General features: G+C 36.0%; 2 protein-coding genes across 4 annotated transcripts; one reads left to right on the top strand and one right to left on the bottom strand.

The window, feature by feature from the left end:
- The first annotated feature begins 463 nt into the window (after positions 1–463).
- LOC148943105 (NAD(P)H oxidoreductase RTN4IP1, mitochondrial-like) lies at positions 464–75,651 on the top strand. Of its 2 annotated transcripts, none has more exons than XM_089102480.1 (11): positions 464–507; positions 11,566–11,636; positions 16,461–16,692; positions 23,643–23,785; positions 32,544–32,699; positions 37,462–37,591; positions 39,955–40,117; positions 45,150–45,335; positions 49,494–49,668; positions 52,331–52,506; positions 75,313–75,651. In XM_089102480.1, exons 2-11 carry the CDS (start codon positions 11,574–11,576, stop codon positions 75,347–75,349), a joined length of 1,461 nt encoding a protein of 486 aa, XP_088958606.1. In that variant the 5' UTR covers positions 464–507; positions 11,566–11,573; the 3' UTR covers positions 75,350–75,651. The 2 variants fall into 2 exon arrangements, with proteins under 2 accessions (XP_088958606.1, XP_088958605.1); XM_089102479.1 differs by lacking the exon at positions 75,313–75,651 and adding an exon at positions 54,814–54,918.
- A 3,482-nt stretch (positions 75,652–79,133) lies between these two features.
- Positions 79,134–121,417, bottom strand: mRpL46 (mitochondrial ribosomal protein L46). Of its 2 annotated transcripts, none has more exons than XM_089102797.1 (6): positions 121,348–121,417; positions 108,667–108,865; positions 102,464–102,600; positions 95,138–95,280; positions 86,753–86,890; positions 79,134–79,314 (listed from the first exon to the last, which is right to left on the bottom strand). In XM_089102797.1, the coding sequence occupies exons 1-6, from the start codon at positions 121,406–121,408 to the stop codon at positions 79,159–79,161; spliced, it is 834 nt and encodes a 277-aa protein (XP_088958923.1). In that variant the 5' UTR covers positions 121,409–121,417; the 3' UTR covers positions 79,134–79,158. The 2 variants fall into 2 exon arrangements, with proteins under 2 accessions (XP_088958923.1, XP_088958922.1); XM_089102796.1 differs by having other exon boundaries at positions 108,667–108,874; positions 121,348–121,416.
- Positions 121,418–144,179: the final 22,762 nt, after the last annotated feature.

Genomic DNA, 144,179 nt, shown 5'->3' on the forward strand with positions numbered 1-144,179 from the left:
AAAAAGGTTGAATGCGCCCAATGTGTGTCTGGGCATTCTAGCGGCCATGCATGCTACGTAAACTTTTGTCCATGGGAAAGACCCTCAAATTAGGCCACGGAATTATGTGGCTGATAGCAAAGGCTTCATAGATGTATTTTTAAGCAATGGTAAACTGCTGCAAATTTGCGAAATTAGAAAAATACAAGGAATCTTAATCTATGTGACTGAAAGGCCAGAAGTGAAGCCCCATCCATATACACCCTTCCCCAAGCCCCGTTTGTGAATTTTTCTCATTTATCCTAATTAATAAATTTAATTTATGTCAAGAAGTAAACTACAGAAAGGATCTGTGCGGTCATTTTGTTGATGATGAATTTGCGTAATTCAAAGGGAACTTCACTAATTTTTTCACTTCCTATTTGTAGTTTTTTTTTTCAATTTGGTGCTTGTCTAATTTTGGGCAAATAATTTCAAATTATCTGATTGCCGTTTTTGGGGAACCTTAATCACCATGATTTAAAGGAGGTAAATGCAATAGATAAAGGCTTCTTGGAAAGGTTTTTTCCAGTCTATTTATTTGAATAATTTTTTGGGGATCAAATTAGGCCAGAAGAAGATAATTAAAAGCTTATAGGCTAAGCCTACTTTACTTGCTTAAGAAACTTAAAAAAAATCCATGGATATGAATATTAACTTTGATGCCAGGGTAAAAATGGAATTTATAGGTATCTGCAATCTCAGAAATTTGCTGAGCTAGGTGAACTAAACTTTTGAAAAAAAAGTTTGAGCCCAAATTAGGGTAAATATATACCAAATCATATTATTGAGTTAGGAATAAAGTGAATATACACCATTTGATGCCTTTTTTTATGCTTATTATGAATATAATAATCATTTCGGTAAAATTCTACTTTAGCTACTTTTGACTATCTTGGAAAGGGGTTAGGTTAAGAAAATGAAACTTTCAGGGATGGGTCTACACCCAAAAGTATGTCCTAGGAAGATATTCTGAAGTACCCACCTCCACTCCATCTCCCCCTAGAGGGTCCAGGTCTTTGATGACCTTTAAAAATATATCAGTTATATAAGTGAAACCTTGCAAAATAGATCTTCTGCTTAAATAAAGTACAACAAAATGGTTTTCAGCTTCACAACTTTGCTCAGTTCCAATTTATAAGGTTTTAAATATATGCAAATACATTTCCTAAATTTTGAAAATAAACTATTTATATGTCTTAAAATTCTGCTCAAATAACTGAAATTGCATTTTCAGAACTAAAGGCAGAGAAAAAGAAACTGATAACTGAAAATTAAGGTAAAATGTTGTTTTGTCAAAATTTCAATGGGTATAGACCTGTCATGTAGGTAAATTTCAGGACCCTCTATAGGGGGAAGGAGTGGAGATAGGTACTTCAAAATACCTTCCCGGGACATACTTTAGCTTGTAGACCCATCCCTGAAAGTTTCATTGTCCTAACCTAACCCCTTTCCAAGATAGCCAAAAGTAGCTAAAGTAGAATTTTACCATCATTTTTATCAGAAATGAATTTCAGCCCCCCCCCCTATTTATTAATACCAAGATACAGTAAGCTTTAACAAGCTTGTCACACAAAACAATTATAAAAAAGTCTATAACAATGTCAATGACATAACAAAAACATACAGTAACTGAAAACATTGGAAACAATATTACTGAAAGATACAATAGCATACCAGCTTAACTGAAACATATCTGTTAATAATTGAAACCCACCAAAAAGTAAGCCTACAAAATAACTGAAAACACACTGTCACAAATCAGCTAATACAAAAGTATAAATATTCTCAAAATGGATTCTGATAGGCCTAGGACCCAGTATAGATAGAGGCTAAACTACTTTTGAAAGACTTGACCATGGTACTTGCAACTATTTCTGATGGAAGTGAATTCCAAGTCTTCCACACTCTGCTATACAAAGAGTTTTGGCCTAATCTTTCCTGTGAACATGGTGGGTAAATTTTGTGTTGGTGTTGACAGGTACTACTGTAGGCTATTCTGTAAAAGTGAAAAAGTAAGTTGGGGTGATATTATCAATATTCCTAACAATGCAGAATGTATTTATTAGGTCAGCTCTATCACATCTAACTGTAGTCTTTGCATTCTCTGGTGGTAAGGTAGATGACTCAGGTAAGGTATGAGTTTGGTGGCCCTATGTTGCACTCTCTCAACCCTCTCTCTATCTCTATTATTAAGGGGATACCATACTGATGAGCAATACTCAAGTACTGGACATACAGTGGATACATAAAGTGAATGAAGATTAAACTTAGAAAAAGTACACCTAGACGTAATCATTGGTAATTTGCCTTATGGGTGATACATGTTTATTAAATTTGAGACTTGAATCAAAACAAATCCCAAGGTCACAAACATATTCCGAACTTGAAATTAATTTACCAACAACAAAGTAATGGTAATGTAGAGGGAGTCTACACAAATAATGTATAGTGTCGCACATGGTTTCATTAATGAACATAGAGTTCCCAGCACACCTATGTCCCGAAGCACCCGAATCTTCTTGAAGTAAAGATATTTTATGTTCACTCATAACAGGCCTGTAGATTCTTATTTCATCTGTAAACATTTTTATGGTCAAATTCCTAACAACGCCTGGCAAATCATTGATAAAAAGGCAGAAGAGTACTGGCCCAAGACAACTGCCTTGTGGAACTCCACTTATGACAGACATAGGTGATGACAAAGCATCACCTACTGCAACCTCTTGGGTTCTGTTTGTAAGATAATCTGTTATCCATGCTTTAGTTTATGGGCCTATACCATATAGTTGACATTTGTTTATCAGAAGTGGAATGGGAATTTTCTCAAATGCTTTGGAAAAGTCAATATAAATACAATCAAACAAAATACCTTTATCAGCCATCAATTGAAAATCAATTCAGGGTATATATTTCTACATTAGGGGGGGGGGGTGGGGGTAAAGTTTAAACTTACCTTCCATTTACATCAGAAACAAAATTTGCCCCCACCCCCCTAATGTAGAAATATATACCCTGAATTGGCGTAGGCCTATATAGGGGGGGGGGGGGGCTGAAATTCATTTCTGATAGAAATGATTATTATATTTGTAATCAGCAAAAAGAAAGGCATCAAATGGTGTATTCACTTCATTCCTGACTCAATAATATGATTTGGTATATATTTACCCAAATTAGGTGGTCTGAAGTTTTGTTTGACTGTTCACCCATCCAGGGTACTGAGTCTTGATGAAAATAAGAGGTTGTTAAGTGTTTTTTCCAAATGTTCTAAATAAATTTTGAAGAGTATGTTAATTTTACCATTTGAACTAAAACCAGAGAAAAAGAAACTGATAGGCCTAACTGAAAATTGAGGTAAAGTGTTGTTTTGTCAAAATTTCAAAAAGTATAGACCTGTCAAGAAGGCAAATTTTTAAGACTTAGAAGTCAGAAGTGTGGTTAACATGGAAATTTGGCAATAGCCTAACTTCCCAGAGTAGCCTATGTTTTTGGCCTTGGATTCATTATGGAAAGTTTCCTACCCTAACCCCTTTCCAAGATAGCAAAAATTAGCTAAACTAGAATTTTTTCATTTGTTAGGTAGGCTAAACTAAAAGGCTAAAACCATAGTAAAGAGGTAAAGAATACAGCATCAGTCTTTACTAGTGTTGCTGATCTCTGTTTCATGATCCTTCAATCACAAAGTGTAATGTGGTGTTGGGGTCCAGCCATCCTGTGCTTTTGCACATCCTTCTTGTTTACCTTCCTCAGATTGCTCCAGGTACCCATTTATAGCTGTATTGACCATGGATGTAGGCAGCATATTGTCTAGGGGGGCTGCAGTCAATAGTGTGATGGAGCTTTAGCAACTGCTTTTTCCAAACTATCTGCCTTTTCAGCCATATCTAATGTAAATTTGAAGGTCTAGGGGGGGGGGGCAGCTGCCTCCCCCTCTCTACGCCCATGGTATTGACTCCAGCCAAGCTTATAGAGTCATGCCACTGAGCCCCATTCTAAATAACCAGCAACACCAAAAAGTAGAGTTACAGCTCTCAAGAAGGAAGTACAATAAAACAAAATGAGTTGCATTATATAACTAGCCTACTAATTTCATGCTTCTTTTTATATATATTAAAATTTTTTTTTTTGACAATTCACCCCTTCCCTGTAATGCTACCAGATATAGCCATGGACTATATGAATTTACAAAAGTTGTTGCTTTTTAATATGCAGCAAGTCCTAGTTAATTATATAAACATCCTTTTTGTGATCTTCATTCATGTTTCTAAATAATTTTTTTCATAATATGATTTTATTTGATTTTGTACAAAGCTATCAGATTTGAAAGAATGACACCAGAGGTGCCCATAAGAGAGGGCACCAGCCCCCCCTGTCCAAATGATGCTGCCTTATATGTATTTTTTTTAGATTTCTATTATACAACTAGACCTGGTGCCATGCCAATAAGGGAAGGTTGGTGGTGGTGGGGACAAAAAATAGCAGCAGTGCACTGCTGGCACAATCATTGTTGACCACAAAAATTTTGTTTTGATCAGTCTCTCAAATCTCAGCTTTAATTTACATCAAATTTTGGCTTATTCACAAGTTAGAAACTTTGTGAGCTGCTGCCTGGATACTGGTCTTCTTCGTTATTCATCAAGAGAGGTAGAAATCTGGAAAAAACGAAATGGCTGTAGCATTTCAGAACCCTTGCATAATAGTTGAAATATCTAACAACTATGTATTCCTAACAGAATTAGTTATCAAAATTGATAGTATTTTTTTTTATCGAGCAACCGTCACCATCGAGAAAAACTGTGGCCATTTACATCACAGCTGGATTGGTAGGAAAATCTATCCCCTTAGCTTTCATACTATCAAAAATCCAGAAGGGATTTGGAAGGTATATCCACTTTCAATCTAGATGGTTTTGATATTGAAGGTCTGTGTTCTTAAATACAGACAAACCAAATGTTTTTTAGCCCATGGAGCTGGTGGCAAATTGCCAAGCTCACTAGAGGTTCTAACCCCAGCCTCATCCTTACCTGCACTGCCATCCTATCACCCAATGCTTTCAGTAAGCCCTGTGATTTTGCAACCACTATGAAATAGGATAGTCACAGCTGAACAAGTTCAACCACATCTCACCACCACCAAGAAAACAAAATGCTTCAAGGAAGAAAGGAGGGCAGAACAAAAGTGCTCACTGATACATCAGTGAAAGCCAAGATTGGAGCTGCCTTTGCTACAATGAAGGCAAAGAAGAGGTAGAAAAGAAGAAATTGAAGCAAGAAAAACAAAGAAGCAGGCTGTGAAGAGGTTTGGTGAGAAGACAGCACTGAGAGTCAAAATGAAACTGGAAAGGTTCAAAGAGTGACTGTTGATGGCAACTCAGACAGTTCTCTTGGGCAAGCTAGTGAAAAGGAATGTCAACTTATTTTTGATTTGGGTTGCAGTTGGCAACTTTGTAAAATTCATCTATGAGGGCCATCTATGGGTGTCCATAAGGGAGGGCAGAGGAGGGCACCAGCCCCCCCCCTGGCCAAATGATGCTGCCTTATATATATATATATATATATATATATATATATATATATATATATATATATATATATATATATATATATATATATATATTTTGAGATTTCTATTATACAACTAGACCTGGCGCCATGCCAATAAGGGAAGGTTAGTGGTGGAGGGGGAGGGGGGCAAAAATAGCAGCAGTGCACTGCTGGCACAATCATTGTTGACCACAAAAATTTTTGTTTTGATCTGTTTCTCAAATCTCAGATTAAATTTACATCAGATTTTGGCTTATTCACAAGTTAGAAACTTTGTGAGTTGCTGCCTGGATACTGGTCTTCTTTGTTGTTCATCAAGAGAAGTAGAAATCTGGTAGAAACAAAATGGCTGTGGCATTTCAGAACTCTTGCATAATAGTTTGAAATATCTAACAGCTATGTATTCCTAACAAAGCTAATAATCAAAATTAGTAGTATTTTTTTTCGTCGAACAACCGTCACCCTCGAGAAGAACTGTCACCATTTTCATCACAGCTGGATTAGTAGGAACATCTTTCCCCTTAGTTTTCAAACCATCAAACTCCAGAAGTGAATTGGAAAGTTCGTCCCCTTTCAATCTAGATGGTTTTGACATTGAACGTCTGTGTTCTTAAATACAGACCAACCAAATGTTTTTTAGCCCATGGAGCTGGTGGCAAATTACCAAGCTCACTAGAGGTTCTAACCCCAGCCTCATCCTTACCTGCACTGTCATCCTCTCACCCAATGCTTTCAGTAAGCCCTGTGATTTTGCAGCCACTATGAAATAGGATAGTCACACCTGAGCATGTACAATCACATCCCAGCACTACCAAAATAACAAAATGCTTCAAGGAAGAAAGGAGGGCAGAACAAAACTGCTCACTGATACATCAGTGAAAGCCAAGATTGGAGCTGCCTTTGCTACAATAAAGGCAAAGAAGAGGTGGACAAGAAGAAATTGAAGCAAGAAAAGAAAGAAGCAGGCTGTGAAGAGATTTGGTGAGAAGACAGCACTGAGAGTGAAAATGAACCTGGAAAGGTTCAGAGAGTGACTGTTGATGGCAACTCAGACAGTTCTCTTGGGCAAGATAGTGAAAAGGAATGTCAACTTATTTTTGATTCAGGTTGCAGTTGGCGACTTTGTAAAATCCATCTATGAGGGCGATTAGGGAGAAGGTAGAACCTACTCAGAGGTCAGATGTTTGAAAGTGGCTAGTACAGCCAGATCATATCTACTACACAAAAGAGAATTTAGAAAAGAAAAACAGTACTTGGGCAGTGTGTGATTTTGGACAAATGTTTTGACTAAAATGTATCTTCCCTAAACAAGGACAGCAGGTTCTTAATCTTGGACCTGATGCATACAGTTGGGACTGGCTGACTACAATCTTATAGCCAAGTCTATTTAAATCTGACTACTTTTTCACAACGGATGTTAGTGATTGAATCTGTCCATGATTGAGATACTTCAATTTTAAGATCCTTAGTTTAAGATTGGACAGTAGCCTATTTTCCAAGATAAGAGGTAAGCTTAAAATTTGCAACTACAATTAGGTCTCTACTATTAACTGTCTATGCATTTAAAATACTTACCATTGCATATGGATGAAATATTCAAACTAATGAAATACTTATTAAGAAAATTTGAACAGATTTAGTGAAGAAAAATTAATTTTCCAGGTGGTATAATAGATATAACTATTGACTTGGTGATTAGAGAGACTTGCATTTGTAGTTTTTTTCCCATTCATTTCTTTTGATGTATTAAATAGATCCCCAGTCAAGAAACATTGATTCTTTGCTATACCAAGGTGTCTTGAAATAGAGGCATCCTTAAATCCCAAGTTCCTATATGGAATTTAATCTGATGTCTCTTCAAAAGACAATTGTCTATTCAATGGATGTGCTACAAGAACTAATGCTGAATAAAAATTTACCCTGGAAGCACAAGGAATTCATGCAAATTATTTGTGTGCACATTTGTTTGTTTAATTTTGAAAACCGCACTTCATTTCTAAGTAGGAAACACAAAATCCTTAACCACATCAGAAAAGAAAAGCTCCAACATTGCAGTTGACACAATAAAGAATTGGCTAAAATTAATTCAAAGTCAGCAGAATGCCACCACCAGCTGAGGTGGTGGCAGCGTTATGACACTTTGGGGGTAGTTGACCAGGCCTCTTGTTGGCAGCATTCAAGAATAAGGTGTTCAAGCCCCCTGGGAGCACAAGGAATTCATGCAAATAATTTGTGTGCACACTTGTTAGTTTAATTTTGAAAACCACACTTGATTTCTAAGTAGTAAAATCAAAATCCTTAACCACATGAGAAAAGAAAAGCTCCAACATTTCAGTTGATGCAATAAAGAATTGGCTCAAAATAATTCAAAGTCAGTGGAATGCCACCAGCAGCTGAGGTGGTGGCGTCGTTATGACACTTAGGCGGCAGTTGACCAGCTTCTAATTGGTGGCGTTCAAGAATAAGGCTTTTGGCGTTTAAGTCCCCCTGGGAGCACAATGAATTCTTGCAAATTATTTGTGTGGCACACTTGTTTGTTTAATTTTGAAAACCACACTTGATTTCTAAGTAGGAAAATCGAAATCTGTAACCACACGAGAAAAAAAAAGGTCCAGCATAGTGTAGACACAATAAACAATTGGCTCAAATTAATTGGACGGCGCTGCCGCCAGCCTGGCGGCGGCGGCGTCACGTCCCTTTGGTGACAGTTGACTGGGCCTCTCGTCGGCGGCAATCGATGCAAGCGCTGGCGCGGAGCCGGGGTGGATATCCAACATTAGAAGTGCTGATTAGACCAGGTAAGCCCCCTCCTCTAAAATTCAGCTTATGGGCACCCATGAATGACACTCCTTGTTGAAAGATTTACAATATATTTTTACAGATGTTTCAAAACCAGTGTTTTTTTGTGGGCTGACAAAGAATTTCACAGAGTTACTAAACATAGCAATCCCATGTTATGAATAGCATGATTTTTCAAATCTGATAGCTGTATTTTTTTTTTATAAGATCAAATAGAATTATGTTATCAAAAAAATTACCCAAAAACATTGATGAAGATAAAAAGAAAGATGAAGTAGGATTAATTAAGACTTGCAGCATATTATAAAATAAGACTTTCATTACTTTTAATCTATATTTTTGTATATGGCCTAGAGCTATATCTGAGACTATCAGGGTTGGATAAAACCCAACTTTAGAGGGAGAGTTGTCATAAACCCAACTTTAAACATAGAAAAGAGTATGGAGCTAGAAATCTAAAACTGCTACACTTTTGTCTTATAGAGTTTTCTTCTGGAGATCCTTGACTCTATTATGTTACACTGCAGTCTTTCAAAATTTAATAATTACTACTATCTCACTTGAATCCCAGCCCTCTCCTCCTTTGGGAAAGATACCCAGTATTTGAACAGCTAATCAACAGTTAAGTCACTATAAAATTGCTATTAGGGTATGCCACCTAGAAAGTGGATTTTTTTGTAATCGGATTCATCTAAATTGCCTTAATAAGTATGAGATTAGCATGTACAATGCCAAAACAAGAAACTGAACCTATAATCATACTTCTCAATACAAACTTATAGAAAACACATATCTTTATTACTGAAAAATCTTTCAATAAGACTGAAATCAATTTTAGGGTTGTTAAAAGCCCTTTAACTACAGCACAGTTTAACATAAAGAGCTTCAAGTTAATAGACTCTGTAAAATTCTAGATAAGGAGCTATTTTCTAATGAGATTGAGACGTTAATGAGTGAATAAGGGCTTATTAATGAGCCCAAATCCTAAATTCCAACCTGGGTAATTTAGGTGTTTTCAATCTTTTACTTCTGCTCCTTCCCTACTTTTCAGGCTTAGAAGAAAAGAAAAGTTAGGTGCTTACTTTGACTACAATATTTTTTCTTAATTTTCATTTGAGTATAATTCTCTTTGATTGTAGGTTATATACAACCCTTTTCATGTAGACACTTGCCACTGGCCTCCTCTGGCCTAAGGGAAATCCTTGTTAGGCAGCCTTATTTTATCATTTTTAATAGGCCTACAAGCTAAGATGGAATTTTACTGTGTTCATTTGCAGGAGTGCCCTGAGGCTCATTTTATGGGGGGGGGGGGGCGATCTTAGTAAATTTTACCGAATCACTACCTGATTCATGCCGAATTTTCTGACGAAATCAAGAATTTTCCTAAATTTCGGCCAATTTTGCAAAATTTCTACCGAAATTTACGCCTTCGGTGAAAATTTTACCGAATGCCAAAATTGTTGGGGGGACGTCGCGCCCCCCCCCCCCCCTCGCGGGACGCCCCTGTTCATTTGCAACATTTTACATTTTTAGTTTGCTATTTCTCTCTGCTTGGCCACATAATGCAATCATTTTGCTTTTTCTTTATGTATGAGAAATAAATTATAGATAATGGAACAAAACTTACTTTTGACATTGACTAGCATTTGCATATGAAGTATATTGGGCACACCTACATACCAAAGAGTAAAGTGTGTACCTGCAGGCGAAAGGAACCAGAAGGATCTAGAATCTGCATGGTCATTGTGGGCTATTGTTAGGAGTACCTGTGCTAAAACCACCTGTTTATCTTGCCCCCATTTAGAAAGTTTCATTGATATTATAAATCAAACTGGAATAAAGGCACCAATGATTCAATTGTGCAATTGTGGAACCACTGTCAAAATGTTCTTTCAAAATGGGATAACCTTGCTTAGTTGTGACTTGGAACACCATCTCAGGAAGCCATTGTTATATTATGACAATGCAAAATGTGGAACCTATATCCAATACACCCAGATAAGAAAAGAATGTTCAATTCAATCAGTTTCTTGTTTTTAACACAAAATTAGCTCCTGACAATTTTTTAGCTATGTAATGTTCAAACTGTCATTACTTGGTCATTTTTACTTGGTCACCAATGCGTCAAGATGCACCTGATCTTCTCTAAAATATTGTCATATTAGCTTTTTCTTGATAAAGAAGTTTTGAAGTGGATTAAAATGACAGATTAACTTTGAAATGACCAAATGTTGACAACTTTTTCACTGTGAACAACAAATCTTTGCTGTACCATTAAAACTGAGAGGAAGTGGGCCATTCCAGATAGCGTTTGGAGATGCTATTCTTGAGGCATATATGCAACACTGAAAGAAAAAGAAAAAAGTCATGTGACCTAGGTCACACAATTACATTCCATATGATTATCCAAATTCTTTCCTATACTTGAGGCAATTTTTTCAGTTTTTTGCTTCCACTATCTGAATAGTGTCTTATACATTTACATATCAAACAAAGTTGAAGAGAAACGAAGAAATAAAGTAAAAAGGATAGGCATGTCGAATGCACCAGCATCCACCCACAAGCATTCCCCAAGTATTTCGACATGTGTCGAATTGGGTTCCGACTTACGTCGAAAACAGGTTATTTTTTTGTTCTGTCGAATTTGCTGGTGAAAACTCTCGAATTTAATATAATCGAAGTTTTGGACCCTTCTCTGATAAAACTTCAAACTTCTAATCAACCAGTTAGATTCTTGGATGTTTTCCCTACATATTGAAACCCTGTTTAAATCAAAAGTCTTTAAATTAAGCATTCCGGAATAGAAAAAGTGATTTGTTTTTCACAAAAACTGTCGAATCATCAGTGCCTTTACCCTATTCTGGTGAAACGAAATATCTTTTCTTAACCAGAAAAAAATTATATATTGTGCTCACATTGCTCTTTACTTAGGCAGTGGTATTCTGCTGCCTATGATATAGGACAATCTTCCCTGAAGGTTTAGACATTATAAACATGTAATCTTCAGTATAGAATGTAACGTAAACAACTGATACCAAATGTTTTAAGTTTTCCATAATTCTCTGTTTCAATTTTTTTTAGATTAGAATATTTTTTTTGAACAGAAATATAACTACAGTACAATATTAGAAAAAGCACATATGCCTAGTTGTATGATTGATAAGAAGTTATGTCTCTGTATGCAAGCTTTTCTTATATGCTCTAGATAAATGTATGTCAGTACAAGCAATGGAAGGAGTGAGAAACGCTATTGGAGATTCGGCCAAGGAGCTGCAGGTATTTTTGTCTTTTTTACTTTAAATTTCATCTCCCAAACAGGATTTTAGATTGTTTTTATATCCGTATTGTTTTACAAACAAATTTCAACTTTATTCTTACTTCTTAGGGCTTTAAAACAGTAATAAAAAAAAGGCTTACGTTAATAATATATATATATACATATATATATATATATATATATATATATATATATATATATATATATATATATATATATATATATATATATATATATATATATATATATATATATATATATATATATATATATATATATATATATATGTTTTCGAATCCCATAAGGTTTATTTGTGACTTCTGTGATAACTTTCTTGCAGATAGTACTGGGATTTTGAGAAGGCAAGCTAAGCTGGGCATGGTAAAGAGATAAGAGTGAAACTTATGCACTTTAATATTGGGAATTTATTACTGAATAAACGATATAATAACTTAATTATAATAATTTACAGTTAATAGGAATTCAACACTACTGATATTACTGATCGTGATGAACCTGGTCCAGTAGAACTTGGAATATTCAAAAGAAGCTTACTTTTAAATTGAAAAAAAAATCTGGATTTTATTTAAATTACCAAGGACAGTAAAAGTGTTTGAATTGATTTGGCGGAAACTTAAATAAGCCTATTTGACTTAAATTACGAAACTTATTTTTAATGAAAAAGATATCCGTATGCAGTTTTTTTTAGTAACAGGTGCCAAATAGCAAATACAAATGGGTGGAAAATCAGCAAAAATTAAGCTAAAAACACAGGGTACTAAACAGTTTAAAAAGGTGTTGCTTCCCTTTAAAGGTGTAGCTGTCTCTAGGGAAAACCTTGTTAAATTTTAACTAATTAGTTTTGTTTGTTTATTTTCATGGTTCAACATGGTGTTACTGCTACTACTACTAACAACTCACCACAGCACCAAGTCGATTAAGGCCAACACAGCTACGCATGCTCCTCCTCCATCCCAATCTATTCAAAGCCTTCCTCTTTACACCCTCCCAGGAAACTCCCGTTTCCTTTAAATCTTTCTTTGTGATATCATCACACCCCACCACAGACAATCTGTCATCTTTCATCCACAGAACATGCCCTAGCCATCTCAACTTTTCTCTCATTATAGCCCTAGAAAGCGGGATTAAACCACACTTTTCATACAGCCTACTGTTTGAAATACAGTCAGTAAGCCGGATATCCAGAACAATCCATAGGCACAACATGGTGACACAGACAAAATGTAGTACTGCCTCAAAAACTTCAAAATCTGGGAACAACTCCAAAAAAATCTGAGAAAATTGAGGTTTTTATGTATGATTAGACCTAATGGGATAAACATTTCCAGGGAGCAAAAATGTTTTAAATCTATTGCCCTTGGTAGTTTAGAGGTCTAAGTTAGTTTGAATTCAACTTAAAAATTTTGGAAGGTAGATGGAATATTTTGCTTTTAGAATATGTCTTGCTTATAAAATCATAAGTGGTAGGCGACCTTGCAGAACATTGACTATTTAAAAAATGTGCACAAATATACATTTTGGCAAGAATGATTCTTTTATTTTCTGCACAATGAAAGCAAAAGACAAGAAATGTAATATAACTGCTGATTTTAATTTTGTTACATTCTTGTAATGTACCTTAGACCTTAGGACCGTTTGCACCTCCTGAGGCACCCAAGGCATCAAGGAGGAGCCGTCAATTATACCTTAGGATTGCTGCTGCAGTGGTTTACTCCCATTCTGGTTGAAAGGAGGCGTGCAGGTTGCATCACATTTATCTACAGGCCAAGATAGGTTCCTTCTATGCTAACTCAATGGTTATGTTGAGTAATGTTGCTCCTTTTTTCAGCATCAGACTTGAGTTTCCTTTTTTATCAGATGCCTAAGTATTTGGCTTAGACTGTGTACTGGTGCAAAGTTAAAACTGAAGTAATATGTAAACGAGTGCCTTCATGTCAGTCACTTACTCTTGTTGTTTTTAATTAGATTTCTAATAATTCAAACCAAAAGCACTGCCAAGGTCCTGTGCTTGCAGCGTCTGAACCATTTTGAAGAGGAAGGGTATGTAGGCAAAAGACTTTTTTTAGCCCTTGTATAAACATGCACATAGTTTATGGAATTTTCTTTTATTCTCGCTTTTTTTTGGAGCAGGAAAGAGTCTTAACCTCACAAATATTTGCAGGGCCATTCAATAAAATTCGTAAAAGTTAGGTTTGGTCTTTTTTTGCTGAACTTCCTCTTTATATATCTATTTTGTGTTTGCTCATTTTGTTTAATTTATAGTTTTTACTATTTGCTTTGTTTTGACTGTTTTAGGTTTTATTTTCAATTTTCATGTTTTGATTTGTGTTGTGGTATGAAGCATTACAACATTTGTATTTTAAGTTCTTGATATGACATACCTACGCACACGGGGGCGGGGGGGGGGAGTCATATCATTTTGTGAAGTAGCTAGAGGGTGAAATTTCCTGAAATACGGTAAGTTATTTTAGTTATATTTTAAGGGAATTGTTTTACTTATATTTATCTTATATATTTTATTTTATATATCTTATATGTTTTATTTTATATATCTTATATATTCTACTAGTATCTATCTGAACAGGACAGCAGTCTTAGAGGAAAACCACGAATTTACGAATTCATCTATGTACACTAGTCTGAGTTTAGGGTAGAATTTGCCAGCTGCAAATCTAAACTAATGAAAAATGTAAATTCTGCCAGGGTAAAAAAAAATACTAAATATGTATTTTGAGACCAAATTTTCAATTTCTTCAGAGGGAGGTCATTACCCAATATTGCATGAGAAAAACCTCCAGTGATGTACAGGGGCGAAATTTGGGGGGGGGGGGAGGGGGGCATCTGCCCCCCAGTAATTTGGAGAAAAAAGTTTATTATATAGCCCATGCCCCTTTACTATCTGAATATGGACCTCTCTTGCCCTCCAATAAAATGCTGGAGCTAAGCCCCTGGTGATGTAATAGATAAATGATATTGGGGATGTCAAGTACAGATGGACTTTTCCTTCGTTGATTCCTGTTAGTATAGGTATTTTTTTCATTTGAAGTTCCACACAAATTTTTAAGATACTTTATTTCTAAAATACTAGATTTTCAGATACTATATGCTTTAAAAGCTTGGCAAGACCTTCTTGCCCACCTCTGATGTCCTGTTATTGGGGAGGGATGTGAGATTTTGGATAGGGAAGTGCGTGTTAACTAAAACTTGAAAAGAGCTAATCTCTCTTAGGCCACAATTATTCTAGAAGTAATTTTTTGGACATGTCTCTGCCAGGGTCGTTACTACCCAAAATCTTTGGAGGGGGGCGAGGAACTTTACCGACCGGTTGGTCATTTTTACTGACTGTTTTTTTTTTATCAATAATTAGCATAACGTGTGGAATACGATAAGTAACATAACTGCACGAGTCGATAAAACCGCTGCATTTTCCGATCGATATTATTATTATTATTATTATTTATTTTTGACCCACACTATACAAAGGTATAATACGTGGAGTAACACGAAGAAAAACACATAAAAATACAATACAAATAAAATCAGAAATCACAAGAAAAGCAGTTACAGAGTAACACATAAAATATAAAAGATACTAAAACAAAAGAGAAATAACATAAAAGGAGGGGGAAAAGAAGAAGAGAAAAAAACTCATAACTTGAAGAATCTAATAAAGCAGTAACATAGAGAAATATAGACGCAATTTGTCTTTATTGTTATCATTATTTGATTTTTACTCACTGTTTACAATGCTTAAAAATGTGGAGTAACCAAAGAGAGAAAAACAAACAAACAAAATAAGGAAAATAACTTACGACTGAACAAACCTGATAAGGTGGTGATGCGGAGGAAAATGGATACAAGCGGTATTTGAAAGCTTTCTGTGTAGTACTTCCAGTTTTACAGTAATATCAGGAACAAGAAATTTGTTCATGTGAACACGGTGTTTGTCCAAGGCGGAAGAAACAACAAAAATTTACAAAATCTGAAATAATTAACCCGGTCTCTTTTTAATTATTTTTTCTTAAGAAGGGGAAAAATTCCAGAAGCAAAAAGAATGGAATGGTCACAAATTTTGGTATATTCCATGTAACTATTTTCATGCTCTTTATTTAACCAAATGGAAAATTGTGGCGCTATCTGCAAAATCGCGGCAGGAGTCGGTAACACGCTGGGTTTACCGACCAAGTTTCGAGATTTCTGTAGATGACATGTCACTATTTTCGTGGTATTTATTTAACGGGAGAAAACTTTTTGGTGGAGTTGGAAAAATCGTGGCACTTTGCGCCACCGACTCTTTTTTTTACTGAGTGCCAAAAAAATGGAGGGGGGGTACCCCTGATACTTGACGGCCCTGGTCTCTGGAGGAGCTTCTCAGAATACCCACCCCCTTTGTAGACGTTTGTGTAAATAATATGAAGCGCTGAATTGACTTTCTTATGCATAGAATGAAAACCAATGTGACAGAGCATGGCTAGTGCTTAATAGAGCATATAACTTGGGATATCAGGAATCACTAATAAATAAATACATGTGCAACACTAAAGTTTACAATTAAGAAGACATCACAATAATATAAACTCTAACAAAATAAGGTGTGCACAACATTTACCTAACTATGGATTAGATAAGAGTGGCTGTTTCTGCAAAGCATATCCTATAGAAATTGCCTCAAGATGTAATTTTAAAGCATTTTATTCCCTCAATCTGTTCAAAAAATCTGCTGCTCCCTCATCTGAAGGTTCAGGCTTGTGTGGTCTTATTTATGTACTTTGACCATTAACTTTAAAGGTTTTGTTTTCTAGCTGCATTGGAATTCGTCATACTGGTGGAGAAGTCAACTCAATAATGGGACAGCTCACATCCGGGAAATGCGATGCCCTGATGTAGTTAAATATTTACATGCTGAAACATTGAAAGCTTTCCTTCGAGTTAAATCAAGAATTCGTGATGTGACATTTTCCTACATAGAACAGATTACTGGGGTTGACGTATCTGAATCAATTTCAAGAATTGATTTTTTACTTAGATCTAAGTGTAAGTATGTTTTGGTTTATGCTGCTACTCGAACCTGTGGCCAAGGTGATCAACTAGGACTTCAATGGACGCTGCAATAGGTCTATTGCAGGCACTACCCCTAAAGCCTCAACTGAAAATTCCACCTTCCAGATTGTACGATTTCCTATAAAAAGTTTGAGAATCGCAGCCTTTCTAGGCCACTTGCTATGGAGTGTTCTCCATGATCTATTTGTATGACGCCTGAAATGCTGTTGATTCTGAGGGTAATCGAGTATTTGCCCAGCTGGTTCCAGAAGACCTTGATACCCAAAACCATTCAGGTAGTCACATACTATTTCAAAAATAAATGAAAGAGTAAGGAAGGCTCGTATAGTACAAGGAGTTTTCAGTCAGTCCTGCAACATAGGCTATACTAACATGTTCTGTAAACTTACTGAATATTATATTGTGCACATAAGGCACGTAGGCAGGTTTTTGTTTCGAAGGGGGGGGGGCAAATCCTTCAAACCCATTATTCTGTGAGAAAAATAAAAAAACTATGGGAACAAATTGTGAGATTTCGGGGGGGGGGGCTGGCCCGGAGCCCCCCCCTGCGTACGTCCATGGTGCACATAGAAGTAGTGTTTAAGCAGCACTTTGGTATTTCATCAAAATGCATTCCCAAAAGGTGGTGCATGACCATCTTACAAGTTCAAAACATACGAAGAACTTTATAAAAGTTTTTGAACTTGATAAAAGGCATTAGCCTGCTCTAATGGTCTTTACCTTCTGGCACATTTGCAGATACGTTTTTACCTCATAGGAGGTACGGGACACTGTCCATTATTGGGACAAAACATCTTTCAGTACATCTTGCTTAAAGACTACAAGCATGATTTTACATATACCACTCCAAAATAAAGACATTGCATTTAACATATAAAAAAACGTCAAAATAGTTGAAAACTGTCCAAAATAGTCTAAAGTCTATGCCTCGGGGAATGGTCCAGTCCCCGGGGAAGGGGTTGTAAATTATGCAATGCGGCCAGTGTGTAGATATAGGAATGGGAAAGAGGGGTAATATTTGATTTTGGGTATGTCAGAAAAGGCTAAGGGTATTGAGGTGAAACTTCAGGGACTGTTTAGGGGGAAGGTTAACTAAATCAAAAGAGAATATGTGCATCCAGGTTATCAAAAGGGCATAATTTTATCACCATAGGAGCGGCTAATGATAAAAGTATATATTAGGATTGACTAATCGTATAAAGTTGAAACTTTAAAGGGGATGTTGTATTAAATCAGTAGATAATATGTACGTCCATCTGGTTAAAACGTTTTGTGCAATGGGTGAAATATCTTAGGAACAGTTGACGGTATTAAGTTAAAACTTTTAGATAAAATTAGGAAGACGTTGAACTCGGTCAAAAGGCAATATATGCATCCTGGCTTTCCAAAGGACGTATGCGCAATATCTCAGGGACGGCTAATGGTATTTACTTGAAGCTATTTGGGAACGTTAAGGGGTAACTTGTAATAAATTAAAAGAGACTAATTAGAACCAATAAATTAGAACCAATGTTTAAATTCTTAACCTGAAGACATGAAAACTGGAGAAATATTGACTATAATAACCAATAAAAAATTTTTGGCAATCAAAAACAAGCAGAAATTAATTGTAAAAAATCCCGCAGACAGGCAGAAAAGAAGTCCTATAATAATTTAAACTCACTTTTAAACTTAATTTAAACTCACTGAAATCATAGGCAGCGCGATAGCGCTGCCTAAGTAAAGAACGATATGGGCACAATGTATTTTTTTTTCTTTTTTCTCCATACCCGGGCACTTTGTATCAAAGGAGTTGTCGTAGAAACTTCGAAAAGGGCTCATTCGATTGGAAATTGGGGTGGCTAGTGCCCTTTTTAACAGTCGAAAGTGATTGGAGGGCAACTAGCCACCCGACACCCCCACCCCACGCTCATCATTCCCCCAAACACATCCAATCAAAATTTTGAGATAGCCATTTTGTTAAGCGTAGTTGATTTCCAGATAGAAAATATGTTTTTGAGAAGGACACTACCCTACAACTCCCAGGGTAAAGGTTTAAAGCTATGCCCTGAGGGTATATAAGGTTTATATACACTGCGTTGTATTAGAAACTTCAAAAAAGGCTCACTCGATTGGAAAAACGAGGCGGTACTACCCTTTTTAATAGTCGAAAGTGATTGGAGGGCAACTAGCCCAGATAGAAAATATGTTTTTGAGGAGGACACACCCCCACAACCCTAGGGGCAAGGGTTTTAAGTTATACCCTGAGGGCATATAAGAACGATGTTGGCACAATGTATTATTCATTATTTATTTTCCTTTAGAGCAGGGCACTTCAATATCGAAGAGGTTGCCGTAGAAACTTCGAAAAGGGCTCATTCAATGGGAAATTGGAGTGGCTTGTGCCCTTTTTAATAGTCCAAAGTGATTGGAAGGCAACTAACATCCCTTTCATGCCCACCAGTTCCGGAAATACATCCAATCAAAATTTTGAGATAGCCATTTTGTTCAGCGTAGTTGATTTCCAGATAGTAATTATGATTTTGAAAAGGACACTCCCCCAAAGCCTTCAGGGCAAGGGTTGTAAGTTATGCCCTGGGGGCATATAAGGTTTTTTATTGAAGGCACTGTCGTAGAAACTTCAAAAAAGGCTCATTCGACTGGAAATCCAAAGGGCTCGTGCCCCTTTTAATAGTCGAAAATGATTGGAGGGCAACTAGCCCCCCCCCCCCACGCCCATCATTCCCCCAAACACATCCAATCAAAATTTTGAGATAGCCATTTTATTCAACGTAGTTTTAAGTTCTGTAAATTAAGTCTTTGAGTAGGACACTCCCCTCACAGCCCTCAGAAAAAGAGTTCTAAGTTGTGCCCTGGGGGCATAAAAAAGGGCTCATTCGATTAAAAATTGAAATGGCTAGTGCCCTTTTTAATAGTCGAAAGTAATTGGAAGGCAACTAGAACCCCTTCCACGCCCACCATTTCCCCAAACACATCCCATCAAAATTTTGAGATAGCCATTTTGTTCCACGAAGTTAAAGTTCAGGAAATTATATCTTTGAGCAGGACACTCCCCCCACAGTCTTCAGGTCAAGGGTTATAAGTTATGCCCTGGGGGCATATAGTTTTTTTTTGAAATCTTTGTCGTTGAAACTTGAAAAAGGGCTCATTCGATTGGAAATTCAAAGGTCTAGTGCCCCTTTTTAACAGTCGAAAGTGATTTGAGGGCAACTAGCCCCCCCTTTCTCGCCCACTTGTTCCCCAAACACAACCAATCAAAATTTTTAGATAGCCATTTCGTTCAGTGTTGTGGATTTCCAGATAGAAATTATATTTTTGAGGAGGACACTCCCCCACAGCCCTCAGGGCAAGGGTTGTAAGTTATACCCTGAGGGTATATGAGGTTTTTATAGAACGCGTCGTAGTAGAAACTTCAAAAAGGGCTCATTCGATTGGAAATTGAAATAGCTAGTGCCTTTTTTAATAGTCGAAAGTGATTGGAAGTCAACTAAAACCCCTTGCACGTCCATAATTTTCGCAAACATATCCAATCAAAATTTTTCGATAGCCATTTGTTCCACGCAGTTTAATGTTCAGGAAATTATACCTTTGAACAGGACACTCCCCCCACAGTCTTCAGGGCAAGGGTTATAAGTTATGCCCTGGGGGCATATGCGGTTTTTATTTAAATCTTTATCGTAGAAATTTGAAAAAAGGCTCTTTCGATTGGAAATTCAAAGGGCTAGTGCCCTTTTTAGTTGTCGAAAGTGATTTGAGGGCAACCAACCCCCTCTCTCGCCCACCTTTTCTCCAAACAGATCCAATAAAATTTTTTAGATAGCCATTTTATTCAGCGTAGTTGTAAGTTTTGGAAATTAGGTCTTTAAGGATGACAACCCATCCCCCCACAACCCTCATGGCAAGGGTTATAAGTTATGCCCTAGGAGCTTGTAAGGTTTTTTATAGAAAGCGATGTTGTAAAAACATCAAAAAGGGCTCATTAAGTGAAAATTAAAAGGGCTAGTGCCCTTTTAATAGTCAAATGTGATTGAAGGGCAACTAACCCCTCTCTCACGCCCACCATTTCCCCAAACACATCCAATCAAAATTTTGAGATATCAATTTTGTTCAACTTAGTCGAAAGTTCTGGAAATTAGGTCTTTTAGGATGATAACCCCATCAAAGCCCTCAGTGCAAGGTTGGCAAGTTATGCCCTGGGGGCATATTAGGTTTACATAGAACGTTGTTGCAGAAATTTCATAAAGGGCTAATTTGTTTAGGAATTGAAATTGCCCTTTTTAATAGTCGAAAATGAGTGGAGAGTAATTAACCCCCCCCCCTCACGCTCACCATTTCCCCAAACCCATTCAATCGAAGTTTAGAGATAGCCATTTTGTTCAACGTAGTTGAAAGTTCTATAAATTATGCATTTATGGATGACAAACCCCCCCAGAGCCCCCCGGGCGAAGGGTGTAAGTCATGCCCAGGGGGCAATCAAGGAGTGAACCCATATAGTAGTAGTAAAAACTTCAGAATAGGCTGATTCAATTGCAAATCTAGATGGATCTGGATCTTGTTTATAGTTAACAGTGACTTGAGGGTAACTAACCCTCCCTCTCCGCCCACCATTCCCCCAAACACATCCAATCAAAATTTTCAGAGAGCCATTTTGTTCAACGTAGTAGAAGGTTCTGGAAATTGGGTTTTTAGGATGATAACCCCATCAGAGCCCTCAGTGCAAGGGTTGTAAGTTATGCCCTGGGAGCATATAAGGTTTATATAGAAAGTTGTTGTAGAAATTTTAGGTCTTTGAGGATGACACCCCCCCCCCCCCCAGCCTTCAGGGCGAGGGTTGTAAGTTATCCCCCGGGGGCATTTAAGGTTTTTATTGAAAGCGTTGCCATAGACACTTCAAAAGGGATCATTTGATTGGAAATTAAAGGGCTAGTGCCTTTTTTAATAGTTAAAAGTGGTCGGAGAAAGACCACCGCCCCTCCCACGCTAACCATTTTCCCAAGCACATCCAATCGAAATTTTGAGTTAGCCATTTTGTGTAACGTAGTTGAAATTTCTGGATATCAGGTCTTAGGGGATGACAACCACCCTCACAGCCCTTAGGGTAAGGGTTGCAATTTATGCCCTGGGGATATATAAGGTGTTTATAAGAAGTTTTGTCGTAGAAACTCAAAAAGGGCTCATTCGATCGGAAATCGAAAGACCTAGTGCCCTTTTTAATAGGCGAAAGTGATTGGAAGACTTGACGGTTTTATAGTAAAGATGGATGTGGGTATAATATATTAGTTTTTTGTTGTTGTTGTTGTTTAGACCAGGGCACTTTGTATCGAAGGAGTTGTCGTAGGAACTTTGAAAAGGGCTCATTTGATTGAAAATAGAAAGGGCTGATGCCCTTTTTAATAGTCGAAAGTGATTGGAGGGAAACTAATCCCCCTCCCACGCCCACCCTGCCATTTGACTTTATGTTTAAAAACTAAATGTTGCCATAAGATTAAATCAAAATGCACTGTGTTAATGCTAATTCCCAATAATGCATCTCAGCAGTATCCCAAGTACGACGGAGGGTATTATGTTCAAACTTTCGGGGCTGCTTGTGCTCTTAAAATTTAACCAAATCAAAATAGCGTAAGTGTATCCGAGCTATCGAAGAAAGTAAACAGATTTTTTTGTGAATGGTATCAAGATTTTCATTTCAGGTCAACTAGAGGAGGTATGAAACTAAATTAAACACTACTATTTGTGTCCAGATTTTTAAGAATGTGTATGTTGTTAAAAATTGCTGAAAGGTTTTCTCCAGCATACAAATAGCAGGCCAAACTATAAATTCTTAAAAAAGTGAAAAGATTTAAAGTATTATTTTCTTTTTCTCTGAAAAGACTATGTTAATATAAAACGAACAGAAATTAATTAAAAAACACTTTTTCCACAAAATAAGTTTTTCAAAGAAAAGTAAAGAACTCCATTAAGCAAAAAATAAGATCAAATGATCTACCAAGCGTCAAACTACCGCAAATCAGCATCGACAAATAAATGAAACCCAAAACGAAAAGAACTTAGAATAAATGACCCACTCAAATTCAAAACGAGAGGATGATGGCATAAGTAGGGTTCAAAACTACATGGAATTCTGAATGTACTAAAAAAATTCGCCATTTAATGAAAAAAGTACAAATGTATGTTTAAGGTCAGTTTAATAAAAATATACTGATATTCAGTAATCAAAATGTTAATATTATTTGATACATTAAAGCTATAAAAGTAAAAACATTTATATTTTTTTCAGTAAAGTGCAAACTATGTTCTGGCCTTGGGAAGGCATAGGGGGAATAATATTCAAATAAACGGGTTGAAAATCTGCTTAAACCCAGGGTTTGATTTAAAGCTTTTACGCTTCGAGCCCCGAGTGTTTTTGCCACTCTGGTTTTGTGGGATTTTTGGGGAAATCCCAAAAAATTCGGGGATAATGAAATCACTGAACGGAACATAACTCATGAGCCAAAGGTAATGAAAGAGAGAAGTAATACCGAACTCTCAGCTGCCATTCTTGGGAGACATCTGACAGTTTATTAGTGACCACGGAATTCTTGTGGCGTTTTAAAATCACTTCTGCGAATAGAAAGCGTGGTGGCGGGGCGCACCTGTCACTTTGACGATAAATCACATCAGTACAGTTTTTGTTAAGAAAAGGGTCACTCAGTAATAATTTATTGCAACCCCCTGCATTGTGCGCCCCTAGGCCAGGGCCTAGTCGGCCTATTGGTAAATGATGACCTGGATATAACTCCTTTTATGAAACGGTTCAGTTAGAAACAGTTCCTTGAAATAGTGCAATTTCAAAAATATTTTCTACGAAATAGTTCAGTTTTTATTTCCTCCTTTTTTTACAATAAGTCTAATCGCTTTTTTGTACTAAGTCAATCTTATTTCAGTTACACACCCAAATTTGGTATGCTTTTTGGCTGGAGTCTCAATAGGTGTTTTACTTGGGTATCTAATAACTTTAAGAATGAAGCAAATTGAATTACGGAACCGAGTGAGAAGCCTCAGTTGTATTGCCTACTCTGGTCTAAAGGTAAGACCTTTGTCAATGAGGGCGGGGAAGATAATTTTAAGCTTATGTTGTTCTTTCTTTTTATTAATATTTGAGTATCTAACTGCAGATTGAGATAAGCAATTAATTATTATGCTATACTGATGTGCAAATATTGTTTTAAACGAAGGACAAACTTCTGTGATGAATAGTGACGTGATGAAATGTGATGATGTATAAAATGATGAAATGTGACGATGATGTGATTAAATGTGATGATGAACAAAATAAAAAAAAATGCTTAAAGTACCAAGGAGATCAAAATAAAAACATTTTGCCCCTTGGATCCATCTCAGCTCCATTCTTACCTAAATTGTTATTTTCTAATATTTTTATTCTAATAATATTCAGAAATTATGAAGCTTTTAGGGCAGTATCCCGTTTTCGTCGGTGTTGCCACGCCGAACAGTGCAAATAAATGAGCATTTGTTAACTTTGACAACGCTTTTCGTCCGTAAAAATTTAAACATTAACAATTTGTCGATCCCCGAAAACAACTAAATCTTCAATATAAATATACCCCTCTTTAGCTAGTTGGAGCCATGGGTTTTGCCGATTTTTCAGTGGCGTTTTTTTTTTTTTTTTTTTTGTTATTTTGGTATCTGCTTTTACCAAAAACTTCACAACTGCTTCTCTTTCATGTACTGTTGAATTATCAATTTCTTTTAATTTTTGAGATATATTTAGCTGTATGCAAATATCAACTTTACTAGTTAAACAAGATTTAATTTTCACTTTCCTTGTTACTTTAATAATTTCACTTAAATGCGGAAAAGGAACAGGTCCCGGATTTCAGAAAGGATAAACACGATTTGTTAGCTTATTTTTTGGAATTTAGAACAATAATTTGTTGCTAAAATAAACTTCAAAATATGTTTATATCTTTAAGATATGTAAATAAATTCCTTTAGTACAGAAAGGGAACATGTTCCCTTTCTATTCAACACATTCTTTCAACACGTACTCTTAGGTGGCAGGATCTTACGCATATTATGTCACAAGACATTTCGGCGAGGCAGTGGTAATTTTTTACTCTTACATTTATATACCAACAACGATAAATTGCACACGATCTACTTACTGAGAGGCTGGCGAACTAAGAATGTAAAGTGCTACATGATCAGTATGATATCGATGTCTTAATTGTACTAACTGTAGTCAGTTGCACTGAAACTTTGTCGACCACTTTGATTGGGAATGATACCGACTTATTAGTCCTTCTGCTGTACCAAGCCAAGCTCGATGCATGTAATATCTTTATGCAGACAGACACGCATGAAAATAACCGACGAGTGTATGACATAAAAAGGATCAAGAACAAACTGGGAACCGAAGCAGTAGAAAATCTACTCGTTTGCCACGCAATGTCTGGCTGCGATACAACACCTAGACTTGACGGCGTAGGAAACCTGCAGTGGCTTCCATCGACTTTGACTGCCCCAAAGTACTACTTTTACAGGTGGTATTTGCAAATAATGAATTGTCACGACACGTCCAATTCGCTAATGCCCGAAGAGTAGGATTGATGGCTCTCTTTGTCACGGAATATGTATTTTACTTTAAGGCAGATGCTTCATCAACACCAGAAAATCAGCTGAAGATAAAGCGGTGCCAGTGCACCAGCGGCTGTGAGTCTCTCAGATGCAGGGGTGTTATGTGCTAACGCTGCAGCAAGACAGGATGAGGACGATAACAATGACGAGTAGGAAGAAGAATTAGTTTTAGATTGTGCTTTAAAATCAAAATATTTTTGTGATTAATTTACCTGAGTTATAAACTTTTCAATTTATAACTGAATGATCTTAAGTTTTGATGATCTTAAGCCTGGGATATTCAGGAGAAAACCAGGGAGCTGGAATTGGCAACACTTAGAGCCAGCTAACAGAGTGCCGTCTGTTGTAACAGCATTGCCAAGGGTATTGGCAATGCCCTTAAAAGTTTCTGAATTATTTTGAGGTCTTTTCCTGTTGTTGTTCACCCTCCAAAGATAGATTTTTTGTCAAATAGTGTATGTTTGACCTTCTCCAATTGTTAGAATAAGCCCTTTTCACTGGGTATTTTCACCAGTGCAATATTTTTTCGTGGGTAAATTGGCACGGCATTTATAGTTTCAAGTCTTTATAATGCCATTTTTTTATTCTTCTTTGTTAAGAAGTGTACTGGGAACTAGCAAAAGAGGGGAAGGAACATACCGCAAGTGAAGTAGTACCCGCCGGTATTAAATTACCTGTAAAATGCGGGGAACAGTTGAGGGGGTCCTTACGCTTCCCTTGTTCCTAGGTTCCTTGATGTTGTTTGTACTTATTCTGCGCTCGCGGATTGCGTAATAATCATTCTGTAGCAAAATGGTAAGCGTGAAGCTTGTGTTAAATGCTGTACTGAACTTTGTTGAGCGGGCGATGAAGGCTGGAAACCTGATAGACAGTATTGTCAAAAGTGCGGTATCACATTTCTCCGATGTGGATATATTGGAAGCGAAAAAGGTGATTTGGGATGAAGCCGATTATGTAACGAGAGTGACTGCAAGAGACAAAAGTTCGGATAATGTCATTGACATAACGAAAGTTTTTAAGATGTGTAACGAAAAAAACATTTTGCTCCCGCGGTTCGTATTATATAAACCTGATGACATACCGATTATTCCTGGCAAGATAAGTGCAACTTTGACGAGAAAAGTGGGAGAGCTTTACCGAGAGTTTGACAGATTCGTTCAGTCTGAGTACCAGCTGAGTGATTCCTATCAATCGCGCGATAATAACGGAAAGTATAAACAGACTTACGCCATAGTTCTCAAGAATCCGCCCCAAGGACTAACTGATCCCGAATCACGGAAAGACTTTAAATGGACTTAGCGGACAGACAAGCAATGACATCGTCGAACTGAGGCCTCGTAAGAGTGCTTAGAGCGTTCTCGTGAAAGACAAAGCGACCGCCGATTCCATTGCACAGGCTATTACCAGTACCGATAATTCCGTTGTCGCGAGAGTAAAAAACCCCTCTTTCTTCGGGATAATTCGTCACGTCCCTGCTAGTATTTCAGAAGAGGACTTACGCAGTTTAGGGTTGAAATGTGTCGAAGCTACTGGAATAGGCAAAACCAGGTCATTCAAACTGAAGTTTGATTCGCGTGAAGACCTACAGAGTGCAATCAAGTCTCCCCCCGTGATTGGGTATGAGCGGCTGCCGATTCACGAATACAAATTTATGCCAATCCAGTGCTACAAGAGTCAATGCTTCGGCCACGCAGCAAAGACATTTCCAAATCTGCCAAAGTGCTCCCGTTGTGATGGGAAATACTTCAGCTCAAAGGACCATCCTTGTCAGAACCCCTTGAACTGTGCTTTCCGTGGTTCGGCAAATTATCCCTGTTACAGTTTTTAAGACACTGAAGCACAGAAAGCGTTAAAACAATGAATAATCTTGAACTCAAAGTTGTATCATGGAACATGATTGGTGGAGTTCTGGCTAAACTACCTCTGGTTGAGCAATTAGTACAAGAATATGACGTAGTCTGTCTACAGGAGCACTTTTTTACAACAGAAGGACTTCAGCTTCTTGAGGTCAATGACAGTTCCAGCGTATTCAGTGTTCCTGCAAAGCGTTCTGGCAGAGGTAGACCCTCTAGTGGTATTTCAATACTGGTACGCAGAAGTCTTAATCCTTCCTTGTACAAGCAGTCTGATTTCTTCGTCGGTGTCCGAATTGCTGATAGAGCTCTATTCTGTGTCTATATGCCCATGGATTATCGTGACGATGAATCTGATGCAAGATTCAATGTTGCTTGTGGACAGATTTGTGGAGCAGTTGACGGATGTGTTACGCAAAAACTGTCATGCATTGTAACCGGAGACATGAACTGTAACCTGTGTGACAACAGCCCGAGAACTCAGGTTCTGGTAGCTGCCTGTGAAAGTCTCCGTGTACTTGAAAATGACCTGGACTACACGTATGTACACAACTCCGGCTCTGTATCCTCCCTTGACTGAATGTTGTGCTCTGCAGATGTGAAGACAAACGGAAAATGTAGGGTAAAATTAAGCATCTGTGCTTCCGACCACTTACCCATCTCGAATGTGTTCTGTGTCACTGATAAACCTACTCAGCCCGATGAATGTCACCGTAAATGGGTGGTAAAATCTGAGTGGGGAAAAGCCGACTCTGCGCTTTTCAAGTCCGTGTATGATAATATACTTTAAAAGATAAAGGTCCCATTTCAACTGCTTCAACAAGGTTCGCCTGTTCCCGATAATGAAAAGCAGATACTCCTGAACAATTACTGTGCAGAAATTACACATGCCCTACGCTGTGCAGAAAAGGCTGCAGTTCCGACACGAAAAGTTCGAATCGGAAGTGAAAATCCACAGTGGTCTCAGAATGTACAGTTGTCCCAGTCTTGTAATCGATCTAAATTCTGGTATACACTATGAAACAAGTGTGGGTGCCCTCGTCAAGGTGTCTTGAATGATATCAGGATATATACTAAGGGAAAATTCGCCAAAACCCTTGCTAAACACCGAACCGACTTAATTGACCAGAATTGCAAAGTGCTTGAAGGTGACCCAAATGCAGTTTGGAAGTATATTAAAAAGAAAAAGAGGCCGAAATCTCGCAAAAAAGAAATTTTGCCAAGTGAAAGTGATTGGAATAAATATTTCACCGCCGAATTCTCACCGCCGAACAAGGCTCTCGAGAAAGAGTTCGAAAAAGAGCTCGACTCCCTCCTAGCGTCAAATTAACGAAGTGTCGGGTTCGTTGTTACTGTCTCTTGTATCCGTCATATGCTATCTAAACTGAAAAAGAAGTATTCTCGAGGTGATGATAATATTTGTGGAATGCATCTGGCTATTGGGGGTGACAATGTGTTAAATCACCTTGCTCTTATGTACCAGATGATCTTTAACTGCGGTCTTGTCCCCGATGTTTTCTGTGTTGGCGTCGTTACACCAGTTCCCAAAAAAGGGAATGATCCCAGGAACTGTTCATCATACCGCCCGGTAACTGTTGCGCCGGTATTCTGCAAACTCATGGAAATGCTTGTTTTTGGTGACCTAAGTGTATCATAATAATGATACACTTGTTCTAGCAAGCCACGATGTGCGTAGAGCATTCGACTCCGGTATCCACGCACATATACTTAGTTCTGCTTGTAAACGCGGAGTTGACCGTTCGGTTGTCGTTGTATGGAGGAGCATTTATAGGAGGCTGAGAGTAAAGATTAAAGTCACCACTCATCGCGGTATGGTGGTATCCACCGTAGTTATACCTGTCCGTAAAGGTATCCGGCAAGGCTCCATTACTTCCCCTCCTCTATACAACAACAGTATTATCGTCCCTCAAGAATCTGCCAAAACGCGCTGCATATATCTAGGTATAGACGTGTCGCTCATCAATTACGCTGATGATATACTTAACGCAAGTAGGTCTGTTTCAAGGGTTGAGGATAACTACAATATATTGAGTGATGAATATGCTAAGATTCGGCTAGCTTTTAATGCTGCCAAAAGTGAAGTAGTTGTTTTTTGTCGCAACGCGAAAGATTCGACCCCGATTAGCGTGCTCCTAGGCGATACTGCGGTGAGCTCAAAGCCATCTCTCACTTACCTTGGACTGCCGATCGCTTCAGATCTGCGATCTACTCGTGAAGCACTGGTTGAGCATTTTTTAGAAAAGGCACGCAAAGCATACGGACTACTTCTACCCTCCAAACGTATGTATAACCGCCGTATACTCGGAAGGCTTTATTCCGTGTTCGTTATCCCGCATGTTCTGTCACTCTCGTCGGGTGGGTCTCTTTTCACCGAAACAGATAAGTGCTCAGTCCGTCGGGTTTACTATAAGTATGCAAACTATCTTTTAAGTGTTCCGCCATGGGAGAGAAACTCAAGAGTTTCGAAAAATTACAGCGTTGTGGACCCGACTACTGCAGCTACTGAGCGAATCGTTTGATTTCGGCGTTCGCTCAATCCTGATCATGATATGTACCGAGCTATCGTAGGCAAGTTTGAATAAGAGTTTAGTATGCTGCATATAGATTTTTATTGAAGTCTTGTTGCTTCTCTTATTGCGTTTTCTTTTTCTCTTTTTTTTCTTTTTTTTCAATACTCCGTTGTGTAACCTTGTGTTATTTATGATGGGAAATAAAAACCATTCATTCATTCATTGTCGTCAGTGAAAGCAATTAGAATATTCTCACATATTGACGAAGATACACTTTTGTGGGCATGGAAAGATTCGGGGTTAACATAACACACCAGCAAATTGTTGGTTTTCGGATGGTAATCGTAACAATAAGTTTATTAACATAGATTAAGAATAGAGCCGGCCCTAGAACTGAATCTTGTGTGACATCAAAATCAACTTGAGACGTTAAGTGGTAAAGAGGATCCACGGAGATAACCCTTCCAAATAAGTATGAAACAAACCAAGAGCTAGCATTCCCTCTTGCACCGTTATTAGAAAATTTAACGAATAGAATTTGGTGAGGCAAAGAATAGAAAGCTTTTGAATGTTCAAAAATATAGCGGCAGGAATCAGACCAAAGCCAAGAGCCGGATCTAGAAAATTTTAAAGAGTTGTACTTACATGCGCAGTTCAGTTCTTTGCCTGGAAGCGAAATTGAAAATTATGAAAAAAAAAATTCTTGGCTTCTAAAAAGGAAGCTTGTCGGGAAAGCATAGCCATTCCAAGAAGTTTGCTAGATATAGACAGTAAAGATATCGACCGATAATGGATCACTCCGAGGCCCACGTTTATATAAAACAGACTCGAGCTCGCTTATGTGAATCGGGAAAATTCTATATTTACAAGTCCTGTGAAAAGAGAAATAGTTAAAGGAAGAATGAATTTGACGACCTTGGTGGGTATACAGCCAGGGTCAGAGGACACTGTTACAAATCTACTTTTCTCAGTCTCAGAAAGGCAACAACCATCAAACTTAGAGGGATAGAAAAAGGTGGAGACAAAGGTTTAAAGACAGAATTGATTGATTCGCCACGCTTTCTGAATATTATTTGTGCAATATGCAAATTTTTGAAAATATTAAAGGAATTTAGCCTACCGGATCAAGGAATTATAAATACTCCTATACAGTGTAAAACGTTGAAAGGGACCAGCAGATGCACTCAGCGGTGACTTGTTGACTTGCATTGCTTCCATAGGTTATTTCTCTATTTAAATATTTTTAAAAAAGCTGAAGTCATTCATGGATTCGAGGGAATAAATCTTTTAAATGTGGAACCAGAATTAGATACGGTACATACATGTACCGACAATAGAAGTTTTGACAGGCCCATAAAAGGAGTTCTACTATGAGCACAAATCTTTATCTCTGTCAAAAATATCCCACAGACTCTCTCATGGCCGCATCTAAGGAGTGTTAACTCGTTTTGACCAATTTTAAGCGCAGCCGAACCCAGAGTTTGGCTGTTCCGACTTTATATTTTCTTGGAGCTGAATATAGAAAACAGAGGAAACTGGTCTAAAAGATTACTTACTAGCTCAAAAGTCAGCACGAAATGAAGAGAGGGGAATATATTGCCTATGTATTCTCGATGTATTACAAGTTTCAGAATGCATACTGTTGGTAAAGTTCCAGCTGTGAGTGAAGCTGATAGAAAATCTACTGTCATTGAAGATGCAAGATCGAATAAGTTAAGGTTGAAATCTCCCATTAAGATAAGCTGACACGGACGAGTTGGTATTGTTACCAATAGTCTATCTAGGACCTGAAGAAATAGAGGGATGGATCCAATGGAGATTGGTAGTTTCTGACAGTGTACTGAAGGTCGACGAATATATACAAGGGAAGACTACATCTCGTCATAGTCTGCCGATTTAGTCGCTCCCTTCTATATCCACCAATTCCAGCAGCGTTTTAGTACTATTACCCAGAGAGATTTCAAATATCCCAATAACATCAGATAGTCCATCCTGAAAAATTAGCCTCAACTGATCAGTCGATGAATAAAGATCCTGAATATTAAGTTTAATGACCGAAAAATTGTCATCACGTTTAGGAAGCTCATTTAGATTATAAATATATTTGCTTTTCACAAAGGGAAAAAAAGTTTGATGTATTTCTTGTATTCATACTTACAAAATTATTTAAAATACTCAACAAATCTAGTGGATTACTCCAAAGTTGAAGAAGAACCCCTACTGATGGGTCAGAAACCTCAGGGACCAGAATAATTAGAACACTTAGCACGATAAATTAATTTTAAACGTGATTCCGTGTCTGTCGTTGCTGTGTCCAAATGTTATTTTTTGTCCAAGTATGCATTGAGTGTTGCGTCTCTCCTGTATAGAAATTTTAAAATAGGTGATTCAGCTTAGATGTCCAAGACTCCGCTTAAATACTAATCTTGTCTTAAGGATTCTTGATAAAGAATCATCAATCTTTACTTTTTATCGCTTTTTCGATAATAGGTAGGAATAATTAACAGCTGAGTGCATATTTTCTTGATATTTTGTAATCTAGCTGAAAATGAGCGCTCATTGCCCAAAAAGAAAAAAGTTCTCCGTGTAATAATAATAATAATTTAATAATTAATTATTACTCAAAAAAATCCTCCGTATAAGAACAATAATATGATATAAGCCAAATAAGGTAATACAGTGCAGCATTCATGAATACTGAGCATAAATCAAAATACGATTACAAACCTTTTCTCCCCTCTCCCACGCTAAAAAAAGAAGCAAATTTACTTTTCTGTGTGTGTCTCAAGCTATCTTTTTATAGGGAGTTGCTTTATTAGACGACTTTCCAGTCCGATCAAAATGTAGAAAATACGAGATTATTGTTCAAGTGAGAGCGGCAAGTGTGGATCCCGTAGACCTTAGAATCACGTATGGCTACGGAAGGTTGTGGAGAAATTTCTTGTTTAGGAAGTGGATGGTAAGCCTATATCAATTACAGTTTGTCTTTTGGTACTATTGGAGGTGGAAATTTATATAAAAATTCTGGACCTGCTGGTACTCGAACCCGTAGCTTTTAAATACTACCCTGTCTCTCAGCTATTGTGATGTGTCGCTGAGCTACGACATATGGTCACGGAAGGTTGTGCAAAGTTTTTTCTGAGGAAGTGGATTTTAGGTCTATTGATTGTAGGTTGGATTATCTGAAACTATTGGAGATGAAAATTTATAGAAAGATCTGGAACTTCTTGGATTAGAATCCGTGGCCTCCTGAATACTGCACAGTCGCTGAGCTAAGATAATATACTCAAACATTTCATTGACCCAAAGCTCAAAATGACGGGGAAATACATGACCGTGTTTAACTCCTGATTCCTCACCGAAATAACCTACTAACCTCACTATCGACTAAAAATACAATGATATTTTAATACCTAGCACAAAAAATTCAAACCTAATTACCTGGTATACCTATTCATAGTCTATGAAATCTCTGACTAAAGGGTCTTATGATTCAGTTGGTTCTTTATTATAAATATAAGCATTGAAAAATAGTCAAAGCATTCACCCCTACGTGAAAATCACTAGTCTTCTTTCAAAACTTTTATCTACATGCTCTATTAGATCCATTCTCAGTAAAGAGTAATCTTTAGATCACTCTTTCTTTTCCTGGAGAAATTAATTACAGTTTAAGTCTTTTGGTACTATTGGAGGTGGAAATTTATATAAAAATTCTGGACCTGCTGGTACTCGAACCCGTAGCTTCCTAAATACTTACAATTAATTACAATTACAATGATTTAAGTCACATGCACGCTTTACTACTTTCTCCTTTCTTTCTTTCTTTCTTTTTCCTCTTTCCGTCGTTTTTCCTTTTTCCTCTTTCCGTCAGAGAATGGCGCTCTGATCTTTAGAAGACTTAGAGGGTGTTACCCCTACTCCAGTTTGTAGTAATTCCTGTTCATTTAAAGTTTGACTTGATTATTCGTTGTAATTTCTGTTCGTTTTGGGTCTCATTCGTTCATTGATATTGACTTCAGTTCTTGTTAAGTTTGAATAGTGGTTTTATTTCTGCTTCGATTTTAATATAGCTCTCTACTTTTCTTTGAAAAACTACTTTTATGGAAAAAAAAAATTTGTAATTAGTTTTTTGAATGACCAATTCGCTTGTCGTTAATCAAAAAGCACGAATAAATAATAATAAAAGAATCATGTGAAATATTAACTTTGAGTCAAAGTTTATTTCAATAACACTTTATTGCTTGAATAACGCTTTATTTCACATTTCAAATATGCTTTTCCCACGCTTTTAGTTATTCTCACATTTTGTTTCTCTTTCTTTCTTTCGTTTGCTTTCTTTTTCGTTTTAAGTTAATTTTAAATTTTGTCTTAAGTCCTCCCGCTTTACCTGCCTGTTATTTATTCTTTTTTTGTATATTTTATGTTAAAAAATACAATAATCTGCGTTAAGAAGCCAGTATGAACAGCAAACTTAGCTCTTTTGAAAACCCATTAAAATAGGTACAATTGGTAACTATGGAAACTCCAAGTCGCTATGGTATAGGGAAAAACCTTAATTCACTATAGACCCCAAATTCCAGTAAAATCCAATTTGAAAAATCCTATGTGATTTAGATTTCCTTTCCACTGAATGCACATGATTCGGTATTTTGACAACCAATGACAACCTCGGAATTAATTTTTAACTTACATCTGGAGTAAATTAAGGGTCAGGGTCCCGTTGCCGTTTTACACAATACAAAAGTATGAAACTTCTGGGTTTGCCCATAAAAAATGAAACACAGATAAACTGCCCAAAGTATTCACGACTTCATTCTTAAAGTCCATACATAAACCAGTGAATGCTTCACTGATTACCCGTGATTATTCAGATACAAGATATAGTTTCCCTCTTTAATAGAAGAAAATTTCACAAAAGAGCAATATTTTACCCGCGGCTCTCTCAATTTACCCCCAACTTTTAAAGGTGGACCTCTTACCCCCCCCCCCCCCCCTCACTTCAAAACCGGTTTAGTAGTCTCTCGGTTAAGGGTGGTGAGTTGGAGCCTTACGGCAAACCTCCCTACAATAACCCGAATGATAATATTTCACTTTTAGGGGATGTTCTCCCCACTCCCAGCATTAATTTTAATGCTTACACCCTGCCAAAGTTGCCTCAGAAGAAAGCTTTTAAGTTGAGTTAGAAGCAACAGCAAAATTGAACCTTATTGGTATAATTGCAGTTACTGAAGTCTAGGCACAAAATCTAGATCTCCTTAAAATGACTGGTCTTCAGGAGTTTATAAAGCTACGCCCGGTTGACTACCCTCTGGGGAAAAAAGGAGGAGGAGTTATGATCTTCGCAAAGGATTGCCTATCTCCTACCCTTATCCATGTGCCAGAACTATGTGATCGGACGAAATCGTTTGGATATCTACAAAGCCCAAATACCTATCGCAGCCTTACGCAAATTTGATAATTTGCTCATTTTATGATTCGCCCGGACAGAATGCTTGTTCTCGTCATAATTTTCATGACAGGCTCCAAGCAAGTCTTGACTTTGTGACGACGAAGTATCCAAATGCCGGCATTTTTATAGCAGGGGATACGAACGAACTAAGTCTTAATTATCTGTGCAATGATCAGAAGCTTAAGCAAATTGTTGATTTCCCTACTATAAAAGGTGGAAGCAGTTCGGATGTTATTTGCACCAACCTTAAAACCTTCTACAATATTCCAACTCCCTTCCCCCCACGGGTAACTATCATTTCATGCTACTTTTGAAACCACTGCTAGTTTTTAAAACAAATTACTCTGTTTCCGAATTTTCGTACAGACCAATAACAAGTCAAGGTCTTTTTGATTTTAGATCTTGGATTACGTCCGAGAGTTGGGATAATGTTTTGTCGTGTGTAAATCTTAATCCAAAGGTTAGTTTGTTTCAAACAAAATTAATTGTTTCCCAGAGGTTACCAAGAAGGTATGTTCCTCAGATAAACCTTACATTAATGAAAAAATAAAAGGACTAATCCATTGGAAACGAAAACTTTTTTGCCTTCGAAAGAAAGAGGAAGCCTTAACCCTCCTTTAACAAATAAAGAAAGAAATACGTCGTTCTGCTTCTCGTTATGTTTAGAATAAATTAAATTACTTAAAACAGAGCAAACCTCAGCAATGGTTTAAGAAAGTGAGCGAATTAGGGAGTTGGCCGTGCAAGAGCCTTGGTTTTTTTCTGTATGAACCGCCTGAGGAGACAGCCAATGAGTCTAATAAACAACTAGCTAGCATTGTGCAAACGTTCCCCCCTCTCTCGGAAAATTAGCTAATCCCCGAAACTCCAAAAGTTAAAATCCCGGAAATTTCGGCGAAGCAAATGATAGAAATAATACAGAAACTGAAAAAACTAGTATTTGTCCCATTGATATCCCAATTGATCTAATAAAACCATTCCCTGATAAACTATCAACACCCCTTGTTAGTATTCTTAATGATGTTAGTAATTCCAGATGTTACCCGTCGTGCTGGAAACTGGGCTATATTACTCCAATCCAAAAGAAGGGAGGCGTGAACGATTTTACTGGAGTGCGACGAATCACCTCAACCCAAGTTTTTTTTAAAATGCACGACGGTTTCTTAGATAATTGGTTAAAGGCTGGGATTCTTGAACTTGTTGACTTACAACAATTTGGAAACCTGAAGGGGGCGTTTACGTAAAACTACTGTTTTAGTCTTCTTGACACTGCTCTTAAAAACCTTGAAAACCCTGATACATGGTTAAACATTTAATTAATTGATCTCCAGAAAGCGTTCGACCTAATTGTCCACAATATCCTTGTAAATAAGCTACTGGTGGAGTTTCAAGTGAGTCCCTTTCTAGTTAAAATTGTTGCCTCCTTTTTAACAAATCATTTTCAAGTGCTTAAATATAAAAACGTTTATCCTAATCCCCTTCCTATCTTTTTTGGCGTGCCCCAGGGAACGCTGATGGGTCCCATTTTATTTCTAATAATTGTTAATAGCCTCCTGACTGACCACACAGAGCAATGGAACCTTACTGCTTCTGTATATGCCATTATTCTCGTGATTGCTCGATCTTTCTCGTTAAGGAACTAATTCATTTTGTTTTGCGGTGCTGCAAAGCTTAAACTCACCTCCAGCTTGGGTTTGACAAGAGCTTCATAAATTCTTCGAACTGCTACTTCTTCTCTGTATGCTATTGTCCTGTTTATTGCTCGATCTTTCTCATTAAGCAACTAATTCATTTTGTTTTGTGGCGCTGCAAACCTTAAATTCACCTGCAGCTTTTGCCTCACAAGAGCTTTGTAAAGCATTCAATTAATTGCTGCTTCTGTAAATGCAAGTATTCTCGTGATTGCTCGATCTTTCTCGTTAAGGAACTAATTCATTTTGTTCTGCAGTGTACAAAGCTTAAACTCACCTCCAGCTTGGGTCTGAAAAGCGGTTTGTAAAGCCTTCCAGTAACTACTGCTTCTCTATGTGTTATTAGTGATGTGCAGCCACACTCAGGAGTTTCTCCATATATAACTAGTTTTGTCATTATTATGGAGGATAATAATATACCAAATTCAAATGCATTTAGTATTTGGTTTCTATAGCGCTTTGGGACCAAGAGGGTTTCAATCACCTCTAGGGGGGGGGGCTGTATCCGCTTTCCGGTGCTTTGATGACGGCATAATTTATACTAATAATTTAAGTCACATGCACACTTTACTTCTTTTTAGTTAGGGAAACGAGTATTTCCTCTCAGTCTTGGCCGGGACTTCAGCGGTGTTATAGTTGAAATTGGTAGTGGTGTACGGGATCTAGAAGTTGGTGAACATGTGTGGGGAGCTACACCATTCTGGTATCAAGGTAAGTTATTTTGTAATTTCATAGACTGCACTGCCTTTTTATTTGTACGTAAAATTGAACGGTAGTTATGGAAATAAACGGATAGCGGGTTAATAAATACGCAAGAAGCGGCTAAATGTTTTATCCAGAAATTAAATAAAATAAACTAAAAAAACTGTATATTTTTTCTTTACATCCAAGTAACCTTTATTGACGAAAAAGGAAGAAAAAGCACTACTTTAAAAAGAAAAAAAATATCAAGATGAAAACTCTATTGATAAAGAAAAATTAAAAGTTACTGATTTTTTTGTGGCTACTCTGGTGAAATGCGTTGACTTCTTAAATTAACATTAATGTCCTAACAAAAAAAATAAGATCTAGAAATGCAATACAGGGAATGAATAGCAGATTAAATTGAAACAGAAGATGGCACTTTCATATGTTAAACTTAATTCTAGCGCCCATTGGGGGGATTGAAAAATATCTTTTTTGATATTATATTTTCAAAATAATACACCCCATAATTAGAAAATACCTTTTTGTATATTCATAAAAAATGTTGTTGCACCTCCTCCTCCCTCCTACATTTTCATAAATTGGTGTACCATTTTATTAAAATCTAAGCTTTTTAAAATGTCTGCACCATCTTGTGCTAGTTCTCTGATTGACAAATATGTAAGGTGCAAATCATACCAATCGAAAAAAATCTTTTGATATGTTCATTGATAGGGGGAGGGGGGGGGGGGGGTTCAAATGGTTTTCTGGACAAATTTTCCTCAGGCAAGACTACAGAAAATGAAATAATGAAAATACAGAAAATGGCCACGGAAAATGAAATAATCTTTCTACATGGAAATGCTAACTATGCCTCATAAGTTATTTAGTACGGTTTAAAATTGCATTAGTACAATAGTTAAAATCCCTCCTGGTTTTACTTCAAACTAAAAACATTTTACGTTTATAAGTCAAATCAATACTTACGGCACAGCTACTGACTGTTTAGTCAAGTCTGTCCATTATCTCTGAATATTTAAGGGGAAAGGATCATCCTATCTCATCCATACTGAAAATGTTTTTAGTTTGTGAGACCAAACTATTTATAATTGATTGAGTAATATTGTCATTACTTGAATAGCTTGGAGAGAGAGAGAAAGAGGGAGAGTTCTTTTCATACTTTCTTCATTCTAAATATATTTCTTTAAAGTGCACAAAAGAGCCGAATAGATTTGTCATTACAAAACTTTACTTCAAAGAACAAAATGGATTTCTTCAAAAATTAAAACTATTCATTTTCAAAGTTTGATTTAGGCTCCATTGCTCTATATGTTTAAATAAAATAGACCGAAAAAGAAGAATTTGGGCATAAACTTGTTTTTTAAACATGTATATTTTCTTTCGCGTGATCTTGATGGCTATTAAAAATTTAGTTTTCTATTATTATAATTTGATTAAATAATTAATTTAAAAAATAATTTTGTTTTTATTTGTTATAAGATCAATAACAACGCAACAAAGAAAAATGATTTCCCAAGGCTATTCAATGTTAACAAAAAGAGGGCGCTTTCTTTCGCTTTTCTTTCTTTTTACAAATTCTAAACTGTATTTAATTGAAAACAATATGTATTTTGAACAATTAAGTTTTTATAAGCCCTTATCTATTATTTTTTTTCGGGGGAAGGGGGGGGATAAAAAACTTTTCAAAGTGTACTACAATTTGTTTGTATGTATTTCCATTGCTGTTTTCACGAGTCAGGCTTGACTGGGGGGGGGGGTTCAAACCAAGTAATCCCTTCTCCTCGTCTCACTCGCTCGAAATCGTCTAAAATATATATTGCTTTCAGTAAAGTGCAAATGACACTCGCGCTGTAATTGAGGTACAAGGGGGACGACGTCACAGTTCATATATCTAGTACTTTCTGTTCTTTTTGGGTTTCAGTTGTATATCAGTTCTATTTTTGGTATATTATAAGTTCATTATTGGTGTCATTTTTTATTAAGCCTAGTATCTGTTTCTTTTAACTTTTAGTTCATTGTTCATTGTAATTTCTGTATTTTTTTTTTCACTCTGCTCAAGGAATAGCTTTTTTCTTTACTTTTTTTAAACAAAACTTGTTTTTTTTTTAATATTTAATATCGATAAGAAACAATTGAATTGGCTTACGAATGCATAAGAAAAATCAGGCAATGGAATTGAATCTCACTTTAACATGGAAGAATAAGATTTAATCTCTCCTTTTCTCTCTTTGATCATACTCCATACCCCATTTGTCTTTGGTCATATCCCACGCAAGTTGCTGCTATATTTACTATAATATCGTAATCTTTATATAGTAGTTACTATAATATAGTAATCTTTAGCTACAGTGTCTTCTAATATATTTTAGGATGTTTAGCAGAGTTGATTTGTGTACCTGAGCAGTGGGTTGGAAGAAAGCCAAAAACACTAGGCCATGAAGGGGCAGCCGCTGTGCCATATTCTGGTATTCAGAGTTGGGAAGCAATCCTTGGCGGACGATCCCTAGAGGAAAAACCATTAAAAGGTAAAAGGTATGAAGGTAAACGCGTCTTGTGTATCAGTTTCGTGTCATGGCTTAAAAAAAGGTAAATTTAGGTTGTAGTTAGTACCATAATGACGCCGAAAATACACGTACCTGCCGACATACTTCACAGGTATGAGGTATAAGGATCCCGCCTAAAGGGCTAGATAGGCACAGTTTTCTTCCAGCGTTTAAGAGTGTATAGGTGTGAATTATAAGCTGGCTCTTCCATAGATAACATAGGTTATTATTGGCAAATTATTTAAAATTTCTAAAACATGGACCTAAACATAGTAAGTCACTCTATAAATATTTAATTGAAAATATTTGAGCATAATGAAAAAATCCTGCGAACTTAAAATTAAACCTAAAAACCACTTTAAATGAGCGTTAATCTAGAGTTAATCTAGTTCAAAAGCTGGCGTAAGATTAAATAAACCAGTGCATAGAATAAACAAGTTGTTGAATAAACAAGAGCCTTGTTTACTAGGCCCTTGAATAAACAAGAACCTTGTTTACTAGGCCCTTGAGTAAGCAAGGGCCTTGTTTACTAGGCCCTTGAATAAGCAAGGGCATTGTTTATTAGGCCCTTGAATAAGCAAAAGCCTAGTTGAATAAACATTAAATTGAAAAACGCTACGTCTTTCTAACCTTTAAGACTCCCATGATTAGTTTAATCAGATAATTCTCGTAATTGAAGTCCCCTATAATAAGAAGTTTCACTTTCCCCGTATTGTGAGTCTTCATAAACCGACTCCATTGAGTACACGCAGCCATGAACTTACTATAGGAAAGACTAGATCTATAGTTAGTAGGAAGATAAACGGTGATGATGCCATCAATGCAAACTTTTGCTGCGATGAAGTGACCATTTGAGGCTAGAAGATCAGGTTTAGGAGAACTTTTGACAAGGATCGCTAAACCTCCAGATGGCCGACCTCTGGACTTCTCAAGTTCAGCCGGCTGAATGAAACACTGGAAGGAACTTGAAAACTTGAGAAGGTTCGTATTACCTACCGATAGCATGTGCTCTTGTATATGACTTCATTATTCTAGCTCAAGTCATTTAGCAAAACTGTATTCTCAAGAATTTTCCCATTTTTAATCCAAGATGGAATGCTACACATTTTGGGAGCGTATCTCCTCTTTCAAGCTCTTTCTGGGTATGCATGTATACCCACTTGGTATGAATGTGGTACCCAGAAAGTGGTAGCATGTATGATTTTTTGAGTTGCAGTTTAAGCACCGAGTGGGATTGTAACAAGTTTTGCGGGGGAGCTTGTTTGACCTGTTCAAGGCTTAAGGTTCAAGGTTTTATTATTAATACCATATTTACACAACATACTAAATTCCCGACAAAGAGAAAACTTGACAGAGTCAGGAACAAAAACATTTAACACATAGATTTAAATTAACTGTACCTCTACTAATATTCCACTTATAGAGATTTAAATCAAAATCTTCAATTTTCTATTTCCAACCACCCTTAAAAATAAAATACAAAACAATAGGTAACTCACCTTTCCAGACTCCTCAACCCACCAAAAAAAAAAAAAAAAAGGAATTTTAAAAAAAACTACTAACTTTATTCAACTCATCAACAGGGGAAGAGGGACCAACTCCTCCCCAAACACGCCATACAAAAGGAGGCATACAGATGTATGCAAGCACATACACACACATATACCAATATACGAGGTACACTTACATTTATGCACACATACAAATACATATTAACAATTTACATGTTCATTAAGCATTCCTTAATTTTTTTTTTTTTTAGTGTTGATAGGGGAAGAGATAGATTACAATTTTCATCTAACTTATTCCAAACTGTAACTAAACTATAGCTTAGTGAAAAACGCGAACTCTCAGATTTAATTAGTGGCTGGCGGACCATCCACCGCCTCCTGGACTGTCGACATGAATCCACCTCATCCAATACCTGTACCAGCTCAGATTCATAAAAATACGCAGGCAATGCCTTCTTACGATACTGAACAATAATCAGAACTGACTAACTGGAAGGATATTCAATATCCTTCCATCCAAACTGGTTAACTGGAAGGATATTCAATATAACATACATACTCTGAGTACTTGATTTGTTTGGTAACAAAACAGGAGATGGAACAATTTCCTTCAGTCCTCGTAAGCCTTTATTCTGTTGTCTCTGGAGTGGCAGTAGATGGCTCCTAAATGTATTGGAATAAAACGAATGGGCAATAATTAAGGTAAGAATGTACTAAGCTAAAATAGACGGACCTCAATGCATTATAAGGTAAAATAAACTTCAGATATCGCATAATTCTAACATTTCTGCTTAATTTCAGCTGAATATGGCTAATATGGTGCTTGTATGACAGGTTTTCATCAATGATAATTCCTAAGTAACGTATAAAGCTAACACGCTCAATACGCACGTTGTTTGAAGCCTCAACTGAATGGAGCCCAGGACAAAATTTGCAGTCTGAGAGTAAATAATAAATTTCGTCTTCTTAGAATTTGCTGTCAGACGCTTGTGGGTAAACCGCAATAGAATTCTATCAAATGAATGACATATATTTAACCAAAGTATCATCTTATTGGATCCAAGGACACTATAACCCATGTCATCAGCAAAATACATTAAGTTCGAGATCCTTTGATGACTCCCCCAAGTCATTGATATAAATCAAGAAAAGCAAGGGGCTAAGTACAGATCCTTGAGGGACACCAACGTTGTTCGACTGCTCACTGCTAAACGCAATGACTGCAAGTTTCACATCCCTTGCATTCAGTGGCTTTGTGTCCAGCTAGATAACATCGATTACACAGTCTTGGCAAAAAGAAGATGCTAATGAGGAATAGTTTGAAACTAATTTTAAACGGGGTTACTATTAGAGCAGGCAATGAACTTTTAGAAGGATAGTATAATTTATGCGCTCGCGAGGCTCCGCAACTGATTGCTTTCTGACAGTGCTTTGAGAGTCTCTTCAAATCATCCTCTGCCACATTACTGGGCAACCATTTCATGATGCTGATAAACTGAAAGTTGACTCATTTTCGTTGAATTCATTTTCGATTTCATGGGTACTTTTGAGGCCAATTAAAAATTTTTCGGCTGCTTGTTTCGAAGAAAGCGAGAGCTGCCTTTCCTTATTTCTCCGTCTGAGCACTGCATCGTCTAGCGATTTATCTCCCGGGACCAAACTCATTATAAAGTTTTGGTGCTTCCCTGGATCCGCAAAGTCGGGATGCATATTTTCATGACTATTGAGAACACTGGTTTTACTGCATCCGACAGATTAAATGATGGCACAAAAGCAGTGGGCTGATTTTTGAACTCTTCCAAAACCTGTAAACCCTCATTTAAACTATTTAGCTGCCGAGACACTTCCTGTGGCTCTGTGTCCATTTTCTTCGACTTTTCTTACGTTTGGTAGTAAATCAGACTGTAATTTCATTTCCACATGTGGGAACTAACTGCAGCTCTAGGATTACGAATGTTGGAAGCTTCTTTGCCGTCTTTAGCTCAGCGCCACATTATTTTTGCAATATCTGTCAAGTTTTCAGAGTCTTTTTTGTATTTGCGTAGTCGTTAATCGTACCCGAATTCACGTCCATAGTAGGCCCACAACAGTTTCTTCGCTTCCGTATTACTCGCATGATCGAAAAACTTGAATCCTTTACTCAAAAGTACATCCATCGTACTGCCCTTTGCCAGGAATCACGAAATAAAGTTCAAACCTACATTTAGCACCAGCGTTAACCCCATTTCAAGATCATCTTCGTCAAAAAACTTCAATGATCAAGTCCACACGGCAAATAAAATTTCCATTTCACATTATTACGATGCTGATTGGAACGCTGAGTGTTCAATGAATACTCAAAAGACAGTTATCAGTAGGTTTTTGTTCAGATTACCAAGGGGGTCCAATTAGTAAGGGAAGTGTCAATTCTTGCTACCTAATCCATGCAGTTTAAGGTAACGTCTCCTGGAAAATACGGCAGCTCTTGTGACAAGTAACTGCCCCTCTTCTGCTTGCCCAATCAGACACTGATGATACACTCTGTCGCTCAAAAATAGTAGATAGCGCTTTTAAATAAATCAAAGAGAAAACCTACAACAGTACTTGGCAGAGGTTCCAAAAAAAGGCACACTACTAAAAAGTATCATTAAGGGATGCAAGAAAAATTAGACGACAGGCTTGTATTATATAAACCAACAATACGTAAACTTCGAACAAACCAAATGATGTTTGGCTGTTTGCTCCTTCTTTATTGCTAGTGCCCTAAGGCCATTTTCAAGATTGGGCAAAGTTGTCCTTTCCTTTGATATACTATATATATTCAACTACGCATAAGAAATATATATATATATATATATATATATATATATATATATATATATATATATATATATATATATATATATATATATATATATATATATATATATATATATATATATATGTACTATATATATATATACATATAGTACATATATATATATATATATATATATATATATATATATATATATATATATATATATATATATATATATATATATATATATATATATATATATATATATATATATATATATATATATATATATATATATATATATATCTGTTTAACCTTGTACAAAAGTTTGGTTCTGGGTATTACCTTGTAGAATTATGTGCATGCTAAACTTTTGTTCTGAGTGGACAATGATCAAACTATGATGTCTGATCGTTGACTGTTTTTTTTTTCTTTCACATATGCCTGTAATTATAATAAATACGTAAATTAATACCTTGCGAATGAATTCTTTTTCTTCTGTTTGGAAATGGCGACGCTTTCGTATGATCTCATCACCGGAATCCAATTCTGGCCCCTTCGGCGGGTCGCTGCAGCTTTGATCGAACTCTGGGTCCTGTATTACTAAGCAGAGATCAGTCTCACTGCGTCACTGCATGAATCAAGAATATCTTAATAAGAATTTTTATTGTTTTTTTTCTTGTTTTTTTTTAGTTTTGTTTGAAATGTCAGCTTATAATTTTTTTTTCAAGGGTGCTTGTTCATGGTGGCTCCACCCCCTCCGGTTGTCTTACTGTGCAATTAGCTGTGCTTGCTGGTGCTGAAGTAACAATGACTGTTCCAAGTCACGCTGTTGATGTTATAAGCCAACTTGAAGTAGACCAAGTATTTGTTATGCATGATACTGCTCTCTTAAAGCTTATAGGAGTTGTTGAAGGGTAAGTCATGACCATCCGTATCAGAAAGGTAGGCATTTGTGCCTTGTTTTGACGGAGATCAAGGATTTTCTATCTCTATGATTGGAAAATCGTAGTGGACCAGTAACACCTCCATTCACTGGAGGCATCTATTATTACTGTTAAGTCATTTATTTAAATCAAATAAACAACATAATAAATTAACCGCCCAGGAAACACTGCTTTTCCATGTGGTGGGAATCACTTAACGTAACTTTAAAAGAAAACAGAAAAAAAAAACAGAAAACGAGAGAGCGAGAAATGGGTCTTAATAACCTAATCTGAATTAACATTGATAATTAACATTGATAATTAACATTATCAATTTTAATTGATAATTGATGTTAATTGATAGTCCTTTTCAAAAATTATTTTTTAATTAAGACTCGTTTTTCACCTTTTTTTAACAATCGATTTTTTACAAAACCTGGTCATGCAGGATATATTCAGGTGATATTATGGGGTCAATAATCTTTAATTTCTCTTTTGAATATGTTTTATTTACTATTTTACGATGATGGCATAATGACAAAACTGATATAAATAATAAAGCAGCACTCTAAAGTACAAAGCGATCTAACATTTTGATAATTAACATTGTATATTACTTATCCTAGTTGCCCATAAAGAGACAAGAAAGAGTGAACATCGCATAATTATCATGCGAATATTTTCTTGGTTAAAAAATCCGAGGTTTTAACCATTGAAGACTGAAAAATGTGAAGTTTGTGCGTAAAGGTCAATTTACCAGTTACTAGGCATCGATTTACAAAGGTCAATTTACCAGTTACTAGGCATCGATTTACAAAGGTCAATTTACCAGTTACTAGGCATCGATTTACAAAGGTCAATTTACCAGTTACTAGGTATCGATTACAAAGGTCAATTTACCAGTTACTAGGCATCGTTTTACAAAAGTCAATGTACCAGTTACTAGGTATCGATTTACAAAGGTCAATTTACCAGTTACTAGGCCAATTCTTAAAGGAAGTGGTTCTTTCTGTTTTTAATTCTTCTTTTGCTAAGAATTTTTTTAATATTTAATTATTAGATTGTTTTTTTTTTCTTTTTTCAAATCTTGACACCGACTTTCATGGTTGTGGCATCTCTAGTCCGAAAAGTAACGAAAAATTTAAGAGCGATAAAAAAAAACGTGCCTAGTGACGAAGAATCACCATTTGAAGCTGATTTAACCGAAATTTAAGAGCTGATTTAACCATTTGACCGAAAATTTAAGAGCGTTAAAAAAACATGCATAGTGACGAAGAATCACCATTTGAAGCTGATTTAACCGAAATTTAAGAGCTGATTTAACCATTTGACCGACAATTTAAGAGCGATAAAAAAAACATGCTTGGTGACGAAGAATCACCATTTGAAGCTGATTCAGGAATGTCAGCTAATATTTAGATTAATCCTAATGGTAAAAGTTTTGTTGCGAAAACAAATTTATGGAAATTTCAGAAAAACTAAAGAACATTCTTCTAAATATGTATTCTGATTCCTCCGAAAATTCCGGCATTATTGCCTCAGACACAACGCTATTTTAAGTAGGAACATAACTCATATTTAAGGAGGGTTGAAAAAGATGAAATTTGGTGAGTACATGGGCAATAGGTGGTGAAGTCCCTAGAAATTAAATAATATATATAAATAAAATAAAAATGCGTGAGAATTTCAATGATCGTGCTCAAAGAGGCAGTTTTTTTTCGTGGCACCGTTTTTGGTGGCACCGCACCGTGGCACCACCCTCAATCTCTCTACATGAAAATCTTCTTACCTCGCCCCAAAAGTGCTGACTGCTGCGATTTTTACAATTTTGACGTTAGGAAAACGATAATTTTTCTAGCTTTGCTAAGATGTTGACAATATGTTGCCCCAAATTTTTTTTTTGGGGGGGGATGGGGAAGATGTGCGATATTCATTACAATGAAATTTCCTGACGATTTTCCTGATACCTTACCGGGACCCATATATATGGGACTATTTCTGTTACCTTTATGACTGTTTTGTTCCAAGTAGAAGGCTAGCAATCATAGGCAGCTGGTTGTGAATGACTGGTATATCTTCAGAGGTTTCAGGTTAGAGCACTGAAAGGCGAAAACCTGCCCATCGCGAAAGCTACTACAATAATGCAGAAAATTTGTACCTAAGAGTGTTGAGTTAACCTCGCTAGTAAACTATGCAGTGACTATGAATCTCAGGAGCTTAGAGTGCAAAAATATTTTGGTAGATCAGGGACAAAAATTGTGGACCACCTTCCCTCCTCACGTAACACAAAAATTTGAACTGCCCTTAACCCACCCTCCCTCTTTCTTTCCCTAACAGCACCTGTAAGTTTTAACATCAAAGCAAAGCCCAAGACATTCTCCAGACGTTGCAGATATGCTATTTGGATGACGTGGGTAAAACAAAGTATCCAGTCACAGTACTTCTTTGCCAATACGATTGCCGAAACTTGCCAAAACCTTTGCCGAAACTTGACATACTTGAAACTTTGCCGATACTTCAAAATGGTGGCTGAGTTGGAAATTCCAACAGGATATTCTAAGCTGAAACAAAGGCAACTATAACCCGAGAAGGCTCTCAATGTAACAACAGAGTCATTTAATGGCTTGTTTGTTTACCAATTCCAGTTGTAACTACCAGAAAATAACTTCTGTCCCGTCGTGGTGTAGTGGGATTAATCTCTGCTTGGTAATACAGGACTGAAGTTCATTCTCAGCTAAGGCAATTTAGCACAGGGTTGGACCTCGATGATGCGATTTTTAGAAAGGGTCTCCATTCAATCTAAACAAAAAGAAGAAAGAAAAGAGAATATTTGCTTAATACTTCTTTGTCAACATACCTTGACATGGATTTGTGGCACCTAAATTTTATAGCTGACTCTAGGATTCCCAGAGGTTGTCATACCCAAACAAGACCTATTTATGTTTACAGTGGTTTTACTTAATTATATCCAAATATATTTATTATGTTCAAATCTTATTAGTAACCTGAGGGCTCTCCGAAAAAATGGAACGAGTATTCAAAATAGACAGAGCAAATCTACTAAACAGGAAGAAAAAAAGAAGACCCTTGTTCTTTTATTCGTGTTCTTTTAGACCCGTGTTATCTCAGACAACTCACAACTACCCGTACGAACTTAGTAGTTCGAAAGGCTTTTGAAAAAGTTTACCTCACTCTTAAACAGTGCTGGAACCCCTGGCCCTGATTATAAGATAAATGTCTCGCTTCTCCTAATAGTTAGTTCGTCTTAGTAGCTCGTGAGTTCATCTAAGACTTCAGTACGTTCATATAAGCTTATGTCGGATTTGACACGTTGGTCAATTAAAGTGAATTATATTTTCTACTCTTGGTTTTGGTTATTCCCTGAGCTGGTTAGGTTTGGGAAGCGAGTTTTAGGTTTAGTAATTATAATATATAATTACATTTATATATATATATATTATTATATATATATATATATATATATATATATATATATATATATATATATATATATATATATATATATATATATATATATATATATATATATATATATATATATATATATATATATATATATATAAAACAAATAGCACCTCGAGACAAATGTGACAAAAAGTTAATACCCCTTTTGCAATTTCTAAGGATGCTAAGCTGATTTTCTGTAAGGCTAAATCTAACTTGTTCCAAACACAATCTCAAAGAAAATTAAGGCCGGATTAGAAAAGTGGGAGAAACTTGACATTGTAAATAAGTTTAGTAATTCTAAGTGGGGTACTTCAATGATTTAAGCTATGAATAGAAATGGCACTGTTTGACTATGTGGAGATTATAAACAGACAGTTACCCGAGTTTAAAATGTCTTTGAGAGTCAATTTACCAATTTTAGCTTAATACTACAGGTTTCATATAGCTATAAATTTGCAAAAAAATTGATTAAATGGGCGTTTGTCAAGAGTTTAGTTATCATTTGACATCTCTAAGTGACGTTAATCTTAAAATGACGTTAAAATGTCATTTTAGCATCGATGTATTAGCACCTTTTGCCGGATAGGGCTCATCAGAGAGATATGGTAAATATACCATTCTATATATCATTCAATATACGATTTATATTTACCATGTGGTAAGTATAACTTAATCTTTTAGGTTTCATGTAGTTATAAATTGCTATGAAGCTGATTATTTGGACGTTTGCCAGCAACTTTGTACAAAAGATGGGAGAGTAGGATCTACAACTTCAAAGGATCTCAAATCTGACGGGTTTGGCTTCATTAGGAAATGTATCTTTAACTCGTGGTGGCGTTTTTCCTACCTCTTCGTGGTAAGTTTCTTTTTAGTCTCGTAGTCAGTTTTTTTGTATTTAAATTTTATCGTACTTACTTTTTACTTCAGTTTTACTGATATTTTATTAATTACTACCATTAATAATATAAGTTAGAATTATATTGCTATTAGATTTAAAATATAAAAGTTTTAAACTATTCAACGATGAATTTATATATATAATACTTTTGAATGTGTAATACTTTTTATAATACGTTATATTTATATTAGTTCTTGAATGTGTCTGACACACTGGCGAGTGAGTTAGAAGTCACGGAGATTCTTCTGATTGATTCTCATTCACTGGTCACACTTGCAGAGGCATACCCCTTGCAGAGGGACGGAACTCTTCAGAAAAAGTTTGGGGAGGGTGCAGGCTGTGACTGAAAAATAAATCTTCCAACGTAAATGTCCGTGTTTAGAACGTAAAAAAAAGTAAAATTTGTATGTAATACGAATTGCCATATTGAAATTGAAACATGAAATATGGAAAATTGAAATATGATCTATTTAGTTATTATTTGAGTCACTCCAATGACCCCTGTGACAATGATGAAAATACAAAACAATGATAAATCATAAAAAAAATCAGATTTTATATTTAAAGCTAGTTAGACATCCGTCTGTCTTACAAGGGACAGCGCAAAAAACTGAATTTTGTTTGCAAAGAAATCATATTCCTGAAAGGGAAGGGATATTTCTGACATGGTGAAGCGGTGAAGGTGAAGTGGTAAACAATTATCTGCACCTACTTCATTAGGGGTTAGGCAGACAAATCGAAGACGAAAAATAAATACTGTTCTTGTGAATGGAGTACAAATTTTACGTTTGGCCAATCTATAAACTCTCCTTTTTTCTGTATTTTCTTGCATTTCAAGGCTTAATTTTATCCTATCTTTGAAAAATAAAAACTAGGTAGCTAAATATTAATTTTATTCAAATCTTTGTAAACTGAAAATTATAAAAATGTAACTTAATCATTTATTTTAGACTACGAATTTGAATTTTTTTTTTTTTTTTTTTTACGATTCCTCTTAATTCAGTCTTCTTCTCTGGGTCCCTGGCCAAAAGGAAGGTAAGTCCACTTACCAGCAGTCTAATAAGAGAACTTGCTTTCCGCATTCCTGGGCAATTATTATTCTTTCCCAAAAGTATTCAGCAACTGGATTTCTTTGTAACCTTAATTGATACACGCAAAGCCAAGTAGAAACATGGTTATACGACGGTAATGCAGACTCCATCAATGTTGCTTTCCTCTGTCATACAAAAATTACCTTATCAAAAAAAAGGTTCTTGGATCAGAGGTTAGTTCAAATTTGACTGGTAGTAATACAATTCATCCTGTTGTCAATCGTGTATTTCCTTTTCACTTTATTCCTCTTTATTCCATTTTTATTTTAATTTTATTTCCATTTCGTAGTACGGAAAACGCTACTCGTTTTTACTCTATTCATCTCTCTGTTTTCTTTTTTGTTTTTCATTATCTATTGTCTATTCTAATTTTTATATATTGATCTGTTTCAGTTAAAGAATAGAATAGAATAGATTTATTTAATAAAAAAGGCTTTCATAGTTTTGGCCTAGGCCGCAACTAAATAACGCTAATTTTTTTACAACATTGGTCACTAAAGTGAAAAAAAAAAATTACGAACGATTAAATGCACTAACAAAAATAAGGGACAAAAGAGTTCACGAAACGGTTTGTATGGCACCTTGGGGGTTCAAGCTTGATTTTGCTTTGGGTATTCACACGTTTTGTACAAGGAGGTGGTAGTAACGAACGTTGCTTCTCACATGCGAGTAACGAATGTCCAAACTTGAGCATTAGTTCATATCGGCGCTCACGGAGAGACGGAATTGGCAGCGACTCGAGAGCGGACTCATAAGACATGTGATTTGGACCGAGTATGATTTTTGTAGCACGTTTATGCACAGTTTCGATGTCACTACTTATGTATTCAGTATTGTGCACTTGTGGGCCCCAGACTGGGCATGCGCACATAACACAAATATGCCAGTCTGAGTTGTGTCGTAGAAAAACTTAGGCACCGCAAAGTCACTAACGATGTTAAGGCGTAATTTCCTTTTTTCACTAGATTTGCAACATGCGGGCTAAAGGAGCAGTCTTAGCTAAAAGTGACACCGAGTATAACTGGGGTTGAGAAGGTTGGGTACCATGGTTCAGGATAGGAGAGATCACGTTTTAGAGGGTTGAACCTCATCCTTTTTGTTTTACTCTCGTTATTTGCAGCCCATACGTGTTACACTGGCTGACGAAAGTTGACTTGAGGTCACTACTGAACTGTGGAACGACTTGGAGCTTGTCAATCAGATAATCTTAATCGTAGAGGTTTATTGTGAAACAAAATTTGCAGGACCTTCGATAAATAGAATAAAACTCGTGGAAAATGGTGTCGGATCAAAATAAAAATGGTACCATTTGAATCTCCGTAGTTGAAAGCCCTGTTTAGGAGAATTACAATCTCCCTGGAGTAAACAATTACAATCCATCTAGAGCAAAGTAAAAAAAAGCAAAGAATGCGGCATTGTACTTCAGAATCCCTACTGGCGGTGCTGATCTCCATTTCATGAGATAGTTATTTTATTGTTAAAGGTGAAAATTAATCTTTTGTTTCAGTTGTTCAGTTGTTCTTTTTCAGTCTCCATCTCTGGGTCCCATGCCTGAAAGAAGATTGTTGGATCGTTGGTCAGAGTTGATTGATAGTGGCAAAATTCAGCCTGTTATCGATCGTGCATTTCCGTTTCATAGTGCCGAAGCCGCTATTCATTATTCATCTAGATCTAATGCAGTTGGGAAAACTGTTGTTGTTATGAGGTAAAAAGGCATTTCATATACTAAATTTGCTTGCATCAAAATTCATTCTGTAATGTTGAGCAAGGCCACATCCAAGTGGGATAGGGGGTTTGAAAATCGAGCTTTTGCGTAAAGAGTGGGGAGTTCGGATGGGATTAGTCCCCCTCATTATACGCAATAATTTATATGCATTTTAAGTTTTAACGTCGCTCCTTACTTGTTTTTTAACAAGTTCTCAAAACAAAACATTTTATTTAATTTTTTCCTTTCAAATCGTGCCCAGGCCAATTCTAGGTGTTCACCCCCCTGTGGAAAAATCCCCCTCCCTGCTGGTTGGTCTCCGATCAGTCAAGAGGGACTAAATATCAATTTAGCATTCTTGATGTGTTTTTAAGCTTTTTTGTACCTTCCTATCCCAAACAAAAGTCTTGGATACGGCCGTGGGGATTATACAACAATTTCTACCTCCAACCTCCCCTCGTCTCTCCTTTAGAGCTAATTCTGTATTTATGTGAGGGCTCCATGAGAGTTGGGATGTTTTGAAATTAAATGGATGTTTGAAATCTCCCTCCCTCCCTAACTACAAAACAATCAGAGAAAACCATTGTAGAGGTTTAAAGCCCTTATATGCAAATGTTAGGAATTGTCTATTCTTTGCCAGAGAACGATCATGGATAAAAATAAGAGCAAGTAAAATAATAGGGAATTTACCTAAGACAGAGAAACTTTTGACCTTAAAAATATTTAGGCTGTATGTGCCTCCAATTTCTACCTCCAACCTCCCCTCGTCTCTCCTTTAGAGCTAATTCTGTATTTATCTGAGGGCTCCATGAGAGTTGGGATCTTTTGAAATTAAAATGGATGTTTGAAATCTCTCCCCTCCCTAACTACAAAACAATCAGAGAAAACCATTGTAGAGGTTTAAAGCCTTTATATGCAAATGTGCCCTTATATTCTTATATGCAAATGGGAATTTACCTAAGACAGAGAAACTTTTGACCTTAAAAATATTTAGGCTGTATGTGCAAGAGCCATTCACATCAAACTACATATATAAGTTAAAACAAACTTACAATAAAATGAGATCTTTAAAGCTGAAATTGAAAAAATTAAAACAGTCCCACGTTTGTTATTTTTATGATGGAAAGGCAGCGTGGGATTCGTCGATTTAAAGATGATGGATGTGTGTCATTTGTTGTTTTTATTTTGTCTTATTCCCCAGGGAAGATCGTATCAAAACAAGGGTCGAAGAAGATTGAGAGAGGGCTCATTTGAACAAAAATTATAATTTTAAGTGCCTTTTTAAATGACCAAACCTAATGGAGGACAACTAGCGCCCTTCCTCTGTCCCTTTTTTCTCAAAGATTTCTGATCGTTAATTAGATCATGCTGGGAAATCCAGCTCCCCCCGAGGTGTTCTCATGCACCCATCTCCTCTCCCCACTCTGCATCCTCCAACACTCCTTCATAACATATGATTCAGGTTTATACCTCATTGTACACAATTTCATCAAACATAACATAAATCAACTTGGTCACTGCTAAGGCATCACTACCAACCCCCCCCCCCCCGCATAAGCACCAATAATAAAGGTTTAGACTGAAAATTTACTTGTGAACTAGAAGAATTAGACAATAAGTCCCAAACCTTAATTAATTTTTATCAGAAGGCTCAATGATGCTTAGAAAATCAGGTCATTGAAACATACTACTTTTGGCACCTCACCTCCCTTCCTACGCAAAGATCTACCACCCTCTTTAATAATAGACCATTGTATTATAAACCAAATCACTTCAGTTAAATAAAATATTAATATAAACGCCAGAAATAGTTTCGTGCTATAAGAAGAGAGGCGTCTCCTTGCAGCACCCTTGTTGACATTACCTGCATTTTTCTACGGACAAATCTTGCCAGACAACTTCATCCCTGCTGAAATGATCAAAAGATCCCTGAATTCTTCTCAGAAAATTATCACCCCACTGAATAATCCTCCCCCCCCCCCCAGACAATCCCCCCTCTGCAGAAAACTCCCCCACAAAAATGTCTATATTTCCCAATAGCAAATACTATCTGTAACCACTGTACAAATTGCCAAACTTGCAGCCCTTTACCTTATAGCTGTGGGGGTCTTGTTATCCCCATAGGCATATTTATTGGAGTTTTCAATTATGATGAATCACATGGATATCTCAGTGTTTCATTCGGAAGTCTTTGGGTGGAAAAGAGACAGTGGGCGGGGGCTAGTTGCCCTCCGGTCTGTTTGTTCACTTGAAAAGGCACTTAAAGTTTAAATTTTTGTTTGAATGAGCCCTTTCCTGATCTTCTAGGACCCATGGTTTGGTACGATCATCCCTGGGGGAAATAAAGGAAAAAACAGCAAACAACGCACATCCATGATCTTTAAATAACGATGAAGACCACATTGCCTTTCCATCATAAAAACAACAAAGTTGGGACTGTTTCAGTTTTTCAGTTTCTTAAAGATCTCATTTTATTGTAAGTTTTTTTTGTTTTTTTTTACGTAGTTTGCCGTGGACGGCTCTTGGATACAGAGCCGAAAAAATTTTAGTTTTTAGCTTTAGCATATATTGTAAGTTTGTTTTTAATTTATATACGTAGTTTGCCCTGGATACAGAGCCGAAATATTTTAAGTTATTAGTTTTAGTTTATGCTGTAAGTTTTTTTTTTTATTTATACACGTACTTTGCCGTGGACGGCTCTTGGATACAGAGCCGAAATATTTTGAAGGTCTGAACAAATATCACTGTCTCAGTTAAGTTCCCTGTTGTTTTACAATTCCAAACATTATCATATAAGGGCTTTAAACCTCTACAATGGGGTTCTCTGACTGTTTTTTTAGTTAGGGAGGGAGGGAGACGCCTCAAAGGATAAATTTTAATGCCAAAACATCCCAACTCTCATCGAGCCTTCAGATAAATAAAGAATTAGTTCCAAGGGAGAGACGAGGGGAAGGTGAAAATAAATAAGTAAAATAAACACGTCTCCATGATCTTTCTTAAGGGGAAACAAATGCAAAATTGCACATTTTTTAGATAGAAGCTTGAAACCCCTGCAAGAGGCCTCTCTCATATGCTGAATGTGATGGATTAATTTTCGTCAAGGTTATATTCTTTTTTGATAATCGGATAAATTTTCTCAGACTCGTGGCTTTAATGGGTGACTTTAAACTTAATGAATTGTAAATATTTTAGACCAACACAAAGTTCCAATTCCAATCATCTATTAATTGTTATTAATATGTTCTTAGAGTTCTCGTTACTATTAGCTCAGGTTATAGTTCCTTACCACAGACTGTGTGATCAACGCACAAATCCACCTGAGCCAATACGGTACAAAGCCCTGTCAGCATTTTCTCTTTGGGGGCAACCTAGTAAAGAACGAATTTGTCTTTTGGATCATCAATCCTCAATGGAAAGGACCTTGCTACATTCGGGCCTTAACTACAGTCCCCTGAATTTACCTTATGGATCACCAATCCTCAAGAGAAAGTACCTTGATACATTCGGGCCTTAACCACAGTCCTCTGAATTCACCTTATGGATCACCAATCCTCAAGGAAAAGGACCTTGCTACATTTGGGCCTTAACCACAGTCTCCTGAATTTACCTTATGGATCATCAATCCTCAAAAGAAAAGACCTTGCTACATTCGGGCCTTAACCGCAGTTCCCTCCATTTCCGCAGAACATTAACACCGCACAATCACCGCAGAATAGTAGACACAGTTCTATCTACTCTCACATCTTTACTACTGTTACTGCTATCCACAAGTTTTAATACGGCTATAAGCTCTTAACATCCAGAAGTTGCAAAAAGCTGACGCAGTCATGGACACCCCCCTCCTTTGCGATATGTGGTTTGAACATTCTTCTTTAACCATCTTTCAAGAAATTTCTGACGCTTCATCTGATTCCAGCCGAGTCTGGGGCGATCTTTCTTTCGGTTGCCTTTTGGGGCTTGGATCAATCATTTTAGCCACTCGTTATATGATGATATCTCATTGAAAGTTATTGTCTTCACGTACTGAATATAAAAACATACTTTTCCGCCACTTCATCGGAAAGTAAGTAAGTAATCGGATTAAATAGCGACGAAGACCACACTGCCTTTTCATCATAAACAATAAGTAGAACAATAGGGAATTTTTTTTATATAAGACATGGTATTTGATAAACCCCTCTTTGGCGAGTAACTGGGGTTATATCTTGGCCAGAGTTTAGGAAGCTCATGATTTTAAACTTGTAATGACTTTTGGAATACACGGAAGGGCTTTGGGCTTGGTGGGAAATTTTGTTTGAAGGCTTGGCGGGAACTTCACATGGTAAAAGACCCTTGATTTTACTGGAGTGTCTTGCCAGTCTTTGGCTAATTGTATTGTTAATAAAGACAATAGAATAACCGTTTCCAAAAAATATGTCTCTAATAAGGTTTAGTTCATCTGTGATGTGAGATTCAGAGCAAATGCCCCTATTAGGGGCAAATGCTCCTAATAGACATGTTTTAAAAAAATATGAATTTAAGGCCGAATTTTCAAGGTGTTCTACATAAATATTCGCTAATACCCCAGATTGCGGTGCCCCCATGGGGAGGTCCTTTATTTGTTGATAAAAAGAATAACGGAACTGAAAATACATTGAATACTTATTACAAATTTTGACTAGGGACATTAAAACCTCGCAAACTATTCCTGTTATTGAATGTTCCATTAAGTGATAGTTTTCTTCTATTTAATTTTTAATAATTGGTCCGATATTGCTACATCAATATTAGTATTTCCTGAAATGCTTGCATTTTTAAGTTTTTCCCCTAAATCTACCGAATTACGTATGTACGATTTTTGGGAATAGAGCAAAGGTTTGAAGGCAGTACATAACCACTTTCCAATATTGGAAGCAGGGCTTTCATACATGCTACAACAAGCCTTAAGGGGATACCTCGCTTATGTAATTTCGGTAAACCGTAAAATTTGGGACAGAAGCTACCACTGGGGAAAAATTTATTATACAATTGTAGGGTGATTTTGCCATTTTGTTTTAGAATCTTTAATTCGGTTATAATTTTACTCGCAAACTTATCAGTATGGTCGTCAATCATGGTTGTATATGTATTTTTGTCTTTTAAGTGCGAATAAATTTTGTTGTCGTAATTTAACGTATCCATGACTACAAGCGAATTTCCCTTGTCGGCTTTTGTTGTTATGATTGAAGGGTCTTTGCGAAGATTAGACAAAAATTTTATGTCGTGAGAAATTTCTGGCGTCAAATTAGTAGGAAACGTATCTTTTTTTTGGCTGCCGCAAAGCGCATTTATAAAACAAGACCTTACTTCATCTGGATTAGAAATAGATGTGTAGTGTTTGTGCAAAGAAGATTCTAAAGAGAAAACTATATCTGCCACAGGAACTTGTTTTGGTGGAAAAGAGAATTTCGGACCTTTCTCAAGAGTGTGGATTTCCTTAGGTTCAAGGGCTCTAGAGGAGAGATTAATGATAGCGGGTCCAGGAGTAAACCTCGGAGTATAAATACGATAATTCATCAAAGATTCGTACCTCAGACTTTTCCAATTTCTTATAAAGACGTTCCTTAGACTAACGAATATCGTAACTAAATAAATTCCTTTCCTATCTAACAACCTGAGAATAATCAACAGTGGACAGATTTTCAAATAAAAATTTTTCAAGAGATTTTCTTTCTGAGGAAATAATATGCTTTTTTTTGTTTTTGTCCTGAATAATGTGAATTAATGTTTTTAACTGTAGTGTAAGAGCGAACTGCGCTTCTTTTCGGGAATTGAAATGCAATTTATAACTTAATGACTTAGGAACAAGGTATTCATTTCTGCTAGATTCTAAAAATTTCTGTAGATTGATAATATTAGCGTGTTTTTTGCCTAAACTAATAAAATAAAAGATATCATAGGTCAACTGCTCCCCATGAGCTAGACGTAAATAGCGATGAAGATCACAATGCAATCCCATTATAAACAACAAGTAGAACAATAGGGAAATTTTTTATATAAGATAGTAGAACGCAACTTTAAATGAATATTTCGACCCTATATTCAAGGGCCGTCCTCAGAAAAAACAAATAAACAAAAACCAAATATAAAAGGACTGACATTAAAATTCAATCGTTTAAACTAAAATATTTTCAAAACAGTGCTAGCATCATTGCTTCAAGGAAGTTCAACAAGGACTGGTACATGAAGCGATGTGAAAAAAGACAGTTCGTTCAAATGGAATAAGAAACATTTACAGACGGACTCTTAAAGCTAATCTTGCTTTTTTTGGCAGCCAGCCTAGAAAGTCTATCCGTAACAGGTTGAGTGGAATTGTTTACTGGTTTGCCAATATAATTGGTTAATTCATTTCTAATTAAATTTGTATATAAGGCATTAATCGAATATTCCTCCAAATCCCTATTTAAAGAAGTGTTATTATTAATTTTGATTCTAATTTCAATTGCCTCTCGGAAAACTTTTTTTATGCCTAAATCATTGCTAATAAGGGAAGTTTCTTCAAAAAGCATTATATGGCTAGGATTATCAAAAATATGACTGCTTAAAGCAGAATCAAAAGAAATATTTGTACTATCAGAATTTAAAGCTTTAGTTATGTCATCTTTGTGCTGTTGTAGTCGTTCTTCCAAATTTTGATGGGTTCTACCAACATAGTAGTTGCCACAATCTCATGATATTCGATAAACCTCTCTTTGGCGAGTAACTGGGGTTACATCTTTGCCAGAGTTTTGGAAGTTCATGATTTTAAAATTATTGGTAAATACTACATAAAAATTATTTTGTGTGCAACCTTTTTTAAACTTGTAGTGGGTCGGAATATATGGAAGGTAAATTATATTTGTGGGCTTGGCGGGAATTTCACATGGTAAAAGACCCTTGATTTTACGGGAAAGTCTTGCCAGTCTTCGGCTAATTGTATTACTGATACAGAAAATAGGATAACTGTTTCCAAAAAGTATGTCTCTAATAAAGTTTAATTCATCTTTGATGTGAGATTCAGAGCAAATGTTTAGGACATGATTGACAAGAGAGGTAACAGCAACTCTTTTAACTTTTAGATTTCGTAAACTGTAGATCTCGGTGATATGTATTAAGGTGATCTAGAAAACCCCTAAGTTCATTTTTCCCATTATTCCAGAGGGATATTACATTATCCATGCAACGCCCCCAATAGACATGTTTTAAAAAATATGAATTTAAGGACTAAATTTTCTTCGGCGGGGAAGCAAAGCCAGGTCTCCCGCATAACTGGCGGGTATTTTCACTACTATAGCACTGAAGATTTTTACCACTCGAAAAGCCCTTTTACCACTGTTTCTTTTTGACCTCGTTTTTTTTGGTGCAAGTGCTGAAAATAATCCTTCTTGAATCCTTTAATGCCAACTGGCCTTCTTGGTTGTCTAGTTACAATGATTCTAGGACCAATGTACGGTTCTTCTTTAATGTAGTTTGCATCTCTTCTGGACAGTGGCATGTATACATTGGTGGCTGTTGTCTCCTATGGTCTATTATTTTTTATAATTGGTGTTTTTATTAAGTTCAAGTTCAAGTTCCATTTATTTCCATAAATAACACTAACAAAAACAGTATCCCAAAGGGCTCTATGGCCCGTTATTTGGGAAACGACACAGAATAAATGACTAATATTAAAACTAGGCATAAACAATACTAAACAATGTCTAACTTATAAATCTATAAGGAAAAGAAGTCAATTCACCGACATTCCACACGAAACAGCGACCCTGCTATCACCCGACAATAAATAAAAAATTAAATTCTCCACATCATCGAGGATCCATCGCCAACAAAACAAAAAAAAAAACCCCCCCCCCCCCCCCACAAAAAAACAAAAAAACCACCATAAAACAACTATGAATCATTTAATATTTACCTTTAATTAGACATTTTTCATCTGATTTTTAAAGGAGCCAAATGTGCGTGACTGACGAATCTCAGCAGGAACCAAGTTCCAAGCACATCCCACTCGTACAACCACACCACAGTTCGAACAAACCAAAGGATTAGCCGGAATAATTCCATCCTCCCCGTTTTAAACTGCGAAAAAATTTATTTCTCCGACTAATTTAAGTAGTCCGGAAAAACTACATGAGAGATCTACGTGGAAGAATTGATATATCAACAAAGATGGAAATATAACATGATTATATCTAATCTTAAGGAGATTAACAGGAGTGCGTGTAATCGACTGGAGAATTTTTACCACTTTTTCATAAAGAACATGAACAGGAGCAAGTACAGAAGGAAATGTAGACATCCACACAGACGAACAGTAACATACATAAGGGAAAACTAGAGAGAAATATAAAAGATGGAGTATAGGAAAAGGAAATAAACGCTTTAATTTACGGATGATTCCAAGTCCACGGGAAATTTTCACTCTTATTACTTGAACGTGCCACTTAACGATAAATTTTCATCCAAAGGAACTCCCAGGAATCGCACATATCGATCCGGGGGGCGACTTATGGAGCCTCTTGGTGTAGGAAGCTCAGTAATTGTGGGGCAACTCACACCTGTACGGGAAAAATAAAAATGTACGACTTTTTTACATGTAAAGTTAGTTAATTTATGTCAAACCCATTGAGTATCTTCTCAGTCATTGCTTGAAGCTTTAGAATAAGGGATGATTCAGGCAGAGTTTCAGCATCTAGAGTATTGTCATTTACAAATACTACCTGTTCTTCCCGACTATCAGATGTGGACACCGACATAGTCTGAGAGTAATATTTGTGACACAACCCAGAGCATACATCGGTAAGTGGGTTGTTAAGAAATCGTTAGAGGTCGCTGACATAGATTAGGAAGAGGGTTGGCCCAAGAATAGAACCTTAGGGTACTCCGTATTCAATTGGAACTTCCTGGTCTGTATGTTCAATGGCAATAGATCTGTCAGTAAGGTATGAATAGAACCAAGATAATGCTTCCCCACCCACACCATGATGAGAAAGCTTACCAATGAGGATCTTGTGTGTAAGGCTGTCAAAAGCTTTCTTTACATCAAGAAAAATGGCTGCAGGAATAAGATTAGAATCTAAAGATTGCCGTATAAACTGGAGAAGTTTATTACAAGCATGTTCTGTAGAATACTTTGCGCGAAACCCAAACTGATGTTGATGGAAAAAAAAATTTGCTTCAAGATATCTCACGAAACTTTTGAACATTGGCCTTTCAAATATCTTAGAGAACACTCACAAAAGAGAGACCGGCCTATAGTTCCCAGGATCCTCACGGTCACCTCCTTTAAAGAGAGCTATCACACGCGACAATTTAAGGCGTTGAAGAAATACTCCCAGATGAAATGACCTATTAGTCAAATCCTAAAGTGTGGTGATAATCGATGGAAGAATATGTTCGATTACTTTAGCAGAAATTTTGTCAAAACCCGTTGAAGAATTCTTTAAAGACAAAACAATATTTGTAATTTCCTGCACCGTAACGTCCTCAAGAACTATTGATTTCAAGCACGGGGGGCCTAGGAACTGCTTCCAAGTCTGTGACACCGAGCAGTGGGAAACGCTATTAGCAGTTGATTTCCCTATCTCCGCAAATAATTTGTTCATATGATGTCGTACTTGCCCTTTTTCTGTGATAAGTTGATCGTCTACCATAAGAGACTTAGGGAGACCTTCTAGTGTTCTGGTTGGCCGACTAGCTTCCTTAATCACGTCCAAGGTCTTCCTCTATCTTTTTACCGCAATTAACAAATCTCTTTGTAATATATACTGTTTTAGCTCTCGAAATAATTGATTTCAGCATATTACTGTACAACTTAAATGCTTCTAATTTAGCATCACTTGGTCTATTGTTGTACTCTTTCCAGAGGTTCTGGTTCCTAATTATTGACTTGAAGACTATATGTGTTAACCAGGGAGATATGGGTGTTCTTTTTGATCGAGAATTCCTTAGAGGAGCTTTTAGACAATAAGCCGAGAATTTCTCCTTAACAGTGTCATAAAACTGGCCAAATATATCGTTATAAATGCCCAAATTAATATTTTTGGTAATGAAAAGTCGCATGAAGATGTATTCAGATCTTCTTTCAGTCTACCCAGCTCCACTGGGGAGCAACAGAATCTCGGTGTATCCTGGGGGACTAATCTTTGTGGATTTTGGAGGATTGGAAACAAGGCTGCAACTGGCAAATGGTCGGAAGTATCAGAAAGCAGTACTTTGTTCTTGATGGAGTGTTGCTGACTGGTTAGATATCCTTGTCGGTATGTTTACACAAGGAGCTAATCCATACGAAATTAGGAAAGACAAATGATCAGAAGCCTGTCTAGAGGATGGTTACGCAAGGTGAGGGTTAAAGTCGCCCATCAATACAACTTCGGATTTTTCAGCAAAAACTTTTCCAAGAACATCTTATAATGTTTCCATGAATTGAGTTATAGACCCACTTGGAGAACGATATACTTCGCCTATTATTACCCTTTCCTTAGCATTGATTGGGACTTTTATAAAAAGTGACTCAAGTACCTTTTCACTGTTTGTATATAAATCATGTCTTAGTACAGCCTGAAAATTATTTCGGATGTAAAATCCGAGTCCACCTTTTTGGGCCGTCTTGCGGTTAAGAAATATTGACATATAACCGGGAATATCCAAAAGTACCTGATTTTTCTCGCTCAAAAATGTTTCGCAGATACCGATAATTGCAGGGCACGAATTCCTACATAATAATTGAATATCATCAAACGAGGAATTTAGACCCTGAACGTTTAGATGCACAATCGAAAATGCATTACCCCACCGAGCTCCGGAGTCCCAAAATCTCAGCTCCTCGACAAACACACTATCAATAATATTCTCAAAATTTTCATATAAATTCATATTGGGGGCTTTACCAACCGGATTATTTATAATTTCATTAAAATTTACTCTCCCACATTCATAATCATTTAATTTTCCTAGTGTTATGTTAGCGTTAATCCCCAACAGAGAATCAGTCTCAACCATAATTACTTACCGATGCAGGTGACAGAGGGACATGCTGTAGTTGCGTGAACACCAGTGACGTCAATCTCTTAATCTGAATTAAAAAGGCTATGACACGAACTTGATTATTTTACTCTGAAAAAAAAAAATAACAAGTAAGATAGCACAGGAAGGTGTAAATACTGAGGGTAAAGAAAGACAAACAAAAGAGAAAAATACAAAAAGATAATTAACATTGACAAACAGCACATTTTTTGAAGATATAATATATTAAGCGGAAGCGAGCACTCACTAATTATCATGCGTCAGAATCGAAATCAGAATTGGCCGAGGGGAAAACTAGGGTAAGCGGGTCGTGGCATGCGTCATCAACCTTGATCCAGTTAGAACTCGAAGTCTTTTTAGATTCTAGCCATAACCTAGTCCCCATCTGAACCATTTTGGTATGAGACACTTTATCGGAGGCAACTTAACAGTATCTTCAATTATAAGCCGTACTTAAAAGTTCTTTCCAACATTTAGCCAGCTCGAATGGATGGTCAATACTGACACTTTTCCCCGTATTTCTTAGATTACCAACACAAGCCATAATATTTTCCTTATGTCGAAGATTTAGAACAGATACAAGAATAGGGTCCGATGCCGGACGCGAGTTTTGTTTCCTGGGACTTTTAGCCTTGCTTCTAAGTCTATAGATGGCTGTGAACTTAATATTCCTGTAGTGCCGTGCCGACATTTCTGACAAAAAATCATTAAAGATTTCTTCGATATTTTCATTTTCCTTGTTAGGAATTCCATGATAAGAAGATTCTTGCGTTTAAGATACAATTCAGTTCTTAAAACCTGGTTTTTAACTGCCACAAGAGCTGATTTCATGCCAGTGTTTTCTTGTTTCACCGATGCATTCTCCGTACGAAGATTTTCTACCAGTTGCTTTAAGTTGTCCATACGCTCATCGAAATACTTTTTCGTGAGAGACATCGCTAATTATATTGTATCTGTAAATAATACGTCGCTAAATGTATTGAACACTCGCTTCTTTGCTCAACTCATAAAAATGACTTTTCAAAGAAACTTACGGGTATGGGCCCTTTTCTTTATAAAATCCAAATATGAGGGGCCCCGGAAACAATAATACAATAATTGATATAAAACGGGATTTCACAGTTGAGAACTATCACGTTTATTTTAAGCTTTCTTGCAAAAGTAGTGTCGGTTGCGTTAGCTTTCTCATCAGCGGCAAAAACGTTTTCCTTGAGAAGTGGCTCAAGTGGTGACCAATGTTGATCGTTCGAATTGGTATTGCCACTGCGGGATCTCCAATTGCCTTCAACACCAGACATCGAATTTTTTTTAGCAGCAGATTGCCTAAGGGGTGGCTGTTTTTTACAGAAATCGGGATTCCTGTCAAATGGTGACCAGTGCTGGTCGTACGAATTTGTATTGCCACTGCAGGATCTCCAATTACCTTCAATACTACAAATTGATTGTTTTAGTAGCAAATTGCCTAAGGGTGGCTCATTTTTACAGAAATCGTGATTCTTGTCAAGTGGTGACCTATGCTGGTCGTACGAATTGGTATTGCCACCGTGGGATCTCCAATTACCTTCAATACCAGACATCTAGAAAATTGCCTAAGGGGTGGCTCTTTTTACCGAAATCGGGATTCATTTCAAGTGGTGACCAATGCTGGTCGTAAAAATTAGTATTGCCACTGCGGCATCTCCAATTACCTTCAATACTAGACATTGAATTGTTTTAGTAGCAAATTGCCTAAGGGGTGGCTCTTTTTTACAGAAATCGGGATTCCTGTCAAGTGGTGACCAATGCTGGTCGTACGAATTGATATTGCCACTGCGGGATCTCCAATTACCTTCAATACCAGACATCAAATTGTTTTTAGTTGCAAATTACCTAAGGGCTGGCTCTTGTTTACAGATTAATTAAAAAAATTTTCCACAAAATAAGTTTTTCAAAGAAAAGTAAAGAACTCCATTAAACAAAAAATGAACAAAAATAAAATTAAATAATCTACCAAGCGTGAAAATACCACAAATCAGCATCGATAAATAAATAGAACCCAAGACAAATAGAAATTACAACAAAAAACCGAGTTAAACTCAAAACGAGCAGAAATTAAGATAAGTTGGGCTCAAAACTCCTATGTCTTCCCAAGGCCAGAACATAATTTGCACTTTACTGAAAAAAATATAAATGTTTTTACTTTTTTAACTTTGATAAATGAAATAATATTAACATTTTGATTACTAAATATCAGTATATGTATATTAAACTGACAATGCACATTCATTTGTATTTTTTTCAGTAAAGTGCATTTTGATTTAATCTTATGGCAACATTTAGTTTTTAAACATAAAGTCAAATGGGAGGGTGGGCGTGGGAGGGGGTCTAGTTTCCCTCCAATCACTTTCGACTATCAAAAAGGGCATGAGCCCTTTCTATTTTCAATATAATGAGCCCTTTTCGAAGTTCCTACGTCAACTCCTTTGATACAAAGTGCCCTGGTCTAAACAACAACATACAACAATTATACCCACATCGATATTTACTATAAAAATGTAAAGCCTTCCAATCACTTTCGACTATTAAAAAGGGCACTAGGCCTTTCGATTTCCAATCGTATGAGCCCTTTTTGAGTTTCTACGACAAAACTTCCTATAAACACCTTATATGCCCCCAGGGCATAAATTACAACACTTACCCTAAGGGCTGTGAGGGTGGTTGTCATCCTCTAAGACCTAATTTCCAGAACTTTCAACTACGTTAAACAAAATTGCTATCTCAAACATTTGATTGGATGTCTCTGGGAAAATGGCAGACGTGAGAGGGGCGTTAGTCTTTCTCAAATCACTTTCAACTATTAAAAAAGGCACTAGCCCTTTCAATTTTCAATCAAATGAGCCCATTTGAAGTTTCTACGACAACGCTTTCAACAAAAACCTTATATGTCCCCAGGGGATAACTTACAACCCTCGCCCTGAGGGCTGGAGGGGTTGTCATCCTCAAATACCTAATTTCCAGAACTTTCTACTACGTTGAACAAAATGGCTATCTTAAAATGTTGATTGGATGTGCTTGGGGGAATGGTGTGTGTGAGAGGGGGGTTAGTTACCCTCCAATCAATTTCAACTGTTAAAAAGGGCACTAGCCCTCTCAGTTTCCAATTGAATGAGCCCCTTTTGAAGTTTTTACGACAACTCTATCATTAAAAACCTTATATGCCCCTAGGGCAGAACTTAAAACCTTTTCCCTGGGGGCTCTGTGAGATTTGTCATCCTTAAATACATAATTTCCAGAACTTTCAACTACGTTGAACAAAATGGCTATCTCTAAACTTTGATTGAATGTGTTTGGGGAAATGGTGGGCGTGAGAGGGGGATTAATTACTCTCCACTCACTTTCAACTATTAAAAAGGATAATTTCAATCCCTAATCAAATGACCCCCATTTGAAATTTCTACAACAACTTTCTACATAAACCTTATATGACCACAGGGCATAGCTTACAACCCTTGCACTGAGGGCTCTGATGGGCTTATCCTCCTAAAAGACCTGTTTTCCAGAACTTTCGACGACGTTGAAAAAAATGGATATCTCAAAATTTTGATTGGATGTGTTTGGGAAAATATTGGGCGTGAGAGGGGGTTAGTTGCCCTTTAATCACTTTCGACTATTAAAAGGGCAGTAGCCCTTTCAATGTTCAATTAAATGAGCCATTTTTGATGTTTTACAACATCGCTTTCTATAGACATGCTCCCAGGGCATAACTTACAACCCTTGCCCTGAGGGTTGTGAGAGGGGGATGGGTTGTAATCCTTAAAGACCTAATTTCCGAAACTTTCAACTACGTTGAATAAAATGGCTACGGTATCTAAAAATTTTGATTGGATATGTTTGGGGCAAAGGTGGGCGTGAGAGGGGGGTTAGTTGCCCTCAAACCACTTTTGACTATTAAAAGGGCACTAGCCCTTTGAATTTCCAATCGAATGAGCCCTTTTTCAAGTTTCTACGACAAAGATTTCAATAAAAACCTTATATGCCCCAGGGCATAACGTATAACCCTTGCCCTGAAGACTGTGGAGGGAGTGTCCTGCTCAAAGGTATAATTTCCTGAACTTTAAACTGTGTAGAACAAAATGGCTATCTCAAAATTTTGATTGGATATGTTTGGGGAAATGGTGGGTGTGGAAGGGGTGTTAGTTGCCTTCCAATCACTTTCGACTATTAAAAAGGGCACTAGCCATTTCAATTTCCAATCAAATGAGCCCTTTTTGAACTTTCTACGACGACGTGTTTTATAAAAACCTTATATGCCCCCAGGGCATAACTTATACAGTTGCGCTGAGGGCTGTGGGGGAGTGTCATCCTCAAAAACATAATTTCTATCTGGAAATCCACAATACTGAACAAAATGGCTATCTAAAAATTTTGATTTGGCGTGTTTGGGGAAAAGGTGGACGAGATAGGGGAGGGGGCTAGTTGCCCGCAAATCACTTTTGACTATTAAAAAGGGCACTAGACCTTTGAATTTCCAATCGAATGAGCCCTTTTTCAAGTCTCCACGACAAAGATTTCAATAAAAACTTATATGCCCCCAGGACGTAACTTATAACCCTTGCCCTGAAGACTGTGGGGGGAGTGCGTGGAAGGGGTGTTAGTTGCCTTCCAATTACTTTCGACTATGAAAAAGGGCACTAGCCATTTCAATTTATATTCAATTGAGCCGTTTTTAAAGTTTTACAAATTCACATTCTATAAAATCTTATTAGTTCCACCGTATTGAAATTACAGCCTTTGTCCCGAGCGCTGTGAAGGGGTCGTTATCCTCTAACACAACGTTTATAAAACCTGAACCCACGCTGTATAAAATGGCTATCTCAAAATTTTGCTTGGATGTGTTTGGGGAAAAGGTGGGCGTGAAATGGGGGTTAGTTGCCCTCCAATCACTTTCGACCTTTGAATTTCCAATCGAATGTACCTTTTTTGAAGTTTCTACAACAACGCCTTCTATAAAAACCTTATATGCCCCCAGAGCATAACTTACAACCCTTGCCCTGAAGGCTGTGCGGGAGTGTCCTCCTCAAAAAAATAATTTCTATCTGGAAATCAACTACGCTGAACAAAATAGCTATCTCTAAATTTTGATTGGAATGGTTTTGGGGAATGATGGGCGTGCGGGGACTGTTAACCTCAGGATATTTTTGAATAGGAAAAAGGGCTCTAGCTCTTTGGATGTTCTGCTGCTCTAGCCTTTTTTGAAGTTTCTGCTACAGCACCTACTTTAAATCCCTAATATGCCCCCAGTATATAGCGTACAATTGTTGCCCTGAGGACTGTGGGGGAGTTTCCTCCTCAAAGGCACAACTTCTATCTAGAAATCAACTATGATGAACAAACTGGCTTTCCCAAAATTTTGATTGTAGGTGTTTCGTGAATTTGTGGGCTTGTAAGGGTTATTAGTCGCCTTACGTTCCCTCTTTACGCTTAAAATGGGTAAGAGTCATTCCAATTTCCAATTGAATGAGCAATTTTCGAAGTTTCTTCGACAACTTCTTCGTTATGAAGTGCCCTGCTCTAAAGAAAAAAATAATAAATGATGCATTGTGCCAACATCGTTCTTATATGCCCTCAGGGCATAACATAAAACCCTTGCCCCTAGAGTTGTGGGGGAGTGTCCTCCTCAAAAACATATTTTCTACCTGGAAATCAACTACGCTGAACAAAATGGCTATCTCAAAATTTTGATTGGATGTTTTTGGGGGAATGATGGACGGGGGGGGGGCTAGTTGCCCTCCAATCACTTTAGACAATTAAAAAGGGCACTAACCCTTTGAATTTCCGATCGAATGAGTCTTTTTTGAAGTTTCTACGACAACGCCTTCTATATAAACCTTATATGCCCCCAGGGCATAACTTAAAACCCTTGCCCCGAGGGTTGTGGGGGAGTGTCCTCCTCAAAAACATATTTTCTATAGGGAAATCAACTACGCTGAACAAAATGGCTATCTCAAAATTTTGATTGGATGTGTTTGGGGAAATGATGGGCGTGGGGGGGGCTTGTTGCCCTCCAATCACTTTCTAGCATTAAAAAGGGCACTAGCCCTTTGAATTTCCAAGCGAATGGGCCTTTTTATAAGTTTTTTCGACAACGCCTTCAATAATAACCTTATATGCTCCAAGGGCATAACTTACAGCCCTTTCCCCGGGGTTGTGGGGGAGTGTCCTCCTCGAAAACATATTTTCTATCTGGAAATAAACTAGCCAACGCTGAACAAAATGAGTATCTCAAAATTTTGATTAGATTTGTTTGGGGGAATGATGGGCGTGGGCGGGGCCAGTTGCTCTCCAGTCACTTTTGACTATTAAAAAGGGCACTAGCCACTCAAATTTCCAATTGAATGAGCCCTTTTCGAAGTTTCTACGACAACTCCTTCGATATGAAGTGGGGTATGGAGGAACAAAACAAAAACAAAAAACATTGTGCCCACATCGTTCTTTACTTAGGCAGCGCTGTCGCGCTGCCTATGAAATCGGGATTCCTGTCAAGTGGTGACCAATGCTGGGCCTGCAATACCTGACATCGAATTATTTTTAGTTGCAAATTACCTAAGGGGTGGCTCTTTTTTACAGAAATCGGGACTCCTGTCAAGTGGTGACCAATGCTGATCGTACGAATCGGTATTGCCACCGCGGGATCGCCAGTTACCTTCAATGCCAGACATCGAATTGTTTTAGTAGCAAATTGCCCAAGGGGTGGCTCTTCTTTTTATCGATTAATTAAAAAAAACTTTTTCCACAAAGTAAGCTTTAAAGCAAAAGGGAAAGTACTCCATTAAACCAAAAATGAACAAAAATAGAATCAAATAATCTACCAAGCATTCAACTACGACAAATCAATCTTAATAAATAAATGAAACCTCAAAACAAACAGAAATTAAAATAAATAACAGAGTTAGATTCAAAACGGGCAGAAATTAATATGAGTAGGGTTCTAAACCCCATGCTTTCTAAAAGTCAGAACATAATTTGTACTTTACTGAAAATAATTCAAATGAATTTACTGAAAAAATGTGAATTGTCAGTTTAATATACATATAGTTTAATATACAAATGGCGACATCATCTCAAAATTACAATTTTCTGTTTGATAAACTCTTAAAATATATTTTTTTAAATATCAATTCACTGCAAAGCACTTTTGAAAAACACAGTTTTTATGTATGGTATTGAAGGTAATTGGAGATGCCGCGGTGGCAATATCGATTCGTACGATCAGCGTTGGTCACCACTTGACAGGAATCCCGATTTCATAGGCAGCGCAATAGCGCTGCCCAAAGAACGATGTTGGCACAATGTATTAGTTTTATTTCTAGACCAGGGTACTTCGTACCGTAGGAGTTGTCGTAGAAACTTCGAAAAGGGCTCATTCAATTGAAAATTGAAGGGGCTAGAGTCCATTTTAATAGTCGAAAGTGATCGGAGGGCAGCTAACCCCCCTTCGACGCCCACCACCTCCCCAAACACATCCAATCAAAATTTTGAAATAGCCATGTTGTTCAAAGTATTTGATTTCCAGAAAGAAATTATGTTTTTGAGGAGGACACTCCCCCCCGAGCCCTCAGGGCAAGGGTTGTAAGTTATGCCCTGGAGGCATAAAAGGGTTTTATAGAAAGTTTTGTCGTAGAAACTTCAAAAAAGGCTCATTCGATTAGAAATTCAAAGGGTTAGTGTCCTTTTTAATAGTCGAGAGTGATTGGAGGGCAACTAACCCCTCTCTCACGCCCACCTTTTTCCCAAACACATCCAATCAAAATTTTGAGGCAGCCATTTGGTACAATGCACCTGAAAGATCAGGAAACTAGGTCTTTGAGGATGACAAACCCCCCCCCCCCCCCACGCACACACACACAACTCTGAGGACAAGGGTTGTAAGTTATGCCCAGGGGGCATATAAGGTTTTTATAGAAAGTATTGTCGTAGAAACTTCAAAAAGGGATCATTCCATTGGAAATTGAGAGAGCTAGTGCTCTTTTTAATAGTCAAAGGTGATTGAAGGGCATCAATCACTTTTTGGAGGAAGAGCCTTACATGTATAACTTTTTCACCGTGTATAGAGTATACACTCTTAAAATATGTTTTAAGAGTTTATAAAACAGAAAGTTGTAATTTTGAGATGACATTGACGCCATTTATTATTAACGTCATAGCAGGAAGAGTCAAAAGTTAGATTTAAATAATGATGAAGACTCGTACGGAGGGTTCAAAACAAAACAACTTTTTCACCATGTACAGAGTGTCTTTGAAAATATTTCATTCAGAACACTAAAGACGATTTTAAACGTTTAAACCTAAACTACGTAAGTAGCTAATAGATGTACACTTTTATTGTTGATTAATTTTTTATAAGTCCTGATTGAGCAAAGTAAGACGACAAAGAGCCGTTTCCTACTATGGTTGTTCAAAAATCGTCCGATGACAAGAAGAAAATGTACTTCCCTTGTAAATATGCAATGATGAAGCAAAAAAAAATTTATTGAAAATTCTATCCTTTTTTATAGAGTTTTTGAACCTAGTAAAAAGCAAACCACTGTTTCGAATTTATTGCTCTTTAACAGCGCATGCGCTGAAAAAGAAAAGAATCAAAAAGGAAACGGAGGCTAAATTCATTCCCATTTGTCTTACGGTGCTCCATTTGGGCAAGTAACTTCATTTCTTGTTATAAATTAAATAAAAAAAAAACAAGTTTTTTTTACTGAAATTAAGGAGCAACATTAAAGCTTAAAACGAACAGAAATTATTCCGTGCTTGAAAGGGGCTGTCCACTCCTCAACGCCTCGCTCTGTACGCTAAAGTTTTTATTGTTTTGAAAAATAGACTTGTGAGAAAGAGTCAAACTTAAGCGTAAAGAGCAAGGCGTTGAAGAGGGGACAGCCCCTTTCGTATACGGAATAATTTCTGTTCGTTTTAAGTTTTAATGTTGCTCCTTACTTTCAGTTAAAAAAAACTTGTTTTTTTTATTTAATTTCTAAACGTTTTTGAATTAATGCAGGTTTTGATTTTGGCTCACCGTACATTAATAATTAAAACGAAATTCGCATATTAATTTTACTTTTTTTGGTTAAATGGCTTTTTCGAAAGTTCTTTAATTTTATGTATGAACGTTTTTATTATTAATAAATATACGTAACTTACGAATTATCTTCCGTAAGGAAATTCTATATTTATATAATTTTAATACGTATTTTAGGGGGTTCGTCCCCTAGTGAATACCCCGCTCTTTACATTAAAGTTCACATTTTGTGTCCACTTTTTAAGAATGGTTAATTAGTTATAAGGGCCGTTAATTAGAATGAACCAATATATTCAAAGTACTAAAAAAAACTTCAGCGTAAAGAGAAATGCATTAACTAGGGTATAAATCCAACCACATGCGTAACAATTTCTGTTCGTTTTAAATTCTTATGCTGCTCCGTACTTTCAGTTGAAAAACTTGTTTTTTTTTATTTAATTTCTGATCTTTTTTTAAACGATGCTTGGAAATCTGCCGTCCCCGTCCTAGCAATGTCTCTCCCCCCCTGAAAACATCCTCCATGGAAAGATCCTGCCACGTAACCCCCTCCCCCCTCCACTACCAGCAAAAATCCCCCCTAAAAACGGATGTATGCTTCCCAATAAACAATACTATATGTAAACATTGGGACATGGTCATAACTTGTAGCCCTTCCCCCGGGGACTGTGGGGGATTAAGTCATCCTTAAAGACATAGTTAATATATTTTTCGACGATGCCGAACAAAATGGTTATCTCAAAATTTTGATCGGGTGATTTTGGGAAAAAAATGAGCGTGGGAGGGGGCCTAGTTGCCCTACATTTTCTTTTGGTCACTTTAAAACGGCACTATAACTTTTAATTTTCGTTCGAATTAGCTCTCCCGCGATGTTCTAGAACTACTGGGTCGATGCGATCACCCCTGAAAAAACAAAAACAAATAAACACGCATCCGTGATCTGATGGTGTGATTTTCATTAAAGTTCTAGTATTTTTAGGGGGTGTTTCCCCCTTTTTTCGAAAATCAGGCACATTTTCTCAGGCGCGTAACTTTTGATGAATTGGACTAAACTTGATGAAACTTATATATTTGAACTCAGCATAAAAATCCGATTCCTTTGAAGTGTCTATTGGTATCAAAATTCTGTGTTTTAGGGTTTCGGTTACTATTGAGCCGGATCGCCACTTACAGTTCGTTACCACGAACTGTTCGAAAAGAGTTCAAATCATCCAAAATAATGTAGTTCAAATTATGTCACCTTTTCAACACACAGATCACATCAGTCTTCATTTCAAATTTACCGAGATATTTGATGTATCCAAGACTCGAGATTTCCAGACTGCAAATTTTTGTTTCAAGTATTTCAGTAACCTCCTCCCATCTTCATTTCAAAATTTGTTTACGTTAAATTAAGATTTGCATCCTTACGACACACGACATTCGTCTGACATAGTCCAAAAAGCGCCCACTACGAAAAGACTTTCTTTTTTAATTAGATCTTTTGTACCGAATATTTGGAATTCACTCCCCTGAGACAGACCGAATTCAAAGAATCTTATATCTTTTAAGCGAGCAGCAAAGGGTCATTACAGAAAAAGTGTTAATTGCTGTCCTCCTCCAGGTTTGTTTATTCTCCCCATTTTATTTTCCCTTTTTTTCTCGTTCCCTATTGCTTTCTCTCTCTTCTTCTTTTCTTACCTTTAAAGTTGAAACCAAAGTTTGATTTATTTATTGGTTTACTTTTCTCCTCTTTTTTCTTCTTGATACGTTCAGTTAATTTATTGTTTCTGTTTGTTTTTAATTAATATTAGTTAATTTCCTGCCCTGGCCAAGCGTTTTTTTTTGTGCTTTCCTGGCAGGAATGTTATGTAAGTTATTTATTTTGTTAAATAAAGATAAATGAAACTGAAACTGAAAAACTATCTATGATTTTGTCGGGTTTTCAAGGGGGGCTGAGAAACTCTAGTGATATATATTAGGCCATGGTGATTCCAATGGTGTACCGTTATAAAAAAGAAAGTTCCGTGGTAAAAAAGTTACGTGACTCCCCCTTCAATTAAGAGATTTTTAATTTACTACGTCATCTTAGATCACGCTAAGGGTTAGTTGAAAATATAATTTGGGTTAGTTAAAAATATAATATAAGGGTTAGTTGAACATATAAATTGAAAAATGTTGTTACTAGAAACTTTTTATAACTATAAATTTGAGCTGGATTTAACAAGCTGCAATAGGACTATGATGAAATGTTCAAGTGTATTTCATCGAAGGTGTTCGTAGAAATAATTTCGGCGGAAGAGAAGGAGCTAGACGACCGAGAAACTTTTTGAAAGAGTAGGGGCAAATTAAAAAAAAAAATTAACCAAAAATCAAAAATTTTTCTCGAAGTTTACTGCAGTTTTTAACTTCTTGTGTTGCTCTTTGCTTTGCTTATTAATACAAAAACAGATTGTCTAAAGTTCGTCATAAAAAAAATAGCTCCATGCGGAAACTAAAGCCAAAAAAAATAGTGTCTTGCAATTTTGGTCAGCATAAGAAGCTGTATTTTCTTTGTACATACAGAATATTTTACGTACGAATATGGAGGGATGGGAGGGGAGCAGCTAAAAAAAACTTAGAAATATACAAATTATATCGACAATACAAAAATGAAGGTATAAAAATTATCAGATTTTGTTTGTGGGGGAGGGGGCTTAAGACTGCGCACCTCAGCATACTCGCCTGATATATAGCTTAATTATTTATATTAAAAATAATTTCAGGAACAGAATTTGGATCAATCATGAAGAAGATCTGTAGCAGAATTCCCAGTGCCTCAAGAAGTCCTCCTTAGCTAGTCCTTGTATAGTGTTACCAAATAATAGTACGTTATGAATGAAGAAGTAAAGTTTATTTTTGTCCAACTAGTTGTATTCCAATTCGATCTTAGCGCCGTCCTGGTGTTGAACCTCAATGTTGTTTACAAAACACCCGCAATTTTTAAAAATAAGTATTGATGACCTCGGCGCCAGGTCGACGCTAAAATCAATTTCGAAAAGGGCTAATTAGTTTTCTACTAATTGTACTAACAAACACAGACATTTCAGTAAATATTAGTTTAATAAAGTTTTTCTTTATCTTTTTTGGAAACGTTGTAAACATAGACGTGCCCACGCGCAGGAAGTCTTCTCAGGGTAAAAAAATTTCCCCTGTATCCCGTATCCTAGGTATGGGATGAAGGTTCGCTTCCCTGTATGTGTCGACTAAAACCAGAGTATTCTGAGAGGGGGTGGGGGGATGCAAATCGAACTACTAGAAGGTGAAATGTTCAGGCGGTTAGGTAATTAGAAAAAATAGATTACCTTGCAAGTTATTCCAAGCTAAACAGCCCGTATTCTAGGGGGCTTGTGAAAACAACAGATAAAAAGTGTACTATTTATGAACTGCTGCAGCCAAAATGGGCACTATTGTGGGCATGGATGGAGTTCCAGATTATGGCTATTATGGACGATAAATTATATCTCTTACTTTAATATAATTGGTAAGTGTCTGGAATTCCATGAGAAAACCTGCTTATTTGTGTGCATTCACCAAAGGTATAAAACCAACTAACAAGCGTGGCTAGCTGAGATAGCAAAGCATGAGACTCCAAATATTGCATATTTGCAGGTTCGAACCCAATGTAATGCTTTTTTCGTTTGTGAAAGTAAGTGTTGATAACATATCCATTTTGTCTAATGGCTGAGAGATCGAGTTGAATCTTCCAGGGACAGCGTTTTTAAGGTGAGTCACGAAATGGTCGCTAATCCATAGATTAGATTTCACAGGAGGGCAGAAAGAATGGAAAATGTGTTATGGGTGTTTGATTCTTCTTAAGAATCCAAAAACACAAATTACTTTTCCTATTACAAAATTTGTAACTCATAAAGAAGACGGCGAAATCTCAATTTGTGTGGAGTGGTGTTGGAAAAACTCGACGGGAGATTTTAAAAATGCTTCCTCTTAATATGTACATGGCGGTTCTTATAGTCCGTAATTTGGCTCATTGTGTATAAAAAGCCTTTTTTTATATCAAAGATAGGGTAAAAGCCATTTTGATATTAAACTTACATTTCACAACTAATTAGGCCAGCAAAAAAAGGATACATTAAAAAGCATTTGGTAAAAACTGGAAACTTACTCAATTGCTTGCAAACCAAATGCTACAGGAGAAAACAAATAGAGCGATCAATAGAGCTTGCTTCGTTTAATAGGGCCGGTTATAAACGGAAGTTTTACAAAATAATATTGACACATAACACCTTTAGAATTACTGCAACTGGTAAATTTTTTAAGCGTATGCTGCAAAGTAATCTAAGTGTGAAAACAAACTCTTTCCAGTAGGTACTGATCGGTACGTAATTGATAAACTTTAAATTTGCCTGGAACTGATTACCTGGAACTTAATTTGCCTGAAACTATATTAAAGTGATTTGCAATTTCATTTATGTATTTTATATACTCCTCGATTTTGAGGGAAATAAATAAATAAAACATGGCAACGAAATTTTTTTCCAGGGGCAACGAACCTGCAAATAATTTTCCAAGGAAGGATGGGAAGGGGCTAAGGTTTGAAACTAAGTGAACTTACAAAGTAAACTAAAGGTATATTCTCAGCTTTTTTGTCGAATTCTATTTAAGCCTATAATATGATCATGACTGTAAAGTGGTTCAGTGCCATCTATAGTTTTACATTTATATTATCTAGATTTTCCCATCGCTTCTGTCATGCATACGATACTCCTTTTATGAGTAAAACACATTATATATTGCAATAAGCCTTTTTGTATCGACCCAAAAAGACTGAAAAACGCCCAAAAGTTCTTTGTGGATTTATGACACATAGATTCACTATGCATATCATGATTTTCCCTATAACCTATTTTGTAGCGCAATTGGTAGGAACCTACTTCTGACAGAATGTTCATTGTGATTTTAGGAGAGTAATATTTACATTTTCTAATTAATTTAAACTGGCGAGGGGCAGCCCCTCTGACTAAACTCTCTATGCAGCTCTAAGATTTCTTAAAAATTCTAGGGCACATGAACATACAAGTAAAACAAATGAATATTGCCTCCTCCTTGAGGAGGAGGCAACCCCCTTTATATACGTAATAATTTCTGTTCGTTTTAAGTTTTAATATTGCTCCTTACTAACAGTTGAAAAAAAATTGTTTTTTATTTAATTTTTAAAATATAGATTGAATTTAATTTTGGAGGAATAATGTTAGAGCTTCAAGAGGAATTTGTTTATTTGGGTGGTAAGTTTAGCGCGCTAAAGAGGATGTCAAGGCATGTAAAAGATTGTAATTTAAGGGGTAATAGGCGAATAAATATGCTATTGATCAGTAATTCATGTCAGCTAGCTGATATGAGGATTTAGAAAAGAGTTTTCCAGACAAAAGTAGCTTCTAGTCTAAATTATGGCTCCGAGGTTTAGGGTTTCGCTAAAACAGCTAAGCTAGAAGAAGTTTAGCTAAGACGTTTTAGGAGAATTTTGAATTGAAAGATTCATTTAGTTCAGTGGTACTGAAAGGAAATTTGGGGATTTTTACTCTAAGGAATGTGAAATTGATTAGAATGGGGAAATATTGGGAGAAAATAATTGGGCTATCTAGAGTTCGGCTTCTTAAGTCAGCTTGGAGAGTTTGAAGGACGGTAGACGTGATTCATGGCAAATCAGGTCAAGAAAATACTGGACCTTTTTTGCCTATCGGAGATGTGGAATGAAGGAAAATGCCCCGATGGATGAGAGCGTGTCAGTACGGAAGGAAGTCCAGCAAACCTTTAACGACCAAGAAATCCAAGAATGGCAAGCCCAAAAGGACCAATCTATATCTTTGAGGTGTCACTCCCGAGCTAGTGTTGGGAGGATGAGGTTTATTTTAAATTTGGGTTAAATAGAGAGGATTTTAAAAACTTGTTGCTGGTGAGAAGGGATAGTTAGGATGTAGGGAAGAGAAGAAAATTCTTGGAAAATTTTAGGGTGCGGTTGGCCCCTACTTTTGCCCTATGTGTGGATGAGAATCTCTTTCATTGTGTATCCGAGTGGGAAGAGCTGCCCGAGTCTCTTCATTTTCGGAGTCTCTTCTAGACGAGTGTTTGGGAGTGAATGGTGGTTAATTGAACGGATGTGTGAGAGGAACGCGTGTGCTCTTAAACAGTTGTGTAAGTTTCTTCGTATAGGGAATTATGTTTGAGGGGATAGTTTGTTATGGTTTTTAGGAGTTGAATCTTAAAATGGTTGTTGTTTGTTGGTTCGGATTGTTGTTTGTTGGTTAAAATATTGCCTTTATGTTTGTTTTTTTTCTTGGTTATTGGTTACTGTTGTTTGTTGGTTAAAATATTGACCTTGTTGCCTCTATGGTTGTATTTTTGAACGGGTTTCTACAATTTAAGGTCGTACTTGGTTCCTCGAGCTTTGTGTTGTAGGCTGTATTTTGTGTTGCTATGGCCTACAGTAAATCTTATCTTATACTCTTAAGACTGGTGACATTTGCACCAAATTTCTTCCATTTTTTAGAACTTAAAAACCTAATGTTTGATTGAACATGTCAACTAAAATTCATTAGAAGTCTATTTAAAAAAAACTAATCTTCATCAATTAAAAATTCGGTAACGGATTTCCGATATTTTTCTGGCAAATAACTGGCTAGTTCATCCCGGCCCAACCATGCAAAATCTTCAATGCAGGATCCTTTCTTAAGCGGCGAATCGCTAGTAACATGTGCCTTGAAGAAAAATACCTAAAAAAAAGACTCCAATAAAAATCCACAAATAAGACAACTAGGGAATATAGTAAACGTAAACGTTCGTACCGCATTTTTTACAGAATGGGACCTAAAGATCCTTCACATTGCATATGTAAGACATAGCGTTACGTCTAATGCTAAGGTTATAGCGCTTCCTGTTACGGTTCTTACATCTATCTCCCTTCCTAACAAAACGGTGTTCTTCACAATACAACGTTTTTTGTTCTGAAATAGGTTAACTGTCACGTATACAACACTCACAATCATCACGCGCCGACATTTTAAAAATCTAAATAAATAAATTTCAATCAAGTTTCCACACATTGAAGTATTTTTTTTTACCTAGGGGCCACCCCGTTCCCCGAAATCCTAAACGTTCCCGAGTTTCTAGGCACTTCTTATTAAAATTATCAATCAATTTTTTCAGTTCCCTCACCACCCACCCCCGAAAAAAATTCATGTGAGCCTCAAAGAACCTAAAATAGAACTTGATTTATATATTTGTTATAAATATAGAAATGTTTTAAAAGGAATTTGAATAAATATAAATGGATGTTATACAGATATTTAGCAATTATTTTGGCAATAAAACCTGTTACCTAAATCTTGACAGTCTCTTGGTTTTGGCATGGATATTATTTATTTTTTACCTTAGGGGGGCACAGTTTTTTGCCCTTCCCATAAATGACATCAATGCCGGCTAGATAAGATAAGATATTTATTTCGAGAAATTACTATCACAAGCCCTGAAGGGCCGAATTCGAATTTCGAAGTCCATAAAAAAACAAACAAGCAAGAAAATCATAACAAAAGCACAACAATTTACAGATTGGCAACCAATGAAAAAAAAAAAAAAAAAAAAAAAAAAAAAAAATTAAAATAAATAAATAATCAAATATCGGAATGCTGTATGATTCCTTTGTCACTTATATTAAAAAACTTCAAAATGGCAACTAGTTAATAAGATAAAAACTAGTAAAACTGAAAAAAAATAAATAATATACACATTAACAAATGTTTAAAAAACAACATAAAGAGGGGATAGGGAACAAAAAAAAGAGTATAGAGATAACCGAGCTGTTTCTTTTATTATATAAGAGAAACGACAAAATTTATGCACAAATTAACCACTATTTATTATATCAGTAAAAAAAGGGACAAAAGACTTCTTACGCTATGAAGTAGTGAAGATAATGGGAGATAAGGTGGGAATAGGCTGTGGGATAGCATGTGGAAAATGATTTATATCAGGTGCAAGATAATCAGCAAAAGGATTAGCATTACATGGGTTCAGAAGTGCCAACTTACCAAAACAGAGGCACAAATTATTTCTTCGTCTTTCGAGGGTCTCTAGTTTTGAAATATTTAACAAATACAAATACGGTTTCTTGCTCTCTTTAAAAATAATTCTTAGAGCTCTCTTTTGGACATTTTCAATTTTTTGTGTTGCTTCATTAGAGAGGAAAGGGTGCCACACAGAACAAGTGTACTCTAATATGGGACCCATAAAAGAAATATTTACTTGCAGTAAATGTGATTGGGGGCAACTGAATTTATTTAAAAGTTTAAGGCTAATAAGGTTTACACACCCCTGGAACTAAATTAAGTGAATTTAAGTATATTTTATTTTGGGGTAATTTATAGATGCAGCATAGTCACAAACTATTGGATACTTGGCGTAATTTTAAAATGTTAAAGGAAGTTGGGTCATAAAGCGATTGTTTAATGAAATCCCTAAGCAGTATTTATTAACCAGTGTACCCGCCCGCCGCCCCATCGCGACATTGCCGATCCAACCGTTGATAAGATCTTTACGTCATTCTTTCATTTACCATAAACATTATTTATCTACTAACCGTGTCTTTGATCGGTTAGGCTGCAATTGTGTTTTTAATCACAAATCCTAGTTGTACGACCTCCAACTATAATTTTCGATAGTTGGAAATACGTTGCGCAAGTGTTTTGAATGTTATCATTTTAAAAGTTTCCCTTGACCTAAATGATTCCTGATTATGACTTCTTTATTTATTAGCTTCATTTACTTCAACTTCAGCTGTTTTGTAAACATCCAGCAATAAAATCAAAGATTTTTTTTTGCAGAGTTAGGTATTTGGGACAGATAGTCCCAAATAACCTGGAACTGATTTTTCAAGCTTGCGAAACTAGGCCATCAGCATAAATCGTCTTACGAATAGGAAGTTTTATGCAAAAAAGCTCAAAAATGTATCTAATACCATTCAACTTAAATAATAATTATTATAATAAAATAATAACATTTACACCCCCTGTGAAACATGGGATTTTGCCACCAGCCAGCCGCTCTAACTTGCAAGGAAGGGACAAGATACTTTTATCAATGAATTCCTTAGTACCAGGTTTATCCCTTCACTGAGCCAGACTCATGATACGACTTAAATTGTTTCTACTTTTTAGGGAATTACCGAAGCTTGTAAAAAAAAAAAACGAAAAGTTTTACTTTTTTTTAGCCAATTTCCGATGCATTTTTAATCTATAAAGATTCTAAAGGGTGTTTCAAAAATACGGGTATAACCAAATTTCGGTAAATAAAACATTAACACCCTACGATGCGGAAAAATAACATACCACAAACTTGCACAGGGAACCTAAAACATTATGCTGAATGTTAGTTTTACTAGCCTGCAAGTAGGCTAATCCACTAGCCTACTGCGCAAATTAACTATGTAAACGACTTGTTAGTTTTGTTTTAGTTAATACCCGGTATAATTTTCTTCCTGTTTACCGGTCTGTAAGTGTAAAAGGTTACCTAGAGTAGGCTGTACCTTTTCGACTGGGTTTCGGAACAATCCATGAGACCTGAAAAAAGCCTACAAGTAAAGTGTAAAAATAAAACAATGTCACAAGATCCCCTACAATCCCAATTATAAACTGATAGTATGATATACTCTCAGCTATAACCGAATGAATACAGTTTATGCACAATTTGAGGTTAAAACTTTCAATAGGTAATTCAGCTATCACATTCGCGAGACTCTGGCGATGTATTTATATTATTTAGAACTGAAGACAAGCCAATGGCAATTCAAGGTCCATAAAATCCCCTTGACAAAAATTAATAAAACAATGCCATTGACTTTGGCAAAAACTATTGGGATATTAAGCTTTTCTTGACACTACAAATATATATTGTGTCGTGTCGACCGATTCCAACGGGATATTTAAGAAACAATAAATAGAATAATAGAAACAATAAATAGATTAATACACATATAACTTAAAATTTAGAATGCGAAGCAGGAAAGACAAACTAAAATGAAAAGAAACGAAGAGAAATAATTTCGGCTCCTATTCCAGAGTTATCAACTCTTTTTTTGAGGTTTTTGGTATCAAATCTCACTATATGTACAGTCGACTCCTGATTATCCGCGGTTCGATCATCCGCAATGCGGATTAACCACGGCGATATAAATTAAAAAAAAAAATTATAAATACAAAGATCTAAAAAAAATACAGTACAAAATACAGAAAATTCAGTCACAAAAAAAGAGTTATATGACAAAAAACAAACGCAAATGGGTGACTATTTTCGGAAAGTTAAATTAGGACTTTGAATTTTTTGGCATACTTTAAAAGTGTAAATAATACTATGATTTGTTCATCTTCATTCGATTGATTACTATAATTTCATTCCATTTATTACTTGTTCCCGTTGTTTTGTTTTACATACACGTTTAATAAGCGTAATTTTGTTTTTCTATGTCCCTACAACCTTAAAACCAACATAGAGAAAAATATCAATGAAAAAAAACAACAAACGAGACTGCGGCAAGTGGAAAGAAAAGACGAAAAATGTAAAACAACGCGTCTTCAGCACAAGAGAAACTCGAGAAGACGAAGATAAAAAACCAAACTAAAACTGAAAACAAATAAAACCATCACCAAAAAAATATACAATTGGCGCAAACTAATCCACGTAGGGAAGAGCAGCTATTAGACTTACTTCAGTGACTAAAGCAACTGAGATAAAAATAAGAAAAAATGAAATAACGTTAATTAATCTGTTGCGAAATAATTCTCTTGTTGGCTATTACTGAAGCAAATCGTTTTGATCTTGTAGGTAAAATATTTCCCTGGTGATTATTTAAGATCTTAATTCCCTTATTGACTGTTGATTCACTTTTAGAAAGGTTATCGTAAATTGAGTCAATATTTAAATTTCTTGTGTCTCTGTTTATTGAAAGGTTAGCAAACATATGTTTTTTAATTTCTATGGCTTCTCTGGCCTTATGGCTTCTATAACCGCTATCATTGGAAATAGCTAAGGCCTCATCAAATTTTACAAAATGATAAGGTTGAAACCAAATATGCTCTGCTAAGGCTGAAACAAAGGTTTCCGGAGGCTTGGTTAATTGTAGGGTTTTTTCTATTGAATTTCGATGCTCAATAAACCTTTAACAAATTTTTGGTGAGTCCTACCAATATAGAACTTCCCACAAGAACACGGAATCTTACACACCCCACTTACTAAATTTCCCCGGGTTAAATCCTTTTCTAGAACTAAAGAAACTACCCATTGGCCTCATCGATTGGAAACATGTATCAATATTAAATTTACACAAAATCCGTGAAAGCTTCTTACCTAAACCAGGTACATATAGCAATGAAATGAAACTTTTAGAAACGTTTAAATCTGAAGACTGAGAAACCCCAATACCCCTACTGTCATGTTTAACAGGTCTATTTTCAATTATTTTGTCAATGAACTTAATTGGGTAGCTATTAACCCCTACAACCTTTTTTCTAATAGGTGGATTATCCGCGAAATTCGATTATTCGCGGCACTCACGCCACCCAATCCTGCGGATAATCGAGAGTCGACTGTATATGAATTTGTTTTGATAAGTCCGGTCATAGAGATATAAAATATAATAGAGGGCCAACCTTTGCAAAGGAAAAACCCTCTGCAGCTGGCCCTTTAGGAAGGTTCATAAGTGTAGTTTTAGCTTAAGATAGATTCAAAGTGACGTAGTTTGTTCATAATAAATAAACTTAGTAAATATGCAATGATGGATAATGTTGATTTGCAAAGTGAAGCAATACAGAGGAGTAGAAAAAATGAAGAGGTCCAACATTTTTATGCTATTAAACACTCCAAAAAATATTAGAACTGCCAAACAAATATTTTATATTTGGTAATGGAAATAAATAAAAAACTTATAAAATATCAAAAATTGCCAGATATATATTTTTGGCAAAAAAATATTTTATTGCCAAAAAATGTTCTAAAAATGGGTGTAACTTGATTTATTCGGCACTAGACAGTTACATTTTCGTTTATAAAACCTGTCAAATGAGAGGCCAGGCATTCCATTAGAATTTTTACACCTCAAAAGAGAGCCTTATAATAGAACCATTTACTTCACCATTTTAACATGAGTGGATGCTTCAGACTTTGGCGGGAAACTTAAGCTTTTCTTAATGATAAAACTTTAAGAAAAATCGAAACGGTGCATGAAAAGTCACGTATTCAACAATCTGTTTTATTTATAAAGTATTTGGGTGTAGTGTTATAAATACAGATTTTCCCTGAGTGAAGTCTTTGTGACGTATTATGAATGCTTCAAACTAAGGCTGTGAATTGAGTCTTATAAATTAAGATTACCCATAATGATTCGTTTTTTGTATAATTTACCTTTTCTCGTATATTTTCTTTCAATGTGGAAAAACAACGAACCTGCCTGTTTTTCTCTGTGAGTGAATTGGGTTCAACTAAAATATCGTACCTTTTTTTGGAGACGTGAAGTGTGAATGTACCATTTTTCGGAGACGTAAATATTTGCGTAGAATATAAATTAATTTTTTAGTTTTTGTTATTTTGACTTAATGTAAAGGGAAAAAACGTAGCAAATTTGCTCTTACGATTTATAAGGAGCGCTTTTCTTCTTTCCTGGCTTACCATTGTGTCACACTATACACATGCGTTTACAATACTATACCCATACCATACTACAGGTATATATACACACTATACGCATATTTAGTATATAATAAATTAAAGTTGTTGTCACAGCTAAGAATTATACCTGACATTTTCACACTTCTTAGATAATTACCAAATTATAACCAACAATTAACAATAATAATTACCAAAAATTACCAAATAAATACCTACAATAACCAAATAATAATTACCAAAACGCGCTTGATAAGCTTTTCTCAAAGTAACGGTGCGAAGGGAAATAGACATCAGGATGGCTAGAGTGTGGCTGAATACATTGCCGCGCTGGTCCTCCCGTTGAGAGCAGCTTAGCAAACGGTTTTGGCAAGTATTTACAAATTGTGAACGTCAGACACGACCTTTAGACGTGATAATGGTAGAGCGCTCTACTGCACTTCGAACCTTTAGACGTGGCAGCGACATTGTCTTCACAAAGAATTAGATTAGAACATTGTTGAAATAGCTATGAACAGCTATACGTGTACGTTTTAAGATTTTTTTTTTTTTTTGCTGATAGAATTTTGTGGATGAGAAACCCAAAATATCCGGGTTTTTTCAGTTTACTTTATACATTACCTTGATTAAATGTTTTACAAGGCAAAACAACGAAGACAAAAAAACAAAAAATAAGAAACAAAAAAATGAACGAAGGTGATTTTCAGTCAGTGAATAAAACAAGAAGATAAAGCAGATATTTCGGCAAGACCTCCATTAAGCCGGCCTTAGTGCAAACGCAAAAAAAAACAGAACGAACAAAAACTGTTTGGATAACTTCAAAAGGTTATCTTTTTTTCTTTTGGAGAGTCCCCTGGGATGCATGCCAAGGTCCACATCTCTCGATCCACTTTCCCCCTTTTGGTAGATCCGGGATCTAATCAAGCGGGTTATATTCTGTCTATCAGGTTGGTACCCTGAGTTACTTATCCCCCTAGTTCGGTTCGTTTTTTGATTCGTTTTGTCCTTTCTGTTCTCGCAACAGAAAGATTGAAAGATTTTTTTTTTTTTCTTTGGTACTGCGGACGAAATACCTGTTTATCTTTTCGCTTTATTCACAGGCCGAAAATACCCTTGTTTGGTTTTCTGTTTTTCATCATTCTTCTTCGTTCTTGGCTGTTTTGTCGAACATCATGTATAGCCAGTGTGGTCACAGGACGCATTGACAGTTTTTAACTATTACTTGTATACTTCTACACGTTCATATTATTTACAAACGAGAAGGCAGTGTTGTCAAGAAATGAAAAATGACTTGTCAAGAATTCTTTAATAATATCCGTTTCGCCACATATTAAACATCCTAATACAATTTTATTTTAATGACGTCATTAATGACAAAATAATGTGAAAAACGTGATCAGGGCCCTTTTGTTTCCGGTACAGAAAATATTATTTTAATAAATTTCAAAAATACTACGTTCTGCCTTTCTGCTTAACAGGGGCAATAGAATGGTATATTACCTTTGCTCCTATGCTATTACCATCCTGCTCTCGGATTTGTTTTGGGTATTTATATTTGTAGAACCCACAAGGTGCATTGCCAAGAAACCTTGATTGTACCTTACCATCAAAACTCTGAGCAAGAACTCTTTCTGCCACCTGAAAAAGGAATATTAATAAATATACGCAAAAATATACATTTTAAAATGAGCAAAAATAAAGTTTATCTGCCCTCGTTTATCAAGAGAAACTTAATAAGTTTCTAAAAATGATTTGGCAGTACTACAAAATTAAGATGAATTTAAGCAGGCCAGTAGATAGAATGTTTAATCCAAACTCCCATGGTAGGTGAAATACAATTTTTAACTTAAAAGAAAAGTCAAAAATCCAATCCATCTTGTTTCTCAATACCAAAACTCTAAGTTACACAAAAATTACCTAACGGTACTAAAAAAATCAGATTGATTTTTAACTGGGTGCGGTAGATGGCTTCTTTGAAATTTGCATTATCAAAATTTCCAAGTTATTTGAAATACGCTTTTTAAGTTTAGGAGCTCAGTGGAGGCACCAAGTCAGTTTATTTCTCAAGACAAAAACATAACTCCCTTAAAACATAACTATACGCTTAGGTTTAGGAGTCAAGTTGAGGCACCAAGTTAACTTATGTCTAAAGACAAAAACGTGACTTCCTTAAAATGATCAAACATTGCTAATAAAACCAAATGGATTTTAAGTGGGTGCAGTAAATGGCGTCTCTGAAATTTGTATTATCAAAATTTCCAAGTTATTTGAAAAACACTTTTTAGGTTTAGGAGCCCAGTGGAGGCACCAAGCCAGTTTATTTCTCAAGACAAAAACATAACTCCCTTAAAACATAACTATATGCTTAGGTTTAGGAGTCAAGCTGAGGCACCAAGCTAACTTATTTCTAAAGACAAAACGTGACTTCCTTAAAATGATCAAACATTGCTAATAAAACCAGGTGCATTTAGGTGGGTGCAGTAGATGGCGTCTCTGAAATTTGTATTATAAAAATTTGCAAGTTATTTGAAATACGCTTTTTAGGTTTAGGAGCCTAGTTGAGGCACCAAGCCAGTTTATTTCTCAAGACAAAAACATAACTACCTTAAAACATAACTATACGCTTAGGTTTACGAGTCAAGTTGAGGCACCAAGCTAACTTATTTCTAAAGACAAAAACGTGACTTCCTTAAAATGATCAAACATTGGTAATAAAACCAGGTGGATTTTAAGTGGGTGCAGTAGATGGCGTCTCTGAAATTTGTATTATCAAAATTTCCAAGTTATTTGAAATACGCTTTTTAGGTTTAGGAGGCCAGTTGAGCCACCAAGCCAGTTCATTTCTCAAGACAAAAACATAACTCCCTTAAAACATAACTATACGCTTAGGTTTAGGAGCCCAGTTGAGGCACCAAGCCAGTTTATTTCTCAAGACAAAAACATAACTCCCTTAAAACATAACTATACGCTTAGGTTTAGGAGTTAAGTTGAGGCACCAAGTTAACTTATTTCCAGAGACAAAAACGTGACTTCCTTAAAATGATCAAACATTGCTAATAAAACCAGGTGGATTTTAAGTGGGTGCAGTAGATGGCGTCTCTGAAATTTGTATTATCAAAATTTCCAAGTTATTTGAAATACGCTTTTTAGGTTTAGGAGCCCAGTGGAGGCACCAGGCCAGTTTATTTCTCAAGACAAAAACATAACTCCCTTAAAACATAACTATACACTTAGGTTTAGGAGTCAAGTTGAGGCACCAAGTTAACTTATTTCTAGAGACAAAAACGTGACTTCCTTAAAATGATCAAACATTGCTAATAAAACCAGGTGGATTTCAAGTGGGTGCAGTAGATGGCGTCTCTGAAATTTGTATTATCAAAATTTCCAAGTTATTTGAAATACGCTTTTTAGGTTTAGGAGCCCAGTGGAGGCACCAGGCCAGTTTATTTCTCAAGACAAAAACATAACTCCCTTAAAACATAACTATACGCTTAGGTTTAGGAGTCAAGTTGAGGCACCAAGTTAACTTATTTCTCAAGACAAAAACGTGAGTTCCTTAAAATGATCAAACATTGCTAATAAAACCAGGTGGAATTTAAGTGGGTGCAGTAGATGGCGTCTCTGAAATTTGTATTATCAAAATTTCCAAGTTATTTGAAATACGCTTTTTAGGTTTAGGAGCCCAGTGGAGGCACCAAGCCAGTTTATTTCTCAAGACAAAAAAATGACTCCCTTAAAACATAACTATAAGCTTAGGTTTAGGAATCAAGTTGAGGCACCAAGTTAACTTATTTCTAAAGACATAAACGTGACTTCCTTAAAATGATCAAACATTGCTAATAAAACCAGGTGGATTTTAAGTGGGTGCAGTAGATGACGTCTCTGAAATTTGTATTATCAAAATTTCCAAGTTATTTGAAATACACTTTTTAGGTTTAGGAGCCCAGTGGAGGCACCAAGCTAGTTTATTTCTCAAGACAAAAACATAACTCCCTTAAAACATAACTATACGCTTAGTTTAGGAGTCAAGTTGAGGCACCAAGTTAACTTATTTCTGAAGACAAAAACCTGACTTCCTTAAAATGATCAAACATTGCTAATAAAACCAGGTGGATTTTAAGTGGGTGCAGTAGATAGCGTCTCTGAAATTTGTATTATCAAAATTTCCAAGTTGTTTGAAATACACTTTTTAGGTTTAGGAGCCCAGTGGAGGCACCAATCCAGTTTATTTCTCAAGACAGAAACATAACTCCCTTAAAACATAACTATACGCTTAGGTTTAGGAGTCAAGTTGAGGCACCAAGTTAACTTATTTCTGAAGACAAAAACGTGACTTCCTTAAAATGATCAAACATTGTTAATAAAACCAGGTGGCTTTAAGTGCATGCAGTAGATGGCGTCTCTGAAATTTGTATTTTCAAAATTTCCAAGTTATTTGAAATACCCTTTTTAGGTTTAGGAGCCCAGTGGAGGCACCAAGCCAATTTATTTCTCAAGACAAAAACATAACTCCCTTAAAACATAACTATATGCTTAGGTTTAGGAGTCAAGTTGAGGCACCAAGTTAACTTATTTCTAAAGACAAAAACGTGACTTCCTTAAAATGATCAAACATTGCTAATAAAACCAGGTGGATTTTAAGTGGATGCAGTAGATGACGTCTCTGAAATTTGTATTATCAAAATTTCCAAGTTATCTGAAATACGCTTTTTAGGTTTAGGAGCCCAGTGGAGGCACCAAGCCATTTTATTTCTCAAGACAAAAACATAACTCCCTTAAAACATAACTATACGCTTAGGTTTAGGAGTCAAGTTGAGGCACCAAGTTAACTTATTTCTAAAGACAAAAACGTGACTTCCTTAAAATGATCAAACATTGCTAATAAAACCAGGTGGAGTTTAAGTGGGTGCAGTAGATGGCGTCTCTGAAATTTGTATCATCAAAATTTCCAAGTTATTTGAAATACACTTTTTAGGTTTAGGAGCCCAGTGGAGGCACCAAGCCATTTTATTTCTGAAGACAAAAAAATGACTTCCTTAAAATGATCAAACATTGCTAATAAAACCAGGTGGATTTTAAGTGGGTGCAGTAGATGACGTCTCTGAAATTTGTATTATCAAAATTTCCAAGTTATCTGAAATACACTTTTTAGGTTTAGAAGCCCAGTGGAGGCACCAAGCCAGTTTATTTCTCAAGACAAAAACATAACTCCCTTAAAACATAACTATACGCTTAGTTTAGGAGTCAAGTTGAGGCACCAAATTAACTTATTTCTGAAGACAAAAACGTGACTTCTTTAAAATATTCAAACATTGCTAATAAAACCAAATGGATTTTAAGTGGGTGCAGTAGATGGCGTCTCTGAAATTTGTATTATCAAAATTTCCAAGTTATTTGAAAAACTCTTTTTAGGTTTAGGAGCCCAGTGGAGGCACCAAGCCAGTTTATTTCTCAAGACAAAAACATAACTCCCTTAAAACATAACTATACGCTTAGGTTTAGGAGTCAAGTTGAGGCACCAAGTTAACTTATTTCTAGAGACAAAAACGTGACTTCCTTAAAATGATCAAACATTGCTAATAAAACCAGGTGGATTTTAAGTGGGTGCAGTAGATGGCGTCTCTGAAATTTGTATTATCAAAATTTCCAAGTTGTTTGAAATACACTTTTTAGGTTTAGGAGCCCAGTGGAGGCACCAATCCACTTTATTTCTCAAGACAGAAACATAACTCCCTTAAAACATAACTATACGCTTAGGTTTAGGAGTCAATTTGAGGCACCAAGTTAACTTATTTCTAAGGACAAAAACGTGACTTCCTTAAAATGATCAAACATTGCTAATAAAACCAGGTGGATTTTAAGTGGATGCAGTAGATGACGTCTCTGAAATTTGTATTATCAAAATTTCCAAGTTATCTGAAATACGCTTTTTAGGTTTAGGAGCCCAGTGGAGGCACCAAGCCAGTTTATTTCTCAAGACAAAAACATAACTCCCTTAAAACATAACTATACGCTTAGGTTTAGGAGTCAAGTTGAGGCACCAAGTTAACTTATTTCTAAAGACAAAAACGTGACTTCCTTAAAATGATCAAACATTGCTAATAAAACCAGGTGGAGTTTAAGTGGGTGCAGTAGATGGCGTCTCTGAAATTTGTATTATCAAAATTTCCAAGTTATTAGAAATACGCTTTTTAGGTTTAGGAGCCCAGTGGAGGCACCAAGCCATTTTATTTCTGAAGACAAAAACATAACTCCCTTAAAACATAACTATATGCTTGGGTTTAGGAGTCAAGTTGAGGCACCAAGTTAACTTATTTCTAAGGACAAAAACGTGACTTCCTTAAAATGATCAAACATTGCTAATAAAACCAGGTGGATTTTAAGTGGATGCAGTAGATGACGTCTCTGAAATTTGTATTATCAAAATTTCCAAGTTATCTGAAATACGCTTTTTAGGTTTAGGAGCCCAGTGGAGGCACCAAGCCAGTTTATTTCTCAAGACAAAAACATAACTCCCTTAAAACATAACTATACGCTTAGGTTTAGGAGTCAAGTTGAGGCACCAAGTTAACTTATTTCTAAAGACAAAAACGTGACTTCCTTAAAATGAACAAACATTGCTGATAAAACCAGGTGGAGTTTAAGTGGGTGCAGTAGATGGCGCCTCTGAAATTTGTATTATCAAAATTTCCAATTTATTTGAAATACGCTTTTTAGGTTTAGGATCCCAGTGGAGGCACCAAGCCAGTTTATTTCTCAAGACAAAAAAATAACTCCCTTAAAACATAACTATACGCTTAGGTTTAGGAGTCAAGTTGAGGCACCAAGTTAACTTATTTCTCAAGACAAAAACGTGACTTCCTTAAAATGATCAAAGATTGCTAATAAAACCAGGTGGAATTTAAGTGGGTGCATTAGATGGCGTCTCTGAAATTTGTATTATCAAAATTTCCAAGTTATTTGAAATACGCTTTTTAGGTTTAGGAGCCCAGTGGAGGAACCAAGCCAGTTTATTTCTAAAGACAACAAAAAAACTCCCTTAAAAAATAACTAAAGGCTTAGGTTTAGGAATCAAGTTGAGGCACCAAGTTAACTTATTTCTTAAGACAAAAATGTGACTTCCTTAAAATGATGAAACATTGCTAATAAAACCAGGTGGATTTTAAGTGGGTGCAGTAGATGGCGTCTCTGAAATATGTATTATCAAAATTTCCAAGTTATTTCAAATACGCTTTTTAGGTTTAGGAGCCCAGTGGAGGAACCAAGCCAGTTTATTTCTCAAGACAAAAACATAACTCCCTTAAAACATAACTATACGCTTAGGTTTAGGAGTCAAGTTGTGGCACCAAGTTAACTTATTTCTCAAGACAAAAACGTGACTTCCTTAAAATGATCAAAGATAGCTAATAAAATCAGGTGGAATTTAAGTGGGTGCAGTAGATGGCGTCTCTGAAATTTGTATTATCAAAATTTCCAAGTTATTTGAAATACGCTTTTTAGGTTTAGGAGCCCGGTGGAGGCACCAAGCCAGTTTATTTCTCAAGACAAAAAAATAACCCCCTTAAAAATAACTATAGGCTTAGGTTTAGGAATCAAGTTGAGGCACCAAGTTAACTTATTTCGAAAGACAAAAATGTGACTTCCTTAAAATGATCAAACATTGCTAATAAAACCAGGTGGATTTTAAGTGGGTGCAGTAGATGGCGTCTCTGAAATATGTATTATCAAAATTTCCAAGTTATTTCAAATACGCTTTTTAGGTTTAGGAGCCCAGTGGAGGAACCAAGCCAGTTTATTTCTCAAGACAAAAACATAACTCCCTTAAAACATAACTATACGCTTAGGTTTAGGAGTCAAGTTGTGGCACCAAGTTAACTTATTTCTCAAGACAAAAACGTGACTTCCTTAAAATGATCAAAGATAGCTAATAAAATCAGGTGGAATTTAAGTGGGTGCAGTAGATGGCGTCTCTGAAATTTGTATTATCAAAATTTCCAAGTTATTTGAAATACGCTTTTTAGGTTTAGGAGCCCAGTGGAGGCACCAAGCCAGTTTATTTCTCAAGACAAAAAAATGACTCCCTTAAAACATAACTATACGCTTAGGTTTAGGAATCAAGTTGAGGCACCAAGTTAACTTATTTCTAAAGACAAAAATGTGACTTCCTTAAAAGGATCAAACATTGCTAATAAAACCAGGTGGATTTTAAGTGGGTGCAGTAGATGGCGTCTCTGAAATATGTATTATCAAAATTTCCAAGTTATTTGAAATACGCTTTTTAGGTTTAGGAGCCCAGTGGAGGCACCAAGCCAGTTTATTTCTCAAGACAAAAAAATAACTCCCTAAAAACATAACTATACGCTTAGGTTTAGGAATCAAGTTGAGGCACCAAGTTAACTTATTTCTGAAGTCAAAAACGTGACTTCCTTAAAATGATCAAACATTGCTAATAAAACCAGGTTGAATTTAAGTGGGTGCAGTAGATGGCGTCTCTGAAATTTGTGTTATCAAAATTTCCAAGTTATTTGAAATACGCTTTTTAGGTTTAGGAGCCCAGTGGAGGCACCAAGCCAGTTTATTTCTCAAGACAAAAACATAACTCCCTTAAAACATAACTATACGCTTAGTTTAGGTGTCAAGTTGAGGCACCAAGTTAACTTATTTCTGAAGACAAAAACCTGACTTCCTTAAAAGGATCAAACATTGCTAATAAAACCAGGTGGAATTTAAGTGGGTGCAGTAGATGGCGTCTCTGAAATATGTATTATCAAAATTTCCAAGTTATTTGAAATACGCTTTTTAGGTTTAGGAGCCCAGTGGAGGCACCAAGCCAGTTTATTTCTCAAGACAAAAACATAACTGCCTTAAAACATAACCATACGCTTAGTTTAGGAGTCAAGTTGAGGCACCAAGTTAACTTATTTCTGAAGACAAAAACGTAACTTCCTTAAAATGATCAAACATTGCTAATAAAATCAGGTGGATTTTAGGTGGGTGCAGTAGATGGCTTCCCTGACATGTGCACCACCTAAATTCTCAACTTGTTTGAAATACGCTTCTTAGGCTGAGAAACCCAATCGAGGCACCAAGCCAGCTTATTTCTCAAGACAAAAGTCTAACTTTTTCAAAATGACCTAATTATACTAAGAAAATCAGATGGCTTAAAGTGTGCGCGGTAAATTATTTCCAACCAGCTTATTTCTCAGGAATAAAACATAATTTTTTGAAATTACCTAATGTCACTAATAAAAACATATAGATTTTAAATGGGTGGATTTGATGGCTTCTCTGAAATAGGCACTCCCGAAATTCAAAGGTTACTTGTACCTGAAATAATTAGGTGTCCTCTGTTTAACTGATCCTTACCTAAACGGCAATATTTACAGGCTGATTCTAATGGTACACTTTTCATTTTGATCTGACGCCATTTTCGAGGGGCTTGAGGCTTTTTTCGAAACCACCACAAATTTCTTTTTTCGGTAATATTTTAATTTCAAGACCCACCGAAGTAATTGGTAACATTCATGAATCAATTTCAAATAGCATTTTTTTCACTAGGCAGTTTTTTTTTTCAAAACGCGTTTTTTTAACTTTTAGTTATTATGGGCTGTGGTTCGCTCTTTACTACGTTGCAGCTACGGCTGCAACCATGATAAGCTACAAGGTCTTTATCCCATATCATAGTCCTCTCATTTCATGGTGCAGTCCCTCCATTTTTACGGTTTCATAACATACTACCTATTCATTCATTTATTGATTTATTTAAAACCCGGTGACCCCCCTCCCCCCGTACGTGCATATCCTACACAGTTGGTTTGATATGAGTATACAAATGTAACCATAACAGAGGCCACTTTAGGCTAAGGAAAAGATGTTGGAGCAAACCTGTCTCATTGTTTCTCCTTCTTGTCTTTGTCCTTGAGGGAGAATCCACATAGAGGAGGAGCCCAGTTTCTGCCGGACCACCAGCAATAGATGTTTATCAAGCATACGATCTAATGACTTCTGGTCTTTCTCTTTGTCTGCTTCTGTAAAGTGAAAAAATCATAACAGTCATTATGCATACGGCTGTATCCTGGATTTTTGTTCGGGGGACCAGGGAGGAGTATTTTTGTTCAGGGGAGCGGGGAGGTGTATTTTTGTTCAGGAAGGGAGAAGGAGAGGGTACAAAATCTTTACAAAACGCATCAAAAATTTGTTTATATGCAATTTTTGTTACTTTTTTACAAGCCGGACAAAAATTTCAGGGAGAGGGGAAAACCTCTAGTCCCCCCCCCCTGCATACGGCCTTGATTACACATGCCTTTAAAAAAAAGCAAAAAAAATTGGTATAATTTCACTATTAGATTTTTTATATCTAGTGTAAGATATTTTCCTTTTTTACTGTTAGTCCATTTTTTTTTAGTTTTTTGGCAAATTTTGATATTCGTTTTCTTATATATTAAAACAATTTGACCTCTGACTATTTTATTATTAGATTTTTTCTTGTCTTTGATTTTATTGTGCTTTTTTACTAGTTTTTTTTTTGGGGGGGGGGGGAGGAGGGGGGAATTTGGCAATTACTTTCTAATAGGCTTACTTATTTCGTTTTTCTTCTTCTCCTATACAATCATAGTCCTTTACAGTTCCATTCTTGGACCAATTTTTACGTTATTTGATGCATTAAAGGTCATAAAAAGCAATAAAAAGTTGTAAAAGGTCAATAAGAAGTCATAAAAGGTCAATACACAAAAGCTGTAAAATCAGAGTTTTGAACACACAGCATTTTTGCAAGAAACTTCCAAAAACGTTTGGCACCAAACTTGAACGGTTCCACAAAACTTTGTTACTTTTCTTACTGTTAAAGGGATTAAATGTAGTGAGTTTAAAAAGTATAGTTAAGGCTGAGCGCCTAATTCACTTTAATTAAAATTAAATATCAAAGGCAACGTTCTAGCGTCGCCTAATGTATTATATTTTTTTCACATAGCCCCTTCATACAGAAGGGGTGTCGTAGAAACTTTAGAAGCGACTCATTCAAATGGAAATTGAAAATTCTATTGCCGTTTTTAAGAGTCAAAAGTGATCGGTGGTCAACCAGTCCCCATCCAACGCCATTTTTAGCTGCCTTCCCCCTATAAGACATATGATCAAAATTTGTATATACCCGTTTTGTCCCAAATAGTCTAAAGGTCAAGTATCTATGCCTCCGGGGATAACATGACCCCCATATCCCTTACGGCAGGGCTGCAAGTAATGCAAGTTGCCTATTGTTTACATATAAGGATTGCTATTGGGAAAGGGAGCATGTTTGATTCTGGGTATCCAAAAAGGCTTAGGGTATTGAGGTGAAACTTTAAGGAAATTTTGAATGCGGCGTTGAACAAAATCAACACAACCTATGTACATACTGGTTGTCAAAAAATCTTATCAGCAATATCTAAGGAACGGCTAAGGTTGTTAAGTTGAAACTTTCAGGGTCTGTTAAGAGGGATATTGAAAACTGATGGGAGTCAACACTGATTTAAATTTCGAAAAAGGCATTTGTTCAAATCGTCAATAGGTCTAATAACTATGCCTTTGTGGCTGCCATGCCCCCACAGTCCCCGGGGCAAAGGTAGTAAATTATGTGATTGGCCCATTGTTTACACCAAGGATTTATAAGAGGCAACGCTATAGCGTTGCCTATGCAAATGTTTTTTGTTGTTTTTTTCCCAGAGGCACTTCATATGGAAGGGGTCGTCGTAGAAACTTCAAAGGCGGCTCATTCGATTGGAAATCGAGAGTTCTAAGGCCCTTTTTAATAGTCAAAAGTGATTGTAGGGCAACTAGCCCCCCCCCCCCCCCACGCTAATAATTCTCCCAAACACATTCAATCAAAATTTTGAGATAGCCATTTTGTTCAGCGTAGTCGATTTCCAGATAGAAAATATGTTTTTGAGGAGGACACTCCCCCACAACCCTCAAGGCAATCGTCTTAAGTTATGCCCTGGGGGCATATAAGTTTTTATAGAAGGCTTTGTCATAGAAACGTCAAAACAGGCTCATTCGATTGGAAATTCAAAGGACTAGTGCCCTTTTTAATAGTCAAAATTGATTGGAGGGCAACTAGCCCCCCCATGCCCATCTTTCCCCCAAACACATCCAATCAAAATTTTGAGATAGCCATTTTGTTCAGCGTAGTTGATTCCCACATAGAAAATATGTTTTTGAGGAGGACACTCCCCCACAAACCTCAGGGCAAGGGTTTTAAGTTATGCTCTGGGGGCAGATACGGTTTTTATAGAAGGCGTTGTCGTAGAAACTTCAAAAAAGGCTCATTCGATGGAAATTCAAAGGGCTAGTGCCCTTTTTAATAGTCGAAAGTGATTGGAGGGCAACTAACCCCCCTCTCACGCCCACCTTTTCCCCAAACACATCCAATCAAATTTTGAGATAGCCATTTTTTCAACGTAGTTAGAAGTTCTGGAAATTAGATCATTGACGATAACAACTCCCCCACAGCTCTCAGGGTACGGGTTGTAAGTTAAGCCCTGGGGGCATATAAGGTTTTGTATAGACAATTTTGTCTTAGAAACTTCAGAAAGGGCTCATGCGATTGGAAATTTAAATGGCTAGTTCCGTTTTAAATAGTCGAAAGTGATTTTAAGGCAACTGACATTCCTTCCACGCCCACCATTTCCCCAAACACATCCAATCAAAATTTTGATATAGCCATTTTGTTCAACGTAGTCAAAAGTTCTGGAAATTATATGTTTGAGCAGGACACGCCCCCCCCCCACAGTATTCAGGGGCAAGGGTTATAAGCTATGCCCTAGGGGCATATATGGTTCTTATGGAAGGAATGCTCGTATAAACCTCAGAAAGGGCTCATTTGATTGAAAATTGAAAGTTCTAGTTCACTTTTTAAGCGTCAAAAGATATTGGAGGGTAACCAGCTTCTCCCCCCCCCCCCCTACCCTTTTTTCCTCAATGCATCCACTAAAAATTTTAATCTGGTAAAAATAGTTCAGAGATCACTAAGCAAAAAATGTAGTATTGACACACCCCCCCAAGGCCCGAGGGCAGGGGCTGAGAGTTATGCCCTGGGGGCAAATATGGGTCCTATGGAAGGGATGCTCGTATTAACTTTAAAGGAGTCTCATTTGAGTGGTAATTAAAAGTTCTAGTTCCCTTTTTAAGAGTCAATAGAGATTGAAGGGCACCTAGCCCCCCCCCTCCACACCCTTGATTTCTCAAGCACATACGATGAAAATTTTGAGATATCTATATTTAAAATAGTTCAAAGATCATATAACGAGAACTCAGGGTTCAACACAGCCCCCCAGGGCCCGGGGGCAGGTGTTGTAAGTTATGCTTTGGGGGAATATATGGTTCTTATTGAACGGATGCTCTTAAAAAATTCAGAGATGGCTGTTTTGATTGTAAATTGAAAGTTCTAGTTCAGTTTTATAGAGTCAAAAGAGATTGGAGGGCAACTAGCCCCCCCCCCCCTCACGCCCCTTTTTCCCCAAATGCATCCAATAAAAATTTTGAGATAGCCATTAAATTAAAAATTGCTCAAAAGTCAGATAACAAAATTGAAAGTTCTCTCACTGTAAAACTCAGGAACGATTCAGAGTACTAAGCTGAAACTTTCAGCCCAAGCTGAGGGGGATGTTAGAAAGTAATCGAAGGGTGACCAGTACCCTCTCCTCCTCGTCCTTTTGAGACGCCAGCGCTGATCGACATTTTGAAATACCCGTTTTGTTCAAAATAATTAAATGAATAAGAAATTTATACCTCTAGGAATGCCATGTCCTCCAAAATTTCAGGGAAAAAAGTTGTAAATTATACAACTTAACCATTGTTTACTTACATGATTATCATTGGGCAAGGGGAGATTGTTTGATTATAGGTGTGTCTGAAAAGGCTTAGTGTATTATGGTGAAACTTCAAGGAATATTGAACTAAACTTTTTGTTCCAAGGAAACTGAGCATCCAGTTTATCAAAAGGGCGCATCTGCAATATATCATTAACGGCTTAGGGTTTTAACTTGAAAATTTCACGGCCACTACTACTACTACTAATGCTACTATGTGCCCGCGGTTACGACTACTTGCAACTTTGACTGCTAGCGACTTCGACTACTTGCGATTCTGACTGCAAGCAATTGCGACGGTTAATGCGATAATTTGCGACTACGAGTAGGACAACTTACGACTGTGATAACTGATGACTGCAACTGACAATACTTGCGACCGTGACTACTATTGCTACTGCGATTGTGACGGTGACTGCAAATACCATTGCAACTTCTACTACTAAAACTAGAACTACTGAACTAAATCAAAAGCGTTCATTGGAGAGTGAGACACTGTTCCTTTCTGAATTTAACAAATCAAAAAGGAACCGTGTCTCTTTTGCTTAGTTATCCTGATTTTGTTTGATTTTCGTGCTATTTAAAGTGACGAACAATTAACATATTGAATATTTTATTATTTGATTTATTCGTCTGTGTTTGTTGTTTTGTGTTTTGTTATTTTATTTATATATTCTGTTTAATTTAGTTTTTTTTTCCATTGATGAAGGTTTCTGGACTTGAAGTCAAAATATTTAGACTTTTTTTATAATTAAAAGTTTGTTTGTGGTTTTTTTTCTGTTTTTTTTTTTTTAGCTTCCATATTTAAAAAATTAGAACCGTTTCTCAAAATTTTCATTTTTTTACTTTGTATATGGAAAGGTAGTGCGGTGTAAGAAATTAATAACACTTATTCATGACAATCAACCTCGTTTACTCAAAACAAGTGCCTTGAGTCCCCATCCAAATGTCCAATAGAGGATATGTTGCCCTTTTATAAGAAAAATTAAATTTCTATGTCATATTTACACTATGAATGCTCAACTTGATTTTTCTCAAAGAAAAATCTAAAATTTTAAGCTTCCCCTTACTCCTTGGGGTATTATGGTAGAAAAACATAATGAACATAGTTATATGACTTTGAAACCACAAAAAGTGACTATTTAGCCCCTTAAAAAACAAAAAATAAGGTCCTCTTGAGTTACAGATTTTGAGGCGTATTACAAAGGGCGTATTATTGAGCAGAACTTGGGTGAATTTTCGATACGCTAACCTATCTACTTTTCTGAAAATTTTGCCATAAAAAGGGCAATTTTTGCAATTTGTTGTGTTTATTATGCTGTATTTTCACTGCACAAACAGGATTAGTAGATCCGACAATGGCTAACAGGACTGTAGCACAGACAATGGCCAACATTTATCATTGATTTGGTGTCAATTGATGTCTATCACAATTACTTCTGTCACACCTTCTGAGGGCCTTTCCACTCCTGTGACTATGAATTAAACCATATTCTGAAGTCAATAGCTGTCTACCCCAGTGGACTTTGTCACACCTTCTGAGGACCTTTCCACTCCTGAGACTATTTAGTAAGTCATATTCTAAAGTTAACTGCTAGCTTTTGATCTTCCAAGACGGAGGGGGGGCGGCTGCCCACCTATCCTGCCTATGGAAAGTCTTGTGTTATGCGTTGCAGCTTACATTTGCTTATCGAAACTTTATGATGGAGCGTTTATATACCATTCTTAACATATATTTAGAATAGGCAACTAACTTGATTTTTTTTTCACGTATATTATAACGTATTTTTTTATATTTTTTTACGTTTGCACGTAAATTTTTTTGTCACATAATTAAAAAATTATGTGACCAATGAAGCTTCTTGTACACCCTTCAAAAACTAGATAGACTTTTCTTATTTGACTTCGTTCTATTTATATTTAATCCTAGGAACTATGTTTCCACCACTTATGATTTTGAAAAGACAAACAGCTAAACAATATACAAATTTTTATTTCAAGAATGATCATCAATATTTTCTTTTTGCAAAATGTAATAAAGCATAGATAAACTTATCATTAATTTAGAAACAACGTTTAAACTTCAGTCCAAAAAAGATCATGACCAAAGTTAAACCCAAAGAGTATGGGTACCTTATGAGAGTGGAAACTGGCACTAGTGTCAACAAAAAAACATCAACGCCATCTAGCATTCGGTGATACTAAGCATTTTTTCAAGCTTTTACTATCTTCAAGATTTTACTGTCTATATAAATTAAACTAATTAATTCTATTACTGAACTGAAAAATGGCAACTCTCCCCAAACGCTAGATGGCGTTGATGTTTTTTTTTATCGACACGAGCACCAGTTTCCATTGTTGTAAGTTACTTATACTTTTTGTTTAGACCAATAAGGCAAGAACGAGTCAATCAACTTCTAATCACAGGGTAGAGCTGATGGATCCTCTGTCCGTCCTCTTACAAGTACAAGTGCCTATAGGCAGTGTCGTTACCAGTCAAAATGTTTGGAGGGGGGGGGGGGAGCAAGAGATTTTACCGACCGGCAGGTCATTTTTACCGACTTTTTTTTTGTCAATAATTAGCATAGTGTCCGTTTCGAATACAATACGCAAAATCACTGCACGAGTCGGTAAAACCGCTGCATTTACCAACCAAGATTTATATTTCGGTAGATATCATGTCACTATTTTAATGTTGTTTATTTGACCAAATGGAAAATTTTAGCACCATCTGTAAAATCACGGCAAGAGTCGGCAAAAGTGCTGCGTTTACCGACCAAGTTCGAAATTTCTGTGGATGACATGTCAGTATTTTCGTGGTCTTTCTTGAACTGAACAAAGAATTATAACGGCGTCGGAAAAATCGTGGCGCAAAGCGCCACGATTTTACCGATTTACCATAAACATTGGGGGGGGGGGGGGTCCCCCTCCCCTTCCATACGTGACGGCCCTGCCTATAGGGGAAAAGTCTAAGTCTGAGTATTGTAAAACAGCTCTATCCAGCACTACTAATCTACTTCACACTGTACTTCAGGAGAGATCACCGCATCAAAACCACCCGTTAGTTCCCTCAAGCAAAGATTGAACAGGTTCTAAAACTACACCAATGAACTAGTGACATTTTGGGCATCTAAATTCCTGGCTCTGCAAATTATTTTATTATTTATATCAACTTTGGTTAAAATGGCATTAACAAGTCTATCAATAAAATGCCATTGATGATTTTATTGACACAATGTAATGAAACAAATGTCATTTAATATTAGGAAATTTAAACCAAAATGCCTCTAAAGTTCATGTGGGCTGTATGCTTTCTGTGTAGCTATGTACCCATTATAGTTATTTGGCTAATAAACCCTGTTTCATTAACCTGTAATTCGATCAGCAAAGGGAAATTTCGACAGTTCTTCAACAGAAGCATCTTCAAAGTCCTGTGCGCTGTTTAATGCAGCCTGATCCATGTCTGAATCATCAGCATCTCCTCGTTTTATTCTTTCCTGCCTCTCCCTGAAACATAGAATCTTTTTAGCCAGGCAAAGCAAAGTAAAACATGTAAAACAAAAGTAAAACAAGAGTAAAAACACAGCAAAGCAAACATATTTTTTTTTTTTAGCAAACAAAAAGTTTTAAGGCCTAGGGAAAACACAAGCAAAGAGTAATTTAACATTAATAATATTTTGCATTATTTTATTTTTGCATAATACTGTTTTGCATAATATTAATAGTGTATTACAGGTAATTACTTGGTAAAAAAAAACTGTCTGACTAATTTAGTAAGTGAGATAAATGAGAACTTCAACAAGGTCTAGACCTTACTCATCCATCCAATCACCTATGACAAAACAGTAATTCCAAACCAATAATCAAATAATTATGTCCAAAATAGAGCAAGTTTAATATTAACAACTGTAAATAGTTGCCCCAACACCAAGCCAAAGCACCTTAAGACTACGAAATTCAATATTCCCCAAGTAATCACCACGTATTAGGGCTCCTCAGTGGAAACCTCACTTTCCCATGTGGGTTTCGGCACTTAAATTTCCTGAACCAGACAAATGAGCACGCATGCCATAGAACCATATGGCATCATCTTGTGCAATGTCCCCTGTGGAATATCTACAAAAAATACAAGACCGAAAAATATAAAAGTACCCCAAAAAATTTGCAAAGTTTTATTCACCACCGATTACTTAGAACTGATTCTGAATAAAAACTACCTAAATATAAAAGAGTGACACTTCGGTAAGTATACCTTACATAACTACATAACAACGAATGTCAACAGGTACCAATCAATTCCATACTAAAATTCTAAGAACTAATTTCCTACTATCCACTGTAACACGGCAACTGCTTGTGTCGAAACAAACTCTAAATTCAAAAAATATAGGGAAGAGAAAAAACACATCCAACAAGTTAAATCAAAACATCGTTCAAAATATCTTTCTAAATCCTAGTATACTTATTTAAAAGTTCATTATATTGAAAACTAAGTTTTTTAAATTGCCAAGCAAGTTTATTGGCGGAAAAACCTCTTACGATTAATTTATTCATATTTACTGCATCAGTATTGTCTTGCATTAATATTGCATCTTTGCATTAATAATATTTTTCCACAATGTTATTTTATTTTTCCATACTATTGTTTTGCATAACATTAATAAGATTTATTGACATAATAATATTTTTCCATAGTATTATTTCATTTTTGCATAATATTATTTTGCATAATATTAATAATGTTTATTGCATTAGTTTTATTTTGTATTAATATTGCATTTTTGCATTAATAGTATTTTTCCATAATATTATTTTATTCTTGCATAATATTGTTTTATTTTTGCATAATATTATTTTGTATTAATATTGCACTTTTGCGTTAATAATATTTTTCCATACTATTATTGCATTTTCGCATTAATGATATTTTTCCATAATATTATTTTATTTTTGCATAATTTTATTTTACACAATATTAATAATATTTATTGCATTAATAATATTTTTGAATAATATTATTTTATTTTTGTGTAATATTTTTGCAGAACTTTATTTTAATTTTGCATAATATTATTCTGCATAATATTAATAATATTTATTGCATTAATATTTAACATTAGTATCAAACAAGATATGCTAGGCGTGGATAAGAAGCAGAAACAGAAAATAACCAAAAAATTGGAACAAAAAACTAGAACAGCAGCTAAAACTAGAAAAGAAAATGATTAAAATTAAAGATAAAACAAATCAAATATCCAATAGTTATTCCAAAGGTAGTAACAAAAAACACAATTTTAATTATCTTATTGCACTCAGAAAGTAAATAAGCTAAAATGAAAAAAAAAGACTTATTAATTCTTTTCAATGGGACACAATGCAGCTTTTTGGGGTATTTAATTTAATTGATTAGCTAAAACTAAAAGGATTAAAAAATATTAAGGATTCAGGTGATGATAGTGTGGCAAATGAGTTTCTTAAATATGATGGCTCTGAGGTTAGAATTATTCCGACGAATGATATGAATATGATTTTTGAAAAAGAAGAGGTACTAAGCGATTTTGGAAAAACCGTAGTTAATTCCCTATGTAATAAATATGATAAAAATGAGCGTAATAATTATTGAGGCATTAGTCTGGTCTCTGGTTGTAGCAAATTACTTAGTAATATGATTCTTTTTAGACTGAGAGATGCTGTGTGTCGACCAAAATTTTTACTCTAAGGTTAATAATTGAGAAGTGACTTAGTTATCAAACACCTTTGGTCCTCAGTTTTATAGATCATGAGTAAGCGTTCAATTCTGTTGATAGAAGAGCTTTAGCGAAGGTCTTATCCATGTATGGTACGCCACACAAATACCTTTAAGTGATTATTGCTATGTACGAGAATAACACTGCTGCAGTTAAGGTAGGAAATGAGGCTAGAAGCTAGTTTCGCATTAAGTCAGGAGTTAAGCAGGGCTGTTTTTATTCTCATTTATATGGATCATTTTGATGGATTTTGTCTTAAGGAGCACAGGAAAGGCAGTGGGAGACTACGGAACCAAATGGAGGGTATAAACTCTCCTGGACTTAGATTATACTGATGACTTAAGCATCCTAGATAAAAGTGTGAGAAAAATGTATGAACTTTTAGAGGTTTTGCAGGTTCAGGGTGCTATAATAGGTTTAAAAACTAATGTTAAGAAGAGTAAGTCACTAAGGCTAGGAATAAGTTCGGATGAAAATGTGACGTTGGGTAACGAAAAGATTGATCAGGTAGACAGCTCCACTTACCTTGGTAGTATTATTAGTAAAGACGGCAGGAGCAGTGAAGATGTTGAAAGTAGAATAGCCACGGCTCAGGGTGTTTTTTCAGTTAAAAAAAAGTTTGGAAAAATAGGAAGATAAGTCTGCAAACCAAGATTAGAATTTGGAAGCTATAGTTATGATAGCGCTCAAATATGGCTCTGAAGCATGGGCGCTCCGAAAAGCGGATGAAGAATTGCTAGATATTTTCCAGAAAAATTACCTACGGATTGTTCTGGGTACCCGGCCGACTGAATGTATCTCAAACAGTAGGCTGTACGAAAAATGTGGTCCAATCCCACTTTCTAGGGCTATAATGAGAGAAGGTTGAGATGGCTAGGGTACGTTTTGCGGATGAAGGATAACAGATTGCCGAAGATTGTCCTTTTCGGCCAACCGTCTAGGGCTAAACGGAAAGCAGGTCATCCGCGGTTGGTGTCGGAGGGTGTCATAAAGAAAGATTTAAGGGAAAAGGGAACTTCCTGGGAAGGTTAAAAGAAGGAGGCTTTGAATAGATTGGGACGGGGGAGGAGCGTGCTTAGCTGTATGCCTCAGGCGGCTAGTTCTACGGTGAGTTGTTAGTAGTAGTAGTAATTTAATTGATTAACTTGGGTATAATGTATGACCAATCTACAGGTTTAAACAATATTTTAATTTTTTTAGTATAATAATAAATTGAATTTAAAAACATGATAATTATCATCAGCAGGATAGGAGAGGATGATCCCCTGAGGACCCTTCATTAGAAAATGTCACATGAAAATGATCATAAGATGAGCAGAATCTGATAAAGGAGTTCAAAAACAATTTATTTTAGAGCATCACTATCTCATTTTTAGCCTCCCCTTCCCCTCTCTCTCTCTCAAAATCCCTGAAGTTTTTCAGTAGTACACTTTTGGAATAAAATGTTCCCTTGTCAATGTTTGCCAATTTTTTGCCCTCAAATGACTTAATACTATGAAAACGTTGTAGAGGAGTTGATGGGTTAACATTGCCCATAAGCTGGATAACCTTGTCTATCATCAGAATGCGATATCATTGACAAGAGACTCGTGGTTATTTGAATGGATTGTTTTTTCCTGGAGCACACATCCATGTTTTCTAATCTTGCCACAGACACAATAAAAATTTATTTATAAGATCAAAGAATTTGTTCTAAATAATTTATAAAAAAAAAAAAAAAAAAAAAAAAAAAATTGTAAAAAATCAACTAGGCGTACTATACATACTAAGTTGATTGTCTAAAACTAAGTGTGCATGAATTTTTACTATTTTTTATGTTGGATGTTTTTTCTTTCTAGAATAAATAGTGCTACTTGTGGGATACGTTTTATACATATGGTGTAAGATAGACTCCCCAGCGACAACCAGTGAGCCGCCAAAGAAGAGGAAGGCCCGAAATACGCTTCATCCATAGTCTAACTCTGTGGGAAAAAGTGTGGCTACATACCATAGTGGCTCTTACCGGATGTCCTGGGAGCCCAGAAGGAAGTAATGGACAATAAACATAAAAAATGTGGACGAAGTTCGACCATTTAGTCTATAACAACTGGACATTTTAAAATTATGCCAATAATTATATCATAGCAATGGATTGTTGCACCTTCAAGGCCTGACCAAAATGTATTAAAAAAAGCTTCATGCTAAAAGAAAAAAATAGAGATTATTGCTTTTTCTCTTATGCAGTAAGAAAGTTAGCTCTAACCGCTAGTCACACTGTACCATTGTAGCTTACCAAAAACTTATGACATCACAGAAGGGCAAGTGTTCACGAAGGGGTTCATTGAACGAATTTTTGTCCAGTAGGTTCACTCTTGGGAGATTCATAAGTTGTTTTTTTTTTTCTAATCATGGGACAACTTTGATGATGAAGATTTTAGAATTTTAATGAAGAAATGTGAATAAGTATGAAATAGTAAGAAAACCATAAAGTAAGAAATAGTAAGTAAGTGTGATGGCACTAGACGCTCAAGGTCCAAACCAGTAGTACTGATCTCCATTCCGTGGCCCTTCAGCCAGAAAGTACGATGGGGGGCTGGGGGCCAGCCATCCTGTGCTTTCGCAAACCCTTCCCGCTTACCTTCCCAGATTTCTCCAGGTACCCATTCAGAGCTGGGTTGACTCTGGCTGAGCTTAAAGAATCACGCCACGGATCCCTTTCCCAAACCAAATAACCAGCCACGCCAGGAATCAAACCCATGCCCCTCGGACAACAAGATTCCCAACCAGTGCACCAACCACTTAGCCAGGACGGAATCAAGATTAGGGCTGCTATTAAATATTTTTCAAGCAAAAAAGAGTCTGACCAACCCTTGTTCTGTCCTGTGGTTACATTCATGTCAACCATTATTCCCCCAGTTATAGTTACACTAGATTATAAACTAGTTTACTACCTCGGCAACTGACAAAATTGGACAGAAGTAAGTAAAACGTCACCCAAGCCCCAGACACTTCTACTGAATGAGAGATTTTGAAAATACCCTTTTTTAAGTATTTTTGTTGAACAATATAAAACAAAGAATTAGCCCCCTCTAAATTTGGGAAATGAATGTTACCTCCCCATTCCCAACATTTTCGGAAACTAACGACCCTTCCAAACTTGGGGGGGGGGGAGGGGTCCCAGTATATAAGCTTACCATGGTTCACTTGATAACAAAAGCTATAAGGCTTCAATTTCCATAGGATTTTTTGTTCTTCTTTTGACTGCATCTACAAAAAATGCACAAGTTCATATGTTTTCAAATACACAGACCAAATTGGTCAAAAAATACAAATGCGTATCATTGCAGCAGGCATGCAGCTTTCTCCCTACCTCTTAAAAAACATAAATTGTCTTTATGTTTTATTATTTTGATATTACCCACATAATTCACCTTTGCTTTGTGTTTGCTTCTAAGCTATATACCCTAGCCCTGAAACTAATTTCTGAGCACATGCTTAGATTGTAATGCCTATAGCTGGTCATTAGAGTAACAGCATAAAAAGGTGACAGGCATACATCTTTCTCAAACAAACAGGTTAGCAAAGGAACTGCAAATACCTGTGGCTTTTCTAGCCCTAAAGGCATCTAAACTAGAAATATAATGTTTAAAAAATCAGAAAATTATATTAAAAAGAAAAGTTGAAGCGTGCCCTTTTAATAAAAAAAATTTCGATCAGATATGTTTGTAAAATAGCTATCAAGAAAGTTGGTAAATTAGGATACTTTTAATTTGGTTCAAAAATAAAACCTTCTCCAAGCTTGACAGAAAAAGAAAAAGAATTAAAGATAAGAGAAAGACAGACTTGCCTATCTTTTTCTAATTGGATTTCATGATCTGACTTTAGACTTAATCTATATTCTATTTGTTGAGACATTGACAGAACCTCCTTTTCAATGGGTAAAAAGTTCCTTGCAATAACTGGCTTCCTTTCTAAACAGACAGCACTCAGAAGATCCCATTTTTCCTTGGTTGTTTGAGTAGATGCAAAAGAAGAAAATCTTACACCTAAAAACACTAGCAATTTGAATTAGCCATAAAATTGCACACAGTATTTTACAAATCTCTGTAAAAACTTTGAATTAGGTTAAATATTGGACAGGTTGAGGAAGATGTACTAGATATTATGCATAGGAATTATCTAAAGATTGTTTATAGATATTTGTCGGCACCAGTGCATATCATGCAACTAAAAATACAACTTGGCAGGTTTTTTTTCCAACTAAATAACAATTATCTTCAGCTTTCTAAATCAAAATATTAATTAGAATTATTCATTAATTTTGGAATATATAGCTTTTGGAATTTCATTTCAATTCATACACTAGGCTACCACCAATTGTACTTTAAACATTTTTTTTTAAATTAATTAAAAAAAACTTTTTCCACAAAATAAGTTTTTCAAAGAAAAGTAAAGAACTCCATTAAACAAAAAATGAGCAAAAATAAAATCATATAATCTACGAAGCGTGAAACTACCACAAATCAGCAGTGATAAATAAATGAAACCCAAAACGAACAGAAATTACAATAAATAACCCAGTAAAACTCATAACGAGCAGAAATTAGAATAAGTTGGGCTCAAAGCCCGTATGCCTTCCCAAGGCCAAAACCTAATTTGCACTTTACGGAAAAAAACATAAATGTTTTTATTTTTATAACTTCAATAAATCAAATAATATTAACATTTTGATAACTAAATATCAGTATATGTATATTAAACTGACAATGCACATTTATTTGTATTTTTTTCAGTAAAGTACAAAATATGTTCTGGGCTTGGGAAGGCATAGGGGTTTTGAGCCCAACTTATGTTAATTGCTGCTCGTTTTGAGTTTGACTCGGTTATTTATTGTAATTTTTGTTCGTTTTGGGTTTCATTTATTTACCATTGCTGATTTGCGGTAGTTTCACGCTTGGTAGATAATTTGATTTTATTTTTGCTCATTTTTTGTTTAATGGAGTTCTTTACTTTTCCTTGAAAAACTTATTTTTTGGGAAAAGTTTTTTTAATTAATTTCTGTTCGTTTTATATTGACATAGTCTTTTCAGGGAAAAAGAAAATAATACTTCAAATCTTTTCGTTTCTTAAGACTTTATAGTTTGGCTTGCTATTCGTATGCTGGAGAAATACTTTCAGCAAATTTTAACAACATACACCCTTTTAAAAATCTGGACACAAATAGCAGTGTTTAATTTCATTTCATACCTCCTCTAGTTGACCTGAAATGGAAAACTTGATACCATTTGCAAAAAAAATCTGCTTACTTTCTTTGAGATACACTTACGCTATTTTGACTTGGTTAAATTATAAGAGCAGAAGTATCCCCATATGTTTGAACATAATACCCCCAGTCGTTCTTGGGATACTGCTGAGATGCCTTATTGGGAATTGGCATTAACCCAGTGCATTTTGATTTAGTCTTAGGCAACATTTACTTTTTAAACATAAAGACAAATGGGAGGGTGGGCGTGGGAGGGGGATTAGTTGCCCTCCAATCAGTTTCGACTGTAAAAAGGGCATCAGCCCATTCTATTTTCAATCAAATGAGCCTTTTTCGAAGTTCCTACGACAACTCCTCTGATATGAAGTGCCCTGGTCTAAACAACAACAACAACAAAATAATACATTATACCCACATCGATCTTTACTATAAAAATGTCAAGCCTTCCAATCACTTTCGCCTACTAAAAAGGGCACTAGGCCTTTCGATTTCCAATCAAATGAGCCCTTTTCGAGTTTCTACGACAACGCTTTGTATAAACACCTTATATGCCCTCAGGACATAAATTACAACCCTTACCCTAAAGCCTGTGAGGGTGGTTGTCATCCTCTAAGACATAATTTCCAGAAGTTTCAACTACCTTAAACAAAATAGCTATCTCAAAATTTTGATTGGATGTGTTTGGGAAAAGGGGTAGTCGCTCTCCCATCACTTTAAACAATTAAAAAAGGCACTTGCCCTTTCAATTTCCAATCAAATGAGCCCTTTTGAAGTTTCTATGACAACGTTTTAAAAAAAACTTATACACCCTCAGGGTATAAATTATGCCACTTGCCCTACAGGCTGAGGGAGGGGGGGGTGTTTCTCTCCCAGAAATGGTATCCTGGACTTTCTAATACGTTAAACATAAAGGCTATGTAACAATTTTAATTGGATATTCTTGTAACACGGGTGCCCGTGAGAGGATGTTTAGCTGCCCTCCGATCCCTTCAAACTATTAAAAAGGGCACTAGCCCTCTCAATTCCCAATTGAATGAACCCCTTTTGAAGTTTTTACGACAACTCTAACTAAAAAACCTTATATGCCCCCAGGGCATAACTTACAACCTTTGTCCTGGAGGCTCTGGGGGGTTTGTCATCCTTAAATACATAATTTCCAAGAACTTTCAACTACGTTGAACAAAATGGCTATCTCTAAACTTTGATTGAGTGTGTTTGGAGAAATAGTGGGCGTGGGATAGGGTCAATTACTCTCCACTCACTTTTGACTATTAAAAAGGGCAATTTCAATTTCCAAACAAATGATCCCTTTTTGAAATTTCTACAACAACTTTCTATATAAACCTTATATCCCCCCAGGGAATAACTTACAACCCTTGTACTGAGGGCTCTGAGGGGGTTATCATCCTAAAAGACCTAACTTCCAGAACTTTCGACTACGTTGAACAAAATGGGTATCTCAGAATTTTGGTTGGATGTGTTTGGGGAAATGGTGGGCGTGAGAGGGGGGTTAGTTGCCCTTCAATCACTTTTGACTATTAATAGGGCACTAGCCCCTTCAATTTCCAATTGAATGAGCCCTTTTTGATGTTTTTACAACATTGCTTTCTATAAAAATCTTACATGCCCCCAGGGCATAACTTACAGCCCTTTCCCAGAGGTCTGTGGGGGGGGAGGGGCTATCATCCTTAAAGACCTAATTTCCAAAACTTTCAACTATGGTGAATAAAATGGCTATCTCAAAATTTTGATGGGATGTGTTTGGAGAAAAGGTGGGCGTGATAGGGGGGTAGTTGCCCTCAAATCACTTTCGACTATTAAAAAGGTAACTAGCGCTTTCAATTTCCTATTGAAAGATCTCTTTTTCAAGTTTCTATGACAAAGATTTCAATAAAAAATTATATGCCCCCTGAAGACTGTGGGGGGAGTGTCCTGCTCAACGGTATAATTTCCTGAACTTTAAACTACGTGAAACAAAATGGCTATCTAGAAATTCTGATTGGATGTGTTTGGGGAAAAGGTGGGCATGAGAGGGGAGTTAGTTGCCCTCAAATCACTTCCGACTATTAAAAAGGGCACTAGCCCTTTGAATTTCCAATCAAATGAGCCCTTTTTCAAGTTTCTACAACAAATATTTCAATAAAAACCTTATATGCCCCCAGGGCGTAACTTATAACCCTTGTCCTGAAGACTGTGGGGGGAGTGTCTTGCTCAAAGGTATAATTTCCTGAATTTTAAACTGCGTGTAAAAAAATGGATATCTCAAAATTTTGATTGGATATGTTTGGGGAAGGGGTGTTAGGGTGAAATGGTGGGCGCGGAAGGGGTGTTAGTTGCCTTCCAATCACTTTCGACTATTAAAAAGGGCACTAGTCATTTTAATTTCCAATCAAATGAGCCATTTTTGAAGTTTCTACGACAAAGCGTTCTATAAGAACCTTATGTGTCCCCAGTGCATAACTTACAACCTTTGCCCTGAGGGCTGTGGAGGGATTGTAATCCTCACAGACCTAATTTCCGGAACTTAAAACTATGTTGAATAAAATGGCTATCTCAAAATTTTGATTAGATGTGTTTGGGGAAAAGATGGTTATGAGAGGGGGGTTAGTTGCCCTCAAATTACTTGTGACTATTAAAAAGGGCACTAGCCCTTTGAATTTCCAATCGAATGAGCCTTTTTTGAAGTTTCTACGACAACGCCTTCTATAAAAAACTTATATGCCCCCAGGGCATAACTTACAACCCTTGCCCTGAAGGCTGTGGGAGAGTGTCCTCCTCAAAAACATAATTTCTACCTGGAAATCAACTATGCTGAACAAAATGGCTATCACAAAATTTTGATTGGATCTGTTTCAAGGAATGGTGGGCATGGAAGGGGTGTTAGTTGCCTTCCAATCACTTTCAACTATTAAAAAGGGCACAAGCCACTCCAATTTCCAATTGAATGACCCCTTTTCGGAGTTTCTACAACAACTTTTTCAATACAAAGTGCCCCTCTCTAAAGGAAAAAAATAATAGATATTACATTGTGCCAACATCGTTCTTATATGCCCTCAGGGCATAACTTAAAACCCTTGGCCCAAGGTTTTTGGGGGAGTGTCCTCCTCAAAAATATATTTTCTATCTGGAAAGCAACTATGCTGAACAAAATGACTATCTCACAATTTTGATAGGATGTGTTTGGGGGAATCTTGGGCATGGGGGGGGGGGCTAGGTGCCCTCCAATCACTTTCGACTCTTAAAAAGGGCACTAGCCACTCCAATTTCCAATCGAATGAGCCCTTTTTGAAGTTTCTATGACAACTCCTTCAATACAAAGTGCCCGGGTATGGAGAAGAAAACAATAAATAAATAAATAATACATTGTGCCAACATTGTTCTTTACTTAGGCAGCGCTATTGCGCTACCTATGATAACAAATCAGTATCCACAAGGTAACAAAATAATTACTACTAGACGTTGTGAAGGAGCCAAGCATGACTCAATGACTTGAATTGATATAAGCCTGCTGGCCAATATATAGATAAACCAAGGATTTGCCTTGCTACAGGCCTGTTTTGTAAGTTCATCTTCAAGGTTGCATGCTTCTAATAAAGGATTTACCTTGTCATTGGCTTGTTTCTCAGGCTTATTTTAAGGAGTATTTTCAAAGTTACAGGCTTGAAACAAGCTCAAATTAAAGATTGTCATTGGATTGTTATACAAGCTTGTTACATGTATGTTTTCAAAATTGGAGGCTTGAATCAAGGATTTACCAATCCACTGGGTTGTTTCAATTATATTTTCAGAGTTGCATGCTTAAGGATTTACCAACCCACAGGGTTTTTTCAATTATATTTTTGAAGTTGCATGCTTAAGCTTGTACCAAGGACTTTAATCCCCCTGGTTTGTGTTGCAACCTTGCTTTAAGTTAGCTTATAAAATTGCAGGTTTGAAACAAGCTTGAATCAAGGATTTCCTTTGCCACTGGCTTGTTTCAAGCTCAGATTTAAGTTCACAACAAGGCAAAAGTTGCTTAACAAGTAGGATTGAAGCAAGCTTGTTAAAGCGTTTTCTTTGATTTGGGCTTGCTTTTGCAAGCAGATTTGCCTTCCATGGCAAACTTAAATCTGCTTACAACTCAACTTAGAATCAAGATTGGTTCAACAGTCAAGCTTGGTTCCAGGTAATTCTCTAGTTGAGCAAAGCTAAATAAAGCCAAATTGAAAATATAAAAAAATCAGCTAAGTTTTGAATACAGCCAAGGGACTATACCTGGCCTCATTACAAGGGAACTGCAACTGCACTGAAAACTTTATTTGGAAACAGTACTGAACATGGAACATAGAATACATCAAAAGAACATAAAGTAGTGGATTAAGTAACACATTATTTTTTTTAGTTGGTTTCAGTTGAATAACGTGGACTTACCAATTTGTGGGTTGGCAATAATCTTTTGCAAACAGCTGGTTCATTATGCCAAAAAAGGCCAATTTGAACAATAGGATCAGTGAACTTTTTCAGATAGCCAAGAGATATATTTTACCACATTTGGGGGGGGGTGCAATTGCAACAGGAGCAATTATTATATTTGGAAATATCACTGAATCTAATTGTGCATTTTTTTTCTATCCGGTCTTTGTCCTATAATATACCTTAATCCTGAATTTGAACTCTAATTAATTGAATAAAGTTAAGCTTTATGATGTTTTCATATCAGCAGTAGGCCTAGAGGGAGTAAATCCAATAATACATATTACAAATACAAACTTGCTAAATAGTACACAGAGTTATCCAAACTAGTGAAACTAAAGCAGTAAAATACAGACTAGCTAATTAGTGGCTTTACCAGATTGGTAAAATTCTAAATGTGCTTTTACTTGATAGCAATGGGAGTCAAGCCTAGGTGGGGAGCTTTTTGATATCTTTACAGCCTAAACAATAACCTGGGAAGCCACTTGAATATATATTTCTTAGTCTATCCTCTTTAAAAGCACTGACTTTTGGTGACCTTGGGAAAACTTTCCCACCCCATCCCCTAATGGACAAATAGCCCAAATAATTTTAACCTCTTTTCAACAGTGCAACTCATTTCTTCTTATTAATTTAACAGCAAACGCTAATCAAGTGACAGGAAGAAGTGCTGCAATATTGAAAATACTGGAGTGGAGTAGTTGGGATACAGACTACATTTGTCAATCAGGGGGTGGCATAGGGGTAAAGTTATCTTTAGAAATAATGGTTAATATGTACTTGATTCCATAACTGGCATAAGCAAAAATAGTAAAATACTGTTTAACAGTAAAAGAACTATGGTAAATAAAACAACTAATAAAACAAACTATGGCAAGTAAAACAACTTAAAAAAAAGTAAAAGCTATAAGAATATAGCTCTTATATTTATCTATTTTATTCAATAAAGGAGAAAGCCATAGGCTTGTCACAATAGAAACACAAGAAATGATAGCTCAAACAGCAACAATCCAAACGCAAAACAAAAAATTTTCATCATTAAAAAAAAAAAACTATATTACAGAAACTATGGTATCAGTAAACTATTCCAAAGTTTTGTTGCTCGGTTAATAAAGCTACATCAACCTATTTTCTTGTGCACTCACAGCTGATACAGTTTATATGAGTTTTGTTGAGTGGCTGAGAAATGACTAAGCTCGAAGAAATCAGCCCAGTCTACATTATTGACACCCTTCATAATACAGAACATATTGATCAGGTCAATCTTATCCCATCAAAACTCCAGAGAAGGAAGTCCCAAACATTGCAGTCAACACTCATATGGTAAATGACTCAAATACAGCACAATCTTTGAGGCCCAATGTTGAACCTTTTCAATTTGCTGTAGTTCAAATTTCCATGTTGGACACCACACAGAGGAACAATATTCTACCACCGGGCATACTATTGTCTTGTATAGTGTCATAAAAGTGTAAAGGTTAAATTTCCTGAAACTTCTCTTAATTTGAAGCAGACTGTAAATAGCATTTTGCAAAATTGTTGACACATGCTTGTGAAACTTCAACTGGTTATCAAAGTGAATACCTAAATCCCTTACTGAATTCACAGATGAGATAGATGTATCACAAAGAATATAATGATATGTTGAGCTTTTTGAAAAGTAATGAAGTACAAAACATTTTTCATGGTTTACAAACATGGAGTTCAATTTACACCAATTATTTAGGGCATTCAGATCCTCTTGAATAAGGGCAATATCAACCAGGGAGGTAACACTTTTATACAGTTTTACATTGTCTGCAAACAGTTTGACAGTGGAGTGACCAAATACCTGAGGCAGATCATTGACAAACAAACAAAATAGCACTGGGCCCAAAAACTGCCTTGTGGCACACTACTCAAAATTGGGCTCTCACTTGAAAGTGTACTACTGACTATAACTTGCTGGGAACAGCCTGATGAGTAATCTGTAATCCATGCTGAAATTCTACTGCTTAGCTCATACTTTTCACATTTTTCAAGCAACAAACTAACTGAAACTTTGTCAAAAGCTTTACTGAAGTCAACGTACAAGCAATCAAACTTCAAACTGAAATCAGCCATATTTTGGAAATCTTTTACAACTTCTAGCAACTGTGTATTGTGTGACCTGTTTTTTCTGAAACCATGTTGTGATGGATGCCATAATTTATTTTGCTTGAAACCAGTCATCAAGCCAGTCTGCAATTTGTGTCTGTGTGATTGAGTGCATAATTTACCAAACTGTTAATTAAAATGATTCTGAAAAGAGCATAAGATTGGGAGGAAATATGATAGTCTGATGGTAAATATATGTATATTCACATAATGTATCTAAAAATAAAATGAATATGTCATTTGATACCTTTTTTATGCTCTTTCTAAATTCAAATAATTGTTTCTGGGATAAATTCTACTTTGAGCCCTTATTGGGGCCCCTAATGGTAATTTATTACCTTGTCTACAGTTTTTAGACTAGGCTATGCTGTAAAATTGAAAAAATAGTTCAAAAGTAATTAGATATAAAAAATTAGGTTTTAAAAACAAGGCCTTAAACAACTCTATGATGTTTCAGTGTCCTGCTAGCAACAATGAAAAAAGAGAGAAAAAGAGGATGCATTAATGCCAGGTGGAGCTGATGTGAAAATGTGAGCTTTGTTGTTGTTCAAGATGGGAGCTGTAAGTTACCTATTGAGAATTTTCAATGATTATTCCAATGGTGTTTTTACAAGTTTAAGGTTATTCCTGGAGGTTTTTACAAGTTTAACTTTGCTGTGCATGAATGTAATGAAGACATTTTTACTGACATTCTGTAGAGTGGGTGATTCTGTAGATGTAAGTGGTAAAGTCCTATTGAGTTCAAAAGTGCCATATTGATTCTAATCTTTTGTGGAACCATCATAGTTACATTATTTCTGCCAAATTTGCACAAGGAGTAGGCATTTGGAGACAACTGAAGCATATTTTCCTGGAACACATTCTTTCCACAATATATTTTGCAATAATCTACCCATATATATCATATGGATTTGTAGTTTGGAGCAGCAATTTGTATGCTGATTACAAGACCATGTAAATTCTACAAAATAAAACAGCAAGAACAATTGGGAAGTACATAAAAAATGTGAAAAAAAGAGAAAGATGATGCATCAGTGCTGTTGTTGTTCTGAGATGGCAGCAGTTGTGTTTTTCTTCAATATGGGAGCTGTAAGTTTCCTATTGAGGGTTTTTAATGGTTATTCCAATAGTGTACTTTTTGTATTGCTGTGATGCCTTTTTTGAGGGGTTTCAGGCTCTTTATAGAAATTCCTATATATTTATTTTCAAGAACATTTTATTATTATGACAAATAAAAATAAAAAATACCATTCCTGAATCAGTTATAAAATGGCAATGTTTTCTCACTAGACAGTTATTTTAGAAATATATTCATAGTAAATTTTTGGTAGTTCATATTATTGACTTACAAATAAAGTGAAGATACCACTCAATGCCTTTTTTTATGCTCTTTACAAATATTATTATTATTATTCATTTATTGCCCGTCAAAAAAAGGTACAGTAGACGGAGTAATCACTAATGAAAACAAAAAAGAAAAAAAAGAAGAAAAAGAAGGACACAAACACACATTGAAAATTCAAACACATGACAAAAGAAAACTCTTCATTAAATTAATACGAACAGTGACTATATGCATTACATTAATATAAAAAAACTATTTTGAACAAATTGTTGACCATGGATGATGAAACTTACTTTGAAAACGGGATAGAGATTTATTAATGCTAGTATTAGGGTCAAATAGCTTATACAAATGAATAATTTTATGATTTCTTGTCCAAGGGGGCAAATGTAGAAGATATTTAGCAAATCTGAAGAAGATTGATCATAGGTGCTTTTTATCTGTAACTGTAAAGAATCTACAGAAAGGAGCAATGTAAAGCATATGAGGAAGGGCTGTTGCGTTTTAAATGGATGCTAGAATATAACGGTTGAAACGTAGTTTGCTTTTTACGATTACAGCTTAAGAAATGCTAATTTTACGCTCAACGTGAGAAATCAGCAAACGACGTGTGTGGCCTATAGATGTGCCAATTGGGAGGCCCAGGTATGTAATATGGTCTGAGGGTTTAACAAGAGAACCGTCCATATTTATAAGAGGAGTAGAGGGATTTAGCCATGTGAAAAGGATTACTTTGGATTTCTCAGGAATAAAAGACAGACCGATTTTTGAATATTCATCTTTGAGAAATTTGAAATTCTGCTCAATGTGCTGGATTGTACGGCTGAGATTCAGGATGTCATCAGCATAACAAATAACAGACATATCTATTCTCCCAAGAATGCATGAAGGAAGACACTTTGCCTGCACTTCCAGGACACTATTATTGAACAGGGTAGGGGAAGTGATAGCTCCCTGTCTAGTCCCTTTCTTAACGAGGATGGGGTATTGAAGATTCACAAGCATATTCGAGGGAATTGAAGAGTTTGGCCTCACACGAGAATTAATGCAATTATATAGGGAAGGATGAAGAGACGACTGCAGGGAAAAACGGGATGGAAGTTTTAAACGCACTTTTAGGTTCCTATATAAATCCCTGAGAACACGGACAACTGATCGGTTGACGCCTCGCCTTGCCATATGAAGAAGCATGGACGAATGAATTAAGCAATCGAACGCTCGTCTAACGTCATGTCCGGCGAGGATCATACTTTCTCCCGAAGATTCAGCGTCGGCGAGGGCAGTAAAAACTGCTGTAAGAGCATGAGAACAGCCAAGATTAGCCTGAAAACCGAACTGATATGGGGGAACGTAACATTTTTGTCTTAACTCATCAAGAAAAAGAAGCTCGAAAAGTTTGCATGTCGTAGTAGATACGGTGATGGGACGGAAAGAGGAACATTGCAGCTCAGATTTCCCTTTTTTGGGAATCGGAGACAGATCACCAATGCAGAACGAGGATGGAACAATACCCGTAACAAATATCAGGTTCATGAGAAGGCTGAGGTGACGCGCCAAGCCATAACTTCCATTAATGATGTGTAGAGTGCTCGCCTTATCTATCCCACAAGACACCTTCTGTTTAAGTTGGGATCTGGCTTTTATGACAGCGTCACAAGTAATAACAAAATCTAGGTCAGGAGATTCATCAATGAATTTGCAGAGCTCGTATATAATAATTGCTTCTATTGTAAATTCAAATTTACCCACCCCCATGCAAATATATACCCTGAATTGGAAAATATCATGAATTGTTTATGATATTTGAAAAACTTGAAATGGTTGGAAAACATTTTATATTTGAGTTGTCTAATAAATGAGGTTTGAATTGTTATAATAAGTATTTTTGAAATATTTTACTCTTGAACAACTTATTTATAAACTAATTCTATGTTTTAACCACTTTTCAATAACTTGACTAGTGTTGATAACTTCTTTGTGCAGTTACTATTCAGGGTATATATTTGCATATTTGGGGGTGGGGGGTGCTCTACCCCCCCTCCTAACGTTTTTTCCATTTGGTAAAACTTTTGCCAAGGGCACAAATTTTGCAAAATCAGCCAAAATTTAGCAAAATTCTTGATTTCTACAGAAAATTTGGCATAAAACAGGTAGCAATTAGGTAAAATTTACAAAGATTGCCCCCCCCCCCCAAATAAAATGAGCCTCAAGATGCCCCTAGGGTGGATAAATTTGAATTTTTTTATTATATTTGTAAAGAGCATAAAAAAGGTATTGAGTGGTAAGTTCACTTTATTCCTAAGTCAATAGGTAAATATCTACCAAATCATATTATTGACTTATGCATAAAGTGAATATACCACTCAATGCCCTTTTTTATGCTGATTACAAATATAATAATCATTTCTATAAGAATTTAATTTCAGCCCCCCCCCCCCTATATATAGCAATTAAGGGTATATATTTCTACATTCGGGGGGTGGGGGTAAAGTTTAGACTTACCTCCCATTAACAACAGAAAAAAATTTGGCCCCCCCCCCATAATGTAGAAATATATACCCTGAATTGGTATATATAGGGGGGGGGGCTGAAACTCATTTCTCATAGAAATGATTTTCATATTCATAATCAGCATAAAAAAAGGCATTGAATGGTATATTCACTTTATGTGTACATCAATAATATGATTTTGTAGATATTTACCAGTCAATAATATGAATTCCCAAAAATTTACCAAGTTTACTTTCTTCCTGGCTAAATTAGGCTATGTAAATATTTACCTCAGTTCTTGATTAGTTTTCTTGTATAGCCTATGGTTGTTTTTAGACCATTAGAGGGTGTGAGGATGAATTGTCAAAAAATGAACAAAACTGCAATAGGCTTAAATGAGCAAAAATATTGTAGGCCTACTTTAAAAATGTCTCTTTTTGTTCCAGGATGTCTGCTACTGAAAAGCTGTTATTCTAAGACCTAAACCAAAACATATTGAGCAATTTTTTCACCTTTTACCTATATTAGTAATGGAATCTTGTATATACTGCCTGGACTGTAGCCTACAAAATAAGTGAGTAGCCTACTTTAGAAAAATTCAAGTACTTTTCAGAATTTTAGTGTTTGTTTTATAAATAGTCACAAGAACAATATCAGGTTATCATATAAATTATATAATAAAGAAAGTGTTGCAAAAACGTAAAAATTTGGCCAAGAATATGATGAACAAACCACTAGACTATAGCATAAAATTCCAGCTTAGCAAAGAGCTGTACTTAGCAAAATATTCTCCCATTTGATCTTTCATCTGCTTGAGCTAACTTGGAGAATATTTTTCTTACATATTTTGTCACTGGCGGAAGTTAATCTTGAGAGATTGAGACAAGTTCTTGGTAATGCCATTCCACGAGTTTTTTATTTGTATTATTTGCTAATTTTATTTTAGTTTCTTGCGGACTATCGGTGAATAGGAAAAGTCTGATTCTCCCTAAAAGTTTTGGGAGTACCAGTTTTTCAGTGGACCGGCAGACACGGTCAAAAGATAATCCATAATTTCTACGAGTATGCACGTATAGCAAGTATGGTGTATTATCGTTAACCACACTTTTGAACTGACTTTTCTAGTACGCTAAATTCAAAATCCTAAGGACTATTATTTACATTTTGAATGAAATATTATTTTTAATTTCCTAGTGAAATTTCTTATTGAAATTAGCACGCAAACTGAAATTGACCCAAGCTCGGAACTAATTTTGTTGAATAAAAGTAATTGCAAATTCAGCAGACTTTCTATGCGATAAAGTGGAACAATAAATTGAAATTGACCCCAACAGGTAATCTAGCACAGCAAAATTTGAAGTATATAAATAGTAAGGCCAAAATGCCTTATTATTGAACAAAAATGAAGGAGTAGGTTATAATATGCAAATCAATAAACCAGAACCTCAAAAAGTTATTGGAATTGGTTAAAAATTAATATTAAAAATTGTTGAGTCTGTACAGTAACCAGTACATCGTTTATGTCAAGCAGGAGAAAACATGAACAAAATCCTAAGAACTATTTTACTCTTAGAATAAAGAATGTCATTGGCAGGTTAGATTCCTAGCAATCGAAATCATGTGTATTTCAAATAAATTAGATACATTGTCTTCCTAGAAAGAAGTTATTATTCGTTTTAAAACATAGATGGAGGTTACTAAAAATTTTCCATATTCTACTTTTAAATGAAATCTGCTGACTTAAGCACCTCTTGTGGATAACTAAATTAATAAATAAGGAAATTGAGTAGTGTTCGGTTCAATTCTATATACTATTACGGAAGGTTTCGTATTAGCTGAGTAAACCTTTAGAACTATTTATTAGGTTTAAATAAGATCTGGAAGAATTTAATCTTGTTTCTGTATGGGAAACTATTTCTGAGTGACCAATCAAAAACTGTTTGTCATTATTACGTTCTGTAGCTTATGTTGTGGAGTAGTCAACTTTAGGGTACAATTCATAAGCTAGCTGGCAAAGCCGTCGTGGTTTTGTCTGATATTCAGGATGTGAAAAAAAAGCTTTCTAACATATATAAGAAAATATGTTAGAGTTGACTATAACATATATTAGAGTTGACTATACTTGTAAAGTGAATCCAGGCTGTGCTATTGTGGTTTTTAGTGCTTTATTCTACTGTTTGCTTCAATTTGTAAACTGTTAACTTCATGGGATGAGCAGCATTTTTTAATAGCCTTAAACAATGATAACGGAGACCAATAAAGTTTATTGAGAGAAGGTGATTAGGACAATGAAGGCGTGATCATTATTCAAATAACTTAGTCTTTTAGTCGACATATGCCAAATTTTTTCACCAAGTGGTTCTTAAAAGCCATATTTGCTTTACATTGGATATAAACCAAATTGTAAATCGCTTTTATGTGACAAAAATGACATAAAACTTCGAAGAAATATCGTAAAATATAAATTCAGACAGCGTGGCATAAGAAAATTTCAGTGCTAGGCATTTTTCCACTGAAAAATGCCTCCCATCTTGGAAGATTCCCCCGGAAATCCCCCCGCGTAAAATTCCCCTCGTAAAATCCCCCCCCAGTGTCCCCCGGGTAATGTTGTATATTCATTAGGAGAGAAATAGAAATTTTTACTCGCCTGTTTAAGTTAGAGGCAATGCTGTAGCATTGTCTGTAGTAAACAGCCAAAAGGCTTTAATGTGTTACTATTTTTTCTCAGAGGCACTTCTTATGGCAGGCGTGGTAGTAACAACTTCAAAGGCGGCTCATTCAATTGCAAGTTAAACGCTGTAGTACACTTTTCAGAGTGAATGATGGCAACCAGCCCCCCCCCCCCCTCCGCGAAATATTATTTCCTCAAACGCATCCAATCAAAATTTTGAGATAGCCTTTTTGTTCAAAATAGTTCAAGGTTGAAATAACTGCGCCTCTGGGGTTGACAACCACTCCTCCTTCCAGTTCCTGGCAAGTGTTGTAATCTATGCAAGTTGTCCATTGTCAGGATATAAGCCCGTTATGGAAAAGGTGTTTGCATAAAATTTGGAGGGGGCTCATTCAATTGGAAGATTTAAAAGTTAGTCGAGGGCAACCGAACAACCCCCACTCCCCATACCCTTTCCCCCCAAAAGGCATCCGATCAAAATTTTGAGACAACTATTTTATTCAGAATAGTCCAAAGGTCTAATTACTATTTCTACGGGGTTGTAACCCACCCCCTGGTACATTCCCTGGTGCAAGGGCTGTAAGTCATGCAAGGTGCTCTTTGTTACATATAAGGTATTTTATGAAGAAAAGAAGACATGTTTGATAATACTTCTCCAAAAAAGCTTTGAGTATTAAGGTGAAACTTCAAGGTAATGTTGAGAAAGATACCAAACACAATCAAAACACACTTTGTCCGTGCTAGTTGTGAAAAAGGAACATCAGAAACATCTAAGAAACGGCTGATGGTATTAGGTTAAAACTATGAATGTACGTTGAAGGTGATTTGAAGAGAGATAGGAGGGCCACCATGCCCTCCCTCCCTTGCCCTTTATATGTGGCCCCTCTCCTTAACAATGGTCAAGATTTTGTCATTGTTATTTTGTTCAAACTAGTCAAAAGGTCTAACAGCTATGCCTCCTGGGGTGGTGTATTCCCCACGGCCCCGGGACAAGGACTGTAAATTATCTGCTGCTTACATACAGGATTTATCATTAGAAAGGGGGAAAGTTTTGATTATGGGTGCATCCGAAAAGGTGAAGAGCATTAAGGTGATATCTAAGAATCGGATGATGGTAATAAGTTGAAACTTACAAATTGAGCCATCAGATAAATACCGAATTGATTTTAAGGAAGGGGTGGAGGTAGAAATTTATATATAATATCTCTTTATTTCCGGGAGTTTTTCTGGTCTACACTGTTATTATGAAAGTAAAAAGTAACTTTAAACCCCAAAATGAGCAGAATATATTCCATAGAAAAGGATAGCTGCCACTCAAAGAGCTTAATAATAATAATAATAATATTTATTTATAACTGGAAGTTGATTCTAGTAATGATATTATACAAACCCAAAGGAGAAGAAGAAGACAAAGATCTTATTGTCAGTGTTATATTCTATTGATGTTTCAAAGTTCATTTTGGAAGTTTTTTGTTGGAAACTTATGACTCAGAATGTTTTTGTACTGTTTTGTCGTGCTTTATCTTGTCAGTGTTACCTCAGTTGATGTATTCAAAGTGTATTTTGGAAGTTTCTCGTTTGAAACATATGACTCAGAATGCTTTTATACTGTTGTGTGGTGATTTGTCTAGTCAATGTTACCTCAGTACATGTTTTAAAGTGCATATTGGAAGTTTCTCGTTTAAAAAGTATGACTCAGAACATTTTTATACTGTTTTGCCGTGGTTTATTTTGTCAGTGTTACGTCAGTTGATGTTCCAAAGTGCATTTTGGAAGTTTCTCGTTCCAAACGTATGAATCAGAATATTTTTATACTGTTGTGTCGTGGTTTATCTTGTCAGTGTTACCTTAGTTGATGTTTCAAAGTGCATTTTGGAAGTTTGTTATCAAAGTGTATTTTGGAATTTTCTCGTCTGAAACGTATAACTGAAGATGTTTTTTAGTGTTGTGTCGGGGTTTGTCTTGTCACTGTTATTTTAGTTGATGTTTCAAAGTGCATTTTGGAAGTTTCTCGTTCGAAACGTATACCTCAAAATGTTTTTTATACAGTGGTGTCGTGGTTTATCTTGTCAGTGTTACCTCAGTTGATGTTTTCAAATGAATTTTGGAATTTTCTCGTTTGAAACGTATGACTCAGACTGTTTTTATACTGTTGTGTCGTGGTTTATCTTGTTAGCGTTACCTCAGTTGATTCAAATTCAAGTTCATTTAATTCAAAAACAAGACATAGGTCTCGTGGGCAAAGCCCAAATTTGATGTCTCTTATTCATAATTAGCAAAATAATGTTATCAGATGAAACTTCGGCAGGATAAATAAACTAAAGGATAATAACACTTGAGATTGAGAATAAAATTGTCTGATAAAACTTCGTTAGGACAAAATAAACTATAGAATAAAAACACTAGAAATCATTGTAATATTTCACAAAGCTTGGCACAATGCTTTTACTGTAGCGCATGGTGTTACAGTGGACTGGGGTCAGTTTTGGAACGTTCTCAGCCACTTCTCTGGGGGGACGAGATCTTATAGGGACAAAAGGTGGGGGAAGGAATAATTGGTAGATGGGATGTTCTAGGAGGGAGGAGCCAAATCTTTGGCATAATTTTTCTCGGCGGGACAAAAGGGATTCAAGTTGAAATTCTTTGAGCTAAAAGGAGTAAGCTAGATGGGAACCGCCATAAATGATTTGCAGTGATCTCTTCTGAACTCGTTCTATTTTATCAGTTTCATCCTGGGTAAGGGCAAAGTGCCAAATCGGACAAGCATATTCAACTAAGGGGCGGGTGAAAGTGCAAAATATTAGCTTCAGCTTGTACTTAGGAGCTTGAAATTTTTTTAGTGTTTTTAGCATTTGGATTGCACCGTTAACTTTTTTTACAATTGTCTTTGTATTCTCCAGCCATGACAGGTCAGAAGAAATCACCGTATTAAGTGGTGAAAAAAAGTTATTTTACGACTTATTAGCTCGGTAGCGATAGGAAGTTCTGAAAGACGGTTGGGCATTTCGAAGAAAAGAAAATGTTGTGACCAAGAATCTGTCTTTATTCACGACCATGTTTAGTTCAGCCGCCTCTGAGGTAACTTTTTCGATGAAACCAGCAGCATTGCTCATCGAATCCTTAGATACGATTTTCGTTAAGGACAAGTCGTCAACGTATTTGCATCTGTCCTCCATTTCAGCAGCAATTTCATTTATCATGAGGAGGAAGCCCAGCGGCCCAATCACAGTTCCTTTTGGAATTCCACAAAAAACTGGCAGAAAAGATGAAAATTGGTCTTTATACTTCACAGTTTGCTCTCTATTTGTTTAGAAGCTCTTGATGATTTTAATAATAATGCTGGGTATATCTTTTTCCGCCATTTTTTCTAAAAGAATTTTGTGATCAACAAGATCAAATGCTTTTCTGAAATCAATTGCAATTAAATTTATCCATTTTCCATGTTCGTCCACGTGTTTTAAAATAAAATCAATTAAATTGCCGAGGTAATGAACTGTCAAACACTTAGGGATGTTACCAAATTGTTTTCGATCAGTTACTTTCAAAAGATATTTTTTCATCCATGCGGCAACAAAGCTTTCGTATATTCTGGTAAAAACTGATGTAACTGTGATCAGGCGGACACCAGAGAAATCATTAGCTGCTCCTTTCTTTGGAATCGGGGTAATAAACCCTTTCTTCCATTTCCTAGGAAAATATCCTGTTTTTGTTATATTATTGAAAATTATCTGAAATGATAATTCTTTAGCAAATTCTTTAATGAGAACAACTGGAATGTCAAAAGGGGCAACGAAAGTTCTTTTTAGCGAAGAGAGTTTGCGGATTGTAATTGCCGATGAAATATCAGCAATTATATTGTCATCTGAAGGAGCAGTTAAATTTACTGGAGGATCCTCAGGTGGAAGAGGGGGGTAAGACTGCACAATTGAAGCAAAATGAGCATTTAAATCATTCGCAGTTTTCTCTAGATGCTCCTCCTTCCTGAAGTGAACTGGTTGGGACTTTTGCCAGTCAGACTTTTGACTTTACTGAAGAACTGCAAAGGCTTTGACTCCAAAAGATGGTCAACTTCATTTTCATAATAATTTGCTTGTGCCTCTTTGATTTTCCATTTTATTTGGTTTGCCAACTGTTTTGCTTGGTTCTTTTGACATTTTCCTATTAGGTGCAATTTATGTTTTATCAGTCGCTTTATTTTTGAATTTACGTATGGTTTATAACTAGAACAGAATTTAGTCTTACGTTCGGGAAAGCACTCGAAAAATTTTTAATTTAACTTATTATGGAATTCTTCTACTTGGGAATCCAAGTCTTAAGCTGAAGAGACCGTGACCCAGTTTTATCCAGTCACCGAATTGCAGCAGACTATGGTCAGTGATCGGCCTTAAAGTAACTTCGGTTACGGAATACTTAATTTTTAATTTTTCATAAAGAAAGAAAAACGAGCAAAAATGGGGTTTTTTATAGGCAAAATGAATATACTGAAAAAACACAAAGCGAATGTTTCGAGAGGACAAACGCCTCTCTTCTTCAGCGCGAAACTAAACGATGCATAAATAAAAGCTAAAAAATTAAAATAATTAAAAAAAACAATCTAACAAAAATAAAAACGAGTTATTTACCAATATTTGTGATTTGCGGGAAATCCAAAAAAAACATCATTTGCAATCGACGGATACTATATAATAACTGAACAAAGAGAAGGACACCAATTCATTCACTCGAAAAAACAAAACGAACCAGCAATTAAATAAGTTGAAGAACTATGTAATTTGATTTCGGATTTTAATTAATGCATTTCTTGCAGACACCCTTTGAGACCTAAGGTGTTGTTCACGTGTTTGATTAGATGACTGGGAAAGTGGTTCAAGTGTTATTTCAGGGATTACTAAAGTATCGGCTTCTCTTTTGAGAAAACCGAAATATGACTCGTTTATTCTTAAATCCCTGGAATCTCTGTTTAAAGCTAGACCTAAATGTTGGTATTTATAAATTTCAACAGCTTCTCTGTATTGCTGGACAATACTTTTGTCATGCGAAATAAGACTAGCTTGATGAAACAAAATAGTATGGCCTCGTTTTTCAAAAATGTGCTCTGCAAGGGCAGAGTCAAAATTTTCTGGTGTTTTCCGCTTTTTCAGGGTATTATTAATTGAACTAGAGTGCTGAGTTAATCTATCAGTTAGTCGCTGGTTAGTTCGTCCGATATACCAAAGGCCACACGAATAAGGAATTCTGTAGACACCGGAGTTTTCACCTATTGGGATAGGGTCTTTACCTTGATAAATTTGGGACCTGATAGTTTTTCTGGGTCTATAATAAGTGTAAATTTTATTTTTTCTTAGATTTTTTGAAATGTGGTCTGAAATCCCTTTAACATATGGGAGACCAAGATAAACTGAATTTCCCCTTTGATTTGTGTTTTCTGTGGAACTATCTGATAATCTTTTAATGCGTTTTGCAATTACAGAATTTATTAAACTAATTGGATAACCATTCCCAAATAAAATATCTCTAAGGTGGTTGAGCTCTAAATCCAAGAAACGCGTTGAACAAACTTTCAAGGATCTATCAACTAAAGAAGTAACAACTCTTCTTTTCACATCAGGAGACTAATTTGAGGACTAACTTCAGTAACGGTCATTATGCGTGGGTTTTATCTAGACACTAAACTCGAATAATTAATCATATCTGTGCACCAGACCATCTAAGAATGGAAGAAACCTCTCTATCTCTGATTCCTGAGTAAATTTAGGCGAATCCAACAAAGTTTCAACAAATTGTGCTCTAACCTCAGCAATCTCTCGCAATGTGCTCCAGCAATCTCTCAGCAATCTAACCAATGAGGTTAGAGCACAATTTGTTGAAACTTTGTTGGATTCGCCTTCTGTTAATAATCGAAATTTAAAAAATTTTAGTAAAAATGAACACTTGGTCTTACACACACTTCATAAAGATCATTCTAGGATTATTACGAAATCCGATAAAGGCAATACTGTTGTTGTATTAGATTCAGATGATTACGACAAAAAAGTCAGAGAAATTTTAAATGATTCTAACACATATGAACAATTAGCTACCGATCCCACAGAAAAATTTGTACAGGAAGTCCGAAAAGAGCTTTCTTTTCTAAAAGGAAAAGGTGAAATTACATATCAGTTATACAAAAGGTTTTACCCACGCGGATGCACGTCCCCTCGCTTTTATGGTCTTCCTAAAGTTCATAAGCCCAGTAATCCACTTCGACCCATTGTTTCTTCTTTTAATTCTCCTACAGCAAAATTTAGGAAATTCTCATCAGTGATATATTGGCCACTGATTCAGGCTCAAAAATCCTATATTAAAAAGTCCACTGATTTTGTTTCCAAGGTAAAGCAAGTTTCGGTTAAACAAAACATAAGAATTGGCAGTTTTGATACGGATTCAATGTATACCAACTGTGATTCTCAAAAGGTCGAACTGTTTTTGGAGCAAAAACTTAATTCTAACCCATCTATATCAGAAAATTCTACTCTTTCGAATCAGACACTTCTTTCGCTTACAGCCCTTTGTAACAAAACTTCTTTTTACTTCCATTATAGAGGCATTTTTTATAGACAGAAATATGGGCTCTCCATGGGTGCCCCTCTTTCTCCAATACAGGCTGATATTTTCATGGAAGACCTTGAAGAAAGGGCTATTTTGCAAAGTTCTTGTAAACCTGAATTTTGGGTTCGTTTTAAAGATGACATTTTTTATTTATGGGAGCATGGTGACGAGTCTCTGGGTTCTTTTCATCACTTGCTCAACTCTTTGGATCCAAAACTGAAATTTACTCAGGAATCAGAGATAGAGAGGCGTCTTCCATTCTTAGATGTTCTGGTGCACCGAAATGATTCATTTTTCGAGTTTAGTGTCTAGAGAAAACCCACACATAATGACCGTTACTTAAGTTATTCCTCAAATCATTCTCCTGCTGTGAAAAGAGGATTTGTTACTTCTCTAGTTGATAGAGCCTTGAACGTTTGTTCAACACGTTTTTTGGATTTAGAGCTCAACCACCTTAGAGATATTTTATTTGGGAATGGTTATCCAATTAGTTTAATAAATTCTGTAATTGCACAACGCATTAAAAAATTATCAGATAGTTCCACAGAAAACACAAATCAAAGGGAAAATTCTGCTAATCTTGGTCTCCCATACCCTAAAGGGATTTCAGACCATATTTAAAAAAATCTAAAAAAAAATAAACTTTACGCTTATTATAAACCCAGAAAAACTATCAGGTCCCAAATTTATCAAGGTAAAGACCCTATCCCAATAGGTGAAAACTCCGGTGTCTACAGAATTCCTTGTTCGTGTGGTCTTTGGTATATCGGAAGAACTAATCAGCGACTAACTGATAGATTAACTCAGCACTCTAGTTCAATTAATAATACACTTAAAAAGCGGAAAACACCAGAAAATTTTGACTCTGCCCTTGCAGAGCACATTTTTGAAAAACCAGACCATACTATTTTGTTTAATCAAGCTAGTCTTATTTCGCATGACAAAGGTATTGTCCAGCACTACAGAGAAGCTGTTGAAATTTATAAATAACAACATTTAGGTCTAGCTTTAAACAGAGATTCCGGTGATTTAAGAATAAACGAGTCATATTTCGGTTTTCTCAAAACAGAAGCCGATACTTTAGTAATCCCTGAAATAACACTTGAACCACTTTCTCAATCATCTAATCAAACACGTGAACAACCCTTTAGGTCTCAAAGGGTGTCTGCAAGAAATGCATTAATTAAAATCCGAAATCAAATTACTTAGTTCTCCAACTTATTTAATTGCTGGTTAGTTTTGTTTTTTCGAGTGAATGAAATGGTTTCCTTCTCTTTGTTCAGTTGTTCGCTAGTATCCGTCGATGGCAGTTCATGTTTTTTTGGATTTTGTGCAAATCGCGAATATTGGCGAATAACTCGCTTTTATTGTTGTTAGGTAGTTGGTTTTAATTCTTCTAATTTTTTAGCTTTTATTGATACATCTTTTCGTTTCGCGCTGAAGAAGAAAGGCGTTTGTCCTCTCGAAATATTCGCTTTGTGTTTTTTCAGTATCTTCATTTGGCCTATAAAAAACCCCATTTTTGCTCGTTTTTCTTTCTTTATGTGATGTCAGGCCAATGTGGTTTAAGAAATTATTTTAATTTTTCCAAGGGTTCCATTGTAACATACAATGATAACTTCCACCAAGTGGTGCTAGTTTACTTGGATTCTGGTAATATTCCGAAAGATTTGTCAGGATTACATCCAGAGAAGTATTCCCCTTAGTTGTTGGGAAATCGACTAGAGTTTTAAGGTTAAGTGACCTGGCCAGCGATTTACTATCGAGTTCGTTAGCATCTCCAAGCATTACTACTCCAAAATATGGGTGAGTTCTCTGGACGTAATCTGTCAATTCCTGCAGCTTCTCACAAAAAGCTTTTCTTGCTGCAACGGGCTGATCAGGTGAATAATAGAAAACGCACACTGCTACGGCAGAGAGCGGCCTAGGGAGTCGCTTAGGTTGGGCTTTGACCCAAGTAATTTCATCATTATCTTCAAGATGTAATGAGGCCTTAATATTGTGTAATTTAGTAACTCAATTTTAGTAAGGCTTGGAATTCCCTTTTGCTTCAATAGATTAGGAATTAAGCGACAATTTCAAATTAGCTTGAATTTGAAAATAGCTTTACTTTGCGTAACTAGTAAAAAACCTTGTAGTAACACTCCTTTGTCCAAGAATCGAACGACTTTTGAACCCGTGATAAATATTTGAAGACCTAATTTAGATCAGTTTTGAGTATAAAACAATAAGGAATGCAAGGCCTTGAAATATTGGAAAAAAACTACTTTTTAACAAAACGTTCTTGATTGGCTAAAAGAGCAGGGGAGGTCGTTAAACGGATCAAGTAGCAAAAGGAATTTAACTTACAGATGAGAGACAAACCGGGGTAGTTTTGCCTCGGAACCAAGGAATATGAGTAAGTGTTTTCTTTGTAAATTAGAATAAAAAGCTACTACTAGCCTGCATAAATTTCCTTTTAAGATAAAAATTGAGATAAGAAGGGATTTTCTGAAAGATTTCTGTCACCTGGATAAACCAGGCTAAGTAATAAATTTAATACGTATATAGGAGACATAAAAACTAGTGCTGAAGTCAAAGCACGACATTTTATTATAATTTGGTGATTTGGGATATATTTGATTAGAAAGACTTGGGGACCCTAGGTGATGTACTGGAAAAGAAATAAAATTAGTTCGTGTTCGAAACTTGAACGTGGGAATAAACTAAGATTTAAGTACAATATAAACTCCTTGACCTTAAAGAATAAATTAAAGAGGCTTTTGCCACCTCCTTCCAGCTTAGTGACCATTTGGAACTTACCTAGCGTTTATTAAAAGCTAATATATACATATAAGAAAATTTGAACTAGAGGACAATACAATATTCCTTCCCTAGCGAATTCTCTGACGTTACACGAAAGAGGGATAAATTCCTCTTTTTAGCCACCTTTGTATTTCTCAACCCGTGCTAATATTATATAGAGGCAGTTCTAACGTTTTACAGAAGGGTTCGGGAGGAAAGAGGAATTAAATTGCTAGACTAAGATTTCCAATCTCTTCCGTCCAAAGATCCAATTTCTCTGGAAAGTTGTAAATTATCAAAGTTCCAAAAAACACTAACTTCCTTTTCATGATATAAACCTGAAACTTGGTTTAATTTATACAACCATGGAGATTTGATAAAAAGGTTATTCCTAGGAACAATAATTTGATACAAAGAGTTTGAATTACACCGGTACCCAAGTCTGTCTGATTATTCAAGTGTAGTTATTTGAATTAGAGGCATTCGATAACCTAGAATTAACAAAAAATTTTTTTCGGTAAACATTTGTAGAGGTTTAGAAGTATTCAAAATAATTAGAGTTAGAATATAATCCTTTTATTTCCTTTTATAATAAATATCAGTTGTCACTGGATTCTGAGTACCGATCCTTACCCAAGCCTCAGTCATAACACGCTACCAAAATTTTTAGCTCTGATAAGAAGGGGCAACTTTACAATTGGTGTCGGCGGTACTCAAGTTCGGTGCAACTTTCGTTTAAGGGGGGAAGGATTGTTAAAAACTATAAATTTTTGTAAAATTTAGTCCTCAGTTCCTCCCAAGAAGGTGTGTGTTCAGTTTCTGACGATTATCGTCAAGCCTAGCAGTGACGGAAAAGTTTCAAAAAGTGTTCATTTAAGCAACATAACTTGACTTGAAAGGAAGTTTAGACAGTTTTACCTTCCTAGAATTCTTTCTTTCTTCTCGTTTTCTTTCTCTTTGTTACAAATTCCAGTGTCCGTATCGTTAGTATCTTGCTTAAATCTTTTTTAATAGTAGTACCATAGCTTAATCATCTTGAAAAGTGTAATCATACTATTAGCCTTGAGGGTTAATTTAAATCCAGATATTGAGCTAATGCTTACGCAATGTATAAACTAACTCATTTTAGTAGCTTAAAACAATGTAAAGGTTCAAAATGTTTCCCACACTAAGAGTTTATAAGGATAGAACCATTATGAGTTTACCTGAAAACAAAATCAATTAGAAATTGCACTACAAGAAGCACAGTTTATAATAAACGCTCAAGAAGGGCAATATAGAGATGCCACCGTCACAGGTAGACTTCAAAATCTATTAGTAGAACAGGCCCCTCCCATCTCGTTACTGACATATCCAATAAAATCCATTCGTAGATTACGACCCATAAACAAGTACAAAGGAGCTTAGAAGAAAATGACATTGCTTTGGATAATCAAGCTCTTTGCTATACACAAAGAGCAATCCAAATATTTGCAACGAGCTTAGACATTTCCAAAATCAGAGATTTAGACCATTTAGAAAGACTTCTAAAAGAAGCCTTTTTACATGAAAAACCAGCAGCACAAAAACTGCAGGAGCTCCTATCCGAGAAACAAAGGCCATCAGAGTTGATACATCAATTTTACTCCCGAATTAGTAGAAAGGCACTAGAGTATGCAAAAAATGCTCCTGGTATAAGGGCAGATGACATAACTATTAGTATTTTTAAAAGCGGTATGCTCCCTTCAATTGGAAGGGAAGTTCATGAAGAAACTAAAGCAACAAATGACAAAGATGAATTATTAGCACTGGCAAAGAGATTTGAATCGATTGATTAGGTGTATAGGGACTACTCAGAAATGTCTTTGGGAGCAACGGTGGTTGACTCAGGACACAAGACTTTCCCGGGAGAGCAAAGAGATAACTCCAGAGTAGAATTTCAAAACGTAGGAAATTATAAAAACAACCCAAAGAAATGTTTGAACTGTGGAAAGAAAGATGTACCAAGACCAACTAGGGGTAATTATTCCTGGAATAAATTTATTGAAAGAAAAAACACTCGCATAAGATGCTGGACTTGTGGGGATCCACATAGACAATCGGAATGTGAAAAACCTACAACCTGTATCCGCTGTGGTGAAACAGGACAAAAAGCAAAATATTGTTTAGCTCTAGCACCTATAAACCAACCCCAAGAAAATTTTTGGGGCAATTTTTGCCGAAAGTACTGCGGCCTCCGAGTGATGGTTAGGGAACCACCGGAAGGCAGAGGCCCAGATTCCGTAGTTTGTGTAGATATAGCTTAACCGTTAGGAGTAGACCTATTGTGACTAGGACTCACGGACATGTCATGACAGGGATTCATGAACTTCCGAAGGAAGGTTGATAGGACACCTCTCAAGGATGCAAAAAAGGGTTGCTTATACCAGTTAAGGATGCAAAAAGGGGTTGCGTCCACCTCTTCAGGAAGCAAAAAAGGTTTGCATCCATAGAGATAAAAAAAACCAACAAAGAGAAAAATCTCTAAAAAAAAAAAAAAAAAACAAACAAACGAGACTGTGGCCAGTGGAGAGAAAAGAAAAACAACAGAAACAAAACAACGTGGATATTTCGCCTGTATAAAAACAAGGCGTCTTCAGCCCAAAAGACACTAAAAAAAAAAAGATAAAACTAAAACCCAATAAAACCACCACCAAAAAAAAAAAAAATGTACTATCGGCGCAAAATCATACACGTAGGGAAAATATGCTAAAATAGAGTTAATTCAGTGAGGACACCAGAGTAACTGAGGAAAAATAAAAAAAACTGTAAATTACTTTAATTATTAAGTTGCGAAATAATCCTTTTGTTAGCTATTACTGAAGCAAATCGTTTTGGTCTAACAGGTAAAATAGTCCCCTGGTGATTATTTAAAATCTTTACTCCCTTATGGACAATTGATTCACTCTTTAGAAGGTTATCATAAATTGGGTCAATATTTAAATTACCCGTGTCCCTATTTATGGGACATAAATAGGGACACGGGTAATTTAAATATTGACCCAATTTATGATAACCTTCTAAAGAGTGAATCAATTGTCAATAAGGGAGTAAAGATTTTAAATAATCACCAGGGGACTATTTTACCTGTTAGACCAAAACGATTTGCTTCAGTAATAGCTAACAAAATTATTATTTCGCAACTAAATAATTAAAGTAATTTACAGTTTTTTTTTTATTTTTCCTCAGTTACTCTGGTGTCCTCACTGAAGTAACTCTATATTAGCATCTTTTCCCTACGTGGATTAGTTTGCGCCGATTGGACTTTTTTTTTTTGGTGGCGGTTTTATTGGTTTTTAGTTTACCTTGTTTTTTCTGTGTCTTTCGTGCTGAAGACGCCTTGTTTTGTATACAGGCAAAGTATCCGTGTTCTTTTGTTTCTGTTGTTTTTATTTTCTCTCCACTGGCCACAGTCTCGTTTGTTTGTTTTTTTTTAGAGATTTTTCTCTTTGTTGGTTTTTTGTCATGGCTGGCCGGTTCGGCTTAAGATCTTTCATTCGTCAAGAGATAAAAAAAAGGGTTGTATCCCGGCGCGCAAAGGCTGCATATGCATATACTAGAACCACTAAGGACGGATAAAAACAAAACGAAACAAACGGAGTCTATTACCACTTTTGGGGCAAAAATAGGGTGGGTAGCTGGACTAGAAACGGAAGGAGATGTAGAAAGAATTCTTTCATGAAGTAGATTATGTGACAGCAGAAGATGGAAGGTTAATACATATTTCGGACCGATCTATATCATTAGTGAGTGACCTCGACAGGGAATTAAGAATGGACAGAAACAAAAGTTTAGAGATTTTGGAAAGGAGTTCCAAGCGAATTATCGAATGTATATCTAGAGAGATTATTGAGATAAATTTTCTAAAATTACAGATAAACAAGGAAGTGACAAAAAGTTCAATCTAAAGAAAAAATTAGTAAAGAAAATAGAAACAGTAATCCTTTCTATTCTTCAAGCAGAAAATAAAAGTTTCCCATTTATTGTTACGAATCCGGCAGACATGCTTAGAACAATTTTCAAAATTGAAAATTAACTACCAATAGGCTATAGAATATCGGTTAATTATAGACAGTACGGCTTACTGAAACTTTATAAATCAACTAGCTGCAATGTGGCAACCCAACAATTAAAATTGTTAGTTATTTGTGATTTCTCCATATCAAATAAACAAGATGAGTTCAGAATGTTCGAAAGGCTCAAAATTTCATATCTCCTATTTTTTTAAAATAGAGAACGGGTACAGATTTCTTTCATTGTAGAATGTATTTGCCTTTGAGTTTTCAAGTCTTCTATTGTTACTTGACCTTTTGGCAACTTTAAATACTCTTTCGAGTATTCACTTATAATTTGAAAAAAATTTTGAATAAATTTAGAAAAAGCTCAAATAAGAAAATAAAATTCAGCTGTTCCTAAAGGTCAATTAATATATCTTCCTTTTATTAAAGATGTGCTGAATTTTAAACTTAAAATTATCAAACTGTTGATTTATCTGTGCTTGGCAACACAAAAGCTGGGGTTTGATTTCGGATGCCACGAAACGACAAAAAAAACGTAAATTAAAAATATCTGTATTAACTCATAAGGATTCTGGCTGAAAACTTCGTAAAGTCCTACTACATTAGGAAGACGAAATTGAATATTTACTTTTTATTTACTTTTAGAATAGGTTTAGTTCAACCATTGGCCTGGATGAAGTGAGGCAAATACTCCTTGCAAAAAGAAAAAAGGGAAAGATGTAACAACATATTGGATATCGACGCATAACATTAAAGCTTGGAATTCCCTTTCACTTCAATAGATCAGAAATATAGCGACAATTTCAAATTAGGTTGAATTTGAACATAACTTCACTTTGCGTAACTAGTCATAAACCTTGTAGTGACACTCCTTTATCCAAGAATCAAACGACTTTTGAACCCGAGATAAATATTTGAAGACCTATTTTAGTCCAGTTTTGGGCATAAAACAAAAAGGAATGTAAGGCCTTGAAATACTGGAAAAAACTACGTTTTAACAAAAAGTTGTTGATTGGCTAAAAGAGCACATAAAAAGATTTGAACTAGAGGACCATACAATATTCCCCCCCTAGCGAGTTCTCTGACGTTATACGAAAGAGGGAACCATTCCTCTTTTTAGCCACCTTTGCATTTCTCAACCCGTATAGAGGCAGTCCTCATGTTTTACAGAAGGGTTCGGGAGGAAAGAGGAATTAAATTGCTAGATTAAGATTTCCAATCTCTTCCGTCCAAAGATCCAATTTTCTCTAGAAAGTTGTAAATTATCAAAGTTCCAAAGAACACTAACTTCCTTTACAGGATATAAACCTGAAACTTGGTTTAATTTATACAACCATTGAGATTTGATTAAAAACAATAATTTGATGCAAAAAATTTTAATTGCACCGGTACCCAAGTCTGTCTGATTATTCAAGTGTAGTTATTTCAATTAGAAGCATTCGATAGCCTAAAATTAACTAAATCCTTTTGTTTCGGTAAACATTTGTGGATTGAGCAAGCAGACCCATAGCATATTAGACAACAGACATAGAAGAGGTTTAGAAGTATTCAAAATAATTAGAGTTATATTATTTTCCTTTTATTTCCTTTTATAATAAAAATCAGTTTTCACTGGATTCTGAGTACCGATCTTTACCCAAGCCTCAGTCATAACACGCTACCAAAATTTAGCCCTGAGTAAGAAGGGTCAACCTTACAAAGAAAGGGTATATTTAAAATCTGAGGTTTAAAATCTTTGTGCACGAGGGTCAGAATTCCTCCTCCTTTTTTCCCAAGAGGATGGTCATCAGGCTGAAGTTTCATAAAAGAAGAAAAGCTAGGAACCCTCAATAAATTAAGATCTTGCCGGTGGACCTCGGAAACACAGATAACGGAAGATCCAAGCATTTGAGCCGTGGTCTAAAGGTCAGTAAATTTCTCTAGATTTAAACTTTCGGCCTTGCTGTAAAGGAAAGAAGGAAATATGTAGCTTTTGTCGTGAAACTTCCGGGAAAAAGGTTTATTTTGGAATTTCTTGCCCCTTATCGCGACTGGAGCAGCAACAGGATTATTTAAACTGAAGTCACCAACAATTTTTTCCTTCTTCAAGGAAAGGGGTAAAGGGGAGGGGGAATAGAAAAGGGACGGGACTGGTTGTTTATTGGCTGTTGATGAAAATGGATAGGTGGGGGAAAAGGAGGGAGGGGGTCTAAGAGGCTCCTGAGATGTGTCATAGGAGGAGTGGTGTACTGAAAATGGTTGCTGGACTCCCTGGGAAGGTGGGCCTGCGTTTGAACCCAAGAGTGTCCCCTTTTTTCTACACCCCAAGAGGGTTTGTTTTGGATTTTCTGCTGTTAGCGTAGTCGAAGGTCGGTGTTTTTGATGAGCTGGGGTCAGTACAGCTACAATGCGCTAGTCTACAATTTTCATCTAAGCATCTAAACCGAGGGCACATCTTTATAAGATCAAGGACACATTCAATACTACTACATGACTTAGCAAGGAAATTATAACATACATGTAGAAAGCGGCAGTGAATACCAAATTTACATGCTCCTCTTTCGAAAAATTTACACACCCCTTTTAACTTGGGCTGTTCAGGGCGAGGTCGAACTTTATTTTTGTTTACCGGAGTCACTTTATTTTCATGAGCAAGTTTGTAACTAGCTCCCCTCTTGCAAAAACCATTCCGAAAGAACCAACACTCTCTTTTATATGGTGGCTTGATTTTTTTCTCTAAAATGATATGTAAGTCCTCTTCCTGTAACTTGTCAATCGCAATCACATTATTCTGATCATTTGCGGCTATGTCAGTATTATTATTCATCGCACTTGGAAGGGGTGTATCCGATTTAACTGACGTCACACTTACAGCATTCATTTTGAGTTGGTTATTTTGGGCAGCTGGCTGGGTACCAAGTTCATGGCCGCTTGGGATTTGATCCAGGGGAAACCGGTTTTGAAACTGATTTAACTGCATCTTCAGAGAATCGATTGTTGTTTTTCTTTCGTCGACTAAAATGTATAGCTTATGGCATTCTTGCATACTAATCGAAAGCTTCTCAGAAACAAACCTGACTTCATTGTCAAGTTTATCGATAACAGAATCACGGGCTGAAAGTTCATTCTCAAGGGTAGAGCATTTACTTCTTAACGCTGAAATTGCTCGTATATGTTCAGCACAATCGACACGGGGAGTTTTCTGCTTTATGCTGGGCCTAGTTATTTTCTTTGCTTGGGGATTGGAGGACCTGGGAGTGACTATAGGCTTGTTTTTCGCAACAGATCTAGGGCTTGCTTTTGGTGTAACTTTGCCAGAAAGTATTTCATCACTTGTAATCAAAGGGGAAGTGGGAAAATCACATTTTAAGCAAAGCCATTTCGGTAACTTGTCTCTTAAACCAAGAGTAATCTTTGTACATTTTGGGTTCCACCATTGGCTGCATTTAGTGCACTGAACTCTCCCACTGGTTGCTGGGTTTCTAAATTCAGGACAACAATATTTAGACATTATTAGAAGGGAAAGTATTGATTCTGAATGATTCTGATAGACGGCCTTCTCCTGCTCACCAATTAGGGTTACGTTAATGTCTTATTAAATAACTTTGCGTCTACACTCTTTGAATGCTCAAAATTAATATTATTTCTTAATCTCTTACTTCACTTAATTTTCACTTGTTGCGCAATCCAATTAGATTTAAAGTTCAATCCAGTTTAAGTCCTCACGGAATATCAAGAATTTAGGTCAAGTTTACCAAAAGTCCACCGTTATTTATTTATTCAAAACTTAATCCTTTAAATGATCTCTTAATTAACTCCGGTCACTGATTTAATTCAAGTACATACTGGACTTCAAATTTAATAAATCCAATCTAGACAGATGTTTTCACATTGAGCTCTGATGTTTTCAAAGTATATTTTGGAAGTTTCTAGTATGAAACGTATGACTCAGATTGTTATTATACTATTGTCTCGTGGTTTATCTTGTCAGTGTTCCCTCAGTAGATATTTTCAATGTGTATAATGGAGGTTTATGCTGTTGGGTCGTGGTTTATCTTGCCAGTGTTACCTCAGTAGATGTTTTTAATGTGTATTATGGAAGTTTCTCGTTTGAAACGTATGACTCTAGAATGTTTTTATGCTTTTGGGTCGTGGCTTGTCTTATCAATATTACCTCAGTAGATGTTTTCAATGTGTATTATGAAAGTTTCTTGTTTGAAACGTATGACTCAGGATGTTTTTATGCTGTTGGGTCGTGGTTTATCTTGTCAGTGTTACCTTAGTAGATACTTTCAATGTGTATTATGGAAGTTTCTCGTTTGAAACGTATGACTCAGAATATTTTTATGCTGTTGGGTCGTGGTTTATCTTGTCAGTGTTACCTCAGTAGATATTTTCAATGTGTATTATGGACGTTTCTCGTTTGAAATGTATAACTCAGAATGTTTTTATGCTGTTGGGTCGTGGTAAATCTTGTCAGTGTTACCTCAGTAGATGTTTTTAATGTGTATTATGGAAGTTTCTCGTTTGAAACGTATAACTCAGAATGTTCTTATGCTGTTGGGTCGTGGTTTTTCTTGTCAGTGTTACCTCAGTAGTTATTTTAAATGTGTATTATGGATGTCTCTCGTTTGAGACGTATGAGTCAGAATGTTTTTACGCAGTTGGGTCGTGGTTTATCTTGTCAGTGTTACCTCAGTAGATGTTTTCAATTTTTATTTTGGAAGTTTCTCGTATGAAACGTATGACTCAGAATGTTTTAGTACTTTTGGGTCGTGGTTTATCTTGTCAGTGTTACCTCAGTAGATGTTTTCAATGTGTATTATGGAAGTTTCTCGTTGGAAACGTATGACTCCGAATGTTTTTACGCAGTTGGGTCGTGGTTTATCTTGTCAGTGTTACCTCAGTAGATGTTTTCAATTTTTATTTTGGAAGTTTCTCGTATGAAACGTATGACTCAGAATGTTTTAGTACTTTTGGGTCGTGGTTTATCTTGTCAGTGTTACCTCAGTAGATGTTTTCAATGTGTATTATGGAAGTTTCTCGTTAGAAACGTATGACTCCGAATGTTTTTATGCTGTTGGGTCTTGGTTCATCTTGTCATTGTTACCTCAGTAGATGTTTTCAATGTGTATTATGGAAGTTTCTCGTTTGAAACGTATGACTCAGAATGTTCTTATGCTGTTGGGTCGTGGTTTATCTTGTAAGTGTTACCTCAGTAGATGTTTTCAATGTGTATCATCGAAGTTTCTCGTTTGAAAAGTATGACTCAGAATGTTTTTATGCTGTTGGATCATGGCTTATCTTTTCAGTGTTACCTCAGTAGATGTTTTCAATGTGTATTATGAAAGTTTCTCGTTTGAAACAAAAGTATAATCACCTACTTAACGAGTACTGACAAAACTCTCCAAAAGTGACCCCGCGTACCACAGCACCTCTTGACACAAAGTGTTGTACTAGTTAATCAGTCCGAGCCAAAGTACTTGGCTCGCAGCCTATAAATTATGCTAAAGCGTGATTCAGGCGACGAGTGACCGGAAAAGTTGTATTGAATTGTGTAACAACACTATTTAGTTGCCATGTTCGCATAGGTATGGAATCGTCTCCGGAGACGCGGACAAAGGGTCACTTTTTTTGTGTGGAGAGGATAGGTTTTGTCAGTACTTGTTCCGTAGGTGATTATACTTTGTTTGAAACGTATGACTCAGAACGTTTTAGGCTGTTGGGTCGTGGTTTATCTTGTCAGTGTTACCTCAGTTGTAGTTTCAAAGTGAATTTTGGAAGTTTCTCGTTTGAAAAGTATGACTCAGAATGGTTTTATACTGTTGTTTCGTGGTTTGTCTTATCAATGTTACCTCAGTTGATATTTTCAATGTGTATTACGGAAGTTTCTCGTTTGAAACGTATGACTCAGAATATTTTGATGCTGATGGATCGTGGTTTATCTTGTCAGTGTAACCTCAGTAGATGTTTTTAATGTGTATTATGGAAGTTTCTCGTTTGAAACGTATGACTCGGAATATTTTTATACTGTTGTTTCGTGGTTTATTTTATCAGTATTACCTCAGTAGATGATTCCAATGCGTATTTTGGAGGTTTCTCGTTTGAAACATATGACTCAGAATGTTTTATGCTGTTGGGTCGTCGTTAATCTTGTCAGTGTTACCTCAGTAAATGTTTTCAATGTGTATTATTGAAGTTTCTCGTTTGAAGCGTATGACTCAGAATGTTTTTATGCTGTTGGGTTGTGGTTTATTTTGTCAGTGTTACCTCAGTAGATGTTTTCCATGTGTATTATGGAAGTTTCTCGTTAGAAATGTATAACTCAGAATGTATTTATGCTGTTGGGTCTTGGTTTATCTCGTCACTGTTACCTCAGTAGATGTTTTTAAAGTGTATTATGGAAGTTTCTCGTTTGAAACGTATGACTCAGAATGTTTTTATGCTGTTGGGTCGTGGTTTATTTTGTCAGTGTTACCTCAGTAGATATTTTCAATGTGTAATATGAATGTTTCTCGTTTGAAAAGTATGACTCAGAATCTTTTTATGCTGTTGGGTCGTGGTTTATCTTGTCAGTGTTACCTAAATAAAGGTTTTCAATGTGTATTATGGAAGTTTCTCGTTTGAATCGTATGACTCAGATTGTTTTTATACTGTTGGGTCGTGGTTTATCTTTTCAGTGTTACCTCAGTAGAAGTTTTCAATGTGTATTATGGAGATTTCTCGTTTGAAACGTATGACTCAAAATGTTTTTATGCTGTTGGGTCGTCGTTCATCTTGTCATTGTTACCTCATAGATGTTTTCAATGTGTATTATGGAAGTTTCTCGTTTGAAACGTATGACTCAGAATGTTTTTATGCTGTTTGGTCGTGGTTTATCTTGTCAGTGTTACCTCAGTAGATGTTTTCAATGTGTATTATGGAAGTTTCTCGTTACTCAGAATGTTCTTATACTGTTGGGTCAAGGTTTGTCTTTTTAATGTTACCTCAGTAGATGTTTTCAATGTATATTATGGAAGTTTCTCGTTTGAAACGTATGACTCAGAATGTTTTTATGCTGTTGGGTCGTGGTTTATCTTGTCAGTGTTACCTCAGTTGATGTTTCAAAGTGCGTTTTGGAAGTTTGCCGTTTGAAACATATGACTCAGAATGTTTTATGCTGTTGTGTTGTGGTTTATCTTGTCAGTATTACCTCAGCGGATGTTTTCAAAGTCTATTTTTGATGGTGAGCCTAATTGCAGCTAGAGCCACTACATAATCCAGCTTGCAGATCGATAAGAGACGTGGGATGGTGCTTTCTAGTAATATTAGATTTTCAAAAATCTCACTTAAAACCCACGACTCAGTAATCAGCTAGTGGCTACTAGTATTTAAGGGTATTTTTATTTCTTAAGCATAGAACGAATATGACCAATTAGGATGTACTAGCTCTCTGGTACAATAGATTGAGTTGCATATACTTCAACAGTAGTTTTAAATGAATAATTAGAACATGGCAATCAAACAAAAATGATTAAAATAAATCATACTCATACTTTTGGGGAAAAAATTGTAATTTTTGAGCTACTTTGGCTTGAATAGAGGAATAAAAACTTGTCATTGGCCTTCAGAAGTC

This window comes from Artemia sp. Qi Xiang Cuo, chromosome 16, assembly GCF_049724085.1.
Source record: "Artemia sp. Qi Xiang Cuo chromosome 16, ASM4972408v1, whole genome shotgun sequence".
Lineage (NCBI taxonomy): Eukaryota > Metazoa > Arthropoda > Branchiopoda > Anostraca > Artemiidae > Artemia > Artemia sp. Qi Xiang Cuo.

Bases quoted from the DNA above. Each gene is read 5' to 3' on its own strand.
- mRpL46 (XM_089102796.1), bottom strand. From the start codon at position 121,408: ATGGCATTACCAAGAACTTGTCTCAATCTCTCAAGATTAACTTCCGCC. The intron at 102,601-108,666 runs GCAAGTCTGTCT...TCTATGTTTCAG, and splicing joins ATCCAATTAGAAAAAGATAG to GGAGAGGCAGGAAAGAATAA. The intron at 86,891-95,137 runs GTTTGCTCCAAC...TTCCTTTTTCAG, and splicing joins AAGGAGAAACAATGAGACAG to GTGGCAGAAAGAGTTCTTGC.
- LOC148943105 (XM_089102479.1), top strand. From the start codon at position 11,574: ATGTCAGTACAAGCAATGGAAGGAGTGAGAAACGCTATTGGAGATTCG. The intron at 16,693-23,642 runs GTAAGTATGTTT...ATCTTATTTCAG, and splicing joins TTTTTTACTTAGATCTAAGT to TTACACACCCAAATTTGGTA. The intron at 45,336-49,493 runs GTAAGTCATGAC...TTAATCTTTTAG, and splicing joins CTTATAGGAGTTGTTGAAGG to GTTTCATGTAGTTATAAATT.